Source organism: Zootoca vivipara, chromosome 3, assembly GCF_963506605.1.
Source record: "Zootoca vivipara chromosome 3, rZooViv1.1, whole genome shotgun sequence".
Lineage (NCBI taxonomy): Eukaryota > Metazoa > Chordata > Lepidosauria > Squamata > Lacertidae > Zootoca > Zootoca vivipara.
In genome coordinates, this window is record NC_083278.1 from 2,728,883 (window position 1) to 2,873,061 (window position 144,179).

The 144,179-nt window shown below is 43.4% G+C and overlaps 2 protein-coding genes and 1 pseudogene across 10 annotated transcripts; 1 reads left to right on the forward strand and 2 right to left on the reverse strand.

The window, feature by feature from the left end:
* Nucleotides 1-2,559: 2,559 nt before the first annotated feature.
* Nucleotides 2,560-38,955, forward strand: UGP2 (UDP-glucose pyrophosphorylase 2). Of its 3 annotated transcripts, none has more exons than XM_035110469.2 (10): nt 2,560-2,761; nt 11,388-11,515; nt 13,593-13,700; nt 19,166-19,351; nt 25,191-25,324; nt 26,156-26,453; nt 27,619-27,816; nt 28,737-28,979; nt 36,293-36,397; nt 38,041-38,955. In XM_035110469.2, the coding sequence occupies exons 2-10, from the start codon at nt 11,402-11,404 to the stop codon at nt 38,146-38,148; spliced, it is 1,494 nt and encodes a 497-aa protein (XP_034966360.1). In that variant the 5' UTR covers nt 2,560-2,761; nt 11,388-11,401; the 3' UTR covers nt 38,149-38,955. The 3 variants fall into 3 exon arrangements, with proteins under 3 accessions (XP_034966360.1, XP_034966359.1, XP_034966358.1); XM_035110468.2 differs by lacking the exon at nt 2,560-2,761 and adding an exon at nt 3,132-3,422; XM_035110467.2 differs by lacking the exon at nt 2,560-2,761 and adding an exon at nt 4,254-4,923.
* On the reverse strand, nt 38,825-87,954 carry VPS54 (VPS54 subunit of GARP complex). 7 transcript variants are annotated; one of them, XM_060272329.1, is made up of 25 exons: nt 87,620-87,952; nt 86,088-86,220; nt 80,120-80,237; nt 78,655-78,813; nt 76,997-77,238; nt 75,361-75,439; nt 74,571-74,605; nt 70,564-70,695; nt 68,570-68,955; nt 65,316-65,442; nt 64,311-64,418; nt 62,957-63,012; nt 59,066-59,162; nt 57,731-58,071; nt 55,698-55,827; nt 55,156-55,337; nt 54,050-54,162; nt 52,006-52,069; nt 50,779-50,884; nt 49,663-49,750; nt 49,029-49,150; nt 45,767-45,847; nt 43,757-43,864; nt 40,973-41,067; nt 38,825-40,181 (listed from the first exon to the last, which is right to left on the reverse strand). In XM_060272329.1, exons 4-25 carry the CDS (start codon nt 78,785-78,787, stop codon nt 40,076-40,078), a joined length of 2,931 nt encoding a protein of 976 aa, XP_060128312.1. In that variant the 5' UTR covers nt 78,788-78,813; nt 80,120-80,237; nt 86,088-86,220; nt 87,620-87,952; the 3' UTR covers nt 38,825-40,075. The 7 variants fall into 7 exon arrangements, with proteins under 7 accessions (XP_060128312.1, XP_060128311.1, XP_060128309.1 ...); XM_060272328.1 differs by lacking the exon at nt 80,120-80,237 and adding an exon at nt 81,976-82,105; XM_060272326.1 differs by lacking the exon at nt 80,120-80,237 and having other exon boundaries at nt 87,620-87,951.
* A 43,400-nt stretch (nt 87,955-131,354) lies between these two features.
* Nucleotides 131,355-139,237, reverse strand: LOC132591852 (short-chain dehydrogenase/reductase family 9C member 7-like; annotated as a pseudogene).
* Between the last annotated feature and the right edge of the window lie 4,942 nt (nt 139,238-144,179).

Here is a 144,179-nt window from a genome sequence, read left to right on the forward strand (position 1 = left end):
CTGGAAACCAATGTCCCCACTGTGGAAGGACGTGTGGATCCAGATTTGGCCTCCACAGTCAATTACGGACCCATTATTAAAACTTTATGGAAGACAGTCTTACTCAGCTACGAGTGATCGCCAAAGAAGACACAGCACTTTAAGGTAAGTACCACGTGTCTGAATTGTGCTAGGAAACATACCAGTAACACAGTTTCATGACTGGTAGATGTTCTCTAAAGTTGGTTTCATTTAGCTGAAGTCTAAACTCCTGAGGCATCTTCAAAAGTAGGCCCATATTACTGTGGTCAGGCATTCTCTGTTCAGGAAGGATTGTTGCTGGTGCAACGGCCTTAGCTGATGGAAGGTGCTACGTGCCGCAAAGGCCTCTTGGACCACCAATTACAAAGCTGGATCCATCAGTAAACCCAGTGATTTTATAATGAATTGAAACATTAATTATTGGTTTTAAACAAATAGGAATGCTGCCATTTAATTTGATCCTAAACCTTTAATGAAATTTTAAAACACTACAACATATCATTAAATATTAGCATTGGATCGGGACTGTTTTAAGAAACTGTCCATTCTTCTTGGTCACATATACAGAAAAAATAAATAAATTTACACCTCTTCTGAAGCAAAGCATGAAGTGGGGGACATGGCAAGAGGTTTAGAGATCTTTTAACTGTCATTGCAAAACCCAAAATATATTTTTTGCAGTAAGAGTTGTTGTCCAACACAAAGATTGCTGCAACATAGCACTGCCCAAGAACATCATAAATATATTATGTGGTAATATTATGAATAGCTTTTAGGTCTCATAAATAAGACATTCCAGTTATTTTAGTGAGTAGAATAAGACACAAGGAGAGCAGTTCTGGACTACGTTTTACTGCCAAAGAGAAAGGGAGAGAAAAGGCTTTCAGAAGAGACAAATCTTGCATAAGCACAACCTGGCTTGCAGACTTGTCCCTCTCTCTCATCTACTCTACCGGTAATAGCAGCCCGGCTACATTAGGACACTTGCCAGGAAGCTAAAGAAACCTGTCGATAAACCTGTGCATAGAATTGCTACCTAAAAGCCTTACTCCAGTATAAGTGTACTTTAGGGTTGCAACCTTAATTTTTTAAAATGTTGCTTTATTGCAGGGGTCAGCAAACTTTTCCAGCAGGGGGCCGGTCCACTGTCCCTCAGACCTCATGGGGGGCCGGACTATATTTTTTTAGGGGGCAAATGAATGAATTCCTAAGCCCCACAAATAACCCAGAGATGCATTTTAAATAAAAGGACACATTCTACTCATGTAAAAACATGCTGGTTCCTGGATCGTCCGTGGGCTGGATTTAGAAGGCAATTGGGCCGCATCCGGCCCCCGGGCCTCAGTTTGGGGTTCCCTGCTTTATTGTATATGGTTCATTGCATTACATCATCAATATGTGGGTGACATTTAGCTAAGTTTCTCCTTTCTATCGGGGTCCCATGAAGCAATGTTGGATCAGTGTCTGGAAGCTGTAATGGGCTGGATCGGGGTGGAACAAGCGGGGGACAGGGGGGCGGGCCGCCCTGGGCACTGCCCTGGAGGGGGTGCCACTCGGGGCTGCCATCAGAGGCCCCAAGGCCGTGCGTCACGGAGCCTGCTGAGGGCTGGGCCTGGCCTTTAGTAGCGCCCCCCCCCCCCCGTAAGGGTTGCGTTGCTGTTGCCGCTCTAGCATTGGGATCCAGGTGCTGGAGCGGCGGCAGCGGCGGCGGCAAACCACTCTGTAGTGCTTTTGCTCCTCACTGCTCTCCCTGAGCAGGAGGAAGCAAAAGCACTATGGGGCGGTTTGCCGCTGCTCTAGGATCGTGATCCGGGTGCTGGAGCAGCGGCAGCAAACCGCCCCGTAGTGCAATGCATGCGTCACGACGGACGCCCCGCCCTGGGCTGGATTGTAAACATTATTGTATTCTTTAAAGTACTGTTGTCTTCTCTTTTTGTAAACCGTTTTGAGGGTTTTTAAAAAAATAATCAAGCGGTGTATAAATTTTGTGACACCAATAATAAACAATAATTCATTTGTTTCATAACATTTATATACAGTACACAGCTTGACTGTAAAGCAAACAAACCCTCCTCCAAGACAGGAGAATCAATTTAAAAAAAAATCACAAACCTGCTGTAAAACATTACAAAAATTAAAATACCGAAAAAGATTAAAATCACCTCAACTTTCTAAGCTTACCCTAAACAAAAAAATTTTTTTTAGCTGGCGCCGAAAGAAGGAAAAGCCAAGGCGCCTGTCTCTGAATAAAACAATTTTATAACGGCTGGCAACCCCTCACTCGCACCTCCACACGGGGGGAAACACTCGTGGGGTCTTTTTTCGCTCCTTAACGCAAAAGCCACGTCAGCAAAAACGTCCCCGCCGAGAAGCTGCTCGCTTTTGCAGCGAACCGAAGGCCGCTGAGCGCCGAAACGCCCGCCCCCCTCGCTTCCCCTGCTTTCTGATTGGCGGCGTCGGCAAGGAGCAGGCTGCGCTGCTCTTCAAGGTCTTCGGAGAGGGCGCTTCCGTATGCGCTGACGAAACCGAGGGGCCGGGAGGCCGGAGAAGGAGGCCGCGCTGTTGTTTTGCCTCAGCGGCTGCTTGCGCAGCTACTCCTCGTCCTCCTCCAACCCCTTGCTGGAGCCCTGAGCTTCTTATGAAACACGCCGTTGAGATATATAGTATAGATAAGATAAATATATTTTCACAACCACAAGCAGTGCCTCCCCCCGCCCTCGCCCCCACCCTGAGGAAATAGGTAAAACAACTTAAAAATGGCGGGAAAGGAGGTAACGAATATCTAGTGGCTTAGAAAAGAGCGGGGTCGGTCGGGGAGGGAGGGGGTCGCCGCCGCCGCCATTGCCCCTCCGTGGATGGAGCCTCCCCGTCACGCAGTTCACGTCTTCGGGGGAGGAGGAGGCTGGCGGCATGGGGTGGGTGGGTTGTGCCTGCAATGGCTGGTTTGTCTGCCGCTACGAAGACCGAGGCGGCGCCTTGGGCGGCCCGAAGGAGGGTTTGGGTGGGTGGGAGGGATTTGGGGAGATGGGGGCTGGGTTGGGACCGGGAAGCAGCCTCGGGGAAAATACGAGGCGGGGGCGCGAGGGTGGGTCCTTTCCGCCTCCTCCTGTTGCAGCGGCTGCTGCGTCCCTCCCTCCACCGCCATTTCCCCTTCTCATGGTGGCTGCTATTTGTGAGGCTGTTGGCTGGCACCCTTCTGTATGGGGGGACACGAGAAGAGGGCGCCATAGATCTGTGTGTGTGTGTGTGTGTGCTTGTCTGGTGTCTGGTGTGACTCCCCGCAGCAGCCATCTCTTCCTTTGCCCAGGCGCCCGTAGAGGTGGGCTTTTAATGTTCTGCCACGAGAAACTCCTCCTGCTGGAGAACGGCGCCGCCAAAGAACATCGTTCTTCATGTTCCAAGTAATTCGGGGGGGGGGCGCGTTGGTGTCCCTCAATTATGGCGATGGACGGGTTATGCTTGCCCGTGGGGAAAACGCCTCTCCCACCCTGAAACGCACAACAGCACCCCTGCCACACACACACTTGTGCCGTCTTCTGCAGCTTCTATAAGTACAGATGGTTGAAGTGAGCGGAGTCTTACTGTCGCCCCCCCCCGCAACCACCACCTCTTTTGGGTTATTCCGGTTGTGTTTCCTTTTGTGTATGTGGGGTGCCAGAGAAAATGGGCATATCTGCGTTCTGCTGAGCCATTGTGAGGAAGGAACTGCGCACCGCGTAGGAGGAAGCCGGTGTGTTTGCCCCATCTCAGCAAAGCCCGCCTGTGGTAGTTTCGCATAAGCTTTTCAGTCGATCCTAAAATTCAGGACACGTGGCCACTACCTCTTATTGTAAAACAATGCCAACCTCTGCATGCACGTCTCTCTATATCTGCGGGGTGTGCGCCTGAGTAAAATAAAAGACAAAAAAAAGATAAAATGTCCGTCCAACTCCTCTAGGATATATAGGAGGGAGAGGGGAGCTGGACGGACATTTTATCTTTTTTTGGGGGGGGGGGGGGTCCTTGTATTTTACTCAGGCGCACACCCCGCAGATTCTAATAGCGCAACTCCTATCCAGGGAAGCAGGGTGGTAGCTTAATGGGACAAGAGCAGCTGCTGAGGAGTAAACGCATCGCATTTTGTAAAAAGCAGGTTTACTAATCGAGGATTTCACTTGAAACTGGGGGGGGGGCAGAAAGGAGGAGTTACCGGGCATCCATGCCTATTCCTCACCCACCCACCCGTTGGTACCCGGAGAAGAAGAGTTGAGCCCCGTAAATTCAAATCAGCCCTTCTGAATAGGGAAAGGGGCGCGAGGTCGGCTTCGAGGGAGGTGCTCCTTGCTCGAATCCGGATCCGGAATGGGAGATGCCCCCTAGGGGGCCCGCGCCGCTTGGAAGCAGCCTGCAGCGAATTGCCGCGAATCAGGGAGACTCGGGAAGCTCCGTGAGCCGCCCCGGCCCTTCAGCGGCGGGGGAAAGGGGAGGGCGAAAGGGTGGTGAGACACAGTTTTAGGCCCGCCTTTTTCATTGAGGAAATTTAAATTCTTGTGGTTTTCCCCTCTTAACCAACTTGCCCTATTCATTTATTTCCGAGGGCAGATGTAGGGAAGGATCAGGGGGAAATCGGACAAGACAGGAAATTTACGTGAAAATTCATTTAGCGGTTTTTTGCGGAGGAGTGGGGTAGTTTATTTTTGGTTTTTAATGTATATATATATATTAACCCATTATCGATGCTTTTAAACTGAGATATACACGAAGCAGGGCGGCAAGGACAAACAACATCAATCTCCCAAACCTTCCAATTTTTCCGAGCGTTTCTTGTAATTTTTCTGGGGAGAAGCGTGTCTTAAATATTTTCTATATTTATAAAACAAGAGTACCCCCCTTAAAGCTCTAAAATGTCGTCGTTTGCAAAAGGTAGGAACTACTTAGTTTTCATTTAAAGCTGCATGATGCCCGGGGTTGTGTGTGTTTTTTTAATAAAACATTTCTATTTTTCACAAGCAGAGGCTGCAGAAATGCAGTGGTGATAATGTTAAAGGGAGGGGGTATTGAAAGGGAGTATCACTTGGGTTAATTAAGCATATCTTCTAGTTGTAGATCGGGTGACAGAGGAGCATTGCCGGTTTCTCTCAGCTGATTCTTTTAGCTTGTGTGAGAGAGTATGTAGGCTTTCTTTTGCTCTTCTTTAAATACATAACATTGCAAAACCGGACTGAAGTGCTCTTAATCTGGCAAATTGCAGGTGGTGTCTGTAACTCTGTCCGTCCAGATTTGCCTGGCCTTTCTGTCGACAACAGTCAGTGGTCTTTAAACCTACATGTCTTGTGGTTTGGTGTAATAGTTTCTGGTGAATTATACAGCATGAGATTTTTCTCGTAAGTTATGGCTGTGTCATTCCACGGGTTCTGTGTAAGTGGTTTGATTCTCGGAGACTTCTATTGCGAAATTGGGAAAAGTCCATAAGAAGGCGTTTCAGGAAGCCTGATGACTGATACATTTATTTTCTTTGAAGAAAAGGATTCTTGCAACAGTGTGATAATTTTAAATTAAAAGTTTTTTGTGCCCTTTTGTATGCCAGAAAAATTGACCTACAGTACTTGGAGAAAACAGATCAGGTTTTCAGTACTTGTGTGTAAGTTGTGCAGAATACAGTACTTTGAACTGAGATAATATATAAAAAGTCAAGTATTAATAATATTGATTATATTGGGGGGGGATTCTGTAGAATATATAGTATACCAGTGCAGTATGATTATGTCTTGCCTGTAGGCAGACTAATAAGAGCTAAGAGCAAGGTTGATTGAACCTGAAAGTCATCTATCTACCTACAGCAAGTCAACTCTGTGCAACAAGGGACTATGAAATGTTCTCCTTATGTGTGCTATTGCACTTTTAAAGCCCAATACTGGAGGAGGCCATTTTGTGTATAAAAAGAGGAGGTTGCTTATGTTTCTCAAAGTGTCAGTTTTATTAGGTTAAAGGTAAATTTAATTGCCTTATTGGAATCTAAACAGTTGTGATTTTAGCATACATTTAAACACTTCGAAATGTCCCCTTCTATGCTTACAACCTGACATGGTATTTCCCAGCCTGCTGGAGATTTCTACCGGTACCACTATGAGTAGAAGCTGAGGAGTTTACGCATAACAGCTTCCTATTTTCTTTTGCTCAAATGGTTTGTAACTGTATGCTTGGATGAAATTGCTTCATGGTATGTCAGAATTTATTCCCTTAAATGCAGAATGGGTATAGTAGAATACAGTACATAAAATGTTGTGAGCTAATTTTAAGAAGGCTAAAATGTAGACTATATAGACTAAGTGTTGGCAAAAGAAAATAAGCATGATCTGTAGGGAACAGTGTATACTGTTCTCCCATTATATTTGAAAGATAATTGCTATTTAACATTAAATTACTACAGCATATTGTTTAAAAAGAAGGTACTGTAACAGGCAATGGCCTACACATGACACTTGTGCTGTGTGCCTTGATTCTTTAGCCAGTAAAGTATTCTTAAAACCTGTGTGTTACCGGCTGCATAAATATATGTACAGTATTAAAAAAATCCCTCCTTGAGGCTACTTTGCTCTATGGTAATACCTGTTACCAACATGAGTCTGACCAAACTGTGGGAGGCAGTGGAAGACAGGGGTGCCTGGTGTGCTCTGGTCCATGGGGTCACAAAGAGTGACAACAACGACGACAATACCTGTTAACATTTCTATAAACTAGTTTTTAAAAAGAAACTGTAACCATGACTCCTTTCTGTGTTGTGAGTTTGTACTGTATATCATATTCTATTCAAGCAAGCCAGGTTTGGTCCGAACTTTTGCTGAAAATATACTTAAGGTATTAAATCTCCATCTATGATAGCATACTATTTTTCTTGTTTTTTGTTTTGTTTTTAGGACTACTGTTTTATTTCAAGTTTCATACTTAAGGATTATTTTAAGCATTTAGGCCAAGTAATTTGATGGACCGACTGTTAGCTATTAAAACTCAGCTGCACACTTGGATTTAATATTTATTCAGGCAGATAATTGGTAGATGGGTGAAAAAGAATTTAGGATTTTACCCTTACAGTATTCATATGATAAAATACCATCAATTCCAAGGGGGAAAGAATGACTAAACTAAATTGCATAGCAAAAACTACATGATGCCAGAACTGTTGTCCTAAATCCCAAGAAGTGTGCAGGTATGGTTTTCATTGTAACATAAAACATTTGGTATGGTGCTTTAAAAGATCAGTCTCCAAAGTTAAGTGCTTATAAGACTACAATCCAATGCATTCCTAGTCCCAAAGAGGTCCCATTGAATTCAGTGGAAATTGTCTTGAAATAAAAATCAATAGGAATGGAATATCCTTTTGATTTTAGTGAAGCAGAGCTAATTGCATGTTTAACCCTCCTACTGAAATGAATGAGACCTTGGCTGGATCTTGCCTAGTCTTCCTTTAAATTCAATATTCACAGCCAGATTATAACACTTAATTTTTACATGAGCAATTTATTTGGACAGATTATTGGGCCTTAGCTCACATAAGCATGATTTCCAACTGTTTAACCAAACCCTTCTTACTGAATTTAACCCTAATATAAATTTGGGATGTGTTAATAAGAGTACAGTATTGCTAGAAAAAGAGAGAAACCATCTTTGTTCTTGCACTTAACATTTAAATGGCACTTGCCTAACGATCACACTCTTCCTGACTCATCACATTGTTAATCAACAACTGTCTCTGAATTGTTTAAGAAGGTATATAATTGGTGATTTTTTTAGCCAGGGCATTTGGGTATCCCCTAGTTCGTCTTGTATTTCTTATGTTAATATTTGTTTATTTTTGTAGAAGTCTGTTAGGCAGTATAAGCCTTTGGTTTGCCAGGTTCGAGTAGTAAAATCAGCAACTAGGCCCTTGACAACCTTCGAAAACCTAACAACAAAGGGATGGTATCTGCAGTATACAAAATACTACTCCAAAATCCCCCCCCCTAGATGTAATAAAAAAAATGGGGGAATGACATAGGCTATGGGATTAAACCCACCCAATGGACCAGAGGCTCCAATACTTTGGCCACCTCATGAGAAGAGAAGAATCCTTGGAAAAGACCTTGATGTTGGGAAAGATGGAGGGCACTAGGAGAAGGGGACGACAGAGGACAAGATGGTTGGACAGTGTTCTCGAAGCTACGAACATGAGTTCGACCAAACTGCGGGAGGCAGTGGAAGACAGGAGTGCCTGGCGTGCTATGGTCCATGGGGTCACGAAGAGTCGGACACAACTAAACGACTAAACAACAACAACAATGGACCAGAATGTGGTCTAAACCTCCTTTCAAATCCATCAGCAAAAAGAAAAGAACTCAATCTGAAACTCACAGGTGGTACCTAACAACACAGAAACCAATGCTATAACGCCCAGGAACCTCACCAAAATGCTGGAGAGGATGCACCTCCATAGGCACATACCACCACATGTGGTGAGAATGTCCTAAAATCCAACTCTTCTGGACATCAATCATACAAGAAATATGCAAAATAACTAAGCAAGTATTAGAAGTCACCCCAGAACGCCCTACTAAACATCTTCCAAGACAATAATGCCCACTCACAACACAAAGAGCTCATAACCTACTTACTCTCAGTAGCCAGAAACATAGCCAGACTCTGGAGAGACCTGTCAGGAGTAAGCATAGACCAATGGTATCAAATAGTATGGGAAACAGCCTTATTAGAAAAACTAACCAACAAACTGAAACTGACATGGGGACAATTAGAAGAAGATGCCTTCATATGGTTACCCTTTTTCACATCACAGCCCAACAAGACAACAAAAAGCCACCAACAGCGGCTAACCTGATCCAAAAACACACATCCCACTCAAACACGAAAACAAAGTTCTACTCTTTAAATATATTTCAACTCCAGGCAGGTTTGGATGATACTAATTATTTGGATCTGTTCTCATCTCGCTTCTAGTCTGGCTATAGGACTCAAACTGCTTTGGAAAATCCTGGTGAATTGACTTCCGGTTTCTGCAAATGGCAAAAAGGAGTGCCAGTCAGATCGTCTGATGGACTCAAGCCCCGTGGAGATACAGAGGGAAGCACCAAGGCGAGGCACACCCCCTTAAAAGCCTTGAGAGGGTTCTCAAGGTGTTGAGGGGTCCAGCAGTCTGCAAAAGGGCTCTCCTGCGACCCTCAAACCCCTGTTCTGAGAGGAATGGGGAGTGGGGGGGGGGGCGGTGATTGAACCTGCGGACATGGCAGTATTGCAACTCCGCAGGAGTAAAGCCTCAACCCCCCCCCCCTGCAGCAGAGTGTAAAGAAGATTAATTATTGGATCTAATTAGGCTGAATTCGGAGCTAGACACAGGAATAAAAAGAAAGTCAGATTTCCAGCCTGTCACCTACACTTTTTTACATTCCAATGAAACTGGTAGGAGAAGTCATTTGGTGGCTAGAGCAGAGGACAGATGCATATTCCGGCATTGTACGGGGTTGGACTAGATAATCCTCAGGGTCTCTTTGAACTCTATGATTCTATGAAATCACATTTTGTATACAGAAAACACAATATCTTTTGTTTATCTGCGTATCTCAGGGAGGCAGTAGGTACCTTAACCAGGTATTTTGAGGCAGTTGTAGGATAAGGGCAAACAAGGTGCAACTTGGAGTTAGTGGAAGACCTCTGATCTGATGAAGGTTTGCAGTCAGTTTTGGACCAGGCTTCCCCCAACACTGCTCCCTGGTATGAAGTTTGGGGCACTCATTGGTCTATTGTCATCTATGGAAGCACAGGTGACCTCTATATAGGAGGTCTGCCTTTGACAACAGTTTGGGAACTGGTGCAGAATTAACCCGCCCACCCCAAATACTTTTGGGGGCCTGGTGGCTTGATCAGATCACACCAATTTTACATTAGCTGCATTGTTTTCCCATTTATTTCCAAGTTCAATTTGGTATTGATTTTGACATTTAAACCTCAGAATGGTATAGAATCTGATGATATGAAGGACTTCGTGTATGTATGCCCAAGAATGTGACCAAATGCTAAGATTGGCTTTAAAGCCCTGGTCAAGATCTGTTGTTAAGGTTGATCTGGTTGGTGGGCTTTTGCAATCATGCTTGTTGAATTTCCGCACTGGGAACTAATGCTTAGTTCTCTCGCTTGCAGCCTTTAAACAACACTTTCTATGTTCATTTAATTTTTCATGATAATTTTTCAAATATGATTATTAACGCTCTTGCCTACCAAACTATGTGCACATAATTGCATTATACCAAAAAGTTTTGGAATGTCAGTGTCTCCCCTTTTCTGCTATAGTACATTAATTGCAACACTTTCCTCCCTGAAAAACAAAAGTGGCTATTGCAAGCTTAACAGAGGAATTAGTAAGTGCCACATACCTTCTGATATAATGAAAGCCATTAAGCACGTTAGAACTATTTCCACATAAAAGAAAAGTGCTCTGGGCAATGATTGCAACACCTTGAAATGCCTTTCTATTGAATCAGGAGAGTTGTAAAATGAAAAGCAAAGTTTGCATGTTGAAACAGACATTTTCATCTATGGATGATTTTGAACTTTGTTCACAATTTCTATTACAAAAGAAGAAGTGTGTTTCAGAATCTCACTTATATTTGTTACTTAACCCCCCCCCCCCGGAGCTGCATTCCCAAATTAATCTTGTGCTTTTTCCTGAGACTACCAATATGTTCAAGGCATTTATGCATTAAAAGGGGGGAGTTTGTTTTAAAAATTACCAAAGAAGGCGGATCAGCACTCTCAGTCTTCATACTAGAGATGCTGATTTTGTTCTATGCATGTGTGAAATAAGTGGCTTTAAGAAACAAAGTAAATACAGATGAGAGGGATAGAGCAATTCACCTTTTGTGTTTCTTAATAATGGCTGAATACCTGGATAAGGAATGTTGTTAAGGGAGGGAGATAATAACAGACAAATTAGTGGAGGCTAACTGTCATGGAGCATGACAGTTCATGAGCAGGTTTCTATTTTTATACGTATGACATATTTTGTTGAGAGGAAAATTGTATTGCTTGGCAAATCTGCAGTGCTTGGTGATTGAACAGCCTGATGCCCTTCCTTGCAAAATTGCTACCGGTATTACCGGTAGTTCTTAGATTCTTGTTGATGGCCACGTTGTCTGTTATTTCAGTACATATTACAAATGGAAGTGCATCCTCTTCCTTTGGTCCATTGATTAATAAAATAGAAGCATGGTGCGACTTTTAATTCTGTAGAAAATAAATCTGAAACAATACAAAACTGCCTTCTAATGCATTCTTAGTTACCTATACTTTACCACACAAATGTTTTTTTCCCATCTCTCTACCTCTCTCTGTTTTTTATAAAGATTTTAGCAAAGCGATGTCTCAGGCCGGTACTTCCCAATTCCAGGAAGCGATTAGACAAGAACTGGAATATTCCATGAAAGTGGAACTGGACAAGATACTTGGTACTGCACCACAGAATGAACTAGAGGTAGCGACTTCAATTATTTAAATGTGCATAAGGGAAGTGCTTTTGGTATGACTTCTAAAAATTTAGAAGAATATTTGAAATATGGACAGATGAACATTTTCATGTTAAATTGGTTGTAAGTTGCTTTGGGTTGCCTTAGGCAAGATAAAATGACTAACAAATTGAATAAATAATAAATAAATGAAATAAGTTATAGACAGGCATCTTTGGACCTGCTAATCATGTAAAACTCAGGCCTGTTGATAAACTCTCTTGTTCTTTAGTATGTAGGTCCATAGGACTGTAGTAAAGTACAGTTTTATTTAGAATACAATATCTAGTATATTGCTTTTCATTTTGTTGAAACTAATGGTGTCTTAAGACTGGATCAGCTGATACATTTCCCCAAACTGTGTGATGACAGAGTGTGCTTTTTCTGCCCAGCCACTTGGGACATTTGCCTCACTCTGACATTGCAGATATCTGTGCTTGGATATTATGAGACATCAGTAGGACATTGTTGGATGTTACACAGTGGAAAATCCCAAGATGTCTACAAGCTCTACATGTATAACTTGCATAACTGGGTGGATGGGCAACAAGTAGCAGATGAGAACCAGTGTAAGTGCAAACTGATGCATTTGGGGGCAAATTTCCCAACTTCACATGCACAGGATCTAATTAGCTGTAACTACCCTGTGAAGCTCACTAAAGTGAAAACAAAGCAAATTCCAGATTTGAAATTATTAGATAAGGGACTGGAAATCAAAACAGCAAGTATTAGAATATCATACAAATCAGAGTTGCAGTTAGCTTAGTACCCTGTTTCTCATATTTTAAGACATACCCATAAAATAAGCCATAGCAGGATTTTTAAGCATTCAAGGAATATAAGCCATACCCCGAAAATAAGACATAGTGATAGGCGCAGCAGCAATGCCGGCCGCAGCAGGAGGAGGAGGAAAAAAATAAGACATCCCTTGAAAATAAGCCATAGTGTGTTTTTTTGAGGAAAAAATAAATATAAGACATGTCTTATAATATGAGAAACACGGTATATTACGTGTAGTTCAGGTAGTTGGTTGTCTTTTTGAAAAGGATGATGTACAGCTAGTAAAGGTCATCTAAAATAATTATGGAGTTAGAGAGCTTTTCTTGCCAGGAAAGGCTAAGGTGGCTGGGACTTCATAGTTTAGAGAAAATGCTCCTAAGAGAAGAAGTTACATCTTTGAACTGAGTCAAGAAACTCTGTTAACATAATCTAGAAGTGCATTCAAACCATAATACAGTGAACAATTTTGCCCTTGCTTTTATTTAAAAATTATAAACTGCTTGACTCTAAGAAAAAACCACAAAGTGGTTTGATGTCTTGTGAGCTGCCTCCCTTGAAAACTACCCAGAGCTGAAGGGGAAAGTTGGAAGAGTGACACTCTTTCTCATTTCCTCTTTTAAATTACATGCACTTTTCAAGGCTCAGAATTATTCTGCTGGATCCAACTTTTACCCAGGTATATTGGGAAAACAAAGTGTTTGTGTGCTTTCTGTCTCTCTTGGGGAGGGGAGAGAAATAACCAGATGTGGTGATGCCCATGGCACTTGCTCAAAAATGCATGTCTGTTCATGGGTGTATAAAGATTGTTGACCACTCTCATAACTAAGTAAAATTAAAACACATTAACAAAATGTGAAATGGAACAAAAAACCCTTGACCACCAACCTAAAAGGAAAACTGAGTTGGGACCGCTATAACCATCATTGGAGGGAGGGTTCCACAATTAAGGCACTCCCATGAAAAAGGAGTGGTGTGACATTTATGAATGATTAGAAGTGAGAATGAAGCATTTGTTTCTTGCCAAAACTAATAATTGACATGGAATTCCCTAAAAGATGTGGTGGGTACTAGGTGAGATAGCTTTAAAGAAGGAAAAGACAAGTGTAAAAGAGAACCCACCAGTCACTTTTCCATTATAGGGTCTGTTTAATTTAATGGGAATTGTAAAGAAACTCAGTTTCACTGGGGCTTGCATAGGAGTTAAAGGCACTTGTACTCTTGGCTAATACTACTTTTAAAAACTTGCCCTCTCATGTCTTTTTTCAGCACACCAAGAAAGATCTAGAAGGGTTTAAAAAGCTCTTTCACAGATTCTTACAAGAAAAGGGACCTTCTGTGGACTGGGAAAAGATCCAGAGGCCTCCAGAAGATTCTGTAAGTTGCAACATTGTGTGAATAACCCCACTGCAGTAGATTTTGTTTGTTTTGTGAATCCACACCCTTTGCTTGCTGAATGGGCTGTAAAACCTTCCAGTAACCAGGTTTCCACCAACCAGTGTTCTTCCTCTACATGCTATATTGAAATCAATAAATCACACAACACACCAGCAGCTCACTATCCTCAAGATGTGAGGTGGTCTCCATCACTTAAGAGATCGTAGCCAATATTGGCAACTGACCTCTGGGTGGTGGAGATTGTTTCCAAAGGTCATGTCCTGGAATTAGAGAATAAAAGGTTTGCGTTTTAAAGTATTTTTCATAAATTCCTGTTCTTTTTGGCTGCTATAAAAGTCAAACAGATCTTGAAGCAAAGCTAGAAGAAGGTCTGCAGAAACTGGTTTGACAGATGCTGAGTGGCAGAAATAATGAGAGAATATTTGATGGGGCACCCAAATTTTGATGTTTCTGTGGACATGATATTATAGCAGCCAATAATCAAAAGGATTTATTAGCATTAGAGAGTCATTCAGATGTTTATCTAGCTATAATGATTCATCTAAACATTGATTTGACTAGCTCATAGGAAAGCCATCCACTTTGTTTATGCAGAGAACCATTTTGGAGTCCATGTGGCAGCCAGGTTGTGTCTGGACAAGTCCACTCTATGTAATTACATTTGCATTGCTTCTTTATGTTCTTAGCATCATTGCAGTCTATGTTTTTAGTTGCCTTGGTCTTCTTATGAGCATGATGAAGGTATTAGTAGATGATTATGATGGTTATGTATGACCTTAATAATAATAATAATAATAATTTGTTTATACCTAGCCCATCTGGCTGGGTTTCCCCAGCCACTCTGAGTGGCTTCAAACAGAAAAATAAAAGAAACAGCTACCTTCAGATGTCTTCTAAAAATCTGGTAGCTGTTTTTCTCTTTGACATCTGATGGGAAGGCGTTCCACAGGGCAGGCGCCACTACCGAGAAGGCCCTCTGCCTGGTTCCCTGCAACTTGGCTTCTTGCAACGAGGGAACCGTCAGAAGGCCCTCGGTACTGGACCTCAGTGCCCAGACAGAATAATGGGGGTGGAGACGCTCCTTCAGGTATACTGGACCGAGGCCATTTAGGGCTTTAAAGGTCAGCACCAACACTTTGAATTGTGCTCGGAAACGTACTGGGAGCCAATGTAGGTCTTTCAAGACCAGTGTTATGTGGTCTTGGCGGCCGCTCCCAGTCACCAGTCTAGCTGCCGCATTCTGGATTAGTTGTAGATTCCGGGTCACCTTCAAAGGTAGCCCCACAAAGAGCGTATTGCAGTAGTCCATGCGGGAGATAACTAGAGCATGCACCACTCTGGCAAGACAGTCTGCAGGCGGGTAGGGTCTCAGCCTGCGTACCAGATGGAGCTGGTAGACAGCTGCCCTGGACACAGAATTGACCTGCGCCTCCATGGACAGCTGTGAGTCCAAAATTACTCCCAGGCTGTGCACCTGGTCCTTCAGGGGCATAGTTACCCCATTCAGGACCAGGGAATCCTCCACACCTGCCCGCCTCCTGTTCCCCACAAACAGTACTTCTGTCTTGTCAGGATTCAACCTCAATCTGTTAGCCGCCATCCATGCTCCAACTGCCTCCAGACATTCACACAGGACCTTCACCGCCTTCACTGGTTCTGATTTGAAGGAGAGGTAGAGCTGGGTATCATCTGCATACTGATGAACACCCAGCCCAAACACCCTGATGATCTCTCCCAGTGGCTGCATGTAGAAGTTAAAAAGCATGGGGGAGAGGACAGAACCCTGAGGCACCCCACAAGTGAGAGCCCAGGGGTCTGAACACTCATCCCCCACCACCACTTTCTGAACATGGCCCAGGAGGAAGGAGCGGAACCACTGTATGACCTGAAGAATATGGAGCAGATGATTCAGCAGGGGAAACCCAGCCCCAAACAAGTAAGGAGGTAGTACAAGAATACTTGGCTAGTTTAGATATATTCAAGTCTCCAGGGCCAGATGAACTACATCCAAGAGTATTAAAAGAACTGGCAGAGGTGATTTCAGAACCACTGGCAGTTATCTTTGAGAATTCCTGGAGAACAGGTGAAGTCCCAGCAGACTGGAGGAGGGCAAATGTTGTCCCTATATTCAAAAAGGGGGAAAGGGAGGACCCAAACAATTACCGCCCAGTCAGCCTGACATCAATACCAGGAAAGATTCTAGAGCAGATCATTAAGCAAATGGTCTGTGAGCACCTAGAAAGGAACGCTGTGATCACTAAAAGTCAGCATGGATTTCTGAAAAATAGGTCATGCCAGACTAATCTGATCTCATTTTTTGACAGAGTCACAAGCCTGGTAGATGAAGGGAACACTGTGGATGTAGCATATCTTGATTTCAGCAAGGCCTTTGACAAGGTGCCCCATGATATTCTTGAAAAGAAGCTAGTAAAATGTGGGCTAGACAATGCTACCATTCAATGGATTTGTCCGAACCCAAAGGGTGCTCATCAATGGCTCCTCTTCATCCTGGAGAGAAGTGACTAGTGGGGTGCCAGTCTTTATAAACGACTTGGATGATGGGCTTGAGGGTATCCTGATCAATTGTGCAGATGACACCAAATTGGGAGGGGTGGCTAATACCCCAGAGGACAGGATCACACTTCAAAATGACTGTAAGGGTGACTCCCTACAGAGAGCACCAGTGGTTCTGAAGCAGCCAGAGGGGGAGGGGGAGACTCGGAGGAGGAGAGAAATCAGAGGGAGGAACAATGGGAAAGCTCAGGGAGGGGCAGAGGGATGCAGGCAGACGCTTAGGGATGCTGCAGAGCCAGGGCACCAACCGCTGAGGGAGGAAGCTGAAAGGGCATCACTCCTTCCGGCGCCAGAAGTAAGGAGAGTGACGCAATGCAGGTCAAGGGGGCGGCGTTTTAGGGTGTCTCTACACTGTAAATACATAGCACAATAAATGTCCTTGAAGACAAACTGGGATCAGGCGGAGTTACTCTAGAGTAGCCACGACGACCCTCTGACAATGACCTTAACAGATTAGAGAACTGGGCCAAAGCAAACAAGATGAATTTTAACAGAGAGAAATGTAAAGTACTACACTTGGGCAAAAAACATGAAAGGCACAAATACAGGATGGGTGACACCTGGCTTGAGAGCAGTACATCAACAGTGTGATGCAGCAGCTAAAAAAGTCAATGCAATTCTGGGCTGCATCAATAGGAGTATAGCATATAGATCAAAGGAAGTAATAGTACCACTGTATTCTGCTCTGGTCAGACCTCACCTGGAGTACTGTGACCAGTTAGGGGAACCACAGTTCAAGAAGGATACTGACAAGCTGGAACGGGTCCAGAGGAGGGTAACCAAAATGGCCAAAGGCCTGGAAACAATGCCTTATGAGGAACGGCTTAGGGAGCTGGGTATGTTTAGCCTGGAGAGGAGAAGATTTAGGGGTGATACGATAGCCATGTTCAAATATATAAAAGGATGTCATATGGAAGAGGGAGAAAGGTTGTTTTCTGCTGCTCCAGAGAAACAGACACGGAGCAATGGATTCAAACTACAAGAAAGAAGATTCCACCTAAACATTAGGAAGAACTTCCTGACAGTAAGAGCTGTTCGACAGTGGAATTTGCTAACAAGGAGTGTGGTGGAGTCTCCTTCTTTGGAGGTCTTTAAGCAGAGGCTTGATGGCCACCTGTCAGGAATGCTTTGATGGTGTTTCCTGCTTGGCAGGGGGTTGGACTGGATGGCCCTTGTGGTCTTTTCCAACTCTATGATTCTAGATGGTCCAGAAGGATGTTATGGTTGATGGTGTCAAAAGCCGCTGAGATATCCAGCAGAAATAGGAAACAGCTCTCACCTTTGTCCCTAGCCCGCCAGAGATCATCAACCAGTGCGACCAAGGCAGTTTCAGTCCCATAATGAGGCCTGAATCACGACGAAGGGATCCAAATGGTCCGCTTCTTCCAGGCGTGCTTGGAGTTGTTCAGCAACCACTCGCTCAATCACCTTGCCCAAGAATGGAAGATCTGAGACTGGGCGATAGTTGGCCATATTGGCCCCATCCATGAAATCCATGAAAACATTTTTCACTGCAGCATTGCTTCCAAAGATTCCCTTTACTTTCTTCCTCTAATAGAGTATAGCGAAAATGAAATTTTATGGTGTCTCTTTATATTTAACTTGGTTCTATGTTGCATGTCAAAGGTACTGATATAATGAAATTTTGTGCCTTAGATGTGACTTTAAATAAAAACAAACGTGCAATTGAATAATGTATGCATATCTTTAATCTCAATGTTAACTTCTGTTTTTAAAAAAACAAGTTTGTTTTGAATCTTTATTCTGGCTGTGAGAAAGATAGATGGATCTTAACCTCATTTGAATAGTATGGACCATGAAGTCATATGCAACTGTGGCTAATTTTCTGCCTGAAACTACTTTATCAGACATGTAATTTAAAAAACTGTGATCTGCTTCATTGAGCTTTACCAGTTATAATTCATTTTGAGATAGTCACAATCATGTGCATTACAAGCCAAAATGATGTGTCAGTTGAAACCTGCAGAATATTTGCAACAGCTGTTTTGGTTCTTGTGTTGCTCTGAATGCTTCATAGTGACCTCATTTATCTGTTTGGATTCATAGCCTATCCCTCACCATAATTCAGTAAAATGATTTTAATACAAATTAAAAGAACAGTTAAAAGCAGCAACGCTACTACAAACCCAAATTTAGAAAAAGAAACATACGTGTCAAAAGATTAGAAAAGGGAAGGTCACACAAATGAAAAAACATGAAAGTTTGCAGTGACAAATCAAGCTATACTTCAAACAATCAAACAATAAATCAAACAATAAATGGTTATTGATGGATTTTATTGAAGCCTGGGGCCAGGAAAGGTACTTTGTGATTGAATTGATAAAGGGTAGGGTGAAAATCTCATCTAGTATCTAACATTACTGTTAACAAACTCTTTAAAGTTTGTCATTAAAGTTTTACCAAGTTTTCAATAACAGAATTAGCTAATGTGAAGTAGCTACATTGAGTAAAATTATGAAACCCTAAAAAATTAACATGCTTTTGATCTAGACAGGCAACACTCTTACACATCTGTTAGTGTAGCTGAATAATTAACACACAGTAGCTAAGAAACTGGTAGAAATCGAAAACGACACACTTGAAAAGCAACTTATCTTTGTGGAGTGGAAGTTTAAAATAAGGTATATTGCTCCCAGCTTAAAATGCAATGAGTTGATAACTTTAGAAGTATCTTTCGTTCAGAGCCTCCTCCTGAATTAAAACTTCTAAAGAAGTATTTTAATCTAAAAAAGAATTTCAGGTCTGAACAGTAACTTAAAGCTCTGTTGTGTTATTTTTTAAAACATACAAGACACTTCAACCATGTAAATAACATGAATAATTTTAAAAATCCATTGTTTTCATTTCAGATACAACCCTATGAGAAGATAAAGGCAAGGGGGTTGCCTGATAGTGTTGCTTCAGTCTTAAACAAGCTGGTTGTAGTGAAACTGAATGGTGGTTTGGGCACCAGCATGGGGTGTAAAGGCCCCAAAAGTCTTATTGGTGTGCGAAATGAGAATACCTTCTTGGATCTCACAGTTCAGCAGATTGAGGTAACTTGTTTTTGTTTTCTCTTCGTTAACAAATCTTTATAGTAGGGGTGGCCTTCAGGTTACTGCTGAATTATCTCCAACTCCCATCATCCCCGACAGTTGACCATGCTGGCTGGGGCTGATGGGAGTTGGAGCTAACTCTGTTTTATAGACTATGTGAGTTGTGCAGGCAGAGCTCTTACACTATAATTTTTCTTGTTCAGAAATAGTATTAAAATATTTAATTGTTACTACAGTCTCATAAGTAACTAAGATTGTCACCCATAATCTTTATAACAAAAGCCCATGGGCAAAGCATGTGGAAGCTTCCAATAAAATTTGAAGCAAAGCTTAATCTCCTTTTTTAATATTGGTCTATGTATAGTACAGTAAGCATACCAGTTATATAGGGTTACTTCCCTGGGACAAATGGTTTATGAAATATTGGTACTCTTATCTTGAAAATTTCCCTCCAAATGCCCAACCAAAATTGATAAGCTTACTTTGAAGTGAAAGGCTAGTGTTTTCTTTTGCTTTGATTATATGCCTTTTCCAAAGCAATGGACATTGTATTTTGTTAACTTTGCCATTCATTGTTGATCAGGAAAAGCAACAAGGATTTATACTAGTGCTTAAGTTTAGTCATCCCCTCTGAAGGAGGGTGGTGAAGAGAGCAGCTACTGAAAATGATTGTGAAGAATTTTGTGGAAATTTGAAGAGTTTCATATTTTTAAAAAAACTTTTCAGTTTTATACATTTCACTGATTTTACAATCATGTTGACATTTCAAAACTTGACTTCCTTCCCCCTCTTTCTGCGGTTCCTTAAATTTATTTTTAATATCTTCTGCATATCCTAATTAACTTAATTTGCTCATTTATTCATCTTATTAAATATATACTCTCATGAAACTGCAGGTTATTACAATAATCCTGTCCATGTTTTTATCTGTTTACAATTTATCTGTAAATATTCAATAAACCATTTCCATTCTTTTATAAAAAGTTTATTATCTTTCTTATTTTTCTGGTAAGTTTAGCCATTTCTGCATATTCCATAAGTTTTTGTGTCCATTCTTCCTTTGCTGGGATTTCTTCTTCTTTCCATTTTAGGGCAAGTAACATTTTTGCCGCTGTAGTCACCTACATGAATAAGTTTCTATACAGTTTAGGTAGTTCTGTCCCTATAATTCCCAAGAGAAAAGCTTCTGGGTTTTTTACGAACATTATTTTAAACATGCTTTTCATTTCATTATACATCTGAAGGCAACCCTGTTTAGGGAGGCTTTTAATGTTTAATAGATTATTTTATTTCATTTTTCTGCTGGAAGCCGCCCAGAGTGGCTGGGGAAACCCAGCCAGATGGGCGGGGTATAAATTAATTATTATTATTATTATTATTATTATTATTATTATTATTATTATTATATCATTTCTCAGTAAGCCTTAACCTTACTACAAGACCACCACATATGATAAAAGAACCTTCTTTTGCTTTACATTTCCAACACTTATTTGATTTAGATTTGTACATTTAAATTAGTTTACTCTGTGTTAGATACCATAGATATATCATTTTCATATAACTTTCTCTAAAACCATAACTTGTCCACCCTTCTATCATATTCTTTTTCTTTACCTCTATAGCTTCCAACGGTGAGAGCCAAAGTGGTGTTTTATGTCTAATAAATTCTTATATTCATCCCATACTCTATACACATTTTCCCTAATTATTTGATTTGTAAATCCTTTATGAACTTTCACCTTTTCATACCATAAATAAGCGTGCCAACCAAAAATATTGTCATGACCTAAGTCTAGAATATGTGAATTCTCTAATGTCATCCATTCCTTCAGCCAACAATGACAGGATGCCTCATAGTATAGTTTTAAATCCGGCAGGGAAAACCTTTCTTTTGTATCTATCAATATTTTATATTTTATAGCTGGCCCTGCCACACGTTGCTGTGGCACAATCTTGTTAAATGGAGCCTCAGAGTCCCCCTTCAAACTCCCCCTGTTGTATGTGTGTTGTGTTTACACAAGTGCATCCCTGTGTCTCCCCCCCCCCCGGTTCCGACCCATTACCTATCCCGGTCCCTCCTCCCCCACCCCCGGCTCATCCCTGTGATTGGGCCCACCCTGTCCTGACCCATGACCTATTCGGCTGCCCCCATCCCCCCCCCAGGCAAGCCCCCACCTCCAATCGCCCTAGTCTGGAAAGTGACGTAGTCTGCAAAGCCAAGCCAAGATACTGTGGAGAGGGAAGCTTTCCTAGGAAACACGGGGGTTGGGGGTTTTTTACCTGCCGGAAGTGTGACATCTGTCTATGCAACCGGTATAGGAAACTCCGCACAGTGGAATGGAACATTGTGTCCAAATTTGAGCGGAACCGGTCAAGCAGTTTCTGAGAAAGTTGCTGTGTCACCTACATGCACCTTTTACATTTTTATATATATAGATTATCGGTTTTTTCCCTTGCCAAATATATTTAGAAATATATTTTTGCCATGTGTTTCAATCTGTCTTGCCAATCACCGGAATCGAATGAAACAGAAAAGCATTCTTGGTAATATATTCGACACTCTACTTAATAGTGAAAGATGCATTCTATTCCAAATTTGAAAATTTATTTTAATATCTTTCCAGGTTTTTAAATAATTATCTTTATACAAATTTATATTATTTACTGTTAATCATACACCTAAATACGTTACCTTTTTCAGTCTTTAAACCAGATACATCTTGTAATCTGTTAATTTCAGACTTGGAACATGTTCTTGAAACATGACTTGGAACATTTGATGTTAGAAAAAAGGAAATGAAGCATATTTTCAGTATTATAATAGCAAAGAGTGCAGCTGTTTTACTTGGTGGCCACTGTAAATGAAACTGCAAGTTTTTTTGTGACAAACAAGTTTCATGAAGGCTTAGAAAGTTTCAATGGTCACAGCAGCTACATGAAGTTGTGTAGCTTATACTTTCAAAATATAAGCTTATACTTTCAAAATATAAGCTTATACTTTCAAAATATAAGCTTTAAGGTGCTACTGAAGGAATTTTTTTTATTTCAAAATATAATCAAGCTTGCAGAAACTCATCCTTGTCTACAAATAAGTTCAAAATAGGTTTTGGGTTGGGCTTTCATGTATTATGTTGTAGAATGAGAACTGCTAAGAATTTTTTTTGGGGGGGGGGAACCACCAGATTAATTGAGAAGGCATAGTAGAATGGCAGAAATGCAGGAAATAGTATGGGTGCTATCATGTCCATTTTGTAGTATGTGACCTGGCTGTTTTTTAGTTGCTTTGTTTTTAAGAAACCCAATCATCATAACTTCTCGTGCCTAAAACTACTTACCCAAAAGGTGTAAAATTGAGCAGTTATGTAAAAACAGCAACATAAACCTTAATTAAAAGACAGTGAAATTGAGATTCCATTCTCCAATGCAATTACAATATGTTTCTGAGTTGTTACAGTGAAACATTTGTAGAGATAGTTGGAAGGGTCAATGAAGTACCAAATGTGGATCTAATTCAGAGCAAAATAGATAGTAGCTGACTGAGAAGGGCCTCAGAAGTAGATTGAAGTTGTTGGGCTGATTCGTATTAGAGGAGGTGGTTCCTGAGAAATCTTTGGTTCTAGGGCATTTTTTAGTCTAAAGTTTTTGAAGATTATAAAGAACCAGCATGATACGGTCTGGGGTGCTGGCCTAAGCAGAAACCTAATCTCATTATTTCAAATATTTATAACTTGCCCTTTAACAAAGCTCTCAGAATTGACTAAAATACAAAATGCAAGTCCTTAAAAAAATGAAGCAATCTCAACCTTAGGGCAGCAATAAAAAAATAGGAACACATAAAGCTGCTTTTTACCAAGTCAGACCATTGGTCCATCTAATTCAATATTGTCTACACTGACTGGGTTTCAGATAAGCAGCGACTCTCCTAGTCCTTCCTAGAGATATTGGAACTTGAACCTGGCACCTTCTGCATACATAGCAGTTGTGGCCCAAACTGAGCTTAAGCTGGCAATGTATTAAATTGATGAAAGGCCAGAGAGAATAAAAAGGTATTTATTGACCTGGCACTGAAAATGCTTTACTTACTTACTTACACATACATACATACATACATACATACATACATACATACACCCCGCCTTTTTTCCTGACGGGACTCAAGGCATATAAAAATAAGAACTGCTAAAAACATAGAAAAAGCGTATTAAAAAATCAATTAAACCTGGATAGAAGTAAAACAATAAACATATATAAAATATATTAAAACTATACCAATAAAAACATAATGGCACCAGCCTTATCAACTAAAACAGTCAGTTCCCCAAAGCAGTCTTCACCTGCCAGCAAAAGGACAACCACGAGGGAGCCAATCTAGCTTTTCCAGGGAGGGAGTTCCAGAGTCGGAGCAGCCATTGAGAAGGACCTCTCTTGTGTGCCCACCATGCATGCCTGTGAGGGTGGTGGGACCATTAGAAGGGCCTCAAAACCTGGACAGATTTGTATGAGGGAATACAGTACAGTATTTCAGATAGCCTGGCCCTAAACCAGATAGATAATAACCAGCCCTTTGGATTGTGCTCAGATACACTCTTAACCCAGGCATCCCCAAACTGCGGCCCTCCAGATGTTTTGGCCTGCAACTCCCATGATCCCTAGGACCAGTGGTCGGGGAAGATGGGAATTGTAGTCCAAAACATCTGGAGGGCTGAAGTTTGGGGGTGCCTGCTCTATCCCACCCCCCAAAACAATATAATACTGAAATCACACTAAAATATTGCCACAGTGCCTAGTTAGACAGATGCCTAGCAAAAATTAATAAGCAGCCCATCAAATACTACCAAATGCCTGGAAGAAGACTCTTAAATTGATGCTGAAAAGATAGTACGGTCTGTGCCAGGTGGCCCTTATTAAATGAATTTCTAGTATTTATGGAGGAGGGAACTAGGATATACCCAGGGTTGGAACTCTATGGAACTCAGTTCCGGCACCTCTCAGTTGGTCGCCATTGCCATTATAAGAGCAGAAGGGAGGCATTTACGGTGAGTTCCAGCATCTCTTTTTCTTGAAAAATAACAATGGATATACCTTCCCATGTGCTATAACTATTATATCTACTTTACCGCTTATGTAAATAATGAAACTGTGTGACACACAACTGCTTTTTAGATTGATTTCAGCTGTATTGAAATTGTGTATGGCAGTGGATTGATGTGAAAGTATTTAGCTGGTTAGAGTTACAAGATTCTCAATGCTAGTTTAAGCATTTTATAAGCTCCTGAAGAAACTATGTTTTTATTTCTACCACTTGCATGGAAAGCTGGGGAGACTTTACATCAGGCATCCCCAAACTTCGGCCCTCCAGATGTTTTGGACTACAATTCCCATCTTCCCCGACCACTGGTCCTGCTAGCTAAGGATCATGGGAGTTGTAGGCCAAAACATCTGGAGGGCCACAGTTTCGGGATGCCTGCTTTACATTTACTGAAAATAAGATTAAAAAGGTGGATATTTGAATTTCCTTCAAAAGGTATTCATTTCTCTGTCTCAAGCTGGGCCACAAACTGTGGTTGTTATGTGTCACAGTTTTCCCTATAGTTACTCTCTTTGGTGGTGGTGGTTGCGGTGGTGATGGTGGGGTGTGTGTGTGTGTGTGTGTGTTTTAAGCAGTTCAGTGGGAATCTATTCTGCTAATTTCTTCTGACTTCTGTCCATTGGACCTAAGAATGTATTCTTCAATTATTGTCCTTGAGTAAAGGATGATACAGAGAGTTACTTTTAAGATGGCAAAAATAATATAATAATCCAGTAGTGCTTTCCAAATGTTTTTATTTCTTTACAGCATCTAAATAAAACCTACAATACAGATGTTCCTCTGGTTCTAATGAACTCATTCAACACTGATGAAGACACAAACAAAATCTTGCAAAAGTACAGCCACAGCCGTGTGAAAATTTACACTTTCAATCAAAGCAGGTATTGACAGCACTTTGTTTTAGGTCATAAAAGCTAGACGACTAGATGCAAGAAAGGCATATTTTGTGTATCCATTATATCTTAACCCCTCCCAATTTACTTCCATTTGGGCAATTTGAAAAAAAAAACTGCTTGAGGTCCTTCTCTCCCCTTACCTCTTCCCCTGTATTCTTGCAATGTTGTGAGAACTGGCATCACTTTTCACTATGTAGCTTGACTGCAGTGTTAGAGGCATTTTTAAGCAGCCCTTTCCCTTATATGTTGATTTTAAATTGTCCTTTGAGATTAAAGGGCATCAAATTCAAAAATACACACTTTTTCTGTGAGCAGAAAGTCATAGCCACATGTAGTATAACTAAGTTGTAGCTGGTGTTTGGAGTTAACTTAATTTATTTATTTAAAGAATTTAAAAACCCACTCTTCAGCAAGAAAAAAGAAATAAATAAAAAGCTTTCAGAATAGCTTACAGGTCACTACAAACATATCTCAGCCATCAGGCTTGTAATCTAAAAATGCAAAAAGAAAAAGGATTGGAAGAGAGGAGGAAATAAGCTAACTCAGATACAACTTCTTGGTTAAAAGTTCTTCTAATGACCAACTGGGGTGAAATAATTAGATGAGAGGAGGAGCAAAAAGAGTCCTTTGGGGTTTTGTTTTTCAGGGTTTTTTTGTTGGTGGGGGATATAAATTTTGTATAGTGGCCCCTCTATCCTCTGCTACCTCAAGTTCCCTTGTAGGTCATAAATATTTTGTAAAACTGTCCCATTATCTCCCATATTTCAACTGCTCTCCTGCCCATGTTGGTGTCTTAAAGGGTATTTTCTTTTACAGGTACCCACGGATTAGTAAAGAGTCTTTACTACCAGTAGCAAAAGATGTGTCCTATTCAGGAGAGAATACAGAGGCATGGTATCCTCCAGGCCATGGGGACATCTATGCAAGTTTCCATAATTCTGGATTGTTAGATAATTTTATTGGTGAGGGGAAGGAGTATATTTTTGTGTCCAACATAGATAACCTTGGTGCCACCGTTGATCTCTACATCCTTAACCACCTCATGAATTCACCAAATGGAAAACGGTGTGAATTTGTTATGGAGGTCACCAATAAAACGAGGGCAGATGTTAAGGTAAATACAAATACTTATTTCAGAACTGTGTCTCTGTCATTGTAAATCGCATACCAAGGACTGAAATGATTGGAGAATGTAATAATTGATATAACAAACTGGACCCATAGAAGTGTTACTTCCCCACTAGCCTATGAAATCCTGAATCTGATCCCAAGATCTGTAGTGCACTGTAAAATGAAAACAAGTAGTATTCTAATGGGGGATAGACTGCTAGTTTCTTTTCTATTTATTACCTGCCTATTTTAATTTCTTTTTAGAATTTGTCTCCTTTGGCTGTGTCAAGACATTCAAAACAATTAAAATGCAAGCAAAAACAAGATCCATTATTTATACTTTAAGTTATAGGTTACCTTAAACTATAACTTCATTGAACCATCTTTCTGTCAACAAAGTCACAATAGAAAAACCACTATTAAATGGCTGTTTTAATAAACAAGTACAAAACTCTTGATATGTCCAACTGTGTAATAGGTGGCATGGAACTGGTGAAAACATTCTAGCTGAATGCTCCCAAAATAACTTGTCTAATTTAAGTCAGCTAGAAACCAAAGGCAAGCAGGTCACAATTAGCTTTAGCAAGGTAAATTTGCTAAACAGGCCAAGCCCTATGTCAAAGGATAAATGGACATAAATCTGACATCAGGAATCACAAGACAGAGAAACCTGTAGTCAGTCTCCCAGGACATTCTATACAAGATCTCAAAATAGGTGTCTAAATACAGAAGAATTTCAGAAATAGACTGGAAAGAGAAGTTGCTGAATTGCAACTTATTACCAAACTTAAAACCATGGAGAGATCTGGTCTGAATAGAGACATTGGATTCTTATCTCATTATACATGATAAAGCTATTTTTAGCCATCTCACTCCTTGCTTTTTCCTGTAACTCCAATTGCGGTCGTTAATAGTTGTCAACAGGTTCACCACACCTATCAGCCAATCACCTATTCCCACCACCCTTCTGAGTAATACCCCTCCTCACCCTCTCACTATATATAAGGGTCTGGTGACTTCTGCTTCAGTGTATCTGAAGAAGTATGCATGCACACAAAAGCTCATACCAATGACGGTGCTACTGCAAGGATTTTTTTTATTTTGCTTTTTTATGTTTGCTTGTGCCCACATAAAATTCCATCTCACTTAGATTTGCTCTGTTTTTCCAGGGTGGTACGCTCACACAATATGAGAACAAACTGAGACTAGTAGAAATAGCTCAGGTGCCAAAACCACATGTTGATGAATTCAAGTCTGTTTCAAAGTTCAAAATATTCAACACAAACAACCTATGGATTTCACTCTCTGCAATTAAACGGTTACAGGAGCAGAATGCTATTGATATGGAAATTATTGTCAATCCAAAGGTAAGAATCTGAAAAGTCAGAAACTGATGGGACAAAATTGAAATGAAAGGGTAAAAATGCCAATCTTGAAAACTTGGTGTCAAGTTTAGGAAATATTGGAAGCCTGATCCAACATATATCCTTTTGGATCAAGTAGTGAGAGAAGTATTTCAGAGAGTATTTATACTTCTCTTTATCACTTCTTCAGAAGTTTTGGATATAAAAAGCTTTGGCTATTACAGAAATATATCCAAATTAAATTGGAAAATATAATGTAATTATTCTGTATCGATTTTGGTTTTAAGGATCAAGAACTGGCAATTAATGTAAATAAATAAATTGACTAACTTATATTTTTATTGTGACTTATTTGTATTGTATTATGTGTAAACTTTGTTGTATATTTTGTTGTTCCTTCATCTTGTAAACCACCTTGTGCCTAGCAGTATAGAAAGGCAGTACACAAATTAAAAGGGATTATGATTTTTATTACCAGCCAAGTCCCTAAAGGTCCTCCCTTTCACAGCAGGCTATTTAGGGGATCAAATAAACCTTAACAAGAGGTATTAGGATGAAGTGCTAGGGATCTCTTCCTCTCCTTATTTATACTTTTTGTGGTTTGAAAATGTGGTGCACTCAGACAATGTACATCTTTGAGCTATAGTTTGGATAGAGCAACTATTATTTACATATCTTTAGGAGCCAGGTGAAGACATTCCTCTTCTCCCAGGCCTTTGGCTAATTAAACAGCCTGGCCTTTTAAACTTGGGGTGGGGGGATTGTTTTTGTTTGTTGCTGTGGTATGTGTTTTTGTGTTTTCTATTGTAAACCACCCTGTGATATTTAAAGAAATAACAGAAATTTTAATCATCATCATAATTGTTACCAGTTCAGTTAATGTTCTTGAACAGTTACTTAACTGATAAAGCTTTTTCTTCCAGACATTAGATGGTGGTTTAAATGTTATTCAGCTGGAGACTGCTGTTGGTGCTGCCATTAAAAGTTTTGAGAATTCTCTGGGAATAAATGTACCCCGTAGCAGGTTTCTGCCTGTCAAGACCACGTCTGATCTTCTACTTGTGATGTCCAATCTATATAGCCTTAATGCTGGATCTTTAACAATGAGTGAGAAAAGGGAATTCCCTACTGTGCCTCTGGTCAAACTGGGAAGCTCTTTCACCAAGGTAAGCATAGTTCTTAAATGAGAGGAACAAGAACAATGTTAATTGCAAATGATGGGTAAACAATTTTATCAAGCTCCTTCACATGGGTGACTAGGAGCCAACCTAGTAGCGTTCCTGAATGCTGCCCTAAGAGTAAATTACCGGTAAATGAACTGGGAATTTGGAGTGAGGTGTCTTCATTATGCTAATGACAATCAATTCTACTCTATTTCACTGGAGTCGGGTTAACCAGTAGACTTACTGAGACACAGTAATCTGGAGTTCAATCTAAATAAGACAGATTCCATTGGTAGGTGGGTCAGCAAGATGGTTTCTGGATAGAGCGTCAATCCCCCCAAAGGACTAATTCTGCAGTCCGGGAGTCCTGATAGATCCATCATCATCACTAGAAGTCCAGGTGGCACCTGTGGCCTGCAGTGCCTTTCACCAGCTAAGAATGAAGCACAGTTGAGATGAGAGAGGCCGGGCCAATTATCCATGCTCTGATCACTTCTAAAATGGGTTGCTAGTATTTGTTTTATGGAGAACTGTCTTTGAATATTTCCCAGCGATTCCAATTTATTACAAAACACAGTTGCTAAGTTACTAATTGTGACTAGCTGTATGGAGTATATCTTATCTGTATTTAAATAGGCAGTTTTGCATGTCTGTTTTCAGATACAATTGAAAGTGTTAGGTAAAGGGACCCCTGACCTTTAGGTACAGTCGCAGACAACTCTGGGGTTGCGGCGCTCATCTCGCTTTACTGGCCGAGGGAGCCGGCGTACAGCTTCCGGGTCATGTGACAGCATGACTAAGCCGCTTCTGGCTAACCAGAGCAGCGCACGGAAACGCCGTTTACCTCCCCACTGGAGCGGTACCTATTTATCTACTTGCACTTTGACATGCCTTCGAACTGCTAGGTTGGCAGGAGCAAGGACTGAGCAACGGGAGCTCACCCCGTCACGGGGATTCGAACCACTGACCTTCTGATCGGCACGCCCTAGGCTCTGTGGTTTAACCCACAGTGCCACCTGCATATTTATAAGGTACTAGCTAGCCCGGCTACGCATTGCCGTGGCTGACTCTGGGTCCCCATTTCCCAGTACAGGGGGGGAAGGGGGCCCTCCATGACCCCTCCATGTTCCTCCAGTGGAACCGGAATTCCTTATCCTGCCCCCCCTCCTCTGACTCCCCCTCCTACCTCACCACCACCCCCTACTCTCTATACCTCGGTATGTACCGGTAGGTCTCCCATCACAGTCTGGGTCCCGTGGAGGTGGCGGCGGATGTGGGTGGTGAGAGGGGAGGTCCGGTCTCCCGTGGCGTTGTTGTTGGCCTCCGTCTTTGGTCGGAGGCGGGGGTGAGGAGAGGTGAGGTCCGGCCTGTCTGGCCAGCTCCCGGGTATCTGACGGGCTACCCGTCTAGCGGCAGAGGTGGCGTTGACTGTGGGGTCTGGCAGCCTCCCTTCCCCCCCCCCCAGGGGGTAGGCGGGGGCGGAGGTGGTAGGGCCCGGGCTTTCTGTCATGGTAGCCCTGGCCCAACTCTCCTGGCAGCGAAGGTGGCTGTATGGTCCGGGCTGCCTCTCGCAGAGGTGCAGGACACGTCGATTGCGGGGTGTGGCGAGGCCCGAGCTGTGTCGCAGCCTACCTGGCAGCCTCCCCCCCCCCGGCGGCTAGGCCTCAATGGTGAGGTAGGAGGAGGGGGGAGGAGGGGTCTGGAGTGTGGAGAAAAGGATTTGGTGTCTGTTTGCTAGATGTCCACTGGAGGGCGCTGTATTTTTCCAAAAAATGGGTTTTTTACCTGTCATAGGTGTGAGACTTGTGGACTCGGAGGTTATGCAAACACTCGGGTATGGGAATGGAACACTGTGTCCAAATTTGAACGCGATCGGTCAAGCGGTTTCGGAGAAAGGTCCTAAAACACAAACCTGGTCCCTTTACATTTTGATATATACCGATTACTTATAAAGCACTAAATGGCTTGGTGGATGGCTACTCAAACACCTAGTATCTACCATTGCTTGCTTGAACCATTCTATCTCCACTGGTGAGCCCAGTGCTACCAATAGGTCCTTAATCTCAGATGAAGAGGACCTTCTTGGTGGTGGTGACTTACATTTGTGTGTGGCATATCCTCTTCACGTACATGCTTATCTTCTGCCTACTTGGATGGTTTTCTAGTGCCAGGTGAAGATTCTTATTTGCCTAGGGCTAGGCGCTCTAGCTTGTAGAATATTGGTAGCTCCTTTTAATTGTTTATAGTTTGGCAGTAAAACATTGACCATATTTCCATGTAGTGGTGGACCAAGTTGTGTGGTTTTATTTTATTTTTAAATTATTTTCATTTTTCTATTTAACAATAATAATAATCAATTACATTTATATACCTACCTATTTCGACTTCCTTCCTCCCCTTCCTTGCTTTCTTATAAAAACATTTTCAAAACTGCATCTCCTCAACTCCTTTTTTTTCTCTATATTTCTTCCAAAGTCACCTTTTTAACTGCTTGATTTTAAATTAATCCTGCTAGTGTGTTTAGTTGTTTACAATATTTTTTTTAGATAATCCACATAGCTCCCCCATTCTTCTTGATTTCTTACTCTTCCCGTAAATTTTGCCATTTCTTTTGTCCCCCTGATTTTTATTGGATTTTTTAAAACATAAATGAGAAAATAAACATACTATATAACAAATACACCAACAAACATAAACATAGAAAAAAGAAAGAAAGAATTTTAAAACATCCATTTTTCAAATCATTCTCTTATAGACTTCCCCTTTCCCCCCTTTATGATCTTCAATTTATAACCTTCTTTAGCAATATCCTTTATCATAATTTCCCAATCCTTATCTCAATTTTTCTTACATATATTATACTGCCCCTCTCCCACACGCCCTTCCCAAATATCCCCTGGCCACCAAGGAATCCTCAGGTGTAGCAGGACGGAGGAGGCAATCCTTTTTCTCATTGAAGCCCCCACCCCCACCCCTCATGCCAGCACCTCCCCCTGCCACCAGAAGGTCCGAGACAAGGGGTGAAGAGTAGGGGCACAGGGGAACTCCATTATTCCCTAATATCATAATTAATCTATTCTAATTCATTACCTATTTTTCCTTTTCATTTACACAATCTTAAAATATTTTCTTCCTTTAGCCTATACATCTCTTCCAAATTTCTTTCATATTCACTAAATTTTAATATATATAATTGAGTTCTCTTCAAATTATTTCCAATTTTTTCCATCCTCTTCACAACTACAGGTTACTCTCTCCCAATTAACACACTATTATTCACAAATTTCACCCCATTCCCATTCTCCGGTGTCTCCCCTCCCCCTCATTCCTGTTCTCCCCCCCCCCCCCCGCTGCCCCTGCCAATCCTCTATTCTTTCTAACCCACTCCTGACAGCTCCCCTTGCCCAATCTTCTTTTCTTCTCAACTGGAAATACGATCCTCTTTATTCATTGAAAGCACTGTCTTTCAATTGCAGTTTTTGCTGATTTTCTTCTGAAACCATTTTTTCTTCAAAGTTCACTTTGAAGTTTTTAAAACAGCCATCAACTTTTTATCCTCTACGACCTCCCTTCCATTGTCCATTTCTTGCTGTTTTTCTTCTGTATCCATTTTTTCTTCAAAGTTCACTTTGAGGCCTTTAAGACAGTCACAAAAAAATTTAAATTCAGAAATACATGCTTTCAATTCCTGCTTGTTTTCTTGCATCAGTTTTATTATGTCCGCATATTGACCATCTGTTGTTGTGGCTGCCATCCTGGCTTGAAGGTCACCACAGAGAGAAAACAGGATGTGGGGGGTGCATTCAGTGTCTCTGAATAGAAAAGCAAAAGTGGAATGTCTCCTTCCTTTAGGCTGTCACCATTTTCTTATGCAGCTATGACAACGGATGTCACTTTTCAATCCAAATCCTCATATTTCACAGGGATATAAATCAATATAAATTTCCTCCCCCCTTCCCCTGCTTCTGGGGAGAGGATTTCAGTCCTGCCTTTGGAAGTTTAGCTTCTTGCACTATTTTCTGGCGTAAGGTATATGTCCTTGCTTTCTATGATGATCAGTGGGAAGGGACCGGCTTCCGTTTTAAAAATCCCATTCCCGTGGCCAAATTCTCTTCAAATTAAATCTAATAACTCAGTACTCATGGTACAGTCCTTTTAGCAATTTTCTTTCTCCGTGCTGTCAAAGGAAACGTTCTGCGTCCGAATGCGCTGCCGCTCTGACCCCCTTGCTCTAGGGGGCTCAAAACAGAGCCTTACCGGGGAGGGGGGGAGCAGCTTTTCACAGAATCATAGAATGATAGAGTTGGAAGAGACCATAAGGGCCATCCAGTCCAACCCCCTGCCGAGCAGGAAACACGTATCAAAGCATTCTTGACATATGCCTGTCAAGCCTCTGCTTAAAGACCTCCAAAGAAGGAGACTCCACCACACTCCTTGGTAGTAAATTCCACTGTCGACCAGCTCTTACTGTCAGGAAGTTCTTCCTAATGTTTAGGTGGAATCTTCTTTCTTGTAGTTTGAATCCATTGCTCCGTGTCCGCTTCTCTGGAGCAGCAGAAAACAGCCCTTCTCCCTCCTCTATATGACATCCTTTTATATATTTGAACATGGCTATCATATCACCCCTTAACCTTCTCTTCTCCAGGCTAAACATACTAAGCTCCCTAAGCCATTCCTCATAATGCATCGTTTCCATGCCTTTGACCATTTTGGTTGCCCTCTTCTGGACACGTTCCAGCTTGTCAGTATCCTTCTTGAACTATGGTGCCCAGAACTGGACACAGTACTCCAGGTGAGGTCTGACCAGAGCAGAATACAGTGGTACTATTACTTCCCTTGATCTAGATCAGGCATCCCCAAACTTTGGCCCTCCAGATGTTTTGAACTACAATTCCCATCTTCCCCGATCACTGGTCCTCTTAGCTAGGGATCATGGGAGTTGTAGGCTAAAACATCTGGAGGGCTGCAGTTTGGGGGTGCCTGATCTAGATGCTATACTCCTATTGATGCAGCCCAGAATTGCATTGGCTTCTTTAGCTGCTGCATCACACTGTTGACTCATGTCAAGTTTGTGGTCTACCAAGACTCCTAGATCCTTTTCACATGTACTGCTCTCAAGCCAGGTGTCTCCCTATCCTGGGTTTGTGCCTTTCATATTTTATTTTTTTGCCCAAGTGTAGTACTTTACATTTCTCTCTGTTAAAATTCATCTTGTTTGCTTTGGCCCAGTTGTCTAATCTGTTAAGGTCATTTTGAAGTGTGATCCTGTCCTCTGGGGTATTAGCCACCCCTCCCAATTTGGTGTCATCTGCAAACTTGCTCAGGATGCCCTCAAGCCCATCATCCAAGTCATTGATAAAGATGTTGAATAAGACTGGGCCCAAGACAGAACCCTGTGGCACCCCACTAGTCACTACTCTCCAGGATGAGGAGGAGCCATTGATGAGCACCCTTTGGGTTCGGTCAGTCAGCCAGTTACAAATCCACTGAATGGTAGCATTGTGTAGCTCGCATTTTACCAGCTTCTTTACAAGAATATCATGGGGCACCTTGTCAAAGGCCTTGCTGAAATCAAGATAGGCTACATCCACAGCGTTCCCTTCATCTACCAGGCTTGTAATTCTGTCAAAAAATGAGATCATTAGTCTGATCTATTGCGCCCAGCCGGACAAGTATGCCCCCAGAAAGCTCGATCTGTGCTGGAGCGGTTCCCCCCACCTTTGATGCGCCAAGGTCCACGGAGCTCACAGACCTCCGACCGCTATAGCCGGCGCTCAACGCGGAAGTCAATTTTGCCATTTCTGCATTAACTTTGCTTGCTTCCTTTGTTGGGACAGTGTCCTCTTTCCCTCTGTGCAAAGAGCATCCTAGCAGCTGTGGTTGCATACATAAGCAATTTTGTCGGGTCTTTCAGTATATCCTGCCCTAGTATCCCTAAAAGAATGGCTTCTGGTTTTTTAATAGAAGTTGCCTTCAACATTTTATTCAATTCATTATAAATTATTTCCCAGAACTCTTTTACTATCTTACAAGATCACCATCTATGATAGACTGTGCCCTTTTCCTATTTACATTTCCAGCATGTGTCTGATTTTGACTTTTACATTCTCGCTAATTTACTGAGTGTTAAATACCATCTGCACATCATTTTCATATAATTTTCTTTCAATGTATAACATGCTGTAAATTTCAAATCCACAACCTTTCCCACGCTTCCATTTCTGTATTATAACCAAAGTCCCTTGCCCAGTGTATCACTGGTTTCACCTGTTCATCTTTTGTTTCCCATTCCAAAAGAAGCTTATACATCTTAGATCATAGGAAACAAAGAAAATGTGTTAAGTCTCTTTCCAATTAAGAGGTTTGATTTAAAAAGCCATTCTTTTTATCTAAGCTGTGTGGTTTGTTTTAGCCAGACCTTGTTTTAGCTAGATGGCATGCCGTAGAGTGGCTCTGTGTTATCTGATGTCTGGCAGAGTAGCTCAAACTGGGAATACTAGGCTCAGTTTACTTCAGCAGAACTAGATATACTTAAAAGGAAAGTGGCACAGTTTAATTGGTTTGTGAATTTGTTTGAAAATCTTGAAACTGGGAAATCTCGACCCTTACTAGAAACCCCTTGAGCAACAGATGATATTATTGACTTCCTTCACATCAGCATTTGACCAGAAAACCTACTATGGTAGGTATTCAAGGGCAAATTGAAGCAGGTTGAAAATAGTTTTCACATTATTTTTAAACTGCTTTTGTCCTCAAAACTCTTATAAATGACTTCTCTAATATCCTTCTATGATAATGGCATATTTGATAGTGGATGCTCACACAATCTCATTTGTTCAGTTCAGTTTTCCATTGTTAACCCAGATCCAAGTCAGGTGTGTTGATTCATCAAACTGGCATGAGTGAGCTCCCACTTGCTCTATCCTGGGTGTGAACATTGCAACCCCAGCTTCTTTAAGTAATCACCTCTTAAAGCTATGAGTAGCCTACCTTTATTTCCAGAAGGATAACAGTGATGCCTACCAGAAACCTTTAAACTTAGTTGAATTTAGAAAGGGACTGCTGCCCCATGACTGCAGTTCACTGTCCACTAATCACTTGCATTTTGCATGAAACTATAGTAAAAATAAATATTGTCTTTAGTTAAAGGGGTCAAGAAAAAAAGAAAGTTATAAAATTCAATGAAACAACTAAATAAGCACAGTTCTAGGTAGGCCATGTAGTTGTTTATATTTCAAATAATTCCCAGACAAAACGTTGATGAGACAAATATGGGGACCTGGGGCATCATTCTCTTATGTCTGCTTTTTGAAAAGGTTCAAGATTACCTGAAGAGGTTTGAAAGTATACCAGATATGCTAGAACTGGATCACCTGACTGTTTCAGGCGATGTTACATTTGGCAAAAATGTTGCATTAAAGGTAGGTCATACAATTTTCTGTATACAAATTGCCTTTGTATTTTGATAACATGCAGAAATTGTTGATCTGCAACCTCCCTTAAGATTAAATATACAAATATTCATATCTTCATTGGATGTAGAACATGTAATATGTGAAGGAAAGTATATCATTGCCTTCGAGAAATGTATTGAGTGTGTGTACCCAAAATAAAAATCACACTACATCTGAAAATATAGTGATAAATCTCTGTAAGAGAAATGACATGTGGCATCTCTAATGGCGAAACTCAACCAGGGACCATTCATTTAATTAGAAATAGTGTGGATGGCTTTTTAAGTGTTGTAAAAGCGGCCTGATCTGGACTGGGACTCTGGCATGGGGGGCTTTGACCAAATGCCCCTGCTGTGGTCTCATTTCAGATTGTGTGTCTCATGCCTGCTATTGACACTGGAAGAAAAGCTCCCATTGGTGGTAATAGAAGCTTTTCTTCCCACGTAGATGGAGTGCCTTCTGCTATCTGGACTGGAACCACAGCTAGAGGCAAAAGTGTCCCATGCCAGGAACCGAATATTTAGTTTTTTGAACGTTTTTGATTGCTAATTGCAAGGTGTCACATATACTGCCTTGAAACATGGAGATTTCATTAGGTTGCCATTGCTTAATAGTCTTGATACCTTCGGATAACTTCTCAGTTTGACCTTAGGTGGACTGACCTGAGTTAACACTGTGAGCTTTTAATCAGTTTTGATTTTGAACGTTAATTGTGCATTATTTGAAGCCTCTCCTTGTCAGTCCTGAACTTGCTTCCAACTTCTAAGTTCTAGCGTATTTTATATCTCTGTTTTTGTTTTTCTGTTTGTGATCTGTAGTCATTCATAATTTTTATCTCCCAAAGTCTTCTTCAAATAAAAAGGCACAAGTACTTTAAACATTCCTCCAAACCTTTCATTTTGGTTACAGTACTTATATCCACATAGTGGGAAGTAAAGTCCCATTGAATAATGAGACTTCTCAGTAAAAGGGATAGGTTTCAACTGGAAGTTCCCTTTCTGTACCTTTTTGAGGTGTGCCCAGAGCTGTATACAGGATTCTAAGTACTGGTAGATCTCAGATTAATATGGTGGAATTTATCCTTATCTGGGTATAGAAATACTGTATTTTCCTGCGTATAAGACTACTTTTTAACCCAGGAAAATCTTCTCAAAAGTTGGGGGTTGTCTTATACGCCAGGTGGTATTTCCTATACGGCGAGTATATCCCAAACTCTATATTTTAACTGGAAACGTTGGGGGTCGTCTTATACGCCCAGTCGTCTTATACGCCGGAAAATATGGTACCTTCAGTACCGCTTTGCTGGTCTTCAAAAGAAATGGGGCCTGAAATTATTTGTACCCACAGTTATTAAATATGACTAAGATGCATAACGTATGTAAACTAAGTTTTACAAATTTCTGTGGCTAAATATTTAGGATGTATCTATTTTATACCAGCCATACAAGTTTGACATGAATCACTGTATGAAATGTATTAGAATTAATTCAAAACAGTTACCCAAAGCTGAGTTAAGAAAATCTAATTAAAGAGTTCAAGTCCGAGCAGAACACTCTTCCTTAATAAAAAAAGTATCTGAATGTTTTTCCCCCTTTTCTTTTTTTATGTAGGGAACCGTCATTATTATTGCAAACCATGGTGACAGGATAGATATCCCACCAGGAGCTGTATTGGAGAACAAAATAGTCTCTGGAAATCTTCGGATCCTTGATCACTGATCCAATAAGTGAACTAATAGAAATGTTGGTCATATTTCCTAGTTTCACAAGTGGAAGAACCCATAGGCATTAGATTTGTACACAGAAGGTCTCTATACTTAGCTATCCACTCACTGTACCAACAGTATTATTTCTAAGTAATTTTTCTGTACTTTCTTAACTGAAAGAATATTTAAGATGCAGATCTTTAAATGAATCTATAATTCAGCTAATATACGGTAATCTAAAGTGCAATATTGTTTGTCTTAAGAAAAGGCAGGCATCTCTTGTGAAAGATGTTTTAACATGCTGGTGTTCAATGAGTTTTGAATGGCTCGTAACTGAAAAAGCTGTGAAATATGCTGTTAACTATTAAGTACAATTACCTTATAAAGCATAAATGGCACCCATAATAAAACACATAGATGATTTATTAATATGGCACATAAGCTGTTTAAAATGTCTAGTACTTAACTGTTAACATTTGTTTTCCTTCCTACAGTTAATACCTTCAAGCTATAGTACCATCACAGCAACAGTAACATTGCTCAGTTACCTCACACTTATCCTTCCCTAAAGCTGGAGTTATTGCTCTCTTGTGCTTACCCAAAGAAGAGACACCTTAGAATGTTACTCCTTTACTATCACCCCTCATCTTCTAGCTTCTCTTACTTTTTAGCTATTACTTAAGAAATCCTAAATGTACTACTAAATACAGGAAAATATCACCACTTCAGTGTACTTTATGTTCTTAGAATTAAATCATGTCTTGCTTGTTACAAATGTGGAAACAAATTCCACATCTGTAAGGTACCGAAATAAATAACATCAAGCCCCCTGTCTGAATTATCTTTTTTGTTGTTAACGTGGCGTTGTGCTTATCCTATTCTTAAAGAAGTTGCTCTCTTAAACAGCTCATTTTTCCAACTTTATTTGATTGACAATGACTTCTGCTAATGTTAACAGATAGGCATGCCTGTCTGAAGAAACCACAGGCACACAAACATGGTAGACTATCATTGTACATAATCATCACAAGAGTAGGCACTCACTGGGTTTAGGTAAAAATGCTGTGAGGTGAAATACACAGGCACTTCATTACTTAATAGAGGCAGGTACCAGCCTGAAAGGTAGCATTAGAAAAAGTATTCATAAATTAGTCATGCCTCATCTCCTGCTGCTCTTAAGTGTAGTTCTGACTACACACTTAACATTTTAAATAGAGTGGGCAGGTGGGAAAGGAAGTAAATAAACTACATGGAAGTTGGCAAATTAGAAGTCCATGGAAGGGGTTCTTAAAAGAAGTGTTCAAAAAATTAACACCCCCTCCCATAGTTTGACAAGCTTACTGGCTATTAACATGCCCTTATACCCATAAGAAGTTGCAGGGCTTTACTTTCAAGAGCTGGGAAACATTTAAAATGTCATCTTCTGGTGGCAGTATGAAGATCATTTATAGAAATACTTTGGAACAGGATGCACCCTAACAAATCCAAATCTATGCAGATAAGACTTTATAGAAACATCTGTAAAAAAATAATTTAACAGTAAAGTTTCATACTGAAAACATTTTCTATAATTCAACAGCAAGAATTTTCAAACTACCATCATTAAATAAAGGTGAGACACCATGTGGATTTCATTGCACTAGAAGAAATGCAAAGCATCTTTTTAATATAGATTTACAGAGCACTCTCTAGAAAACTACAGCTGTGTTACAGCTATATATTCTTTTGGATTTGGTCCAAAGAAACCTGAGCCTTGTTCCAGAAAGAATGAAGAAATTGCACAGAGAACTGATCACTTTTCTTGCAAAAGAACTATCAAAGTCATTCCCATAGTTGGTTTTCACCACATCACAAGAGAGCTTCCTCTATGTTCCAATAATTCATCTTCTACAAAGAAGAAACCATCCCATGCCAAGAGGCAATTCTGCTCTGCTGGACTATCACCTCTTCTGTTCCCAGATTTCAGCCATGTTCAAGTCTAGGGTTTGAAGCCCTTTCAAAGCTTGGAGATTTCCAGTGTAAAAAGCTACATCTGCTGTAACCAATCTGAAACAGATATAAACACATTGAGGAGACAAAAGGGCTGGATATAATGACAGCTAAAGGCAAGAATTTTAGATCTTGTTTCAAGCTAAGTGTTGTGCACTTGGTCTTGTGCTAAGCCTGATGTATTTTGCTTTGTACTGTATTTGTGTTGCATTTAAACACGAATACGTGGTGGCCCAAAAGTAGGTATACTGATTTAGAATCCATTTTCTTTGTTTTTGACTCAAGTTTGCTGTCATCATTCACAATAATACTTTTATCTGACTCCACTTTATTTCTAACTGCCAGCCTGAAATTTAACTGTGACTTTGTTGTGTGTCATCTATGTGTACCCAAATAATCTGTTGTGATGAATTTCTTTGATTCAACTGTATACGTACTTTTGGGCCACACTGTATAGTTAATACAATTAGAAAATATAATCATCTACTATTATATTAGTGTAAGGTAGTAGTAAAACTTTTTTTAATTCTTGAAGAGCTGTGATGTTAAAAATCTCAAAATACTATGTTTTGTGTTTAATAATATAACTTTGTGTTTAATAATATAACTTCTATAAGATAACTACATCAAATATGCATCCATTAAATTCCATATTCTCTTCCTAGAATTCTCTTTCTCAAAATGTTTATTGTATTCTGGAACTCAACACTTGTGTTCTTTCCCATAGTGTTAGGTCCTTTTCTGTGCACAGCCATCCAGCAGATGGTCAGCATTAGATTTAAAGGAGATATACTCTATTTAGCAGCCTTACCCTCAAACTCCTATATAAAAAACCTTGTGTAACATACCCATTTTGAGGTCCTCCGTCATTGACTACATTTAAGTGGGCCAATTGCCTCTTCAAGTGAAGTTTGTAGCTTGCATTAATTCTTAAAAACAACATCTAGAGAACAATAGAAGATGTTCCTTTTTAGAATATATAGTAAGAAGGTGAAAGGTATTGTTCTCTAAGGAGTGACTATGAAGAATACAGAAGAAGAAGAAGAAGAAGAAGAAGAAGAAGAAGAAGAAGAAGAAGAAGAAGAAGAAGAAGAAGAAGAAGAAGAAGAAGAAGAAGAGGAGGAGGAGGAGGAGGAGGAGGAGGAAGAGGAGGGAGGATTTGATATCCCGCTTTATCACTACCCGAAGGAGTCTCAAAGTGGCTAACATTCTCCTTTCCCTTCCTCCCCCACAACAAACACTCTGTGAGGTGGGTGGGGCTGAGAGACTTCAAAGAAGTGTGACTAGCCCAAGGTCACCCAGCAGCTGCATGTGGAGGAGCAGAGATGCGAACCCGGTTCCCCAGATTAGGAGTCTACCGCTCTTAACCACTACACCACACTGGCTCTCTTAGACTCAACTTACGCCAAGGTTATGTTCTGGGGCTAGCGCATAAAGCCAAAATTGTGTATAGTCAAAACACATTGGGTTCAATGGTGGGTAGGATTGCCAAACTCTTCTTTTCCCATATGTCTGTCCCCTTTCTGCCCCCTTATTTTTATTTTATTGCCAAGCATATAAAGTTAAATGCACTTGAGTTGTGAGTTGTGCTCAGTTTTATGTACATACCCAACTTCGCATTTATGAGCCATTGTGCACTTCTGCCAGCACAGAAAATAATGAGTACTTCATAAGTAATGGTTCCATTGTTTTTGTTTTTTTTAAAACAACCCCCTGGTTCTCCATACTTTCCCCTGGAACCATGATTAATATGGCATATTTTTTCATGATGTCATCTCACATAACTCTGCATGAATGGACTGCACCGAAGGTTAGTAATATATAGTGGTGATGTGAAGCTACATATAGATGCTACAGTCCCACTTGGGGTGTGGCTATGGAGATACGGTTGTCAGTAGCTTTCACATAGGGGCCATAATATTTAAACTAGTACCAAGAAATGGTTTACTTATTTTCTGATTGATGGGACTCTCTTTGCCCAAGCATACACAAACATACAAGTAAATTTAATGAGACAATGAATTAATAGCTGCAATTAAATAGTATATGTTACGTGTTTTAATTAAAAAGAGCCCATTATTTCTCCCATCCTGGTGGGTTTGGCTCCCTCTAGCATTCGAGGACAGGAACATACTTGCCTCTCAGGAACTTCTAACTAGCCCATTTTCAGAAGCAACCTCAGTCACTATTCCCACAGATGGCAACAGACTACTCTGGGTCGCTGGCAAGCCAATGCCACTGGGCACTGCTTGCAACTGGAACTCCCTTCTTTGTGTGGATCCTATAAATTTATGATGGGTATTGGTAAGAGGACATATTAATTATATTTAATCCTCTACAGACCCATGTGTGTGGGTTAACAAACAATAGGGAAATGGCTGGTGCCTGTTTTTAAAAACACGGGACTAGCACATAAAGAGCCCCAGTAAGGTAGAGGTAAAGGTATCCCTGACCATAAGGTGCAGTCGTGACCGACTCTGGGGTTGCAGCGCTCATCTTGCGTTATTGGCCAAGGGAGCTGGCGTACAGCTTCCAGGTCATGTGGCCAGCATGACAAAGCCGCTTCTGGTGAACCAGAGCAGCACACAGAAACGCAGTTTACCTTCCTACCTATTTACATGCACTTTGACATGCTTTCGAACTGCTAGATTGGCAGGAGCTGAGACCAAGCAACAGGAGCTCACCCCGTCATGGGGATTCGAACCACCGACCTGATTGGCAAGCCCTAGGCTCAGTGGTTTAACCCACAGCGCCACCCGAGTCCCCCAAAAAGAGCTCCCGTAGCAGAGTTTAAATCTGGCATCAAGCAGAATAAAAAAGCATAGGATTGGACTATTAAACCTTTTAATTCCATTCCCGCTGCTTGAGTCAACTGGTCCCCTTCTACCCCACCCCTATACAATGAAATAGACCACACTGTGAAGTAAGTTTTAAAATGCTTTACTTAATCAAGTCACAGTCATGTAGCAACATTAAGAAATGAAGATAACTGTTTTGGGGGTGATAAATACAGCAAAGGCAGCCTCAGACACATGAGGCAGAGAGCTATGTTGAGGTATGTCTGCCTCCATTGTGTACAGCATGAGAAAGAGGGGGAGAAGAACAGGAAACCACCCTTACTTCCTCCCTCCCATCAATGAACCTACTCTATACTCACTAGCACTGTTAGGTTTGACTGCAGATCTCCCACAATTTCTTGCTTCTCTAACCTGGCAAAAAAACAACAATGAGGTCGCTTCTGGGAACGGGTTAGTTACAAGTTCCTGAGTACATTCCTGCCTTTGAATGCTAGGGGGAACTGAACCTACCTGGTTCAGCATGACAACACAGAGAAATACCTAGTGGACAATTTCCCCAAGGCTATTAAAAGACCCCATAATTGAAGGCTTTACTTGGAGCCATATTTCAAATGAGGTAAAGCTATTCCAATACTGATCTCTACTTTTTGAATATTTACTATTTCTGTGTTACATAAAATAAGGAATAATTTACCTATGCATAGCGTTTTAAGCCAAAATCTTAAATAACATGAGATGTGATGAGTATGAAGATGCAGGTGCCTCTTCAACTATTGGGAACATACGAGTGACACTCCTACAGCAGAAATAAACACACCACTCAAAACGGCTCACCTGTGTTTGCTCCTCAGGAAGGAGGTCGTATATTGCTTCATGCATCTTTGCCATCTGTTTACAAATATTCCTGAAGCAGGTGGAAGGAACAGGTGCTTTCACTTCATACTGTTAACAAAGACAGGGAACGTGTCACGAAAGTTGTTTTCTGGCTGCTACTTTAACAAACACCTGGAAATTCATGGGTTGACAGTTCATTTCTGGGCCCAATTTAAGGTGCTTGTGTTAGCATTTTAAGCCCAAATGATTCAGGCCCCAAATATCTGAATGACCACCCCCTTCCCTACAGACCCTCTCAGATGTTCAGATGAGCAAGGGATGCCTGCTTGGTAGTTCTGCTGTCCACAGAAACTTGGGGTGGTGGCCCAGGAGAAGGTATTCTCTGTGGTAGGCCCTAGTTTTGTAGAACTCTCCTCAACGCTGTGTCTGGCAACTTCATATAGTTTTCAGCGAATCCTGAAGGCACGCATCTTTACCTTGGCCTTTGACACCTGATGAATATCTTCGTAGAGTTTCACCCTATTTTTGTGATTCTGGAGCCAGGTTCACAAGTAGATTGCTTTGAACTATTTGTAACATTGTATTTTAAATTAATGTATCCAACCCCGAGACCCTAGTAGTAGTTGCAGCAGGAGTAATAATCTTTCTGCTGACTGGTTCAGTTTCTCATCCTCAACTATGATTTGCTGTACTAATTGTAATGTGCTAAAATGATCAGACAACTACCATAAAATATCTTATTTCCCAGCTGTTAAGAAAAACTGCCCCAAAGAACATAGAATCGTAGAGTTGGAAGAGACCACAAGGGCCATCCAGTCCAACCCCCTGCCGAGCAGGAAACACCATCAAAGCATTCTTGACATATGCCTGTCAAGCCTCTGCTTAAAGACCTCCAAAACGGAGACTCCACCACACTCCTTGGTAGCAAATTCCACTGTCGAACAGCTCTTACTGTCAGGAAGTTCTTCCTAATGTTTAGGTGGAATCTTCTTTCTTGTAGTTTGAATCCATTGCTCCGTGTCCGCTTCTCTGGAGCAGCAGAAAACAACCTTTCTCCCTCCTCTATATGACATCCTTTTATATATTTGGACATGGCTATCATATCATCCCTTAACCTTCTCTTCTCCAGGCTAAACATACCCAGCTCCCTAAGCCGTTCCTCATAAGGCATCGTTTCCAGGCCTTTGAACATTTTCGTTGTCCTCTTCTGGACACGTTCCAGCTTGTCAGTATCCTTCTTGAACTGTGGTGCCCAGAACTGGACACAGTACTCCAGGTGAGGTCTGACCAGAGCAGAATACAGTGGTACTATTACTTCCCTTGATCTAGATGCTATACTCCTATAGCATCTAGGTCAGTCAGCCAGTTAAACATTATTTAAGTTTTCTGCAATGCAAATATGATGCACAATAGAGATATGCACCATATAGTTACGGCAGCTAGACTGGTGAATGGGAGCGGCCACCGAGACCACATAACACCGGTCTTGAAAGACCTACATTGGCTCGTAGCACGTTTCCGAGCACAATTCAAATTGTTGGTGCTGACCTTTGAAGCCCTAAACAGCCTCGGTCCAGTATACCTGAAGGAGCGTCTCCACCCCCACCCCCATCCAGTCCAACCCCCTGCCGAGCAGGAAACCCCATCAAAGCATTCCTGACATATGGCTGTCAAGCCTCTGCTTAAAGACCTCCAAAGAAGGAGACTCCACCACACTCCTTGGTAGCAAATTCCACTGCCGAACAGCGCTTACTGTCAGGAGGTTCTTCCTAATGTTTAGGTGGAATCTTCTTTCTTGTAATTTGAATCCATTGCTCTGTGTCCGCTTCTCTGGAGCAGCAGAAAACAACCTTTCTCCCTCCTCTATATGTACCTAAGCACACTGAACTGTGAAGAAACAATAAGCACCTGAACAAGGAAAGTATTGTCCATGTACCCATTGAGTATTCTGTATGAGTTGAAGAACTTAAACCTTCGTTAAGAAGCATGATTCTATCCACAAATATTTACCTTAGAGAGCAGCTTGTCAAATAAGCTATCCATTATGGCTACGAGCTTTGCTGAAATTTCAGCTATGTGGTCATGATAATCCTGAAAAGAATATAATATTTATTATTTATATTTATGCAAGAGTCCATCCTAAAGAGCCTATCCAGAAGGCATGAAGAAAAACAAAGATGACTACAATGCATTTGCCACCACCATTGAATTTTTAATCAGTAATACTTCCTTGTAAGGCGCCCAGAGATGCTAGCTGACCAATTAGTCTATTCTACATTTGTCCTCACTACCAACACCTGTGGCAGCTGGGAGTTTTGGGAAAAGTCAATAGATTTCCCTGACTTGTGCAACAGTATGAAGGTGAGGAAAAGCTATTTTTTCCCTTCTGCATGGAAGAAATTACACCTCTCTCAAGCCCATTAGTTTCTTATCTTATCCAAATCTCCATGCAAATGAAACAAGGCTTTGTCTTCCTCAATTCTTCTAGTGGTTCCCAATTAGCTAATTACTGAGGACTCCCTATTTTTCTAAAGACCCCTACTTAGGAAATTTTTGATAATTCTGTGGTAGTTACCTGTGCAAAGCAATTATTTGAGGAAAATGTGGGGTAGCCTAGGGGATTTAGCTTTACTAAAGGATTTTAGGTATACTAAAAAATAAAAAAATAAAAACAGAACGTAAAATTTGTGATATTGCCAAAAATTGCCTATCATCAGACAGTAGGAAAAACGTGTCTCCACTACAAATGAATTTTTAAAAAAGCAATTGTGTCCCTACCTTGCAAGTGTTCTATATGCAGAAGGCTTGTTATATGAGAGAGTATTCAAACATGTTATTCCTTACTTCTAATCTGAGATGGTACATCTTAGCAAAATTTTGCAGCATATGGTTCTGCTAACTAAGGGATCTTTCACCTTCAAGATATAGGTGAAGGCTTGGCCAGGGCTTGATAAGGTATTGGGGAAGACTGAGTGGAAAACAGCTGGAATGTTGTCATGTTGGTAATAGTAGTAGTAGTAGTAGTAGTAATTTATTACTGTTATTTAGTCCTCCTATGCCCAACTTTCATCCCTGTCTTAAAGAGATTAATAGGTTAAGTACAGGACTTAACTTGGAGTGAGACAAAATAAAAAAATTCCTTCCAGTAGCACCTTAGAGACCAACTAAGTTTGTCATTGGTATGAGCTTTCGTGTGCATGCACACTTCTTCAGATACACTGAAACAGAAGGGGAATACCCCTCCCCACCCTCTCACTATATATAAGGGTCTGGTGACTTCTGTTTCAGTGTATCTGAAGAAGTGTGCATGCACACGAAAGCACATATCAATGACAAACTTAGTTGGTCTCTAAGGTGCTACTGGAAAGAATTTTTTTTTATTTTGTTTCGACTATGGCAGACCAACACGGCTACCTACTTGGAGTGATTACCCAATAGGAACAATCAACTTTTAAATTTATTAGGATTCTGTCATACATCTGTTTCTCTCCCCCCCCCCCCAATATAGCTACATAGCTTCTCAATGTACTGACATTGCCTAGGACTGGTATGAGGTGCAGAGTGTGATGGCTGCTTCACTCAGCGGTATATCACAAGTGAAACCACCACTGCTCTTGGCTCCCTCTAGCTGGCGCTAGTAGCAGAGGGACTCGGGAGCTGCAGCAGATTCACCAGTGATACACCACTGAGTGAAGCCACCATCCCACTCTGCCCTCACACCGACAGAGGGAGAAACCAGTTGCATTGGCAAGGCACAATACAGCTTGTTCCTCCCTCCACTTCGTTAAACTGCTCGGCGGAGGAGCATGCGGTTCCCCTTGCCTCAGCCAAGCAGTTTTACGGAGCCTCTGATTTGCCACGGGGTCGCATGAGCCGGTGGCAGGGTGGGGGCTCAATGAAACTGCTCCACTGAAGGGTGCACGTTTGCTGCTCCCCTCAGCCGTGCAGTTATCGGAGCTTCCAGCCCACCTCTGGCTCATTCAGCTGGGGGAGGAGAGGCCTCTTCTACACCCCAGCTGAGCAGTTCAGCAAAGCCCCAATGTTCCTCGGATCGCACATGAGCGCGAGAGGCATCGGAACTCGCTCACTGTGTAGGGGTGAGCCATGTATCTCAGCTGCTTCTTACTTCCATAAGGTGGGAAGAAGCAGTTGAGATAAATTCCAGTCATAGCATATCAGCATATACGAGTATTTGTTGTTGTTTAGTCATGTCCGACTCTTTGTGACCCCATGGACCAGAGCACCGGTATTTAGCACCAGTATTTAGCTATTGATATATCATGATGTTGAAAAGAAAGTATTGCCCAGCCGTAGCACTATACTAAATCATTAGAGGTTGAGCTGCTGTGATAATCATAGTGGCAATTTGCTTAGCTATTTCCCTTGTTGGACTTCCAGGAAGAGACATGAATCCCAAACTCATAAGGCAAGATTAACTGAAAACCAAACTACAAGCAGTGGGAGAGTCCTCTAAACTTGATAATTGTTGAAAACAATTAGAAGTTCTTTTCCGTGAAAAAGTAGAGAGCAAGGGGGAAGGGATCCCTTACATTTTTTTAATGATAAGCATGTGAGCTGTTTGCACTCTCTTCCCCCCTTCCCTCCAGTCACAAGAGCCCTACAAAACTGTGTCAGAGGTTTTTGTCCAATCCCAGTTCTTGCCATCCAGTAACACTTTCACAAGTTTTCCCCCTACCAGCAAGCAGGCGCTGGTTGTGAGTAGAGGCTGAATGACCCAGGGAAGGCTTTCACTGTGCGATTAACAAGATAAGCAAGTCCCTGGCAGGGGGTGGTGCTGCAGACACCCCGGGTGTGTTCCGCGGACCCCCAGGGATCCCGGACCCCTAACTGGGAACCACTGTTCTAGATGCTTAAAAGACAGTTTTTTCTCTCATGTACACTGGAGTATGGAATATGGGAGTTTAGATAAAGGAAGCAAGAGCAGGAGGGACTGTAGCACAAAGGGAATCTGTTAGCAGTTGCTGGAATTGGTATTGTGGATGTGAGCTTATTCAGAAGAAAGGGGAAAGGTTTATGAGATCCTATAGCATCTGTTCCCAGCACTACCAATGAACAAAGGCAGGTGAGCAAATGGACATTTACACTGCACTGAGGTTATTACTATGCAACCATAGCAATGCACACCTCTAGGTTGGAACCACCATAACGACTGCCCATGCAGGGAATGAAAAATGCATGCCAGTTTTTCTTACCTAATAACAACAACAATAGTAACAAGGTATTTCAATCCAGAAAATCATTATAAAAATACCTTGGTAATGTGGTCAAAATGCCTAAGCATGCTGAACTGCTTGGGTTGCAGGCGAGCTTCAAAGTGAGCTCTGATAACAGGAATGTAGTGCACTATGAGCTGCAGGCAGCGTGATGAGAGGGCTGTGAAGACAGAAGAAAACAGAACAAAACAACACAGAAGAGCTATTGCTATACTATGAGCTCTTTTCCTATGCAAACTGCAATAAAGAAAATACGCACAGCATTCTGCATGAGGAAATACTACTTTTATTTTAGAAATTCACCAACAGCATGTTCCTAAGGCTTACTGTGCCAGTAAAGGGACCCCTGACCATTAGGTCTAGTCGTGACCGACTCTGGGGTTGCAGCACCGACCTTCTGATCGGCAAGCCCTAGGCTCTGTGGTTTAACCCACAGCGCCACCCGCGTCCTGCCAGTACACAAAAGTTAATCAGAAGGCAGCTCTTTTTCATAAAACTGAATTTTAAAATATCTATTACATGCTAGCTCCTTCACATACCGCCCATAAAAGAATTCACAATACAACCACATTACAATCACAAAAATATGTCCTGGAAAAGCTGCTTAAAGTTTCTTTAGAAAATTGAAAAGGGAATTTACATGACCATAGAAAGTTTAAGCCAAATCCATACCTAAATTTTTTGTAGTTATTGTTTTCAAGCCAACCACTTGCAGGGCACCTGCTCCAAGCACTAGTTGACAACTTCTCGAGTTGAAATACTGAGAAAGAGAGGGAGGTAAACAGTAACACAGTGACTGATGGAAATTGGGAGTCATGTTGTATGATCTTATAGACAAATTTATGGAAGATAAGGCTATCCACAGCTACAAGTTATGATGGCTGTACACCATTTCAACATCCGAGGTAGCATGCCTCTAAACACCAGTTGCTGGGGGGAAAGAGTGGGAGAGGAGAGGTCATGGTGAAAATCAGGTTGCTGCTTGACTGGAAAGTGCTTTTGTCTGACCCAGCTGGACTATGTCCCCCCAGAGCCTCTGGAGAGGATTCTATGAGTGTGGAGGAGAGATGTGAGCTTGAAAAGCCTCTGTTGTTCTAACATTCTTAGTGCAGATTCTGTGGGTGAGTGTGGACTAGATGAACTCTGGGATCACTTCCAACCTTTATGATTCTTGCTTCCTTATGGAAAGCTAAGACAACAATTACCAAGTTCTAAGTTTTACTGAGACACGCAATGCCAAAACATTTATTTTATTCCAACTAGATACTTGAAGAAATCAGTACCTTAGTGAAAAAGAAACAAACAACTCTTCCAAGAAACTGAAAATACTGGCCTTTATCATCAGCACTAAGTCAAATGGCCTTTTAAAGCACAAGGCAAAGCCTTTGAATTTGTTCAGTTACAGATTAGGTTATTCTTTCTTTTTACTAATTTGTGGTTTAATCTCAGTGTCTGAAGCTGATCCAGCTGGCCATGAGCTAGGAGGAGCACAAAAATTAATAATGACATTCAACGGGACGGAGGGAAAGATATATGGCTTAAATATCAAAGTCGCTTTGCATCCCACAAGATGAAAAAAATGAACAGAAAGCTCTCTTACAAACTTTTCTGTGCATCAAAAAGAGTTCAAAGTCCTACACAAGTTTTCTGATGTTAACAGTTAAGCTATTTCCTCCCACATTTTCCTTGACCATACCTATTTATATTTATAAAGCCATTACATAAAAATATATTTTAAAAAGCAAGGTACATTCCCTGCACTTTAGGAAAGATCTGAGGGAGCTGTACCTTTAGTAAATCAGACAGACGAGTAAGCATGTCAGTAGCTATTGAGGGGATGCTATCCACACATTGGCAGTATTCAAGGATGATTCTAATTAACAACAACACTGTCCTGCAAGACAAAGAATCAAACAGACACTCAGACCATATGACAGACTGCAAGTCATCAAAACATCTTTAAAAACACACTTCAACCTTTTCCTTCTCATATTTTGCTATTAGCCAACACCACTGCCTGCCAATTTCTACTGTGCCTCCTGAATTTTACTTTCCAGGTGAGTTCAGCTCATATGCCATTGAATTAAATGGGGAAATTCTCACTGACTTCAGTAGAGCCGGCTTATGGTCAGTGAAAGAGATTGTGCATTTTAGGGAAAGTCACAAATGCCAACTAGCAATGTGTTTTTGACAGAGTAAAAGGTAAAGGGACCCCTGACCATTAGGTCCAGTCGTGACCGACTCTGGGGTTGTGGCACTAATCTCGCGTTATTGGCTGAGGGAGCCGGCGTACAGCTTCCAGGTCATGTGGCCAGCTCTGTCTCTTAGCATAACCTACCTTACAGAGTAAGAGGGAGTACCAAATACACCACCTTGAGCAACTTGGGAGGAAGAGCAGGACATAAATATAACAATATAAAAAGGGAATCTAGCATTAACAGTACTATCTTCATCCAGCTAAAAGATAAAAAATACTAATGCATACCAATTTCTCTTGTTTTATATTCTAGAGGCTCAATCCAGAAAAAAAAAACAGGCATCAAAGTTAATGAACCACTTTCATTTGTTGATCTATTCACTTTTAGAGAAATCATATAAATTTACTTTTTCTTCTTTTAAATATTCCTACTCCTACTTAATTATTACTATCCCAACTGTACATTGGGGTCAGAGCAGCAGCATCAATTAGATGAAAAACTTTTTTAAAAAATCTTATTTTTGAATCTTTCTTTTTACTAGCATTTCCTAAACATCAACTCCAGAGCACACAGCAGTGACTTAAAACAGAAATACTGGTGTGGTACGTACCATGTAATATCTCTGGCTACTGATTTTGGTGGAACCCAAATTATCACATAAGATCAAAAGAAAGAAAACAAACATTTGACTAAAATTTCCTGAGGATTTTAGAAAGGGAATTATATGCAGCGGACTTACTCTGGAGTTTTCTTTAACTTTCACAAAAACTAATAAATATTTTAATATTTGCCATGATAGGGAACACACACGTCTTACCCAACTACAGCATATTTTTGTCCATCAACAACAAGGAAGTCAGTTGGCTTTCTTTCTTCAGGTGCTAAAACAATTGAACAAAAAAAGGGGGATCTACAATTAAAAACAACACAAATAACACTGCAACTGTCTCTTTTAAAAAAGGGTTGGGGATGAAAATTACCCCGTACTTTACTCCTCCATTTCCACTTTATAACACTGGAATGCAGTCCGTGAACCAGAGGGACTAGCTTAGTTCCCCATGTTCCTGGAAAATTAGACACACACACACCTGTGGCCCCATTTCCAGAAGAAACCCTTCCTCCTTCCTCTGCCTTCTTTCTCCTCCTCCTCCTCTCAGTCCTCCTTGGAACTTACTTCCTGGACCTCTTTCTTCTTTTGCCCACTCTAGCCAAGCCGCTTGGAGGGCTGCACTCCTTGCACGGGCAGCCTTCTCCAGGAGGGATCCGAGGCCTGTCCTCCTGGGGCCAGGTTGGTGGCACAGCCTCGCAGAGTGGCAGCGCATGCTCAGGTGCAGAGGGAAGCAGGTTCTTCAACCGAGTCCCTCTAGGTACTTTATAATGCACAGGCACAAGGCATGCTCCTAGTTAGAAAGTATGGACAGGGGCTCGGCTGAAGAACCCGCTTCCCTCCATGTCTGAGCATGCACCGCCCACACAACTTGTAGAACACAGGAGTCTCTCACAAACATTGTCGGGTCCATGTTCCCTTCAGGCGCCTGCTGCTCTCAAAACCTACTCTTTCTTCCAACCCTGGGGCAGTCCAGAGTGGAAAGGGTTACTAGGAGTTCTCCTCTTTGACCTTGCCTCCTCCCCCTCCTTGATCCCTAAGCTGGCCATGGCTTTGGGAAGGTGGTGCCAGGGCTCTGAGAGGATCAAGGAGCCTTCTCTGAACATTGCACCCAGGCCTGCTGCACATGGGGAGGTCCCATCACATGCACAGCCCCCTGCTGTGGAGGTTCCCCCCCCCCAAGTGACTGAGAGTTAGGGAGCCCTAACTGTTCCCTACAAAAGATATTACTGCACAGCCCTGGTCATAGGCTTTGTCATGAGGCAGCAACACCATTCAGTGTGACCCCACCCCTACTGCCCCAAATCAAAATCCCTGCATCACACACAGTAGATGACAGGACGCATGATTTGTTCAGCTGCCTTTATCGCTTGTGAAAAAATACTGAAAAAATAACACTGAAAAAATAAAAACTTACTGCATTGTGGCAGACCAATCACAAGAGAACAAATTTTCTAACTTCAAAGCAAAGTATTATTTCAATGCCATTTTGAAAACCAACAAAGAATTGGATTGAGGGGAGAAGAGGGCCTTGAGAATGGCTGAATGCTAGACATAACCAGCTCTATGTGGTTAGATGGTGGCTAATGGATCGAGGCTGAATCCTGATAAGACAGAAGTATTGTTTCTGGGGGAGGGAGGGCAAGCAGGTGGGGGGGGGGACTCCCTGGTTCTGAATGGAGTAACTGTACCCCTAAAGGACTCCGTGCACAGCCTGGGAGTCCTTTTGGACTCACAGCTGTCCATGGAGGCACAGGAAGTGGTAGTGTTGGTAAAGGGAATTCCTGTGCTTTTCTGACCAATGAGCATGCTGCAAGTGAGCTCCAGTCTCTTTGCTGTATGAAGGTTTATTTTGTTTTGGGCCGCTCCAGCTGCTGCCATTAAGCGAGCCAGGATAGATTCTAGGGTGGAAGAATCTCCTTCCTTGTCCTGAACCTTGCCCTGAGATGGGAGGGAAGGAGCATGAGGCGGCAATCAGCAGACCAGTGCAGGAGTGGGTGGCTGGGACATGGGTGAGGGGCATGGGTGGCAGCCCCGAGGAGACAGCCCTGCAAGGTATGACAAACCCTTTGGCCTTTGCCTTTTAATTTGGTTGAACATCTTCCGCTGGCTACTGTACTTCAAAGTAAATTAACCCTTTAAAATGGTCTACTGCTCCAGAAACAGAAAAACAAACTTTTATTAGCCTGTCAACATTTTGCTGCATCATGTCCACATGGAAATCACTACAGTAACAAGAAGCCAAGAAACTCACCTCCTGTTTTTTTCCCTGGTAAAGCAATTCTGCCATCTGATATAGAATCCACAAGATCCTGAAACTCTGCCGGAACATCGGCTTGCTTCCAGCGCTCGTTATCTAGCAGGAGGCTATTTATACACATAAAGGAAGGGGGAATTCAAAAATTAGAAAACATTGCCTTGAAGGGCTATGTGTCCATACTGATTTCAAATTTCTTACCAGGATGAAATCATGAAAGAGTCAATTGATTCAAATACTAATCAGTGGCAGGCATACTAAAGAAAGCTGTACTGGCAAAAGCCTTATGGAAATAAATGAGAATGAAGATTCATGAGGCAGTCTGACCATCAAGAGATTTCATTCCAACTCATACATCCAGTGAGCCACATGTGTGGCCATCTGTAAGATGTGGAAAGGCATTTATGTGAAGTGAGTTCCTATACAGTTTGGACAACTTCAACTAACCACCTCTGTAACTGTAACTCAAAACTGAGTAACTTTATGGGAAGCAGCTCCTCACTTCTCACATGATGGAATGCCCAGAAAGTTGTTACTACTTATGTGTACATTGGGCCTCAATATTAAACTGCTGGGTTTTTTCTTTCTTTGACTGTTTATTATTGCATTTATATCCCACCTCTAAGGAGCTCAAGGTGGTGCCCATGACTCCCCCCCCCCAATCCTCAGTTATCCTCACAATAACCCTGTAGGGAAGGTTGGGCTGAGTGTTGGTAACTGGTCCAAGGTCACCCTGTGAGCTTCATGAAAGGGGATTTGAACCCTGGTTCCTCAGATCAGATGACACATTTTACTCAAATAATTTAGCCACCTGACTTTGCTCTGAGCTAAGTGAACAATGCCATATAACTCAGGGGAAAAACCTGGTACCAAATATAGGCTGGGGTGGGAAGGAGCTATAAGCAACAGAAATGGCACTGTCTCAGAAACAGTGGTCGGGGTGGGCTAAACTACCCCACCCTGAAGCAGATAGCTCTTGATGGAGCCCACTTCTCCCACACCTTTTGCCCTTTCATTATGAAAGGTGGGGGTAGTGGGAAGCTTCAGGAGCTGTTGCATTAAGGAGCCTTGAAGCACACACATACATCATCAGAGAAAGATACCTGAGTTTGGTCTTTCTTTCCTCATGGAATCTGTTTACAAATTTGTTAGCTTGACTTTGAAGTGCACCACGCAAGGACATACTCTTCCTTCCACAGATTTGTTCTGTATCCAAGATGAAAGTTTCCATCAGTCGCGAAAGAGCAACAAACTCTGTAGAATTCAATTTCTCCAGGAACCCATCCTAAATGAAAAAGGTGATGTAACAGCATCGTAACTCTTTTCATTGTTATCCTGCCCCATTATAAAGGCTGAAAAAGCTATGCAGCAAGGAAAGCACCATCGGCATGGACTGATATCATTATGTCATCAGGTGATTGACAGGTGAGGGGCCTGAACCGCCAACAGTTCCTCACCCTGGGCTATTGTATGAATATCATCTCAAATATAAAGCAAAGCACTTTCCAACTTTCAGGCTGTTTTTAGACATCCGTCCTGTATCACTACACCTGTTGACTATGTTGGGTCCAGGTGTAAGGACATGATTACATTAATGACCCTAGCTGGACCTGTTCTGGGATGCAGGTAGATGCATGGAACTTACTTTTGCTCTAGCCATTAGGAACTTGACAGAACGATCATGGCAAATATCAGAGGCACTGTAAAGTAGGTCCTGGATATTGTTTGCTAATCTACCCAGTTCCAGTTCTGAGAGCTTTATGTCCTCACCAATCCTGAAAGAAATACAAGGAAGACTTCGTTGACACATGATTTTCAGCTGAAACAATCCAGTGCCCCACCAGTCTGCTAAAAAAAGGAAATGATTCACATGCAACTACAGTGGTACCTCTACTTATGAATTTAATGCATTCCGAACGCACATTTGTAAGTCGAAAAATTTGTAAGTCGAATCCCATAGGAATGCATTGGGAGAAAAAATTCGTAAGTCGAAGCAACCCTATCTAAAAATTCGTAAGTAGAACAAATCCTATCTAAACCGCATCCAAGATGGCGGACGGAGCTCCGTTCGTAAGTAGAAACATTCGTAAGTAGAGGTACCACTGTACATAGACAATGAGAACTTTGCATTTTGATGTCAATAACAATCTCTGAACTGGAGCAGAATTGACTTCTCAATTGCCCAATTGATAGCAGTAGCAAGTGAAGTGACAATTAAAATATATACCAAAAGACCTAAACAAAAAAACAAAAAACCAAGCAATTGATGGTCAATTACTGTTCATTTAAGTCTTTTACACCATGTTTACATTATTTAGGTACCATTCCATTAGAACACATTTTTGTGTAACATAGTATACACTAACCTGAGTCTTTCCAACATGCTATTTCCAGAGAGGGAAGTGTATCGGCAGCTTCCATAGCTGCCACCCGCCATGAACCACAATTGGCAGGATTGGCAGCAACAGCTGCAGATATATTCTATGCTTATGATATTTTATTTTCTTGTTATTTATGCTGTTTTAAATGTGCATTTTATATTTTATTTCCTTTAGCAATGTTTTCTTTTTAAATATGTAAGATGTGTTTTGCTTTATTTGCTGTGTTAAATGCTCATCCTTTGTAATGTTTTATTCTGACATCTTTAAGATAATATTTTAGTTTCCTGTTAATTATGTTGCTTTGAATGTATGCTTTATATTTGACTTTCTTCAGTAATGTTTTATTCTGGATTGTTTTATTTAGTACTTTAATGTGCTGTAAACTGCTTTGAGATTTTTTTCCTAAAAAATATGAGGCTGTATAGAAATGAAATGGGGAAAAAATATTAAAGACCTGCCTTTTGACTGTTGAGTGGCCACAAGTGTTCTCCAACTAAGGCTGGTCCAAGATGCTACCAAATAACATGACAGGGAAAGGCTGTGGATGGCTGGTATCCTCACTGTTGTGGTATCTCTGCCTTGCGCCCTGTATAAAATCTACTCTCAAACACAGGAAATTCTATGTCCATATGGTGCATCAGTGAAGCAGAAAAGGAGGACTGAAACCCATTCCTACCTCATACAGATGTAGGGTCAGGGAACACAGCTAGGGCCATAAACAGGGCCAACACATACCAGAGGAAAGTAAAGGTAAAAAGAAGAAGAAAGAATCTGCAAAGCTCTTCAGGTGTAATTAACTGCAACTAAAAACACAGGGCTTCAAAATTTGGAATACTTATATCATATTAGATCTGAAATGAAAATGGGAGGGACAATTTATTATCACATCATAGAGAGTAGTCATAAATTTATATCATCAAATTCAAGAGAGAAACCAAGTTAATGGCTGAGGCTGATATCCAACATTGCATGAGCGGACTTCCATTCACACGCCATGACTTTCCCTCCTTCTCTTCTCCCCTGCAGCCTTCCTGCTTCTAAAATCTTCTCTGCAGTGTCCCCATAACACCCTGTTGGGTACAACCTACAGAATGCTATGAAACTGAAGGTGTTCGACTCAAGGGTTGAGAAACCAACATGTGCAGAATATGCATGAAACTTGAAACTGAGTTTTAGGCTCACTTTTTAAGAGCTTCTGGGAATGTTTACTTTCAATTTCAAATTTAAAAGCAGTGAATTTGCGCTAATTTGTTTAGCTGCAGTGGGGACTGAATCCTGCTTTTTTTTTACTACCTACATGATATCAATTCCACCTGGTGTAATACTGGATGAAGTCTGTTCCTTGCTAGATGACGAGTCAGTGGTACATTCTGGATCAGATACAGAGTCACTGCTGCTGGGTTCACTGTCTGGGGAAAGGTTTCTCTGAGAGGCAGAATAAGCCGCTGCAGGTGGGAGGTCTCCTTCACTGAAGGCATCACTTAGGAACATGCCCTCATGCGTCAGATAAACCAGCTCTGTGTCTATGGTACTGTCCTTTGCAGAGTTCTTCTGAGCAGAAGTATCACCCAGTTCCTTGCTCCTCTGGTTCTTGTCTAGAACCAAGAGAACCACTCTTCTGATAACGTTTAGTGTTGCCTAAGATAAAATAAATAAAAAATAAAAAAATTGACAGTGCTGAATTCCTTGAAGAATACATCTTTTAGCAAGAATGTTTCTATTTTAAATACTGCAAAATCTGAACACAACAGGCTGATTTCAGGGGCTTGATCTAAGGGATGGTATCAATTTCAGAGGTAGATGTTCTAGAATTATCAGCACGTACAGAGATTTAACTGATGAATAAATTCACAATATTTTCCTATACCCCAATGTTGAATCTAGTTTTGTTACACTGTAGAGCTGGGGATGGAAGGAAACAGTGATTTCTGACCCACCCTGTGTTCCGCACAATCAGCACCGTTTCTTGTTCCACTGCAGTTTAGCTTCTCCTAAAATCTACATTATTCATCTCGCTATCTGCTATGTCTGAAACTAGTGTAGTTAATTGTGTAATTAACACCAATAAATTTCAGTGGAAGGGAGACGTCAAAAAAATGGAGAAAATAATGCAATCATGTAATATTCGCACAGTAAAAAGACTGTGAATACTGCTTATATTTGCTTGTATGATTTCCATTCCTGACCTCAGAGGAACATGCGAAATGTGGTAATTTCCACTTCCATTTCCAGCTGTACAAATAGATTATAATGCCATACAAGGATACCATTTATTCAGAAGTGTATTGTAACTCTAACAAAGGAGGGTAAAAATTAACATTCAGCTGGGTAACTTATAGGCAGGAGCCTTAAGGCATGATTTCTCAATTTAAAATGTGATTTTCATGAGAGGCCCCAGGATGTCAAGGATTCAGCTTTGAAGAACAATTAACCTGCCAAAGGGATTGTGCTCCGAGCAAGGTACAGCAAAGTATTGCCCGAGATGCAGTCTGCCTGCTTTTGGATAATGGCAGAGGACTCTCCAATGCCTTTCATGAAAACTCACTCAGCTGATGCAAGAGACCCAAGTCCAAATGTATCAAAATTCAATTGGTTTAATAACAATATAAAGTCTTTAAAGTACACTCCTTACCTTAATTCTCTTGAGAAATAAAATTAAATTAGAAAATATATCTTTCAGTAGATCAAACCACTGTGGAAAATTCATCATCCTCATTTGATCTGCAAGTCTATGAAGAATACCATAAAACAATAATTACAATTTCATTTAAACTCAGTTTAACTCTCATCCTGTAAGGTGGCCTTGGGTACATCCTTGCCAGTTCCATCTTCAGCTTCTCATGCTCAGCTTCCTATCTCTAAAAAGGGATATTAGGGTCTACCTCACAGTGCTATTATTATGGTGAATGATACAAAGACTTCTGGCTACTTCTGTTTCAGTGTATCTGAAGAAGTGTGCATGCACACGAAAGTTCATACCAAAATAAAAACTTAGTTGGTCTTTAAGGTGCTACTGAAGGAATTTTTTTATTTTGTTTCGACTCAGACCAACACAGCTACCTACCTGTAACTAGATACAAAGACTAGATACAAAGACTAGATACAAAGACTAGCACACCTCCGGGGGGGGGGGGGGAATGCATAATAAAAATGATAAAGAATATCAACATTAAATTATGTTTACATAATTTCTGTAGCAAAATTTGTATTCTGAGGTTTCAGAAACTGAAGACTTTCAAGAACTTTGCAGATAATTCTGTAGTACTGTACATAAGGTAAAGGTAAAGGTAAAGGGACCCCTGACCATTAGGTCCAGTCGTGACCGACTCTGGGGTTGCGCGCTCATCTCGCATTATTGGCCGAGGGAGCCGGCGTACAGCTTCCAGGTCATGTGGCCAGCATGACAAAGCCGCTTCTGGCAAACCAGAGCAGCACATGGAAACGCCGTTTACCTTCCCGCTGTAGCAGTTCCTATTTATCTACTTGCATTTTGACATGCTTTCGAACTGCTGGGTTGGCAGGAGCTGGGACCAAGCAACGGGAGCTCACCCCGTCACAGGGATTCGAACCGCCGACCTTCTGATCAGCAAGCCCTAGGCTCAGTGGTTTAAGCACAGCGCCACCTGGGTCCCAAATAAATCATAAATAAATCATGGTTTATCCTGCTGAGAATAAGCAGCAGGTGGTCTCAGCTCCCACACTTCACCCTCCCCTCTCGCCCAGGAGGAGATTTAAAGCTTTCACTTCTATTTTTGATTAACTGGAGTTTATCATTACATCTGAACCCTAAACAGTAGCTAATGTTAACTATGGTTCGTTGAAACAAGCCAGTTTCACAGCTTGTTGCTTGAGTTCACTTCTTTCAACAAACCATTAAATGGAATACTGTGGTTAATCAAACACAAAAATGAAAGTTGCCAATTTTTCCTAGGGCCTCACAACTGTGCCAGAAGAGCAGCATGTATTTCAAGCCTTATTGCAAACCATTTCCACCATGATAAAATTTGATTTATCATTATGTCCAGCACAGCTAATAGTGTCAGAACAGAGAACGGGTTGGTTAAGATTTAAAACTTGTTCCTTTAAAAATGGAACATGTCAATTTGTTTTAATTCCTCTGAAAGCAATAATTATAGCTCTCAAGGAGAAAAAGAAAGTAAGGTTAGGCTGCAACACAACACACAAACCTGGCAGTAAGACCATTAACTCAATGGATCTTACTTCTGAGCTAACATTCATAGGATTGTGCCTTTATTGGGGGATTTTCTTGCCAAGGGAAAATGCTAAAATTTAATCAGTTTTTCTAGTATTGCGAAAACACACTTTTAGAATTATAAACAAATAAACATGACACAATGTTTTTAAATCTGTAATTGAAAAAAGAAGGAAATCCTGTGAAGTAAATGGACAGTTAAACAATTAGTCTTTCAACAGAATTATAGCCGAAATCCTCTGAGTTTTTGAGATTAACCAAGTGAAACACATTTTCAAAATTGAATTGCCCTCTAGCTACAAATTAGAAACTGGAGCAGCATTTTCTTTTCCCAGCAAATAAGGATCAATGAGAGTAGATTGCAAATGTGTGTTTAAAATATTAGCACTGGCCTTTCTAGTGTCATACATTCTTTGCTTTGGAAGAATTTGCCTGCCTCATCTCCTAGTTATGCCCGAGTTTTTGATGCTTAAACTGCAATTCTATACTCACTTATTTTGAAGTATGCCTCATTAGATACACTTGAATTTACTTGAGTAGATATGCAAAGGATTGAAGAGCTATGTATGTTTACTCAGAGGTAAGTGCTATGGACTTCAGTGGATATTATTCCAAGAATGTATAGTAGCGGTTCCCAATTAGTCCAGATAACGCACCCAGGGGGTCAATGGCACCATCCCCTGCCAGGGCATTCCCTTGGAGGGGAGTAGAGAGGGGGGGAGAGAGGAGGAGTGCAAACGCCTTGCTCCTTTTAAAAATATAAGGGATTCTTTCCCCTTGCTCTCTACTTTTTAGCTGAAAAGAACTAACATCCCAACACTGGACACATTTTTGGAGGCCACTGATGAAGAATTGATACCAGAAGTAAAATATTACATCAATGAGCACCTGCGTGATTTAGAGACTAGCTTCCAAGATTACTTCCCTGCACCAAATCCTGAAAACTCATGGATAAGGAATCCTTTTGATTCTCTATCTGCGGAAGAGCAAGATGCACTTGTTGATGTGACTTGTGATGAATCACTGAAATCATTTTTCAAAGAATGTAGACTGGACTGATTATAAGAAGTTAGGTGAAAAAGCTTTGAAACATCTAGTTCCCTTTTGTTCCACGTATCTTTGTGAACAAACATTTTGTTATATGAAGAACAAGCATAGAATTGGCTTGATGTTGAACCAGATTTGAGAATAAAAGTAGGAAAAATTGAACCAGATGTGGAAGGGATTGTTCAAAACAAAAAGAGGCATGATTTTTCCTATAACATTTAGGTTTAGTGTACAGTCATACCTCAGTTTATGTATGCTTCGGTTTGAGTACTTTCAGTTTAAGTACTCTGCGGTCCGGTCTGTAACGGATTAATGGGAAAGTTCGCTTCAGGTTAAGTACGGACTTCCAGAACCAATTACACTCATACTTCGGGTTAAGTACGCTTCAGGTTGAGTACTCCATGGACCGTCTGGAACGGATTAATCCACTTTCCACTACTTTCAATGTGTACCAATTGTGTACTTAAACCAAGGTACCACTGTATTTTTAACATTTTGTTGGGAACTGCCCAGAGTGGCTGGGGCAACCTAGCCAGATGGGTTGTAAGTGAGTAAGTAAGTAAGTAAGTAAGTAAGTAAGTAAGTAAGTAAGTAAGTTCATTATTATTTAGGTTTAGTAGCTGCTAGACATGTCATAATTTGTTCACTTGTACTATATGTTTATAAAATTAAATTTGTCTTCCCTCCAACTAAATCTTTGTCATTTTTGCATGGTAATATCACAGGTTTTATAGTCTCTTATTTAGTACACCTAAAATCCTTTCCTTATTAAGCGCTACCCCACATTTTCTTTTTTTAAAAAAAAATCATTGCACAGGAAATTACCATGGAGTTATCAACATTTTTAAAAGTAGGGGGTCCATGGCTTGGCTTTTGAAAAATAGGGGATCCTCAGTAACTAGCTAATTGGGAACCTCTGATGTATAGGATTGCAGCCTTAACATAAGTTTTTCAAAATTCATTCTCTCTCTCTCTCTCTCTCTCTGATGACCAGAGGAAAAGGAGATAAAGCTTTGCACCTTTAATGCCATGTAGGAGAGAGAATTTCAGAAAGTGTATCTTGCATGACCTGCCATTTTCACATCTGCTGTTTGCACATGAACAACACTTGCACTCTTTCAAAATTATAGGAATTGTGCTAAAAGCACTGATGCTAAAAAGAAGTAAAAAGCATGTGGACAAAATTCATAGGCAATTCATGAATAGAGAAGCAAATGGTAAATCTAGTTCACAGCAACTCAAAGCTTTATACTTTATACTTACTTAACAACCACATCTGTGTCTATTTCTTCTATTTGTGACACTGTATTAACCACACACTGCAAAGATATAAGAAAAATATGTCTTAGAATTAAATTTGGAGAGAAAGCTTTCTACCCCTGAATCAGACATTTTCTGATTATCCTAATATTCAGAGCTGAAATAATAATAAAACTTCACAATGGAAAATGAAATTGGACCACACATGCATTAGGCAAGTCTGCTCCCACACTACCTTATTCAGCTTTATTTTCCTCCTGCTAATTATTGTGATCCATGAAGAATGATGCAGGAAACTGCAGCCCAGGTTTAAGGACTGAAGCCCAGGGCACTGAAAATGTTCACTCAATCCTGCCTATGGTTTCCAAATGCCTTTTTTCATAAGTTGTCCTGAATGCCATTTTTGTACACTTCAAACATTATTCTGAGTGCCTATTCATATATTACTATGAGAGCGCTGTATGTTACACATTCATATTTTTAAGTGTAATTCATGTGTGTCACATTCATTTTAAGTGTATGTGTAAAAATCTTATGTGTACAGTAAAAAAGGAAAGATAATGAAACCCTGAAATGCACCAAGCTTTCAAAGCTGCTCCTTCTTTGCTTCATTTCTAGTTTATGCTAAGCCTGAAAAGACTGTCCAAAATAAGTCAGGGTGTTTAGAACCCAAAGAATATAAAATCTTTTCAATACTGGGATTAAGATGATGTCTCTTCTCCCAAAACAGCACAGAAGATTCAAGGAAGATTGGGCAGAGCTAAACTAAAGAGGAGAGCAACAAATGGCAGGTGCGGGAAGCCCAATCCAGATTGGGATAGTTGCAACGGTGGTATTTTAGAGCAGCCTTCCTCACCTTGGGTCCCCCAAAGCTGTTGGACAACAGCTCCCATCACCTCCAGTCAGAAGGCTGATGGTCAGCCATTATGGTACTCCATTATTTACAGCTTATAAAAATACATCTGTTTTTAAAATCTAGATTATTGTTTCAAACAACAATCAATAAGCAAAACACATGATAAATCAACGAAGTATATCCATTCTTTGGGCTTTGTGTAACTCATGAAAGAGAAAGAAAACCAGTTTAGATACCTGGAAATATCAGAAGACCTGAAAAGTACATATAAAACCAGTGCTTTTTTTCTGGGTGGGATGCATACCCCCTAAACATTTTGTGAAACTTTGTACTTTTTCCATTTCCTGTATTTATTTTCCCCAATTTGAACTATAAAATGGTGGGTTTTTTGAGTCAAAACGAAAGTACCCCTAAATTATTTATTTTTAGGAAAAAAGCACTGCACAAAACATTTAACTAAAATATATATGGAAGGTAAAAATCCCTCCAAAAATTAATTACCTGTTTAATTATATTTTTTGCCGTTACAATAATTTCATCTCCGTATATTTCAAAAAAATTCAATTTCCTTTGTTTTAGAAGTCCAAACACTAAAGATACAAGCCTTTCCTATTTAGAAAAAAAACAAGAATAAAGATCACATGTGAAAGAAAGGTAATCAGAACTCAAATGGCAAATTAGAACTTAACTAGTGCAGATAAATTAACATGCTAAATAGCAAATATGGTGGAAAGTACAATAGGAGTTAGTCTCTGTACCATTATTAAGGTCAAGGTTTGATTCTGGCCCGGCAGAAATGGATGCTGTAGAAGCCATGTGATACAGTTGTATACTTTGCATTAATCCCCTCATACTATACACAGTATAGGGACCCAGGTGGCGCTGTGGTTAAACCACTGAGCCTAGGGCTTGCTGATCAGAAGGTCGGCGGTTTGAATCCCTGTGACGGGGTGAGCTCCCGTTGCTTGGTCCCAGCTCCTGCCAACCTAGCAGTTCGAAAGCACGTCAAAATGCAAGTAGATAAATAGGAACCGCTACAGCGGGAAGGTAAACGGCGTTTCCATGTGCTGCTCTGGTTCTCCAGAAGCAGCTTTGTCATGCTGGCCACATGACCTGGAAGCTATACGCCGGCTCCCTCGGCCAATAATGCGAGATGAGCGCGCAACCCCAGAGTCGGTCACGACTGGACCTAATGGTCAGGGGTCCCTTTACCTTTACCTTTTACTATACACAGAAGCTAGTTCTGCTAAGGACAATATAGAGTGTGTATTTGTGCCTCCATTAATGAAGGAATGGACAAATGGTACGCATTGTGACACAGCTGAGAAATAAAAAAGAATTGAATGGAAAATGCCAAAATTAATGTTTTTAAATCACTGAGAGGATTCAAGATGTGTTGGTGAAAACTCATTTTGTAGCAAAAAAGTGAATGGAATAGGCATTGACAACCGTGTGTCCTGAGAGGCAATTAGCCTGCAAAAAGCCTTTAAATGGGAAGTACTATACCTCTTCCAGAATCTGACATTCTTCTTCCAGAGGTCTATTTAAGTCACTGTGAGCATAGGTAGAAAACTCTGCAATCATCATTTTATCTATGAGTTTTTCTAATTCACAAAGCTGTGATCCAAGATGGCTGTTCAAGAAAAAAATTGTGAAAAAGTTAAAATAATTATGAGAGGGAGCATGAAAATGCCATTATCTCAATATCAGGAAAATAGGGGATGTATAACTATCATCTGTGTAATTTCTACACAATAAATAACACTATAAAGCACACTGAATACAGTTTATTTACGTTATGTCTTCCTTTGCAGCAAAATAACAAAAAACCTTTTAAATTCCACTGTGACATTAATGTCAGACATCTCCATGAAAGGAGAACAATCTATATATATAAACAATATAGGCATTGTGTGCGCAGAGGTCACAGCCTTTCTCTGTAACCGCTGAACCAAATTGCCTCAAATTAGGACAAAGTGTACCTTGCCCATCAGTGAGGGATCTGGCATAAATTATTTTCCAAAAAAGCACAGCTCTCATACCTTAAATAGTGATTAAATGCAAAAAAGTGGCGCACAAATTAGACATCACCAGCAAAAGCTCTGAAGACTCCAGCAGCATCCAATAGAAAGGCAGATTGCACGCTGTCACCAGCAAAAGCTCTGAAGGGCGGCGCCAAATAATGACATAATCAACCAAGCAACTGAAACCACCAAGGCGACCATTACCAGACCCCTAGGCCCTTGCCAGGCTGCTAGGCCCCCACTAGGCCCGGGGGGGGGGGAGGGCAAGTGCCTGGATCGCAGACCGCAGCACGGCCTATTTTTTATGTAGGCCCCTACCAGGCCGCCAGGCCCCCACTAGGCCCGGGGTGGGGGAGGGCGAGCGCCTGAATTGCAGGCCGCAGCACGGCCTTTGTTTTATGTAGGCCCCTGCCAGGCTGCCAGGCCCCCACTAGGTCTGGGGGGGATAACCCACAGCAATGCACTTGGGGGCACGGCAAGGGGTTTTTACTTCAAAATTTAGCGGGCATTGTGTCACATGCGAGGCTCCGGCGGCCTTTTTAAGTAAGGGCAGTCATGCCCCTTTTAACCTAGGCTTTATACTATGACTGATTGCAAACCTCCACGTCTTTAAAAACAACAACCATGCACTTTCTCTCCCCAGTTTAAGTTCTTGGATATTTGCAGTTGCCAATCCCCCCCCCCGATTTACAATCTCGTACCTTCCCCTTGCCACTTCCTGGGTTTTTTATGGAACAGCTTGGGCACTTCGGAACTCGCCTTCTGTTGCTACGGGGCTGTGGGTCTTCGCTATTTGATTCCCCCCCCCGGTCGGGATTATTAAAGTAGTTCTCCAAAATTAGAAAATCCAAATAACAAAAAAACACACAAAAAAACCCCAAACACACAACAACGCCCAAATCATACAATACCCACTAAAATAAATGACAACCCGAAAAATAAAATTAAACAATAACAACTTCTGCTTCTCATGTTCTTATTTCAAAAATTTTAAATCTAAATATATAAAAATGTTCACAATGTGTGCACAGGGGCCAATGTATGGAGATACAGTGGGGAGGGGACAACACTGCCTGGGGAAAACAGGGAAGGGTATCCTACCGAAACACAGGGATGAGCCAGGGGGTTGGAGGGAGGAGGAGCGGGATACGTCATGGATCGGGACAGGGTGGGGGGAATCACAGGGATGACCCACAGCAACGCGTGGCCGGGCCAGCTAGTTTGCTACAAAATATGTAACCAATGACTCTTGAGATCTCAGCAGTCATGGGAGATGTTGATAGGTCTTCTTAGGGATCAATAACTGGCTAAAGAACAGGAAATAGAGTAAACTAACTTCTAACAGTGGAGGTGTGCATGCAGTAATGGTTCCCCAAATATATTTCTTGAGGTGAGAACTATTAATTTTTTTCAATAAAGAGATGGGAGTCAGAGGGGGCAGTAAGAAAACCAAGTTTGTAGAATGCAAGGAGATCTAAAAGGATCTCTAAAATCTGGGCAAATGGAAAACAAAAAGGTAAATAAGAATCAATGCATGGAGAGCAAATCTAAAGGAGCACGATGATTAGACCAGCAAGAGAGCACCATGGGAATAAAAAAGCTGAGCTCCATTCAATGACTATTAGAAAAGCATTTAACAAATCTATGGGAAAGACACATCTGGAGCACTAGATTGATTTATGGTCGACGTATCTAAAAAAGGATGACTATCTTCACTCTAAGAAAGGCTTAACCCTGGATGAGCTTATGAAGTTGTCATTGACCCAATGTAAATGAATAAAGTGAGGAAAAGCACCTATAGACATTCTTTTTAGCAGCAAAGCAGCTAAGAGAATATGGTTGTATTGTGGAATTATCTTGTTAAATACAGAGATTCCTCACGTTCACTCTGTGTATGACATGCCCTTTTCTGTAAGTTTATTTTCCACCCAACTCATTTTGAGCCATAGGTCTTTATTCACTCCTTGAACAGTCCCATCAAGCCCAGGAGTCAACCACTTTGGGAAACCCTGGACTAAAATATAAAGGGCCTTTTAGTCTAGAAAACAAGATTGTTTTTGGGAGGGGGGAGTGTGACAGCGCTTTATTAAATAATGGATGGTGTGGAGAAAAATGGACAAAGACAACTTTCTACCTACTCTCATAATACTAGGTGACCTGTACTCACCCAATGATCTTGATTGACCTATATTTAGGACAGAAAGGAAGGGCAGTCTGAATACCCTTTACCTTTGCATTTATGTGGTGTACAACTATTAGTGTAAATAAGAATTCACACTATATCAAGGATACTTTTAGGGCCTTTAAAAAAACTGACTAATTACATTTTCACTGGACACTAATATACTGTATCTGAAGAAGTTTGCATGCACACGAAAGCTCATACCAATGACAAACTTAGTTGGTCTCTAAGGTGCTACTGGAAGGATTTTTATTTTGTTTGTTTCGACTACGTCAGACCAACACGGCTACCTACCTGTAACTAATACTGTAATATAATTAACAATATAGTAAATTAGTACAACTCAATAACATTTATAAAGATACCAGTTATAGGTGGTATTCAGCCAAGCTTTACCCACTTAGTCGTATCCATTAATTTCAACAGCTCTACTCTGAGTTAAATTTAGTTGAATACCAACTTAGATCTGCACAAACTAGATATCCCTTGAAACGGATCATAGTAATTTTTATATGTGATTATGAATTTCTATTGGAATGTCAAATATCACCTACCGGAAACTATGAATGCCCTGCAGCTCCTGCTGTAGCACCTCCTGTGTTGTTGCTATCAAGTCTAAGGCTCCAGCAAATTCAGAAGTGGACAGTAATAGTTGTACAGTAGGTTGTGTTTGGTGCACTGTTGCCATTAACTTCAGTTTATTATATGCTTTTATACAGTTATTTCTAGTCAATGATAATCGTAAAACTTTAAGAGATCCTTCACACATCACTTTATCAATTTGGCCTATTTTATCTCGAAGCATTTTTACAGCCTGGGAGGTTTTCCTGAGGTAGTCTTGCAGCTCATGCTGGGAGGTCATTGCATGAAAAAATGCTTCTGAGCGGAGAGAGATTTGATGAGCGATATTTACTTCCACAATATCCAGATAGTGGCTCAGCTTAAGGGAAGAAAGAGAAATCAATATTGTAACATTTGTGCTCTTAATCTACCACAATCGGTGTCACTGTACCAGACATTTAACTCAAGTAAAATGGGCACGTTGCCTTTCCAAATCACACATGCACACACCCAGGAACACAGCCCATATTTAATTAACACTGGATTTAAAATTAAACAAACAAGAAGAAAACTATACAGCATGACACTGGAGGTGTATTTCAATCTTCCTGGAAGTTTAAGAGCAGGCTTGAAAGCTGCCATTCTTCAAGGAGGAAAGTTTCAAAATGAGACTTCAGCAAGTACTGGCTAAGTTGGAATTAATTTGCAGATTTGATACTGTCAGAATAATAATGACTGGGAGTGTCTGATGCTTACAATATTATCTTCCATTAAAAATTCATATACCCTATTTAACTTGCTTTTGCCGATTCATTACAAGTTTGAGTAATGAATACCCACTCTGGGTCTTTTACTCCTGTTAAGATATCGTAGAATCATAGAACTGTAGAGTTGGAAGGGACCCAAAGGATCATCTAGTCTAACCCCCTGAAATGCAGGAATCTTAATTCAAGCATCCAGGACAGACCTCTACTTAAAAACTTTGGAAGGAGGAGAATCTACCACCTTCCCAGGGAGTCCATTCCACAGTTGAACAGCTCAGTTCACTTATATCATGTTCACATACACTCTAAATTGTAATATGGCATTCTTAATTTTTTGCACTGCCTTCTGGTCTCACTATGTAATAAGAACTTCTTTTTTAGAAAGCAACAATCCTTTTTTCAAACACCTCCTTGTTTTACTGGAGGCAGGAAGAGTCTTCAGACTCTACAACTATCCAATCACCACTCTGCCCAGCTGGTTTCTCTTTGAAACAGAAAGAATCTGAGCTCAATTAGCACTGATAGTCAACTGATATAGTGGTTAGGGCGTCAGACAAGGATTGTGGAGACTTTGTTAAAATTTTCACTCTGACATCAGACTCAGTGACTAACCTACTTCATAAGGTTGTTGTGAAGATAAATGGGAGGATGGCAGAAAACACAAATCCCATCTTGAGCCCCTTTGAGGAAAGGCAGGATAGAGATGGAATTAAAAAATAAAAATTGTGCATCCATCCTAAATGGGCAGATTAAGAGCCTTTGATATCAGAAATGATATCTGTATCAAGCAAGGATAACCCACATTTCAAATGTTGATAAAGTGGCTTGTCTTAAATGCTTATGCCACAATCCATTTTTAGGGCTTAATGTTCTTAACCTTCCCAGCAGAAACAACCAAGTCCTTTATAATATCTATATATTATAGAGTGGCTGGGGCAACCCAGTCAGATGGGCAGGCTACAAACAAACAAACAAACATTTTACTCTGAAAGAGCTCAACCAGAATTACAAAAGCCAAGAAAATATGCACAGTTGGCATCTTAATAAAGAATTTTCCATTGCACTGATCAAATACCTCCAATGGAAACAGTTTATTCAGTGCTGGTACTCACCATGAAGTTCTTACAGTCAATGTCAGTGTTTTTAACAACAACAAAAAGAGGTGCCGGTTCTGTGTCCTCTTGAGTACCCTTTCGGGGGAGGAAAGCACTGAGTTTATTTACCTTTTCTTGAAGCAACTTTGAGGAAGCTGCATCACGATTTCCTTTGCCTCCAGCAGTATTAAAATGAGACCAAGGTAATACTGCATTAAATGTTAGGGGATCTTCCAAGGCAAAATCTGGTTTTAAAAAAATCTGAAAAAGAAGTCAATCACATATCATTACTACACATCACTAATGTTCCCATCTTTACCTGTGTAGTGCAGACTTGTTGAATCCATTTATAAGCAGGCCTGGTGGAGAATATCACTTAGACCTCCTATCAATTTGGGGCATACATCAACTTGTACATGTGATTCAGAGCAGTACCTTTACACAGTATATGTATATAGGTAATCTAAAATACTGCTTAACAGTGGAACTCTACATCCATCTCTCAAAAATAAGTCCCACTGAGTTCAGTTGGCCTTCCTCTCAGATAAGCAGAAGTTTTGTACCACCATTTAATGCTTTAGACTTAAGGTTGGATATTTGACTAGTCAATAAATATTTGTCCAGCTGAGTTTAGGTTTTTTTAAAGATTAATTTCACTAGAACAAGCATATTGTAATCATCCTTATACTAATTATGAAAACAAATGTAACTGTCACCATGAAATAATGCTTTTTAAAAATGTTTCATCATAATGTTTAATGATGTTAGGTAAGGTTTCTGTAAATATGAGCAATTCACTGAACTTTTCTGGGTTTTTTCATAGAATACTAGGGCCAGACAAAACTGACAAAATGAAAAAATAAAAATAAAACAGAGTAACAGAGCATGGAGGAGGCACTCTGTGGTGCCTACAGTCTAGCAATATAAAACCTTTCCCACTCATGACAACTGGTTGTGTTCCTGGCTTCAGTAATTGCAGATAATTATTTATGTATTTATTTATTCATACATACATACATACCCTGCCCATCTGGCTGGGTTTCCCCACCCACTCTGGCCGGCTTCCAACAGAAGTATTAAAATACAATAATCTATTAAACATTAAAAGCTTCCCTAAACAGGGCTGCCTTCAGGTGTCCTCTAAAAGTCTGGTAGTTGTTTTTCTCTTTGACATCTGGTGGGAGGGCGTTCCACAGGGTGGGTGTCACTACTGAGAAGGCCCGCTGCCTGGTTCCCTGTAACCTGGCTTCTCGCAGCGAGGGAACCGCCAGAAGGCCCTTGGCGCTGGACCTCAGTGTCCGGGCAGAACAATGGGGGTGGAGACGCTTCTTCAGGTATACTGGACCGAGGCCGCTTAGGGCTTTATCAGATATCAGATGGTCAATAGTAGTTTTACTATTTTGCTAGGTTTAACTTTTGGTTGCCCTTTTCTACATTGAGCAATTCTGAGCTGAAAAAAATATAATTGCATAACCATGTGCCAAGTATGGCACAGTGTGAACCACAGATTTGTATAAGGGCATTACATTACAACTTTATTTTCAATCCCTTCCCTAATAATCTCTAGCATGCCATTACAAAGGACCAACTAACTGGAAGAGGCATAGGAGGCATCAAACTCAATACCTCTTTCACATTTCTGTGCAGCACTAACAGACAGAAAACACCTGGAGAACTGTGCTAATAAGCATGCAAAATTAACTCTGGACAACCCGGTCAGATTCAATCACAAGGGTTACATTACCCAAAGGTATGATGATGATTGCTACTACTACTACTTATTATCCATTGGTTTATTGGTTTATTTATAGTCTGTATAAGATACAGTATTCTGTTTTTTAATGTTTGTTGTTTTATTATATTTTTATATAGCATAATATTTCCATCTGGGGAAACTCAGCCAGATGGGTGGGATATGAATAAAATATATTGTTATTATTATTAAAACTACATTTTGTTCTAAACCACAAATAAAAGCTTTAAAGAACCCCATCCCTCAACCTTGTGGACTAAGGAGGAAAGAAGGGGAGATCACACAAATCTGAAGCTTGCTGTAGTACATTATTGCACTGGGCCTATTTATGTGTGAAATATGTACAGATTATTCCAGCGAAGGAAAAAAATAAAATAAAATGTGACTATGGTGTTAGTGTTAAAAGATAATCTTCAGAATCTAATAATAATAATAATAATAAATTTTTATTTATACCCCGCCCTCCCCAGTCAAAAACCGGGCTCAGGGCGGCTGACACCAACAGAACCACAATAAAACATAAAAACAATTAATTAAAATACAGATTAAAATACAGTATTAAAATTTAAAGTGCAGCCTCATTTCAAGTAGGCCATAAGTGGCTGACACCAACAGAACCACAATAAAACATAAAAACAATTAGTTAAAATACAGATTAAAATACAGTATTAAAATTTAAAGTGCAGCCTCATTTCAAGTAGGCCATAAGTGGCTGACACCAACAGAACCACAATAAAACATAAAAACAATTAGTTAAAATACAGATTAAAATACAGTATTAAAATTTAAAGTGCAGCCTCATTTCAAGTAGGCCATAAATCCAAGCCATGAGGGAGAAAAACACAGGGGTCAGGCTGAGTCTAACCCAAAGGCCCGGCGGAACAGCTCTGTCTTGCAGGCCCTGCAGAAAGATGACAAATCCCGCAGGGCCCTGGTCTCCTGGGAAAGAGCGTTCCACCAGGTTGGGGCCAGTACTGAAAAGGCCCTGGCTCTAGTAGAGGCCAATCTAGCCATCTTATGACTCGGGATCTCCAGAATATTATTGTTTGTGGACCTTAAGGTCCTCCGCGGGGCATACCAGGAGAGGCGGTCCCGTAGGTACGAGGGTCCCAAGTCGCATAGGGCTTTAAAGGTCAAAACCAGCACCTTAAACCTGATCCTGTACTCCACCGGGAGCCAGTGCAGCTGGTAAAGCACTGGATGAATGTGATCCCACGGCCGGGACCCTGTAAGGAGCCTCGCCGCGGCATTCTGCACCCGCTGGAGTTTCTGGGTCAGCTTTAAGGGCAACCCTGCGTAGAGCGAGTTACAATAGTCAAGCCTGGAGGTGATCGTCGCATGGATCACTGTGGCCAGATCGGGGCGAGAGAGGTAAGGGACCAACTGCTTGATGCGGCGGAGATGGAAAAATGCCACCTTTGCTGTGGATGCAACCTGCGCCTCCATGGAAAGGGAGGCGTCAAAGGTTACACCCAAACTCTTGACAGAAGGCGCTGGTACCAATTGAGCCCCTGCAAAAGATGGGAGTTGGCCCCCCAACCCCATGTCGCCCAGACCTAGCCAGAGGACCTCTGTCTTCGAAGGATTTAACTTCAGTCGGCTCCCACGTAGCCATCCAGCCACAGCTTCCAAGCACCTGGTGAGTGTGTCCGGGGCTGAGGCAGGGCAGCCGTCCATCAACAGATAGATCTGGGTGTCATCAGCATATTGATGACAACCCAGCCCAAAACTCCGGACAATCTGGGCAAGGGGGCGCATAAAGATATTAAAAAGCATTGGGGAAAGGATTGCGCCTTGCGGGACTCCACACACCAAGGGGTGCCGCGGCGACAACTCCCTCCCTAGCGCCACTCTCTGTCCCCGACCTGAGATGAAGGAACGCAGCCATTGTTGGACTGTGCCCTGAATCCCCACGTCGGCAAGGCGGTGGTCTAAAAGGTCATGATCGACCATATCGAAGGCTGCTGACAGGTCTAAAAGAATCAGCAGTCCCGACCCACCTCGATCCAGCTGTCTACGGAGATCATCTGTTAAGGCTACCAGAGCTGTCTCGGTCCCATGACCAGGGCGAAAGCCGGACTGAAATGGATCTAGAGCTAGCAAATCTAGCAAAAGAAACAACTCCAAAAAGAGGAAGAAAGTGAAAACAACTGGAAATGATGCATTTTGATAAGTTGCCTAAATTCTGCATATATACATTGTCACACATAAGAGTAGGATAAGCTATGCTAAAATATGTATCTCTATTCTGTACACTGCCCTGAGACCTGCAAGTATAGAGTGGTATATAAATTCAATGAATAACATACAGCCCAAATAAATTAATAAGCAAAAGACACGAGCAAAGCATTTCTTCTTACGGCTATGAAAATCTCCATCATACCTTAGATACTTGCTCCAGATCTGTCCTGGATTTATCTAAAAATAAAATGCCGCAACAAATAGAAGATTCAAATTACATATTTTCACAGTAAACTCCAGTTGCTCGTTCATTTTCAATTTTATGAAACATACAGGCCCTTATTAAACTTTAGAATGTTTCTGGATTTGGTTTCAGATTGAATATACACAAGTAAGAAAAATCTGAAAATGTTATTATTAAAGCAAATATTCTCCTTTGTAGATTGAAGAACCATCTCAGCAGGCAGTGGGAGGCAGTTATTCACCTCTTTCACTCTCTAGCCATTGGAGAATTGAAAAGACAAGAGGGTACACATGAGAGAGGTGTATAAAATTATGCATGGCATAGAGAAAGTGAATACAGAAATGTTTCTCTCTCTCTCATAATACTAAAATTTGGGGACATTCAATGAAGCTGAAGTTTGGAAGATTCAGGACAGACAATTTGAAATATTTCAGTCAGCTAAATGTCGTATTTTCTTTATCCAGGTACTGGGTTAAATAATAAATTCTAATTGCTGTCTTCACTGTAATTTAACTTTGCTTGCTTTATGATGAAGTTGTTGTTTTGTTTATTTATTGGCCCTGTTTTTCTATACCCTGTCATTTCTGTATATTGTTATCTTTTCCCTACATATTTTATGACTACCTTACTTCATTGTTCCCCGCTCAGGGACTCAAAATATCCAATGAAGAGTGAAATTCCGGATGTATGGCAGCCCTAGTAAATTAAAGAGAATGACTGAGCAACAACAAGAAAACCCGTAACCTACCATGAGTATGTAACAGTGTCCTATCAAAAGTATCTTTAGGAGGACAAACGGTCTTGCATCTCTCATGAATCTTTTCTCTCTACGAAACGTGAAGAAAATTCCGGGTTTGAAACATTTTCCCCCCACAGCACATTATTTAAGTTTCCTACGCATAACGATATTTTTTTTTTAAAAAAAAAAACCTGACTGGCAAATTAAATCTATTATTATAATGCAATGGTATAATTCCGGACTGCAATCCTATTAATAAAATATATTAAAGATTAAAAACATATATATCAAGGCCAAATTTTATTATACCTTTAACTAAAAGTGACACCCTATGTGCACATACCTGGGAATAAAGCCTACAATGGCTCTTATTTCTGGGCTATCCTCTGAAGTAGACTTCCCCAACCTAAGGTCCACAAATGCTGTTGGACTACAACCCCCATCATCTCCAGCCGTCATGGCTGGTGGGACGTATTGTCCAAAAGCACCTGAGGGCCTAAGGCTTCTTTGTAAGGTTTAGTACTAAAGGACTCTTCAGGCCTTCATCCTGAACATGCAAGGGGGGGGGGGGAGTGCAGGGGAGTGGTGCCCATGTGTCCCACAACTTTTGTGCATACAGCAGCACCAACCCTCCACTCTCAATCTTAGTGTGCTTAGCATGAAGGGGTCTTCTATGCAAATGCAACTGGACAGACTTAGAAGCCTCCCCATGATCAGGAACTCTGGATTATTGGTTTCCTACTGCAAGGAAGCTTCCAAATTGATTCAGTCAAATGCATCTTGAAGTCCTCTTCAGACCTTGCTGCTCCAACTGAGAAGGGCAAGGCAGGGTGTGTGCAGAGAGCAGAGTAGAGTAACTGTTCCGAACTTTTAGCCCTTGTGTACGGAGAGCTTGCACTTCTTTCATCATGCTGCTTAAAATTAGGAAAAACCATTTAAATGAGCAAGTCATGTTTCTTCTCCCAGCATATGGAATCTTTTAAAAAATGTTCATATACTGCTGTGTGTGCAAAAAAAAATCCATTAAGTGTGGGCCACTTCATATGTAACAGGAAACCACAGTTTTGTGTAGCTAAACTATGGTTTGCTTGTACATCCTCATGGTTTTCTATGAGGCTAACAAAACAGGATCTGAAACAGTAGCTCAAAGCTGGCTTTGATTCATAAGTTGGCATTAACTATTAAAAAAAATGGTTTGGCATGAACTGTGCTCATCCTCTGCCTGCCTGATCTGGCAGCAGATTCCTTTTCCCGCTCACCTCCTCTCTATCAGTCCCTAACCAACCAGGCAATTTAGGTGCTAAGCCAGCTTGCAAGAAGAAAAATAAACAGTGAAAGAACTTAAAGAGACAAATACATTTTATCATCTTCTGTGAAGTAGCAAATTAAACTGCAGAATATGCAAAAAAGGTCAGTCAGCATTCCATGGCCACTGAACACACTCAATCCTCATTAGGCTGATTTGAGGCACTATGGGGTTTCTTTTCCTTCCTTCCTTCCTTCCTTCTTTCCTTCCTTCCTTCCTTCCTTCCTTCCTTCCTAGCTTTGGGTTCCCCCTAACTCTCCTTTTTCTGCCCTTAAAGCAACAGCACTCATAGCCTTAACATCAGAAATAGACAGGTCTATCATAGGATTTCTCTTTTACCTGAACAATGTCCTGTTGGTATGTTACAAAAAATTCCTTGCTGATCTGTGGGAGGTAGAGTGAAGGCACAACTTCAATGTCCACAAAATCCTGTCCCCATGTTTTTGTAAAGAAATCAGATTCCCTCTTTGTTAACCGAGGATCATTTAGTGCTGCTGGGAGATTTACTTTGGAATGATAAATAGTCCATCTATGTTGATCAGCAACTAAAGATGGACTGTCACATAAACTATTAGGATCACCTGAAAGACAAAACAGTAACTTGAAAGAGGCATGCATTTTTTCCAGCAATGACAAGATAAAATCTGCAGCATAATTTAAGAATTAACTATACAAATAAATCTCTTAAGAAGATATTACACTTTAATTATGTACTGCAGGACTGCTCTGCACCTTTGTGTTTAGACTGAAATATATCCGTCTTATATTAATATTGCTTTTAGCACTCAGGGAAGAACAGAAAACTCTGAACTCTCCAATGTTGGCAGTGAGGTAGCAGATACAAATCTCCATGCAGCAGGTACAGTAATTTCAGATATCAGAGAAATGAAGCGTATTAACAATTGTACATTTTGCAAAGCCTCACAATGGCAGACATACAAAACTTCTACACATGATGAAACAGTCATCATGTAATTTACTATTGTTTGCTCCTGTCAAAGGTACAAAAATGCAGCATTTCAAGAGTTACATAACCCTGAAATTGATTTTAATTGTTTTTGTTATTAAAAACACTTATTGAAATTGATTTATTACTCTTCCAGCATGTTCTTTTCATTCACGCTCACATAGGCTATCAATTTAAACATTTAAATATTTACTGTTTTTTATGTCTGTAGTAATATGCAACTGTGCAATAAACAAAATAGTGTCAATTCACTATGTAAGGATTGTATCTGTCTAAGTCACACTACAAAGAGATCCCCTGAAATCACTAGAATGTAGTTTGTCACGTCCCCAGATTTCAACAGGTACACAATGTGTATGTTTAACAGCATATACTTTTACCATGCCTACCATGGTAATGACAGGCGTCTCTCCACTTATGTGTGTTCATGCAGAGCTGGGAAATAATTAAATAAATCTATTTAAACTGCAAAAATGTGTGAAAGGGGAGGCCTGTGGCGAGTTGGAGTTTGAGAAAAGAGGTTTGGAGGGAGTAATTGTGCTGGCGTTTGGCTTTTTAGATGGTGTTCCCCACTATACATGATTTCATGTGTACTTGTGGTACCTGGGAACATAACCCTCATTTAAGTGGGGATATGCGTGTATCAAACATAGATCTCCGTTTCCATGAGATATGGTGTGTGTGTGTGTATGGATGGATGGAGTGAGAGAGAGAGAGAGAGAGAGTTAAGGGTAAGCGTCTAGACCTAGTAACTTTGAGATCCCACCTAGTGCCTCCATTATACATCTTTAGGTGCCAGGCAAAAATATTCCTCTTCAACCAGCCCTTTGGCTGATTAACATTCTCTGTCCTTTTAAATGTGTTTGTGAGAGGGGGGTTATTGGTGTGTTTTGATTTTGTTCTTTTTTTTATTTTGTTTTTATGCTGTATGTATGAATGCATGTATTAAATTTTTATACAAATTACATACATACATACTGTAATGTGGCACTCAGCCTGGAAAAAACATTAAAAAAGTAGAGACACTTACCTGTTGGTTCCTTGGGACATACATCTGGCAGCGACTGCACTGGTCGAAAGCGTTTGGCAGAATCCACTTCCCTTTTAATGAAAGTATCACTGCTCTTTGATGGAGGCACTGAAGACCGGTGGCTTGAGGCCATTGCATATAGTCACCACTGGTTAAGCACTGAATTAAAAAGAGATAACATGTATTCCTAAACATCTTTTTAGATATTATGGCAGGCTGATGGCAATTATAATATGACTAGTGTAATTCAGCCCGTTCAATAAATGGGCGCTAGAACATCCTGGGGTTCGGAGAAGCGCTTCTCCGACCCCTGGGACCTGTCCTTGCTGTCGGCGGCAGGGGGACAGGAACGAAGGAGGAGAAAGGGCTGCTTTCTCCTCCTTCGTTCCTCTCCCCCAGCTGTCGACAGGAAGGAGACAGAGAACAGCTAAAGCAGTCTTGCAACCAAATCCTGACTCAAAACTGATTGCAATATGTGTTATCCAGAAGAGCCTGGATTTCCAGGTCATATTGCCCCCCCCCCCAAGAAGTTGAAAATTATATTAGAATTCATTTGACGAATCCAGAGAGGGCTTCTTGAAGCATTGGCCTATCAATGCATCCTTCAGATCAGACGACATGTAAAGAGGCATTTGTAAGTCAAGGCAAGGAACCAAGCTTTTCTTTAATCATTTTTTCTTAACCGTTAATGTGTTTTAATGATCAAGTCAGCAGAGGTTCAAGGTTCCTGTCTGCATTGTCAGGTAAGGGAGTCTGAAACCAATTAGCTAACATTATTTTGTACTTAGTCCTTCAAAGTCCTTTTTTCCTTACAAAACTAAATAAAAAGAGTTCAGTGATTGCAGCAGGTATGATGAAGCATTTAAAGGATTCCTTTATTTTTTCGCATTTAAAAAAGGGGGGATAAATTTAAAAATCAGAATCTGACCTTGAAGCAAGTGGATTGGACCTATATAATATTTACACTGGTCTGATTTATGACAGGGCTGTGGATATTTGGGGTTTTCCCTTTTAAGGTTGAGCAATATATTTTCAAGATCACACTTACAGTTGGCGATATTATGACATTATGTGGGTATGGAAAGGATGTCATTCCAATTAAAGATATAGAGATTGATTCCACCCCCACCTAATTACAGGTGGTAGGATTATTGGAAGGTATTGGGGAAAGCAAATTTCTCAAATGTAAGTGATTGTGAAGGAGAAAGAATGAAACTGACTGGGACTACTTTAAATTAATGGTATCACTTTACATCATTTTGGAATGGGAGATTTTGCACCAAATATAATGTCATATCCTATATGATATTTGTATTTTTAGATGCTCATACATTAGTTATTAGTTTAAATTGCCCCAACATATGTGTTTGGGAATGGTGCAAATAATCCATGACGTGGTGTGTATTAATATAGAGCGCTGGGCGTTTTATTCTGTTCAGCTTCTGTACTCAGAAAAAGGACTTGCCTTCTAAGGAGCCTTGTTAACTCTAGGTATGCATCAAAAGGAGGCAAAGCGAGGCTGTGTGGTCTTGGGAAGTCATTTCAACCAGATTAGATTGTTCGCAGGGTGCAGAACTGCCCCACTGGGGAAACAACAAAGGAAGCTGAAAGCAGCTGGATCCCCGCCCTCCCTTCCAATCCCACCCTCCCCTTCCCAAGCCAGGTGCAGCCTCACGGGGGCGGGAAGGGGAATATTTCCATGCAGGGAAATGTAACTTGCTGGGCTGCCCCGTCTCCCAAGAGCACACCTCGGACCTGCCTCGGCGCCCCTTCCTCCCTTCCCAGGTCCATGTTTGAGTTAGTAATGGGTGTTTAATTGGGGGAGGGAGAGCAATTATCCTCTCCCCGAGGAGGGGGCCCGCCTCTTCGCCTCGGCATTTAGAGAGAGAGAGAGAGAGAGAGAGAGAGAGAGAGAGAGAGAGAGAGAGAGAGAGAGAGAGAGAGAGAGAGAAGGGAAAAAGCAGCAGCCGTGAGAGGGGAAAGTTGTGGCTGCGTTTCCCTCCAGTGACTGCCTGAGGTGGTTTGCTGTGGCGACGGGCGGGCGGTTTGTGTGTGTGTGTGTGTGTGTGTGTGCGAGAGAGAGAGAGAGAGAGAGAGAGAGAGAGAGAGAGAGAGAGAGAGAAAGAAAGAAAGAAAGAAAGAGAAGCGCACGGGTCTATCCCGCAGCCTCCTCCTTCTCACATTGCTGCTTAGAAGCGAGTGGTTGGCGGCCACAAACGGTAGGCAGAGGGGTTGGGGGGAGAGAGCGCGCGCGCGTGCGTTCCAAGTCTCTGGTCCAATCCCTGTGTTCGTGGGAAACATGCGCATTAGTGCGAAAACGGGACACAGGGACTGGACGCAGGAACAACTTGCATTTTATATATATATAGACAACCTGGTTATAGAAACTGAAAGTTAAGGTAAAAAAGGAGATGAAATGGTTTAGAAAAATGTAATGAGACAACATCATACGATCTTCTTTATGTTTAATTAATACAGTGGTACCTTGGTTTTTGAAAATAATCCATTCCAGAAGACCGTTCAAGTTCTAAAACATTCGAAAACCGAAAACTCAATAGCCAACAGCTAGGCCTCAGGATCTTGCACTCAGCAAAGCTGCATTTTCTGTTCAACTTCTGAGGCATGTTCAAAAACCAAAGCATTTACTTCCAGGTTTATGGCGTTCAAAAACTAAAATGTTCATAAACGGAGATGTTCAAAAACCAACGTACCACTGTATTTGGAAGAATAGTGTGGTATTTTCAACTGATTTACTTGCAGTATTCATCCACTGGGTGTCACTGTTGACCTAAACGAGACTTTCTTTTAGAAATATACATAATCATTATGCATTATGTGTGGTATATTAATGACTGTATTATCAGTCCATTAAGATACATACAAATAAGACTAGAACAGTTTTTAGATAAGTTATGAAACACAAATGGCCAAGATCAAATCAATTATACCAGATACCTCTTACTTCAATTTTATAATAGTCACAACAGCCCACTTGTTGACAAATGATACCCATGGTGCTTTTTTCTTCCTAGGAATAGTTTTGAGTACATGCTAACAATAAACTCATGCCTTAATGTCACTGAAGTCAATGGACTATTTGTTTTCTTATACTGATGATTTCACATTCTTGTACAACTATATCTACCAGTACAGTAAGAAAAGAGATCAAGGAAATAAACCTTCATAAACCCACATTTTTCAACTAGTCTTCATCTAGTTCACTGAATGCAACCAAGTTCTACCTTCCTGTAGAATTTTCTAAGATGCAAATGCTGATTAATTAAACATAAATCATCAATTTGGGATTACACAGATACCTACATGCTAGGGAAGAGACAGGTGGGATAAGCAGGCTTTGGAAGATAGTCTAGAAAAAAGTATAATGCTTTTGCTTTCAACTTCCTCATCATCTTCCTCCTCTCCCTTCTACCATGCACAATCACCTTATTCCCTGCCAAAGGTGAAAAGCTTAATTTCAGTAACAAAACATACACATAACAGGAAGTGTAAATGTTTCTGGTTGAAGTCATCTCACTAGACCAATAAACCAGTCCTAAATCAGCAGCAACATGATACCACACTAAATTATTCACAGCTAACAGCTACTTGAGTATAGTCATAAATTTAGCATCAGTTGGTTAGAGCATGGTGCTGTTAATGCCAAGGTTTCAGGTTTGATCCCTATATAGGACAGCTGAATACTCCTGCATTGCAGGGGATTGGACTAGATCAGGCATCCCCAAACTGCGGCCCTCCAGATGTTTTGGCCTACAACTCCCATGATCCCTAGCTAACAGGACCAGTGGTTGGGGAAGATGGGAATTGTAGTCCAAAACATCTGGAGGGCCGAAGTTTGGGGATGCCTGGACTAGGTCGTCTGGGTCTCTTACAACTCTACAATTCTATGATTCTAGGATCATCGAGCCGCTATTGTGACAAGGACCCCCATTAATTCCTAATCCTAAAATTAAAAAGTGAGAGCCAAATTAAGAGTCTTTTTATATTTTATAGTTATACGTTTTTTACAGTTACAACAGAGTACTCCATCAGTATACAGTTAGTTTTAATTTTCAGTTCTTAATGAGATGAGTTAAATCTGTCCTTTGAGTCCATTATTTCTGAAATATTAGGTTCCAAACTTGAAACTTTCACTCTGAAATCCGACCGCATGTCGAGCCGATTCCTATATTTGTTTTTCATGAAACACATGGAAGAAAGTGCTTGCTCACACCGATATGTGGTTGCAAATGGAAGGATCTTTTTCATTGCCTTATCTCCAAGTTTCTTGTAGTCCTTGCGGCATACAGCAGAACTACTGCCTCTATCTAATTCTAGTTTTGCGCTAGACTCTGCTCATGCAGGAAGCGGCCAAAACAAAAAACTGTTATCATACTAAATATATTTAATATTTTTTTTATTCTAATAGGATCTTGAGGACCCCTCTGGCATAGCTCGCGGACCCCTGGGGGTCCCCGGACCACCTGTTGGGAACCACTGCACTAGAAGGACAGATCCTGAAGCTGAGGCTCCAATACTTTGGCCACCTCATGAGAAGAGAAGACTCCCTAGATAAGACCTTGATGTTGGGAAAGCTGGGGGGCACAAGGAGAAGGGGACGACAGAGGACGAGATGGCTGGACAGTGTTCTCGAAGCCACCAACATGAGTCTGACCAAACTGCGGGAAGCAGTGGAAGACAGGAATGCCTGGCGTGCTCTGGTCCATGGGGTCACAAAGAATCGGACAGGACTAAACGACTAAACAACAACAACACTGATCTAAGCTACCTCTTAATGAAACACATTGCAGTTATTGCAGGCAAAGCACCTGGAATCCATAGGCAAATATACATAAATAATCCCAAGTAAATTCCCTGAAATTCAGGGACTCCTTGCTTATTCCAAAGCACAGTTTCAGTAAATGCAATGATTGCCCTTGTCCAAGTCAAGAAAGCAAATAAGAGCTGTCTGCACATCCAAACTTCCAAAGACCTCTGAGCTGAAGCCAAAGTGCTTGACCCTGAAAGTTCCTCATACTGCTTAATTTAAACTGTTTATAAAGTATATATGAACAGTATACAGTGGTACCTCGGTTTAAGTACACAATTGGTTCCAGAAGTCTGTACTTAACCTGAAGCATACTTAACCTGAAGCGAACTTTCCCATTGAAAGTAATGGAAAGTGGATTACTCTGTTCCAGACGGTCTGTGGAGTACTTAAACTGAAAGTATTCAAACTGAAGCGTACTTAAACTGAGGTATGACTGCATAAGTTAAGACACAAACTCCTAAATTTAACCTGCAGGATTACTCATCTGTTTGTTTGTTTGAATTCATTGAAGGGTCTGGTATGCTTACGTGTCAAATAGGTAGAATAGAAGCTAAATCAAACTAAATAATAATACCCGGTTTCTCTGAAAATAAAACACCGTCTTATATTTTCCCCTAAAAAAAAAAACACGGTGGCTTATTTTCAGGGGGTGTCTTATTTTTTATTATGTGTCCAGCCTAGGCTCTTCCTTGGTGCCCTCCAGAGCTGCGCCTATCACTATGTCTTATTTTCGGGGTATGGCTTATATTGCACAAATGCTTAGAAATCCTGCTACGGCTTATTTTATGGGTATGTCTTATTTTCGGAGAAACAGGGTAATAGCTTTTGGCTGGGTCAGAAGGTCTTCTTGACTCCGATCTCTCAATCCACCAATGATCATAGTCAATGAATGATGATAAATTGGAAAGTTGTGGAGGGCTGGAATATGTATTTCACTGAAATGGGGGATAGCAAATGTGAAATAGAAACCTCTGGATAAATAAGCCCTTCACTGGTCTGCAACATTTAACTTTTCCAACTTTGCAAAATGCTAGCAGCAGACTCCAGTGAGCTCATTGGGATTCCGCTGAGAGGAAACCTAACTTCCCTAGTTAAGGTGCAGGTAGCCCCACACCCAAATGGGGAAATAGCAGGCTGAAACTCAGCATACTGTAGTAGTTTTGCAAAAACATGCCCCTTATTCACTTCCAAATAAGCTAGGAACCTTTTCTGACCTTCAGTACTTAGCAGTTAAGACCCTAGCTACACAAATCATTTAGGATTACAGCTGATAACGGGTCAATAAAAGTATTACTAGCACAATCATATGCATGCTTACTTGGAAGTAAGTGCAGAAACTGAGAAGAGTCAGGGAGAGGGACAATCCTGCCTCATCAAAATGTCATCCAGCATGGCACACTGAAGGTTTTGATTGCTTTCTCAATATATCATATTTTGGGCAGATGAGAGCCACCACAAATGAAAGAAAGTACTCAGGTCTTTGCTACATTTCTGACCCAGATACTGTAATGGCAAACTCAGGAGGTGAGTACCAAGAGGACTGTAACCAAAGAGGGCGACTAGCAAACAAGACAAATGTATCCTCATGCTGGATAGAATGCCAAATATTGCAGAAAAATATATATTTTGCCCTCTCCAAAATTGGCAGGGTGTTGGGAAACAGGGGGAAATGCTTGAGAGACTAGATCAGGCCCCTGAACTGGTGGTTAACCACCCCTGTTAAAACTTTAAACATGTAGGCTTGGACTCTAGTTGATTTTTAAACTGGGATATTTATTCCATTCAGATTTTTAATTTAATTGCATTTTATTTTCTGGGAGGAGTTATCTGGGTTTGGCAGATAGAATAGACAGGGGTCAGCAAACTTTTTCAGCAGGGGGCCAGTCCACTGTCCCTCAGACCTTGTGGGGGGCCGGACTATATTTTGAAAAAAAAAAATGAATGAATTCCTACAGCCCACGAATAACCCAGAGATGCATTTTAAATAAAAGCACACATTCTACTCATGTAAAAACACGCTGATTCTCAAGACCATCCGCAGGCCGGATTTAGAAGGCGACTGGGCTGGATCCGGGCCCCGGGCCTTAGTTTGCCTACCCATGGAATAGAGGGTTCTAGTAACCCCATTCCACTCCAGTGAAAATAATGGGTCAAAGAAAATAATCATGTACTCAATCCAAGGTCAAATTTATTTGTAACCACTTATATAACTTTGATTGTCCAAACACAAGAGGTGCTCATCTTGGTGTGTGTGCACTGATGTCAAGAGCAGAGTAAAATCCCATTGTATTGTTAACTAACCATATGTTCATACAGTGGTACCTCGGTTTACAAACACAATTGGTTCCAGAAGTCTGTACTTAACCTGAAGCGTACTTAACCTGAAGCGAACTTTCCCATTGAAAGTAATGGAAAGTGGATTAATCCGTTCCAGACCGGACCGCAGAGTACTTAAACTGAAAATACTCAAACTGAGGCGTACTTAAACCGAGGTATGACTGTACAGGATATCATATCAATGTTAGTAGTCTCTACTAGTATCAACAAGATGTTAGCAATTTCACTCCTCCGATGCTGCATTTTGTGATTGGTGTAATTCACGTACCTGTCTGAGAAGACTGTGGGAACGGAAGACAGCCTTATCTCTCTTCCGCTGTATTTACTTTGTAATGTACTTTTACTTCGTTCTGTTTGTTTTCTCTCAGAGCTGAAGAGAAGGGTCGCCATTATGCTGTAGTCTGTACATAGTGTGTAAATAAATAGTAGATTAGACTACAATCCAGCTGTGTTATGCTAGATGATTAGTGTGCATAAATCAAGCTGGTTTATGTTGTTGAGTGCACTGGATGAGTGGGGAGATGCCTTTTCCAGCATTGCAAAGGATGCTCGGAGTTCTGGGAGTTAGCAGGCACCCCTGGGTGTTTTCCAACACATTGCAGTCTGCAACTATCCTACAAATGATTTAGTATAACAATATTAAGTTTGCATGCCTGAATGAGGAAAGTCCAAGAAAGTCCCAGTAAGAACCCTCATGTCCTTTGAGCTTCTTGCCATGCTCACAATAAGTCGCCAAAATATTTTATTTTGAAACTTGGCTGGCAAATTTATTAAACAAAATAAATATCTGTCTGTCTGGCTATCTATAAAATTATTCATGGTAACACATTGTGCATCTGATAAAATGGACTGCTGATGCTGGTCCAGCAGTTTGTGGCACCTACTTGCCCTCTGTGGGGTTTGCAGGATACCACTTCCGTGGAAAGAAAGGGCAAGGGAGATAAATTGGGGGCGGAAAGGATTGCCTGCAAACAGTGCCCTATGGCTTAAAGGGGGTGGAAGGTATTTGTGTAAGAAGAATTAAAGCAGTGGCGGATATCCTCTGGAAAGGGAACTACAGTTATAGGGTCACAGCTCATGCCAACTGGGGGGGAGGGAGAGGAAAGGGGTTCTGAGGAAGCATCGCAGACCCTCCAAGTGTCCCTCTTTTCCAGAGACCTCCCTGATTTAGAGAAGCTGTCCCAGTTTCTGACTTGATCCGGGAAAGTCCCACTTTTCCTTAGGACGTCCCGATTTTCATTGGAGGCTATGGAGTTGTTTGACCTCCAAGCCACCTGAAGGCTTTAAATGTTTAAAGTTTCATGATGTTTTTCTATACTGTAGGTTGGAAGCTGCCCAGAGTGGCTGGGGCAGCCCAGGAAGATGTGTGGGGTATCAATCGTAACATTATCCTTATGGAATGGGAGAAGGAAGGGTATGGCTGGCCTAGGTGCTGTCTCCCTGGGTGCCCGAGCACCCACCCAATTCCCCATGAAGGGGCCGGGCACCCACAATGTGACGAAGGCAGCCTGACCCCACAAATAAGGTGGAGGGAGGAAGAGAGTATCTCCTGCAAAGCGTGCTACGGACAGGCCGGTGGGTGGCCTACTACTACCTTGGGCTGCCTGCCGGTGGGAGAGGGAGGGCACTACGCCTTGACCGAGGGGTCGGATCCGGCTGCTGGGGGGCCGGCCGGCAGGCAGGCAGGCAGGCAGGAGCGCAGTTCCGGGTCGGATCCAGCCTCTGCCCCTCCTGGTCCGTGGCCTGGAATTCATGGCGGCGGGGCTGACCAGGTCGCCTCCCCGGCCCCTCCGTACGTACCTGCAGCAGCCGCTGGGGCTGAGGGAAGAAGCTGCCAAGGCGGCGGCGCGGCCTAGCGCCTCCCAAGCGACACGTCGCCACCATGGAGCGGGCGGCTCTCCTTGCTCCCGGCTGGGGCCCAGGCAGGGCGGGCTGCTCGGCCGGTCGGCGATGCGGCAGCGAGCGAGCGAGCGAGGAAAGCGGCCTCGGCAAGCGCCGCCTCTCCCGCAGCCCCGACCAGAAGCAGCAGGAGGAGCTGCTGCGCCTGCGGCTGCTGGGGGCGAGAGGGGCCGCCCGCCCGCCCGCCGAGCCTCTTCCGCCTCTTCCGTCCCCTTCTCGGCCGGCCCAGCTGCTGCTGCAGCATTCAGCAGCGCCGGGCTGGTGGCGTGAGGAGGCGGAGGTGGTTGGCCGGCCCGCCCGTCCGCCCGTGGAGCGCCGGGCCTTAAAGGGCCTGCTGCGGTTGGCGGACGGACGGGCGGCCCCGGAGAGCGAATGCTCCCTTTCCCTCCCTGTCAGCAAAGTACAGCAACCATAGCCAGCCTATACTGTATTAAATAAAGAACAACCATTTCACTCCGAAACCAGCTGCCTAAGTTCAGGGTTAGGGCCGGCCCTGCGCCGCTTTCTGCTTCAAAATGTTTCTACGTCTCGCCCTTGGAATGAGAAAGTGCGCCCAAGCTGCTGCTCATCATAAGTAGCAAAACATTCAAATCAGAAGCAAAAATAGAAAAGCACCAGCCTCCGCAAAATAAACCCACATCTGCAGGAGCACAACAAAACCACATCCTACCGTACTCCAAGTTCCTCTCCCGAATGTACTTTGTGCTCTTAGAGTAGAGCCATGTTTCTGCAGCACAGGGAAAGGCCAGACCAGCCTCCCTGCAGAGAGCATTGCATGGGACCCACGACTGAGAAGACTTAGGGGCCATCCTGAAGACATCTCAATTCCAGCTGGTTAGAGACTGAAACGTCCAAATAACAACAACACCGTAATTGGGATAAGGAACAAATCAGTGGGACTTACTCTCCATAAACATGCACTGGGTGGGACTTGCCCACTCCCCAGCTCCATTCCTCCCCCCATTTCATGCCCCATTCTCCCACCTGCAAACATTTTCATAAAGTGTAGCATCTCCCTTTCCCATTTCCTGTTTTAGAGAAAGGCAAAGCTTTTGTGCCTTTACATTAAAGTATTTTTAAATGTATTTTGAAGTAATCAGGGTAGTTTACAATAAAAGGACCCAAAAAGTTGTCTGTGACTTCCCACCTTTGAGTTATAGCAGACATTTTGTTCCAAATGACAATGCATGTATTATTTACCTGATTAGTGGGATAGATATTGATATTTTGTGTTGAGGACAAATTGGTGAAGTGGACCCATGGCATTTCATTGTATGGAACAGGGGGAGGCAACCTAAGGCCCGTGGGCCGGATGCGGCCCAATCAGCTTCTCAATCCGGCCCGCGGACGGTCCAGGAATCAGCATGTTTTTACATGAGTAGAATGTGTCCTTTTATTTAAAATGCATCTCTGGGTTATTTGTGGGGCATAGGAATTCGTTCATTATCCCCCCCCCAAAAAAAAAATTGCAGTCCGGCCCACCACATGGTCTGAGGGCGGTGGACCAGCCCGCAGTGGGAAAAGGTTGCTGACCCCTGGTATGGAATAAGAACAATATTATTTACCTTTGCTGTGAGTGCTGAAGATCGCTCCCTGCAAGGCCCTTCTCCACCTGAGCTAGGGGGTGGGGATCAGACCCTCCCTGCTCTGCTTTGGACTCCTGGGAGGCTGCAGGGACATTGCCCGCCTGCGAGTCCTGAAGAGCCCAGACTCACTGGAACAAACTCGGGGGTTGGGGCAAATATCAAAAATGCTTTTAAATGTTTTTAAATAGTTTTTAATCTGTATTGTTTTAAATTTGCTTTTTTTTCTTTTGATTTTGTTCTGTTGGGGGTAGGATTAGTTTAATTTTAGTATAAGTGTAAAAAATACTTAGTTTCTACTGTTTTGTTGATTTATTGTATAATGTAGTACCTCGAGTTACAAACACCTCAGGTTACAAACGCTTCAGTTTACAAACTCCCCCAACCTGGAAGAGTTACCTCGAGTTGAGAACTTTGCCCCAGGATGAGAACGGAAATAGTGTGCTGGTGGCGCAGCGGAAGCAAGGTGTACAAAAGCGCACCTCTAGTTTCAGGTTAAGAACGGACCTCCGGAATAAATAAAGTTCATAACTAGAGATAGCACTGTAGTTTCATTCTGTTCTGAAGGGGATAGGGTTGGGGCTGCCTGGGAGTGGGCCCCAGCCAACAGAATAGATGGGGCAGGTTCCACAGAGGAGGGTGCACTGGGACACCCAATCTCTGTGATCACAGGCAGGAGGACCAGACCATGTCATTACTGAAGAGGCAGCTTTAGTCGTGGTCTGAAGACTATCTATGCGTCCAGTTCTGATCCTGACTGGAAGAATGCTGGGCTCTACAAGGGAGACCCACACGACCTTAAGGTGCTGCTGTGCAATGCCAGCTCAATGATTCACAACACTGCTGTCATCCAGGGCTATCAACTGTCTGGCTCTGAAGCGCCCTCTCCGATTGCATGGAGCCTGGACAGCCCCGTGGTTTTCCCCAGAGCTGAGGGCAATGAAACAATTGCCGAGATGGCTAGAGTGCAAGTGGCAGAAAACTCATTCTGAATTGGACTGGACATGGGTGGAGCTTAACATTGAGCCTACCAAGTGGCAATAGCGATGGCGAACAGGACCGTCTTCACCGCCTCTATTGCATCTGCAGAAAATAGCAGCAGGAGACTCTTTTCAGGTTGTTCAGAATCTAATGGAACCATCTTCGCCATCAGGGCTAGGTTCAGAAAGAGGTAGACTCCGCCATGGGAGCAGGGCCAGGGTGGGAGAGTGTTAGAGTCAAATCCAATCTGTTACCTCCAAGGATGTGGACGGGCTGCTTGGACTAGTGAAACTAAACACCTGTCTCCTTGATCCTTGCCCATCCTGGCTAATAAAGGAGAGCCGGGAAGGGCTGGGCGATGGGTTCTGCAGGGTGGTGAATGCTTCCATCTGTGAGGGAGCCTTCCCAGACCTGCTGAAAGAGGTGGTTATTAAACTGCTTCTTAAAAAAGCATCTTTGGACACAGCCAATATGGTCAACTATCGCCCAGTCTCAAATCTTCCATGCTTGGGCAAGGTGATTGAGTGGGTGGTTGCTGAACATCTCCAGGCACGCCTGGAGGATGCGGAGCATTTGCATCCCTTCCAATTTGGATTCAGGCCTTATTCAGGGCTAGTCACACTTTTTTGAAGTCTCTCAGCCCCACCCACCTCACAGGGTGTCTGTTGTGGGGGAGGAGGGGAAAGGAGATTGTTAGCCGCTTTGAGACTCCTTCGGGTAGTGATAAAGCGGGATATCAAATCCAAACTCCTCCTCCTCCTCCTCTTCTTCTTCTTCTTCTTCTTGGAGAGATCATCAGGGGGTTGGGCTGGGTGTTCATCAATATGCGGATGATACCCAGCTCTACCTCTCTTTTAAATGAGAACCAGTGAAGGTGGTGAATGTCCTGTGTGAGTTTCTGGAGGCGGTTGGAAGATGGATGGAGGCAAACAGATTGAGGTTGAATCCTGACAATATAGAAGAAGTTTGGGGGGACAGGGCGAGGGCAGGTGTGGATGACTCCCTGGTCCTGAATGGGGTAACTGTGCCCCTGAAGGACCAGCTGTGTAGCCTGGGAGTCATTTTGGACTCACAGCTGTCCATGGAGGCGCAGGTCAATTCTGTGTCCAAGGCAGCTGTCTACCAGCTCCATCTGGTACGCAGGCTGAGGCCCTACCTGTCTGCAGACTGTCTCACCAGAGTGGTGCATGCTCTAGTTATTTCCCGCTGGGACTACTGCAATGCGCTCTACGTGGGGCTACCTTTGAAGGTGACCCGTAAACTACAACTTATCCAGAATGCGGAAACTAGACTGGTGACTGGGAGTGGCCGCCGGGACCGTATTATACCGGTCCTCTAAGACCTACATTGGCTCCCAGTATGTTTCCGAGCACAATTCAAAGGGTTGGTGCCCTAAACGGCCTCGGTCCAGTATACCTGAAGGAGCATTCCCCCCCCCCCAATCGTTCAGCCTGGACATTGAGGTCCAGCTCCAAGGGCCTTTTGGTAGTTCCCTGACTGCAAGAAGTGTGGTTACAGGGAACCAGGCAAAGGGCCTTCTTGGTAGTGGCGCCTGCCCTGTGGAACGCCTTCTCATCGGATGTCAAGTAAATAAACAACTATCTCACTTTTAGAATACAATTGGGAAGTTTTTAATGTTTGATGTTTTATTGTGTTTTTAATATTCGGTTGGGAGCTGCCCAGAGTGGCTGGGGAAGCCCAGCCAGATGAGCAGGGTATAAAATATTATTATATTGTATTGTATTGTATTATTACATTAATCTGACTTTGACGAAACCCAAAGAGTACTAAAAAATCATTCCTTGAAAATGAGGGATCAGTGGGGTGCCTCAAGGTTCTGTCCTGGACGCATTGTTCTTCAACGTTGTCACAGTGGCCGGATGGGGCTACTTCAGAGTAACGACTCTACACCGCTCTGCATTTTATCTTTTTATTGGTGCTGCGTATTTACAGTGCTAAAGGTAGAGCTATTTACAGAGACACATCTTCTCAGCTTGAATCAGTACCTCCGAATGGCGTTTGGCGCGTCTTTCGCCAGCATAACAACTTGGGGAGACCCATCCTCTTTCCCCTACGCTTTTTGCGCAATTCCGGAGTTGGGGGGATGGGTCTGCCCCCCTTTCTTCCCCCTTCCTGTCCCACCTGGGACGATGGCTCCTCTACCCTGCCAGAGCCTTGGACACCACTTCCTGTTTCCCCACTTGAGCTGGAGCTTTCCCTGCTTTCAGCCGCGCTCTGGGCTGGGCTGGAACTCAGGAGGGGAGGGACTTCGCGATAGCCCCTGTCCCTCACAAACGTCTTTATAAATGACTTGGATTAAGAAATTGAGGGGGTGCTATTCAAATTTGAGATGACACCGAACTATAAATTGTAGCTAATGTCGCAGAGAACAGATTCAGAATTCAAAATGACTTTAACAGATTGGAGAACTAGGTCCAAGCTAACAAAATTAATTTCAATAAAGACAAATGTAAGGTTCTGTACTTAGGCAGGAAGAACCAGTTTGGCAGTTGAATCACAACTATAGGATGGGGGACATTTGCTTACTTGCAGAACATGTCTTGGTGGGCCACAAGCTTAACATGAGTCAACAGTATGATGCAGCAGCAAAAAAAGCGAATGTGATTCTAGGCTGCGTCAACAGAAGCAGGGGCGTAGCCAGGATCAAAACTAGGGGGGGGCAAGCCATGGTCGTTCAGGGGCGGGGCCAAGGCACGGGAGGGGAGGGACCACAAAGTGGGAATGTGGGCGGGGCTACAGGGCCAGCGGGCCCGAGGACATTGTGGTGGCAGCGGCGGCAGCGGCCACCTTGTGCTTCTTGGGCTGGCAGCGTTGGCGGCTACCCTGCTTGGCTGGAGAGGACGGGAGGGTCGGGCAGGCGAGAGGGGGTGGCAGGGCAGGCGAGGGCGAGGTAAGGCACGGCCGCAGCCACGACGGCTCCGACGCGTTGCTGCATATCAGCATAATATTTCAACCATGTCGTGGGTTCAAGCCCCACCTTAGGAAAAAAATTCCTGCATTGCAGGGGGTTGGACTAGATTATCCTTGTGGTCCCTTCCGACTACAATTCTATGATTCTATTGATATATTACCATAGCATATGCATCATTCTGCTTTCTTGAATTGACCTACTCCTAGGCATAGCAGCCAACTCCTAGAGGCCTAGGTGCCTCTCCCCCCCCCCCAATTACTGGTAAATACCGTATTTGAAAGAGTCATCCCCCCATGTTGATGGGCTTTCTATGTGGGGCTTATCTGCCCCCCCCCGTATTTTATTAAGGATGGAAGAGGGAGGGAAGGAAGGAAGAAATAGAGAGAGGGATAACTCATATTTGTGGGTGCCTCTGGGTGACGCTGTGATGCTGGAACTCTGCAGCAAAAGGAAGATACCGGTACGCCTGTACAGGAGCCTTATAAGCAGCTTTCTCTCTGCTTGATTTACAGCAGGCACGTCCAACAGGTAGATTGTGATCTACCAGTAGATCACTGGATGTCTGTGGTAGATCACTGGTAGGTCACTGGCACCCCTAAAAAAAGCTCACCCAAAATTTTCCTCCTCCCTAAAAAAAGTTGAACTATGACCTGAAGCCCAAAACAAAAATGGGCCTCCCTCCCTCCTAAAAGAAGCTCAACAAGTTTGACCTAAACCCAAAAAAACCGGGCTTCCCTTCCTTAAAAAAACTCAACAGCTTTAACCTGAACCCCCCACAAGGGGGTAGATCACTCCCAGTTTTAAACTCTGTGAGTAGATCAGAGTCTCTTGGGAGGTGGCCACCCCTGATTTACAGTATACAGATGCAGGAGGAGGGGCAGACTGGAACACCACTGCTTTTTATAAACATCACTGTGTCTGTCAAAGCTACAGCCCCCCCTTTCTTATTCACTTCCTTTTAGCCTTGCAGAGCCACCTTAGTCAAATTGAATCCTCTGCACCCTCATTAAATCGCCAATAGAACTCTTAATGCGATTCCTGAATGCTCATTAACAACTCCCACTGAAGAACAATAGGGTGAAGTGGTCAGCTATCGAATATTGCCTGGGGATATCTGCTCCATTGTCTTAACTGCTTAACTACTGGTAGCCACTTTGCTTTATTTATTTGATGTGTTTTTGTTACAGCTGCCCCCCCCCCCAGCAAGCGGAGACTTAGCTGCTCTTGCTAAAGCAAAGCCCTTTCCACTTCAGTTTTTGGAGGGGAAAAGTGCTGGTTATGGTCTGTAAAATACATTAATTTTTTGTTTCTAGGGGGGGCAGCTGCCCCCTCCTGCCCCCCCTGCCTACGCCCATGAACAGAAGTATAGTGTCATAGTACACGATAGTATACTATCAAGGGAAGTCATAGTACCACTCTGTTCTGCCTTGGTGAGACCACACCTGGTATACTGTGTCCAATTCTGGGCACTCCATTTAAGAAGGGTGTTGACAAGCTGGAATGTGTGCAGCGGAAGGAGGACCAAGATGATCAAGGGTCTGGAAATCAAGCCTTATGAGGAACAGTTGAAGGAGCTAGGTATGTTTAGCCTGGAAAAGAGACTGAGAGGAGATATGATAGCCATCTTCAAATATCTTAAGGGCCGTCCCATGGAGGAGGGAGCATGCTTGTTTTCTTCTGCTCTGGCTGGTAGGACTCAAACCAATGGTCCAGAACGAAGATTCTGATTAAACATTACGAAGAATAGCTGTTTGGCAGTGGAACACTCTGCCTTAGGAGGTTGTGGACTCTCCTTCTTTGGAGGTTTTTAAGCAGAGGTTGAATGGCTATCTGTCATGGATGTTGTAGTTGAGATTTTGGCATTGCAAGGGGTTGGATTAGATGACCCTTGGGGTCCTTCCAACTCTAGAATTATATGATTCTATTACTTAGCACTTTTCCCCTTGCTTGAAAACAAATTGGTAGGGCATATTTACAAAAAGGAAAAAAGGAAAACTTTAATTGAAACATCAGATTACTATTATTTAAATTTCTGCAGTTTCACATTGATTTTTTATATCTCCCTCAGAATATCCTTAAGTCACACAATGCTGGGCTAGGTTTCTCTTGGGAGATCGCAATGGAACAAAATACATGTTTGTTGTCTTAAGGACCTGATTTGAAGCACTCTAAAGCATGGCTTTTAGATTCCATTAGCATCTAGAGTTCTTGCTGCAGCAGCAATTGACTAGTACACAAGGCTCCAAAAAGATTTTTCTTGATGGGGGTAACTGCCCCTCTTTGCTCCCGCTTGGCTAAGCCCATGCTGGGCCCGTTGTTGTTCAACATCTTTATAAATGGCTTAGATGAAGGAATTGAGGGGATGCTCATCAAATTTTCTTTTTATAACTCTCTGTGATTTTTGGACTTTTTTGCGGTTTTTAAATACGTAGTGTGCCTTATCCTCTGTTAGTTGCTTTCTTCTTGTTGTGTAACAATAAAAGCATGATTTATTTTTAATCATGGTATGTTGTCTGAAATCTGACAGCTGAATTTAGACTCAGCCTAGGTGCAGGTAACTTAACTGATTTATTTACATCTTCTGTGGTGGTCTAGCTGATCTACAGGTGGATTCCTCCGAGAGCTAGAGGTGGAGGGTGCAATCTGGACTGTTTTTCATGGAGCAGTGCTTTGTTCATTTACTGGTTACAGGTAGGTAGCCGTGTTGGTCTGGATCGAAGTAAAATAAAAAAATTCCTTCAGTAGCACCTTAAAGACCAACTAAGTTTTTATTTTGGTATGAGCTTTCGTGTGCATGCACACTTCTTCAGATACACTTGTTCATTTACTGTTCCTGAAAAAAATGCACACGGGACATGCTCAAAGATTATTCCTTCTTCAAGTTCTCTAATGCCAGGACTGAAACCTGAAACTGAGAACAGATTTGAGCACTGGCTTTACTTGCATTTTCACTATCTGCCTCTTTAAAGGTAAATGTAAAGGGACCCCTGACCATTAGGTCCAGTCGTGACCGACTCTGGGGTTGCGCGCTCATCTCGCATTATTGGCCGAGGGAGCCAGCGTATAGCTTCCAGGTCATGTGGCCAGCATGACAAAGCCACTTCTGGCGAACCAGAGCAGCACACAGAAACGCCGTTTACCTTCCCGCTGTAGCGGTTCCTATTTATCTACTTGCATTTTGATGTGCTTTCAAACTGCTAGGTTGGTAGGAGCTTGGACCGAGCAACGGGAGCTCACCCCGTCACAGGGATTCGAACCACTGACCTTCTGATCAGCAAGCCCTAGGCTCAGTGGTTTACCCCACAGCGCCACCTGTGGTCCCTATCTGCCTCTTTACAGTGGTATAAAACATCTTTGTGTGGGGAATGTATATATTCCTTCAGGTCCCCCCCCCCATTTCCCTTGCTAATAAAGCATATTCATCCCTTAAGCGTTCCTTGTTTAGAGTGCACTACTGTATGAAGAAACCGTAGTAGGACAAAAGCAATTGTCGGCCGTAACTTTCCATTATTGCAGCAGATGGCAGCCCAACACCGTACAGTAATGTGAAAATGAATGTAGAATCCTCTTTTCTGCAAGAGAGTTGCTTGTTTTCTACAGAAACACTGGCTACAGAAGGATCTGCTTTGCAGTCAGGACTCCGGTGCATGCAACCAATAAGGCCATATTGTCAAAAGGTGGAGAGATGCTTACAAACTGTGACAAGCAGCTTTTTACCCCAAACTTACCCAAGCTCAGCAACATTCAATGATGAGTGAGAAGTGAGATGGGTGGACAGGGCAATACTTGATTCAGCAATAGAAGAGTCTATAAAAGTCTGTGATTTGGCATAATAATATTTTCTTGTAGCAACCAATTATCTAAAGATGCAAATAATCATGAAAAATTACCTCTAGGCGGGACCTCTGTGTATACTCCCTCACCCACAAATCCCTCACCCACAAATCACAGGTTTCTGTGACTGAGGTTTAATAGTATAATCGTTCAGTTTGGGTGGCCAGATACAAGAGGACAGAGCTTTTGTGCTTTTGTCTGCTATAGACAATTAGTTCTTTGCTTGTCCTAAATCAAGCTGCCAATCAATTTCATTGATGAACCAGAGTTCCAGTACTGTGAGAACACCGCCCCCCCCTCAGATGTCAAAAGTGTGGGATAACTAGTCTAGTATAACCCACAAGCTTAAGTTGAAGGGGTTAAAACCACAGAGTAAGCTGTCCTGCCATACCTAGCCTAGGTCTCTCCCCCTCACCTTGGGATGAAGGTAATCAAGCCTATTGGTGCATCTCAGTCAGTGTACTGAGAGGTTTTGACCTGGTTGCTGCAGCTCAGACTGCATGGCTCTTACAAGCCATTCTCGTGTTCCCCTACCAAGAATTTAGGAAGTTTCATCACTGTAACCAAGCCTATGCAGCTTTTTCTGAATACTATATGGAAAAGCATGTGGACCTGACCTTTGGAGAGGTTGTTAAGTAAACCATAGCAAACTTGCCAAATGTGTGAACTCTTTCTATGCTAGGGGAAGTAGGAAAATTTTGAAGGACTTATTTTAAAGATCTATCAGCCTATATTTTCATGGTTTACTTTGCTGCATATTTTGTGAATTTAAATCTCTGCTGGGTTTCTCTCGCTAAATAGCACCTGCCCCAAACTTGGGTCTTGGCAACCAGGGAATTCTCCTATATTTATACATATTTTTCCTTCATCATAATTTGCATTGCTAATATCCTGTTTAAGAGAAACCCTAGCCATGGGTATTTGCATAGTAACATCTCGGTGATGCAGTATTTGACAACATTCTCAGTATGAATGGCAATAAGATACGCCTTTAAGATATGTCTCAGGTGCAACCAATTAACTTTGTGTGCTAGCATAACTGAGATACAGAAGGATTTGGCATTAAAATCAGGGCACCGGGAACTATTTTTTTCAGTGAGATTTGTATGATTATAAGATTGATCAGCAACAATTATTTATGTGCTTTATTTTTTCAAGTAATTAAATTATGGCTATAGGAGCTTTTGGAGTATTTTGATATAACTTTTACTGTATTCATGGAATTATTTGTATCAGCAGTCTTATGGTTTAAAAATATTTATAGACTGTATATTGAACTGATATTAATTATTGTTTTGTGTGTTTGTGTGTTTTGTGTATACAGTAAATGGTATATACATTGATGAAGGATGCACTTGGAAACCTACTCAGTCTGGGTTTTTTTAATAGCTGAATACACTACTATTTGAATTTTCAAATTGGCCTTTTCATGCATGTTTTTGCTTAGCTTTAATAGCATGAATGGATCATGTGCCTTCTGCTCATTTTTTAAGTAGCCCTTTCCATATGAGCCCTTTACAAACGCTTAGACTTTCAACCGACCCCCGTCTCTAAATTAGTGTTTCCTAAACTTGGGTTTCCCGCTCTTTCCCCCATAATCTCTTACCACTGGTCCTACTAACTAGGGATAATGGGAGTTGTAGTCCAAAAACAGCTGGAGATCCAAGTTTATGAAACACTGATTTAGATCATGTTTAATCACAAATAAAGATGTACCAGTGTGGAACATGGCTCTGCTTGGTTGTATAGACTTCTGTGAAGAGGATTTTGCCTGCTTTTCACAAAGTAAGTTAACACCTCTTTTTAAGGGCTGTTTTTCAAAATGCACATTTCATTGTTTTAATGGCAAATTCCATTAACTAAAAAAGGAGAAGCAGGATTTATGATTTCCCACTTTGTGGTGCAAGATATATTCATTTCAACCCCTGAATTGCTACATCATCCAGAGCCACCTGTGGCAAATATATATGGCAGCTACATTCAGCCAGGATTATTAAGTCATCTGGTTGCCATTGGTTACTAGAATGGGTGCCCAGCTGATGGGTAAGTCAGAGCTCATAATTCACAGCACACTCCCTAAGTACTAGTTGGACTTAGTAGAGAAAGTTACTGTTTTATTTTGCGAAGAGCTCTCTGCGTGCATCATTGTTGTCTTGATTACTCAGCCAGTTTAAGACAATTTAGTGGAACTGTCCTCTGCATTCTTGGAAGGTGCATTTGGAAAAAGAGAAGGAGAAAACAACTGGAAAACTGCCTTTTGCATTAGATAGAAGATTGTGCAAGGCTGCTTCTTGGATAGGTAGGATCTATGAAGGGGAGTCAAGGTTAAAAGGATTCTTTCTATGCAACTGTAGCCATGATTTTTCTGTGTGTCCCTTTGTGTCCCTTGAAAGTTAAACCATGGTGGGAAAACGATTTCCCACATTTATTTCTATTCCTTTTGCTTTGATTTGAATGTAATTCCAATGCAGCTGTTTTTAACTCATTTTCTGAAGTCACAGAAATGTTTGAAAAAACAGAAGTGGCTTTTGACTTGAATTCACTGCAACTCTAAGTACGGTAAGTGCCCTGTTAGTGAAAGGGTTGGCTCTTGCTTAGGGGGACTTTCCCCCCTGAAGGGAAGCTTGCTTGCTTAGTGCTGTACTGGATACAAGCCTAAAAGCTTCCCTGCAGGGCAAGTCCTATCTGTTTGTTTTTTGGAAGGCTGGTGACTCTTCTTCATGTGGAACCCAGGTACTTTCTTCTGAAGGTGAAAGGAGGTAGAGACGTAAGCCGTTTCTTCTTTGTTGGAAGATCAAGAAAACTTTGCTATAAACTTTGATAATGATTATGGACAAAATAGTTATGGACAGGTCTGTGAAGAAGGCTTATTTATTTACTTATTTACCTATTTTTTTACACACACACAAACTTGTAGTCTGCCCTGTGGAAAGATGGGATATACATATTTTAAATAAATACATGACAAAGGTAAATATTTCTGTGGAGGAAGTAATTCTTCAGGAAGAAGAGCAAGATTATTGCTGTAAACTCTGAAATAATGAGAGTCAGAATTAGGGAAATCAATTTCTGATTGGCTTGAATGTACATTCTCTTTGAATGTGTCTAATAAGCCGCCTTCTGAACTGCTGTGCCCATGGCTAGAAAATCCAGGGCAGAGCCCTGCTAAACTTGTTTTGCTGGTGATCTCACAGAACAGGCAGTTCCTTCTTGGTGTTCAGTTTATGAAAGTTAACAGTAGAAACTCTGACAAATTCTCTCTTTGGTTCCCCCCCCCCTGTCCCAACGTGGGTTAACCCAAGCAGGATGTCTTCCAAGGAATTTGGAAACCAGCTATTGCTGAAGCTTGCGGGGCTACCGAAGGCCGAACCTTTTGAGGTTGGCTTGTTCTGCGTTATCATCTTATTCATTGGTAAGTATGAATCATGCTTGCAACTTTCTGGGCTCATCAGATGGGTCTACAGTATTTTGTCATTCCGGAGCTATGAAAAATGTATTCTTTCTTTGAGCTTTTCTTTACAGAAATAGTTAACTCTGGGTCAAACTCTGGGTCAAATGGTAGTGTTGTTTTGGGCTTGCATACTACAAGATTATGCAGGAGGTAGCATGTACTATTCAGAGCTACTAGAGGGCCTTAGTTTGCCTACCCATGTTCTAGAGCTCTTGTTGTTAGCAACTCTTGTGGCCTCTAGTAATTCCAGAGGACACAAGACAAATGTTAAAGCCACAACTGTCCCTTTCTGGTGAGTCTACTCATTGTAATAGCAGGTTGGGTTGTTCTAACTCCTGGCTAGCAATTCCAGAAGATAATGTGTTCTCTCTCTCTCTCTCTCTGCCTTTCAGTCACGGTCCTTTCAGTGGCAGCCATAGCATGCACAGCTTGCTGTGCCCGCAGCAAAAATAATGTGAGGCGGATTCAAGTAATGCCAGCGCACAATGTCTGAAAAAAAACCTGAAAGTGACCTAGCAAAACATTCAAATCAGAAGCAAAAATAGAAAACAGCGAAGAGGGGGGAAAGCACCAGCCTCCGCAAAATAAACCCACATCTGCAGGAGCACAACAAAACCACATGCTACCATACTCCAAGTTCCTCTCCCGAATGTACTTTGTGCTCTTAGAGTAGAGCCATGTTTCTGCAGCACAGGGAAAGGCCAGACCAGCCTCCCTGCAGAGAGCATTGCATGGGACCCACGACTGAGAAGACTTAGGGGCCATCCTGAAGACATCTCAATTCCAGCTGGTTAGAGACTGAAACGTCCAAATAACAACAACACCGTAATTGGGATAAGGAACAAATCAGTGGGACTTACTCTCCATAAACATGCACTGGATGGGACTTGCCCACTCCCCAGCTCCATTCCTCCCCCCATTTCATGCCCCATTCTCCCACCTGCAAACATTTTCATAAAGTGTAGCAGGTTACAAACTCCCCCAGGTTACAAACTCCCCCAACCTGGAAGAGTTACCTCGAGTTGAGAACTTTGCCCCAGGATGAGAACGGAAATAGTGTGCTGGTGGCGCAGCGGAAGCAAGGTGTACAAAAGCGCACCTCTAGTTTCAGGTTAAGAACAGACCTCCGGAATAAATTAAGTTCTTAACTAGAGATAGCACTGTAGTTTCATTCTGTTCTGAAGGGGATAGGGTTGGGGCTGCCTGGGAGTGGGCCCCAGCCAACAGAATAGATGGGGCTGGTTCCACAGAGGAGGGTGCACTGGGACACCCGATCTCTGTGATCACAGGCAGGAGGACCAGACCATGTCATTACTGAAGAGGCAGCTTTAGTCGTGGTCTGAAGACTATCTATGCGTCCAGTTCTGATCCTGACTGGAAGAATGCTGGGCTCTACAAGGGAGACCCACACGACCTTAAGGTGCTGCTGTGCAATGCCAGCTCAATGATTCACAACACTGCTGTCATCCAGGGCTATCAACTGTCTGGCTCTGAAGCGCCCTCTCCGATTGCATGGAGCCTGGACAGCCCCGTGGTTTTTCCCAGAGCTGAGGGCAATGAAACAATTGCCGAGATGGCTAGAGTGCAAGTGGCAGAAAACTCATTCTGAATTGGACTGGACATGGGTAGAGCTTAACATTGACACAGCCAATATGGTCAACTATCGCCCAGTCTCAAATTTTCCATGCTTGGGCAAGGTGATTGAGTGGGTGGTTGCTGAACATCTCCAGGCACGCCTGTAGGGTGCGGAGCATTTGCATCCCTTCCAATTCGGATTTAGGCCTAATCATGGTACTGAAACTGCCTTGGTTGCGCTGGTTGATGATCTCTGGCAGGCAGGGACAAAGGTGAAAGCTGCTTCCTAGGTGTGCTGGATCTCTCAGTGGCCTTTGAGACAATCAACCTTCTCGATCGTCTAGAGGAGCTAGGAGCTGGAGGCACTGTTATGCAGTGGTTCTGCTCCTTCCTCCTGGGCCGTGTCCAGAAAGTGGTGTTGGGGGATGAGCGTTTAGACACCTGGGCTCTCACTTGTGGGGTGCCTCAGAGTTCTGCCCTCTCCCCCATGCTTGTTAACATCTATATGAAGTTGCTGGGAGAGATCATCAGGGGTTTGGGCTGGGTGTTCATCAGTATGCGGATGATACCCAGCTCTACCTCTCTTTTAAATGAGAACCAGTGAAGGTGGTGAATGTCCTGTGTGAGTTTCTGGAGGCGGTTGGAAGATGGATGGAGGCAAACAGATTGAGGTTGAATCCTGACAATATAGAAGAAGTTTGGGGGGACAGGGCGAGGGCAGGTGTGGATGACTCCCTGGTCCTGAATGGGGTAACTGTGCCCCTGAAGGACCAGCTGTGTAGCCTGGGAGTCATTTTGGACTCACAGCTGTCCATGGAGGCGCAGGTCAATTCTGTGTCCAAGGCAGCTGTCTACCAGCTCCATCTGGTACGCAGGCTGAGGCCCTACCTGTCTGCAGACTGTCTCACCAGAGTGGTGCATGCTCTAGTTATTTCCCGCTGGGACTACTGCAATGCGCTCTACGTGGGGCTACCTTTGAAGGTGACCCGTAAACTACAACTTATCCAGAATGCGGAAACTAGACTGGTGACTGGGAGTGGCCGCCGGGACCGTATTATACCGGTCCTCTAAGACCTACATTGGCTCCCAGTATGTTTCCGAGCACAATTCAAAGGGTTGGTGCCCTAAACGGCCTCGGTCCAGTATACCTGAAGGAGCATTCCCCCCCCCCAATCGTTCAGCCTGGACATTGAGGTCCAGCTCCAAGGGCCTTTTGGTAGTTCCCTGACTGCAAGAAGTGTGGTTACAGGGAACCAGGCAAAGGGCCTTCTTGGTAGTGGCGCCTGCCCTGTGGAACGCCTTCTCATCGGATGTCAAGTAAATAAACAACTATCTCACTTTTAGAATACAATTGGGAAGTTTTTAATGTTTGATGTTTTATTGTGTTTTTAATATTCGGTTGGGAGCTGCCCAGAGTGGCTGGGGAAGCCCAGCCAGATGAGCAGGGTATAAAATATTATTATATTGTATTGTATTGTATTATTACATTAATCTGACTTTGACGAAACCCAAAGAGTACTAAAAAATCATTCCTTGAAAATGAGGGATCAGTGGGGTGCCTCAAGGTTCTGTCCTGGACGCATTGTTCTTCAACGTTGTCACAGTGGCCGGATGGGGCTACTTCAGAGTAACGACTCTACACCGCTCTGCATTTTATCTTTTTATTGGTGCTGCGTATTTACAGTGCTAAAGGTAGAGCTATTTACAGAGACACATCTTCTCAGCTTGAATCAGTACCTCCGAATGGCGTTTGGCGCGTCTTTCGCCAGCATAACAACTTGGGGAGACCCATCCTCTTTCCCCTACGCTTTTTGCGCAATTCCGGAGTTGGGGGGATGGGTCTGCCCCCCTTTCTTCCCCCTTCCTGTCCCACCTGGGACGATGGCTCCTCTACCCTGCCAGAGCCTTGGACACCACTTCCTGTTTCCCCACTTGAGCTGGAGCTTTCCCTGCTTTCAGCCGCGCTCTGGGCTGGGCTGGAACTCAGGAGGGGAGGGACTTCGCGATAGCCCCTGTCCCTCACAAACGTCTTTATAAATGACTTGGATTAAGAAATTGAGGGGGTGCTATTCAAATTTGAGATGACACCGAACTATAAATTGTAGCTAATGTCGCAGAGAACAGATTCAGAATTCAAAATGACTTTAACAGATTGGAGAACTAGGTCCAAGCTAACAAAATTAATTTCAATAAAGACAAATGTAAGGTTCTGTACTTAGGCAGGAAGAACCAGTTTGGCAGTTGAATCACAACTATAGGATGGGGGACATTTGCTTACTTGCAGAACATGTCTTGGTGGGCCACAAGCTTAACATGAGTCAACAGTATGATGCAGCAGCAAAAAAAGCGAATGTGATTCTAGGCTGCGTCAACAGAAGCAGGGGCGTAGCCAGGATCAAAACTAGGGGGGGGCAAGCCATGGTCGTTCAGGGGCGGGGCCAAGGCACGGGAGGGGAGGGACCACAAAGTGGGAATGTGGGCGGGGCTACAGGGCCAGCGGGCCCGAGGACATTGTGGTGGCAGCGGCGGCAGCGGCCACCTTGTGCTTCTTGGGCTGGCAGCGTTGGCGGCTACCCTGCTTGGCTGGAGAGGACGGGAGGGTCGGGCAGGCGAGAGGGGGTGGCAGGGCAGGCGAGGGCGAGGTAAGGCACGGCCGCAGCCACGACGGCTCCGACGCGTTGCTGCATATCAGCATAATATTTCAACCATGTCGTGGGTTCAAGCCCCACCTTAGGAAAAAAATTCCTGCATTGCAGGGGGTTGGACTAGATTATCCTTGTGGTCCCTTCCGACTACAATTCTATGATTCTATTGATATATTACCATAGCATATGCATCATTCTGCTTTCTTGAATTGACCTACTCCTAGGCATAGCAGCCAACTCCTAGAGGCCTAGGTGCCTCCCCCCCCCCCAATTACTGGTAAATACCGTATTTGAAAGAGTCATCCCCCCATGTTGATGGGCTTTCTATGTGGGGCTTATCTGCCCCCCCCCCGTATTTTATTAAGGATGGAAGAGGGAGGGAAGGAAGGAAGAAATAGAGAGAGGGATAACTCATATTTGTGGGTGCCTCTGGGTGACGCTGTGATGCTGGAACTCTGCAGCAAAAGGAAGATACCGGTACGCCTGTACAGGAGCCTTATGAGCAGCTTTCTCTCTGCTTGATTTACAGCAGGCACGTCCAACAGGTAGATTGTGATCTACCAGTAGATCACTGGATGTCTGTGGTAGATCACTGGTAGGTCACTGGCACCCCTAAAAAAAGCTCACCCAAAATTTTCCTCCTCCCTAAAAAAAGTTGAACTATGACCTGAAGCCCAAAACAAAAATGGGCCCCCCTCCCTCCTAAAAGAAGCTCAACAAGTTTGACCTAAACCCCCAAAAAACGGGCTTCCCTTCCTTAAAAAAACTCAACAGCTTTAACCTGAACCCCCCACAAGGGGGTAGATCACTCCCACTTTTAAACTCTGTGAGTAGATCAGAGTCTATTGGGAGGTGGCCACCCCTGATTTACAGTATACAGATGCAGGAGGAGAGGCAGACTGGAACACCACTGCTTTTTATAAACATCACTGTGTCTGTCAAAGCTACAGCCCCCCCTTTCTTATTCACTTCCTTTTAGCCTTGCAGAGCCACCTTAGTCAAATTGAATCCTCTGCACCCTCATTAAATCGCCAATAGAACTCTTAATGCGATTCCTGAATGCTCATTAACAACTCCCACTGAAGAACAATAGGGTGAAGTGGTCAGCTATCGAATATTGCCTGGGGATATCTGCTCCATTGTCTTAACTGCTTAACTACTGGTAGCCACTTTGCTTTATTTATTTGATGTGTTTTTGTTACAGCTGCCCCTCCCCAGCAAGCGGAGACTTAGCTGCTCTTGCTAAAGCAAAGCCCTTTCCACTTCAGTTTTTGGAGGGGAAAAGTGCTGGTTATGGTCTGTAAAATACATTAATTTTTTGTTTCTAGGGGGGGCAGCTGCCCCCTCCTGCCCCCCCTGCCTACGCCCATGAACAGAAGTATAGTGTCATAGCACACGATAGTATACTATCAAGGGAAGTCATAGTACCACTCTGTTCTGCCTTGGTGAGACCACACCTGGTATACTGTGTCCAATTCTGGGCACTCCATTTAAGAAGGGTGTTGACAAGCTGGAATGTGTGCAGCGGAAGGAGGACCAAGATGATCAAGGGTCTGGAAATCAAGCCTTATGAGGAACAGTTGAAGGAGCTAGGTATGTTTAGCCTGGAAAAGAGACCGAGAGGAGATATGATAGCCATCTTCAAATATCTTAAGGGCCGTCCCATGGAGGAGGGAGCATGCTTGTTTTCTTCTGCTCTGGCTGGTAGGACTCAAACCAATGGTCCAGAACGAAGATTCTGATTAAACATTACGAAGAATAGCTGTTTGGCAGTGGAACACTCTGCCTTAGGAGGTTGTGGACTCTCCTTCTTTGGAGGTTTTTAAGCAGAGGTTGAATGGCTATCTGTCATGGATGTTGTAGTTGAGATTTTGGCATTGCAAGGGGTTGGATTAGATGACCCTTGGGGTCCTTCCAACTCTAGAATTATATGATTCTATTACTTAGCACTTTTCCCCTTGCTTGAAAACAAATTGGTAGGGCATATTTACAAAAAGGAAAAAAGGAAAACTTTAATTGAAACATCAGATTACTATTATTTAAATTTCTGCAGTTTCACATTGATTTTTTATATCTCCCTCAGAATATCCTTAAGTCACACAATGCTGGGCTAGGTTTCTCTTGGGAGATCACAATGGAACAAAATACATGTTTGTTGTCTTAAGGACCTGATATGAAGCACTCTAAAGCATGGCTTTTAGATTCCATTAGCATCTAGAGTTCTTGCTGCAGCAGCAATTGACTAGTACACAAGGCTCCAAAAAGATTTTTCTTGATGGGGGTAACTGCCCCTCTTTGCTCCCGCTTGGCTAAGCCCATGCTGGGCCCGTTGTTGTTCAACATCTTTATAAATGGCTTAGATGAAGGAATTGAGGGGATGCTCATCAAATTTTCTTTTTATAACTCTCTGTGATTTTTGGACTTTTTTGCGGTTTTTAAATACGTAGTGTGCCTTATCCTCTGTTAGTTGCTTTCTTCTTGTTGTGTAACAATAAAAGCATGATTTATTTTTAATCATGGTATGTTGTCTGAAATCTGACAGCTGAATTTAGACTCAGCCTAGGTGCAGGTAACTTAACTGATTTATTTACATCTTCTGTGGTGGTCTAGCTGATCTACAGGTGGATTCCTCCGAGAGCTAGAGGTGGAGGGTGCAATCTGGACTGTTTTTCATGGAGCAGTGCTTTGTTCATTTACTGTTCCTGAAAACAATGCACACTGGACATGCTCAAAGATTATTCCTACTTCAAGTCCTCTAATGCCAGGACTGAAACCTGAAACTGAGAACAGATTTGAGCACTGGCTTTACTTGCATTTTCACTATCTGCCTCTTTACAGTGCTATAAAACATCTTTGTGTGGGGAATGTATATATTCCTTCAGGTTCCCCCCCTCTCCATTTCCCTAGCTAATAAAGCATATTCATCCCTTAAGCGCTCCTTGTTTATAGTGCACTACTGTATGAAGAAACCGTAGTAGGACAAAAGCAGTTGTCGGCCGTAACTTTCCATTATTGCAGCAGATGGCAGCCCAACACCGTACAGTAATGTGAAAATGAATGTAGAATCCTCTTTTCTGCAAGAGAGTTGCTTGTTTTCTACAGAAACACTGGCTACAGAAGGATCTGCTTTGCAGTCAGGACTCCGGTGCATGCAACCAATAAGGCCATATTGTCAAAAGGTGGAGAGATGCTTACAAACTGTGACAAGCAGCTTTTTACCCCAAACTTACCCAAGCTCAGCAACATTCAATGATGAGTGAGAAGTGAGATGGGTGGACAGGGCAATACTTGATTCAGCAATAGAAGAGTCTATAAAAGTCTGTGATTCGGCATAATAATATTTTCTTGTAGCGGGAGGGTTCCCGGGGGGAGGAGGGAGGGGTGGAGATAAGCCCAACTATAAATTGCACCATCTTCAACTGCGCACTGTTCATGGGAACACCTTGTGGCAGGAGGTGCCTCGTGGAGGGTGGGTTAGAAGAAGATGGAAATTATGTATTTAATTGTGTATGTGTTTTTGTCTTGTTAATATGCAAAATTAATAAAAATTAATTTAAAATAATAATAATAATATTTTCTTGTAGCAACCAATTATCTAAAGATGCAAATAATCATGAAACATTACCTCTAGGCGGGACCTCTGTGTATACTCCCTCACCCACAAATCCATGCTGGTATTCTACCTATTTTTCTGTTTATTGGCTTCTTCAGCTGGAAAGTTGGGATTTGTGCCTAATTTTTATTCTCTGGCTAGTTTTCCCCTCAACGTCTGCTGAAAACAGCTAAGCAGACTGTTAAGCCTGTGCACCAGGCTCCTGTGAGTGGAAAATTAAATTTGAAACATTGTTAGAATATTCCACACTTTTTTGTTCATACGTAGCCTACAAATTAGGTTCGACTGTAGCCCATGTTGGTGTAGAACTGTTGATGACTTGTTACCCCAGTCTAGGTTTCTGTGACTGAGGTTTAATAGTATAATCGTTCAGTTTGGGTGGCCAGATACAAGAGGACAGAGCTTTTGTGCTTTTGTCTGCTATAGACAATTAGTTCTTTGCTTGTCCTAAATCAAGCTGCCAATCAATTTCATTGATGAACCAGAGTTCCAGTACAGTGAGAATACCCTCAGATGTCAAAACTGTGGGATAACTAGTCTAGTATAACCCACAAGCTTAAGTTGAAGGGGTTAAAACCACAGAGTAAGCTGTCCTGCCATACCTAGCCTAGGTCTCTCCCCCTCACCTTGGGATGAAGGTAATCAAGCCTATTGGTGCATCTCAGTCAGTGTACTGAGAGGTTTTGACCTGGTTGCTGCAGCTCAGACTGCATGGCTCTTACAAGCCATTCTCGTGTTCCCCTACCAAGAATTTAGGAAGTTTCATCACTGTAACCAAGCCTATGCAGCTTTTTCTGAATACTATATGGAAAAGCATGTGGACCTGACCTTTGGAGAGGTTGTTAAGTAAACCATGGCAAACTTGCCAAATGTGTGAACTTTTTCTATGCTAGGGGAAGTAGGAAAATTTTGAAGGACTTATTTTAAAGATCTAGCAGCCTATATTTTCATGGTTTACTTTGCTGCATATTTTGTGAATTTAAATCTCTGCTGGGTTTCTCTCGCCAAATAGCACCTGCCCCAAACTTGGGTCGTGGCAACCAGGGAATTCTCCTATATTTATACATATTTTTCCTTCATCATAATTTGCATTGCTAATATCCTGTTTAAGAGAAACTCCAGCCATGGGTATTTGCATAGTAACATCTCGGTGATGCAGTATTTGACAACATTCTCAGTATGAATGGCAATAGTATACCTTTAAGGTATGTCTCAGGTGCAACCAATTAACTTTGTGTGCTAGCATAACTGAGATTCAGTAGGATTTGGCATTAAAATCAGGGCACCGGGAACTATTTTTTTCAGTGAGATTTGTATGATTATAAGATTGATCAGCAACAATTATTTATGTGCTTTATTTTTTCAAGTAATTAAATTATGGCTATAGGAGCTTTTGGAGTATTTTGATATAACTTTTACTGTATTCATGGAATTATTTGTATCAGCAGTCTTATGGTTTAAAAATATTTATAGACTGTATATTGAACTGATATTAATTATTGTTTTGTGTGTTTGTGTGTTTTGTGTATACAGTAAATGGTATATACATTGATGAAGGATGCACTTGGAAACCTACTCAGTCTGGGTTTTTTTAATAGCTGAATACACTACTATTTGAATTTTCAAATTGGCCTTTTCATGCATGTTTTTGCTTAGCTTTAATAGCATGAATGGATCATGTGCCTTCTGCTCATTTTTTAAGTAGCCCTTTCCATATGAGCCCTTTACAAACGCTTAGACTTTCAACCGACCCCCGTCTCTAAATTAGTGTTTCCTAAACTTGGGTTTCCTGCTCTTTCCCCCATAATCTCTGACCACTGGTCCTACTAACTAGGGATAATGGGAGTTGTAGTCCAAAAACAGCTGGAGATCCAAGTTTATGAAACACTGATTTAGATCATGTTTAATCACAAATAAAGATGTACCAGTGTGGAACATGGCTCTGCTTGGTTGTATAGACTTCTGTGAAGAGGATTTTGCCTGCTTTTCACAAAGTAAGTTAACACCTCTTTTTAAGGGCTGTTTTTCAAAATGCACATTTCATTGTTTTAATGGCAAATTCCATTAACTAAAAAAGGAGAAGCAGGATTTATGATTTCCCACTTTGTGGTGCAAGATATATTCATTTCAACCCCTGAATTGCTTCCAAGGAATTTGGAAACCAGCTATTGCTGAAGCTTGCGGGGCTACCGAAGGCCGAACCTTTCGAGGTTGGCTTGTTCTGCGTTATCATCTTATTCATTGGTAAGTATGAATCATGCTTGCAACTTTCTGGGCTCATCAGATGGGTCTACAGTATTATGTCATTCCGGAGCTATGAAAAATGTATTCTTTCCTTGAGCTTTTCTTTACAGAAATAGTTAACTCTGGGTCAAACTCTGGGTCAAATGGTAGTGTTGTTTTGGGCTTGCATACTACAAGATTATGCAGGAGGTAGCATGTACTATTCAGAGCTACTAGAGGGCCTTAGTTTGCCTACCCATGTTCTAGAGCTCTTGTTGTTAGCAACTCTTGTGGCCTCTAGTAATTCCAGAGGACACAAGACAAATGTAAAAGCCACAACTGTCCCTTTCTGGTGAGTCTACTCATTGTAATAGCAGGTTGGGTTGTTCTAACTCCTGGCTAGCAATTCCAGAAGATAATGTGTTCTCTCTCTCTCTCTCTCTGCCTTTCAGTCACGGTCCTTTCAGTGGCAGCCATAGCATGCACAGCTTGCTGTGCCCGCAGCAAAAATAATGTGAGGCGGATTCAAGTAATGCCAGCGCACAATGTCTGAAAAAAAACCTGAAAGTGACCTAGCAAAACATTCAAATCAGAAGCAAAAATAGAAAACAGCGAAGAGGGGGGAAAGCACCAGCCTCCGCAAAATAAACCCACATCTGCAGGAGCACAACAAAACCACATCCTACCGTACTCCAAGTTCCTCTCCCGAATGTACTTTGTGCTCTTAGAGTAGAGCCATGTTTCTGCAGCACAGGGAAAGGCCAGACCAGCCTCCCTGCAGAGAGCATTGCATGGGACCCACGACTGAGAAGACTTAGGGGCCATCCTGAAGACATCTCAATTCCAGCTGGTTAGAGACTGAAACGTCCAAATAACAACAACACCGTAATTGGGATACGGAACAAATCAGTGGGACTTACTCTCCATAAACATGCACTGGGTGGGACTTGCCCACTCCCCAGCTCCATTCCTCCCCCCATTTCATGCCCCATTCTCCCACCTGCAAACATTTTCATAAAGTGTAGCATCTCCCTTTCCCATTTCCTGTTTTAGAGAAAGGCAAAGCTTTTGTGCCTTTACATTAATGTATTTTTAAATGTATTTTGAAGTAATCAGGGTAGTTTACAATAAAAGGACCCAAAAAGTTGTCTGTGACTTCCCACCTTTGAGTTATAGCAGACATTTTGTTCCAAATGACAATGCATGTATTATTTACCTGATTAGTGGGATAGATATTGATATTTTGTGTTGAGGACAAATTGGTGGAGTGGACCCATGGCATTTCATTGTATGGAACAGGGGGAGGCAACCTAAGGCCCGTGGGCCGGATGCGGCCCAATCAGCTTCTCAATCCGGCCCGCGGACGGTCCAGGAATCAGCATGTTTTTACATGAGTAGAATGTGTCCTTTTATTTAAAATGCATCTCTGGGTTATTTGTGGGGCATAGGAATTCGTTCATTATCCCCCCCCCCAAAAAAATTGCAGTCCGGCCCACCACATGGTCTGAGGGTGGTGGACCAGCCCGCAGTGGGAAAAGGTTGCTGACCCCTGGTATGGAATAAGAACAATATTATTTACCTTTGCTGTGAGTGCTGAAGATCGCTTCCTGCAAGGCCCTTTTCCACCTGACCTAGGGGGTGGGGATCAGACCCTCCCTGCTCTGCTTTGGACTCCTGGGAGGCTGCAGGGACATTGCCCGCCTGCGAGTCCTGAAGGGCCCAGACTCACTGGAACAAACTCGGGGGTTGGGGCAAATATCAAAAATGCTTTTAAATGTTTTTAAATAGTTTTTAATCTGTATTGTTTTAAATTTGCTTTTTTTCTTTTGATTTTGTTCTGTTGGGGGTAGGATTAGTTTAATTTTAGTATAAGTGTAAAAAATACTTAGTTTCTACTGTTTTGTTGTTTTATTGTATAATGTAGTACCTCGAGTTACAAACACCTCAGGTTGCAAACGCTTCAGGTTACAAACTCCCCCAACCTGGAAGAGTTACCTCGAGTTGAGAACTTTGCCCCAGGATGAGAACGGAAATAGTGTGCTGGTGGCGCAGCGGAAGCAAGGTGTACAAAAGCGCACCTCTAGTTTCAGGTTAAGAACAGACCTCCGGAATAAATTAAGTTCTTAACTAGAGATAGCACTGTAGTTTCATTCTGTTCTGAAGGGGATAGGGTTGGGGCTGCCTGGGAGTGGGCCCCAGCCAACAGAATAGATGGGGCTGGTTCCACAGAGGAGGGTGCACTGGGACACCCGATCTCTGTGATCACAGGCAGGAGGACCAGACCATGTCATTACTGAAGAGGCAGCTTTAGTCGTGGTCTGAAGACTATCTATGCGTCCAGTTCTGATCCTGACTGGAAGAATGCTGGGCTCTACAAGGGAGACCCACACGACCTTAAGGTGCTGCTGTGCAATGCCAGCTCAATGATTCACAACACTGCTGTCATCCAGGGCTATCAACTGTCTGGCTCTGAAGCGCCCTCTCCGATTGCATGGAGCCTGGACAGCCCCGTGGTTTTTCCCAGAGCTGAGGGCAATGAAACAATTGCCGAGATGGCTAGAGTGCAAGTGGCAGAAAACTCATTCTGAATTGGACTGGACATGGGTAGAGCTTAACATTGACACAGCCAATATGGTCAACTATCGCCCAGTCTCAAATTTTCCATGCTTGGGCAAGGTGATTGAGTGGGTGGTTGCTGAACATCTCCAGGCACGCCTGTAGGGTGCGGAGCATTTGCATCCCTTCCAATTCGGATTTAGGCCTAATCATGGTACTGAAACTGCCTTGGTTGCGCTGGTTGATGATCTCTGGCAGGCAGGGACAAAGGTGAAAGCTGCTTCCTAGGTGTGCTGGATCTCTCAGTGGCCTTTGAGACAATCAACCTTCTCGATCGTCTAGAGGAGCTAGGAGCTGGAGGCACTGTTATGCAGTGGTTCTGCTCCTTCCTCCTGGGCCGTGTCCAGAAAGTGGTGTTGGGGGATGAGCGTTTAGACACCTGGGCTCTCACTTGTGGGGTGCCTCAGAGTTCTGCCCTCTCCCCCATGCTTGTTAACATCTATATGAAGTTGCTGGGAGAGATCATCAGGGGTTTGGGCTGGGTGTTCATCAGTATGCAGATGATACCCAGCTCTACCTCTCTTTTAAATGAGAACCAGTGAAGGTGGTGAATGTCCTGTGTGAGTTTCTGGAGGCGGTTGGAAGATGGATGGCGGCTAACAGATTGAGGTTGAATCCTGACAATCTAGAAGTAGTTTTGGGGGGACAGGGCGAGGGCAGGTGTGGATGACTCCCTGGTCCTGAATGGGGTAACTGTGCCCCTGAAAGACCAGGTGTGCAGCCTGGGAGTCATTTTTGACTCACAGCTGTCCATGGAGGCGCAGGTCAATTCTGTGTCCAGGGCAGCTGTCTACCAGCTCGATCTGGTACGCAGGCTGAGGCCCTACCTGTCTGCAGACTGTCTCACCAGAGTGGTGCATGCTCTCGTTATTTCCCACTTGGACTACTGCAATGCGCTCTACGTTGAGCTACCTTTGAAGGTGACCCGTAAACTACAACTAATCCAGAATGCGGAAACTAGACTGGTGACTGGGAGTGTATACCTGAAGGAGCATCCCCCCCCCCAATCATTCAACCTGGACACTGAGGTCCAGCTCCAGGGGCCTTTTGGCAGTTCCCTGACTGCGAGAAGTGTGGTTACAGGGAACCAGGCAAAAGGCCTTCTTGGTAGTGGTGCCCGCCCTGTGGAACGCCCTCCCATCAGAGGTCAAGGAAATAAACAACTATCTCACTTTTAGAATACAATTGAAGCCAACCCTGTTTAGGGAAGTTTTTAATGTTTGATGTTTTATTGTGTTTTTAATATTCGGTTGGGAGCATCCCAGAGTGGCTGGGGAAGCCCAGCCAGATGAGCAGGGTATAAAGTATTATTATATTATATTATATTATATTAATTATATTATATTATACTAGTATCTTGAAGCCCGCTAAAATAACGGGTGCTAGAACAGTGAGCTAAGGAAGGAAGTAAGGAAGGAAGAAAGAAAAGAGGGAGCAGGAGGGAGAGAGGAAGGAAAGAGGGGAGAGAAAGAAGAGTAGGAAAGAAGGAAGGGAATAAAGAAGGAAAGAATAAGAAAGAGGGAGAGAAGACAGAAAGGGAGAAAGAAGGAAGGAAGGAAGGAAGGAAGGAAGGAAGGAAGGAAGGAAGGAAAGAAAGAAAGAAAAGGAAGCGGGGGGCGCCTTGATTCGGCGCCAGAGAAGAGCGGGAAGGGACCCAGGGGCAAAAAGCATTTCCCGCGCAGCGTGAGGCAGCGGGTGTCGGGTTTTTTAGGAGAGGTGCGTATAGCCTCCTCAGAGTTGCACGTTAGCGGGGAGGGTGCTGAGCCGCGGCAAGAGGAGGAGGAGGTGGCGGCTTGCCGGGTCGGCGAGTCCTGAGTCTCTGGGACACAGCAGTGCTCTGTAGCACTTTGAATCCTCCTCCTCCTCCTGCCATGGCTCGGGGCGCTCCACGCAGCACTGCTGGATGCTTTGTCGGTGCTTCAGCAGCAGGAGGAGGATTCTGTTATGTATTAAGTTAACTGCAGTTCTTACCCTGCTCACTGTGGCTGCAGTTCTCACTCAGGTCCACAGTGGGTGTTATGTATTAAGTTAACTGCAGTATTCCTTCTGGCCACCATGGCTGCAGTTCTTACCCTGCCCACTGTTGCTGCAGTTCTCACTCAGGTCCACAACATGCAAATGAAGGATTGAGAGTGCTGTTCACGGATTGGGTAGCTAGGGGAAGTTTGTTACTGTTGCAAGTTACTGAGTACTATATAAGCCAGTCGGCTAAGCTGCTGTTCAGTCTGGACTCAGAGCTAGAATAAAGAGCTGGATGTTTTGAGAGCTGTGTCTTCATCCTTCTTACCCACTATTTCACAGATTCAAAGTCCTACAGAGCACTGCTGCATCCCAGAGGCTCGGGACTCTCTGGCCCCTCCCATGGCGCTCTAGGCTCTTTGTGTCCCTGCATCCGTTGTGTGCTTCCCCCAACGTCGTCGCGTCTCCCGCTGTGCGCACGCACGCCCTCCCGCCTTTCCCAACCCACCCAGAGCTGAGCCCGCCTTGCCTCACTCTTTTTACGGCAATCTGAACCACCGGGTAGGGGGAGGGGTTGGGATGCGGCGATGGGGTGGGGAACGGCGATGGGGTGGGGGTGGGGAACGGCGGCTCCATCACGCGCTCGCGTCACAATCACTTGCGGTCCCTTCCCCTCTTCCCCTTGTGCCGTTAGTCGGGAGGCAAGGCGCGGAACGGCGGTTTGGAGGGGAAGCCGTTGAGGGAGAGAGAACCACATTCCGCCCCCCCCGGCTCAAGGGCGCGAGTGAGTGCGCGGGGACGGGGATTGGGCTCTGTGCGTCCAGTCCCTGTGTCCGTGGGGCACATGCGCAGTAGCGCAAACCCAGGGACACAGGGAATACTGGACGCAGAGACACTTTATATTATATTATATTATATTATATTATATTATATTAATCTGACTTTGACCAAACCCAAAGAGTACTAAAAAAACCATTCCTTGAAAATGAGGGATCAGTGGGGTGCCTCAAAGTTCTGTCCTGGACGCATTGTTCTTCAACATCTTTATAAATGACTTGGATTAAGAAATTGAGGGGTTGCTATTCAAATTTGAGATGACACCAAACTATGAATTGTAGCTAATGTTGCAGAGAACAGATTCAGAATTCAAAATGACCTCAACAGATTGGAGAACTAGGTCCAAGCTAACAAAATTAATTTCAATAAAGACAAATGTAAGGTTCTGTACTTAGGCAGGAAGAACCAGACTGGCAGTTGAATCACAACTATAGGATGGGGGACATTGGCTTACTTGCAGAACATGTCTTGGTGGGACACAAGCTTAACATGAGTCAACAGTATGATGCAGCAGCAAAAAAAGCGAATGTGATTCTAGGCTGCATCAACAGAACTATAGTGTCATAGTAAACGATAGTATACAGTGGTAACTCTACTTACGAATAACTCTACTTACGAATGGAGCTCCGTCCACCATCTTGGATGCGGTTTAGATAGGATTTTTTCTACTTACGAATTTTTAGATAGGGTTGCTTCTACTTACAATTTTTTTCTCCCAATGCATTCCTATGGGATTCGACTTACAATTTTTTTCAACTTACAAATGTGCGTTCGGAACGCATTAAATTCGTAAGTAGAGGTACCACTGTACTATCAAGGGAAGTCATAGTACCACTCTGTTCTGCCTTGGTGAGACCACACCTGGTATACTGTGTCCAATTCTGGGCACTCAGTTTAAGAAGGGTGTTGACAAGCTGGAATGTGTGCAGCGGAAGGGGGACCAAGATGATCAAGGGTCTGGAAACCAAGCCTTATGAGGAACAGTTGAAGGAGCTAGGTATGTTTAGCCTGGAAAAGAGGCCGAGAGGAGATATGATAGCCATCTTCAAATATCTTAAGGGCCGTCCCATGGAGGAGGGAGCATGCTTGTTTTCTTCTGCTCTGGCTGGTAGGACTCAAACCAATGGTCCAGAAAGAAGATTCTGATTAAACATTACAAAAAATAGCTGTTTGGCAGTGGAACACTCTGCCTTAGGAGGTTGTGGACTCTCCTTCTTTGGAGGTTTTTAAGCAGAGGTTGAATGGCTATCTGTCATGGATGTTTTAGTTGAGATTTTGGCATTGCAAGGGGTTGGATTAGATGACGCTTGGGGTCCTTCCAACTCTAGAATTCTATGATTCTATTACTTAGCACTTTTCCCCTTGCTTGAAAACAGATTGGTAGGGCATATTTACAAAAAGGAAAACTTTAATTGAAACATATCAGATTACTATTTTTTCTGCAGTTTCACATTGATTTTTTATATCTCCCTCAGAATATCCTTAGGTCACACAATGCTGGGCTAGGTTTCTCTTGGGAGATTGCAATGGAACAAAATATGTTTGTTGTCTTCAGGACCTGATATGAAGCACTCTAAAGCAGGGGTTCCCAACAAAATTTTCTCGAGGACCCCTCATCGAGCCGCTATTGTGACAAGGACCCCCATTCATTCCTAATCCTAAAATTAAAAAGTGAGAGCCAAATTAAGAGTCTTTATATATTTTATATTTATACGTTTTTTACAGTTACAACAGAGTACTCCAGTATACAGTTAGTTTTAATTTTCAGTTCTTAATGAGATGAGTTAAATCTGTCCTTTGAGTCCATTATTTCTGAAATATTAGGTTCCAAACTTGAAACTTTCACTCTGAAATCCGACCGCATGTCGAGCTGATTCCTATATTTGTTTTTCATGAAACACATGGAAGAAAATGCTTGCTCACACCGATATGTGGTTGCAAATGGAAGGATCTTTTTCATTGCCTTATGTCACAGTGGCCGGAGTGGACTACTTCAGAGTAACGACGCTACGCAGCTCTGCATTTTATTCTTTTATTGGTGCTGCGTATTTACAGTGCTCAAGTCATTGCTATTTACACGGAGCGATGTTGTCAGTCGGTTTCAGAACCTCCTAATGGCTTTTGGCGCGTCTTTCTCCAACACAAAAGCTTTGGCAGACCCATCCTCTTGCCCCTCCTCTTCCTGCGTAATTCTGGAGTTGGGGGGATGGGTCTTCCCCCCTTACTTGCCCCTTCCTGTCCCACCTGGGACCCTGGCTCCTCTACCTTGCCTGAGCCTCGGACACGACTTCCTGCTTCCCCACTGGAATCGGAACTCTCCCTGCTTTCCCCTTTGCTCGGGGACGGGCTTGAACTCAGGAGGGGAGGGACTTCGCGATATCCCCTGTCCCTCACATCCACCCCCCTCCCAAGCTCTCCTTCACCCCTCCCCAGGCCCCCCCCATGTGTCGGTGACGACTGGAAGCCTAAAAACTCGGTGCTCTCCGAGCCCGTTGGTGTGAACACCTCCCCCCAGTCCTGCGAGCCCCCCCCTTCCGCCTGGGAGGACGGGAATCCCAAAAAGTCCGTGGCGTCAGAGCTGGTGGGGGTAAAAATGTTTTGCCAATCTGCTCCTTCCTCTGACTGGGTGGATCTTGGCGACACCCATACCTCATCCTCTGGTTCCTCAAACTCCGCTTCCCAGCGCCATGGTGAGCTGTTCTCCCGTGCCTCCTCCTCCTCCCCCTCCCTTTCCATGTGCCAGGGCTTGGGTCTGTGGGGAAAGAGGGCGTGAAATTCTTCCACCAAGAATTCCTCCTGTATCTGAGTGGCGGGAACCCATTCATTCTGGGACGGTGGAGCATCCTCCCATGCCATGAGGTACTCCAGGCCCCCCACCCCCCACCTTGAATCCAGGATGGCCGTGGCCTCATTGAGTTGCTCCCTGCTTTCCCTCTCCCCCCCTCCCTCGGGGGTTTGTTCGCTGTCTCTGAGCCTGCTGCTTTCCCTGTACGGCGACAGCAGCGATCTATGAAACACTGGATGCACCCTCATGTCCTCTGGCAGTGCCAGCCTGTATGCCACCGGGTTGACCTGTTGCGTGACCGTGAAGGGGCCCAGCCATTTGGGTGCCAGCTTTTTGCACCTCCCTCTGGTGGGAAGGCCCTCCGAGGACAACCACACCTTGTCCCCCACCCTGATGACCTCCCCTTGTCGCCTGTGGCGATCTGCCCCCTTTTTGTACGCTTCCTTGGCCCTCTCCAAGTGTTCTCTGAGCTGCTGGTGCACCGTCTCCAGTTCCTCTGCCCAATCCTCAGCCTGTGGGCCCTCCTCCTCCTCCTCCCTCTCCCTCTCTGGGAAAGATCTGAGGTCGCGCCCGTAATTGGCCTTAAAGGGCGACACCCCTGTGGAGACGTGCACTGCATTGTTGTAGGCAAATTCTGCTAGTGGCAAGCGATCCACCCAGTCCGTTTGCCGCTGGCTGACGTAGCATCTCAGGTACTGCTGCAGAATGGCGTTGACCCTCTCCGCTTGTCCGTTGGTCTGCGGGTGTCTAGCCGTCGACAAGCTGACCTCCACCTGCAGGAGGTTCATGAGCCGCCGCCAGAACCTGGAAACAAATTGGCGGCCACGATCCGAAATAACCCTTAAAGGTAATCCATGCAGTCTGAAAATGTGATCAACAAACAGTTTGGCTGTCTCTTCTGCCGAGACTGCCCTGGCACACGGTATAAAGTGACACATTTTGGACATGAGGTCCACCACCACCAACACTGCGGTCTTGCCCCTGGACGAAGGCAGATCTGTGATGAAGTCCATGGACACCACTTCCCACGGCCTGTGTGGTGTGGCTAAGGGCTCCAGCAACCCTGGTGGCGCTGCTCTGACCACCTTCGCCCGCTGGCAGGTGGTACAGCCCCTTACATAGTCTCGAACATCTTCCCTCACCCCTGGCCACCAGAAGTGTCTCATGACTAGGTGAGTGGTCTTGTCCCTTCCAAAATGCCCCGCTGTAGGGTTGTCGTGCATCTGCTTGAGGACCGTACGTCGAAGCTGGGTGGTGGGTAGGTACAGCGCACCCTTGTAGAAAAGCAGCCCTCTGCGTTCTGCAAAGTCTTTTGCCTGCTCCCTCCCCCCTCTCAGTTCTCTGAAGATGCGGTTGGCAAATTCATCCGCTGCCGTCAGTGCTGTGAGTTCTGCCTCGCTCACCACTGCTGCTCCGCAGGACCATGCCGACGGGGGGAAAATGTGCCTTGGGGCTGGTGGCGCCTCCTCCTCCATGTACTCTGGCTTGCGGGAGAGGGCATCCGCCCTGACATTCTGCTCTCCTGGGATGTAGTGTATGGAGAAGTTGAAGTTCGAGAAGAACTCCGCCCACCGTATCTGCCGCTGGTTGAGCACCCTGGCAGTTCTCCAGAACTCCAGGTTCTTGTGGTCTGTGCACACCTGGATGGGGTGCTTGGCGCCCACCAGGAAGTGTCTCCAGTGCTGGAACGCCGCGTGGATCGCAAGAAGTTCCCGATCAAAAACTGTGTAGTTTCGCTCGGGCTGGGTCAACTTCCTGGAGAAGAAGGCACAGGGTCTCCACTCTCTGTTGGCGTCCAGTTGCAACAAAATGGCGCCCACAGCCTTATCAGAAGCATCTGTTTCAATGCGTAGGGGCGCGTCCTGAACCACGTGGAACAGGTTCTGGTCTGAGGCGAACACCCTCTTTAGGCTTTCGAACGCTGCTTGCGCCTCTGGTGTCCACCTGAACTTCTGCTTGCCTCTCAGGCAGTCAGTGATGGGAGCCGTAACTCGAGAGAAGTTCTTGATGAACTTCCTGTAGAAGTTGGCAAAGCCTAGTAGGCGTTGGGCATCTTTGCGCGTCCTGGGGCTGTGCCAGTCCAGGATGGTCTGCACCTTGTCCTTGTCCATTGCCAGCCCCTTGTCTGACAGCTTGTAGCCCAGGAAGTCCACCTCCTTGGTGTGAAACTTGCACTTCTCCAGCTTCACATACAGGTGGTTCTCCTTCAGGCGCTGTAACACCTCCCTGACGTCCTTCACGTGCTGCACTGGGTCGTTGGAGTAAATAAGGATGTCATCCAGAAAGACCAAGCATTTCCTGAAGAGTAGGGACCCCAGGACGTGGTGCATGAAGGCCTGGAAGCATGCTGAGCCCCCTTGCAACCCGAAGGGCATCACCAGATATTCAAAAGAGCCCAGAGGCGTGAACATCGTGGTTTTCCATTCATCGCCTTCCCGGATCCTGAGCAAGTTGTACGCCCCCCTCAGGTCTAGCTTGGTGAAAATCTTGCCTCTGCGTGCCGCTGTCAGGAGATCATCCACTCTGGGCATGGGGAAAGCCACTGGCTCTGTCACCGAATTCAGCCGTCTAAAATCCACCACAAGACGGCGCTGTTGCGTGTCTTTCTTGTCCACCCAGAAGACCGGGCTGCCCCCTGCTGCCTTGCTTTCTCTGATGAACCCCCGCTTGAGGTTCTTGTCGATAAAAGCGCGCAGATCCTCCAGTTCCTGGTCTGACATGGCGTACAGCTTGGCTGGGGGTATAGTTGCCCCAGGCACCAGGTTGATCTGGCAGTCAAAAGGCCTGTGTGGGGGCAGGTGGTCGGACTCCGCTTCACTGAAGACCTCCTGCAGGTCCCAGTATGGTTTGGGTATCGCCTCACCCCCTTTGACGTGCATGGTGGCCACCGTGGCTATCGGAGGCCCCTCCCCTGGTTGGTGCTGCATGCAATGTTCCAGGCAAAAGTCCGATCCAAAAGTGATGCATCTCTGATGCCAACTTATGGAGGGGTCGTGGCGCGCCAGCCAGCTCATGCCCAAAACGATTGGGGGGTCTGAGATGGTGGTGACGTTGAATGCCAGTGTCTCTGAGTGCCTTCCAACCGTCATTCTCATGGGGGGGGTTTGATGAGTGATGGCCCCTCCCAGCAGCTCTCTGCCGTCAATGGTTGCCACGTGCAGAGGAAAATCCAGCTGCAGAAGCTGGATCTGGTGCTCTTCTGCAAAGTTTCTCGAGAAGAAGTTGGCTGAGGCACCACTGTCAATTAGGGCGAGGACCGTCAGGGGATAGCCATTTGGGAGCGTGAGCGTCACTTCTAGAACCACTCCTGCTCTGGGAGGGGTGGGCTGGCTCTGCTCCTCTCTGTGCGGGTGGGTGGGCTGGGGCTGTTGTCTGCTGACTGTGCCTGGCTGCCGCCCCTTGTCTCCTGCAGCCAGGCTTTCCCGTTTCCCTGCTGTGGTGCTGCGTCAGTGGGGGAGGGCACCACCGTTCCCGCCTTTCCTTGCCACTCCCTGCGATGTGGGCAGTCTCTGACGAGATGCTGGGGGGAGTTGCAGAGAAAGCAATTCCCACCCCTTCCCTCCTTGCGTCTTGGCGCCGCTGGGGTTTGAAAAGCCCGCGCGCGCGCGCTATCAATCTGCATGGGTTCCTGGTCCTGACTGGCCCCAGGCGTGGCTTGAAAGGGTTGTTGAGGGAGTGGCTTCTCCTGCGACCGTGGGAACCAAGCCCGCTTTGCGCGCGTTGCTTGCTTGTCGCTCCATCTGGATTCCTGCCTCACCCCCACCGCCAGAGCCGCTTTGCTCAGTTGATCCATATTACTGGGCTTTGGACCTCTCGAGAGCTCATCCTTCACCTCCTCATGCAACCCCAAGTAAAACGCCGCTTGCATTGGGGCAGACTCCAGATCCCACCCCAATCTGTGCACCAGCATGGTGAATTTCGCCCAATACGCGCGAACTGTCATATTTCCTTGGCGTAAATTATGAAGTTCCTCCTTAGTCTGGTCCATATGACTATCGGACGAATACATCGTTTTCAAACCTTCTAGAAATAGTTTGACATTCTTCATGCAAGGATTCCTTGTTGCAATTAACGGTCTTAGCCACTCCCTGGCCGCCCCTGTAAGGTGCTCCACAATAAACGCTACTCTGTGCTCATCATCAGGGAACTCATCGTGGTGCAGCTCAAGAGCATACACAATCTCAGTCTCAAAGCCCTGAAACTCCTTCGGGTCTCCATTGAACTTGCTTACTAGGGTCCCGGCTCTCCTTCCTGGCAGCACTTGGACTTGGGGTGCCCCTCCCGCCTTGTTTTTCTCTGCATCCAGCTTGTTTTGGAGGTCTACCGCCACCGCCCTTAAATGCTGCTCTTTTTCCTGGAGCTCTCTCACCTGTTCCGCAAGTTGTAGCCGGTCGTCCTGGACCTTCTTAGTCTCCTCTTTAGCTGCCTTCAATTCTCCCTGCGCCTGCAGCGACAGCTGTTGCAGTTCTAGCTGGGCTTGCTCAGCGATCTGCCGCCACTTCTCCGCCTCTGACACGCTCATCCCGGCAACTCCAAAGTAGCCCAAAAATGATTAGGAGGTTGCTGTCACAGTGGCCGGAGTGGACTACTTCAGAGTAACGACGCTACGCAGCTCTGCATTTTATTCTTTTATTGGTGCTGCGTATTTACAGTGCTCAAGTCATTGCTATTTACACGGAGCGATGTTGTCAGTCGGTTTCAGAACCTCCTAATGGCTTTTGGCGCGTCTTTCTCCAACACAAAAGCTTTGGCAGACCCATCCTCTTGCCCCTCCTCTTCCTGCGTAATTCTGGAGTTGGGGGGATGGGTCTTCCCCCCTTACTTGCCCCTTCCTGTCCCACCTGGGACCCTGGCTCCTCTACCTTGCCTGAGCCTCGGACACGACTTCCTGCTTCCCCACTGGAATCGGAACTCTCCCTGCTTTCCCCTTTGCTCGGGGACGGGCTTGAACTCAGGAGGGGAGGGACTTCGCGATATCCCCTGTCCCTCACACCTTATCTCCAAGTTTCTTGTAGTCCTTGCGTGCTGATGCCCAGAAGTCTGTAATGTAAAGTGCTGATGCCCAGAAGTCTGGCGTGCGCCAGGGAGGAGGGAGGGGAATGGAGAAGACAGGGTACCTGCGCAGTAGCACACAAATGAAGCCGACACACGCAAAGCATCTTGGGGAGGTGAGCGTTAGTAGAATGCGCGCGCTGCCTCTTTGCAAAACAGTAGTGTTTGTAAAGCGCCACCTAACGGCATACAGCAGAACTACTGCCTCTATCTTAATTCTAGTTTTGCGCTAGACTCTGCTCATGCAGGAAGCGGCCCATGGGCGGAGGGAGCCAGTGGGCAGACCGTTTGGGCAGTGCCACCTGACATTTTGTCACCCCCCTCAGTGGAGACACCCGGGGCAGCCCACACCTATTGCATCCCCCTTCCTCCGCCCCTGCTGGGAAGTGGTAAGGTCCTGAAGCACTGACGCTGGCTATTGGGGGTGCTTCATACCTGCCAAGTTGCTGTTGGAGAAATAAGGGACCGGGAGGAAGTAGCAGACCGGAAGTAGCGCTGCCGCCATTTTGGAACTGGGCGCAGAGCAGTATCAAAAGTCGCTTCTAAGCATGCTCCACCCAGTTCCAAAATGGCCACCATGCCAGAATAAACCGGGGAAAAACAAAAAAAATCCGTTTTTCCAGCTAGGAACAGCTGGAAAAATGGGGATTTCCCGGGGAATACGGGAGACGTTGCAGCTATGGGGGTGCTTGGGGCTCCACCCCCTCAATATTTGAATCAATATTGAAGGGGCTGACATCTCCTGCCACCGCAAGGTGCCCTCCATGTGCTCCAGCTCCCACTCAGGAGCCAGGAGGGGGCTGGGACCAGCGAGGGCAAAGATCACCCTCTCCACAACCCCCCCCCCGGGCATACGGCATTGGGTGGGGAGGAGGAGGAGGAGGGGCATAGTGCTGCTTCGCTCGACCTCCTCCCCACAGCATGTCCCACTGGGCGTGACACGTCGCATGTTGCACCCCCCCCCAATGGTGCCCCTGTTCTGGAGGAAAATTTGGGTGTATCTTATGGCTTGCTCTGCAACTCCCTAAGCCAGCCTGATGCCCTTGTGTTTGTGTTGTGACGGGTTTGTGATTTCAGCTCTCTTGACATAATATGCTGGAGACAGTTCTCTAGTAACAGCTCTTTATTAAAGTGAACAAGACTGACTCTGAGGGCAGGAAGGCTACATTTATAGGGACAGGGAACTAGCTAGAAAGGGATACATTTTGGAGGCAATCACAGTGCTGCCTTTTGGAGGGAACCAATAAGACAGAGGATCCAAATACAGCAGATTCAATGAACCAATAGTAGCTGTACTCTCTGGAACCAAAAGGCAGTTACCTTATCCTAATGCAAATACAGACAATAATAATACAGAGATAAAATCCTTTGACTCAATACACAACAGTTTGCACAAGGAAAGGCCCAGTCAACAGTCTTGGAGCATGATTCAACTGCCAATCTGGTTTTCTTACATTTGTGCCTACTGAAATTCATTTTGTTAAGGTCATTCTGCCTTCTGCAGCATTAGCCAGCCCTCCCAGTTTGGTGTCATCTGCAAATTTGATGAGCATCCCCTCAATTCCTTCATCTAAGTCATTTATAAAAATGTTGAACAACAACAGGCCCAGCATGGGCATAGCCAAGGGGGAGCAAAGAGGGGCGGGCATTCAACCAACATTTATACCAGCTTCCTCACAAAATATCATGGGGACTTTGTCAAAAGCCTTACTGAAATGAAGCCTTGCAATACTAGGTCCATGGCATTTCCCTGATCCACCACGCTTGTAACTCCATCCAAAAGAGAGAGAGTGTCCTCTGGCATGACTTGTTTTTGAGAAACCCATGCTGGGTCTTGGTAATTGCATCTTTTTCTAAGTGCTCGCAGACCGACTGCTGAATTCTCTTTTCTAGGACCTTTCCTGGAATCGATTTCAAACTCACTGGTTGGTAGTTACCTAGGTCTTCTTCTCCCCCCCCCCCACCTTTTAGAGATGGGGACAACATATGTCCACCTGCAGTCTGCAGGGACCTCACCAGTTCTCCAAGAATTATAAAGGATTATAGACAAAGGCTCTGAGATTACACCTACAAGCTCTTTTTGGAGCCTTGTGTACTAGTCAATTGCTGCTGCTGCAAGAACTCTAGATGCTAACGGAATCTAAAAGCCATGCTTTAGAGCAGTGGTTCCCAACAGGTGGTCCGGGGACCCCCCAGGGGTCCGCGAGCTATGCCAGAGGGGTCCTCAAGATCCTATTAGAATAAAAAATATATTAAATATATTTTGTATGATAACAGATTTTTTGTTTTGGCCGCTTCCTGCATGAGCAGAGTCTAGCGCAAAACTAGAATTAAGATAGAGGCAGTAGTTCTGCTGTATGCCGTTAGGTGGCGCTTTACAAACACTACTGTTTTCAAAGAGGCAGCGCGCGCATTCTACTAACGCTCACCTCCCCAAGATGCTTTGCGCGTGTCGGCTTCATTTGTGTGCTACTGCGCAGGTACCCTGTCTTCTCCATTCCCCTCCCTCCTCCCTGGCGCACGCCAGACTTCTGGGCATCAGCACTTTACATTACAGACTTCTGGGCATCAGCACGCAAGGACTACAAGAAACTTGGAGATAAGGCAATGAAAAAGATCCTTCCATTTGCAACCACATATCGGTGTGAGCAAGCATTTTCTTCCATGTGTTTCATGAAAAACAAATATAGGAATCAGCTCGACATGCGGTCGGATTTCAGAGTGAAAGTTTCAAGTTTGGAACCTAATATTTCAGAAATAATGGACTCAAAGGACAGATTTAACTCATCTCATTAAGAACTGAAAATTAAAACTAACTGTATACTGGAGTACTCTGTTGTAACTGTAAAAAACGTATAAATATAAAATATATAAAGACTCTTAATTTGGCTCTCACTTTTTAATTTTAGGATTAGGAATTAATGGGGGTCCTTGTCACAATAGCGGCTCGATGAGGGGTCCTCGAGAAAATTTTGTTGGGAACCCCTGCTTTAGAGTGCTTCATATCAGGTCCTGAAGACAACAAACATATTTTGTTCCATTGCAATCTCCCAAGAGAAACTGGGGTATTAGCCACCCCTCCCAATTTGATGTCATCTGCAAACTTGCTCAGGATGCCCTCAAGCCCATCATCCAAGTCATTGATAAAGATGTTGAATAAGACTAGGCCCAAGACAGAACCCTGTGGCACCCCACTAGTCACTACTCTCCAGGATGAGTCACTACTCTCTCTCTCTCTCTCACCCCTTCCTTCCTTCCCTTCTCCCTTTCTTTCACTCTCTCACCCCTCCCTCCCCTCTCACCCACCCACCCCTTCCTCCCTCCCTTCTCTTTCTTCCCTCCCTCCCCCTCCTTCTCTCTCTTTTCCCTCCCTCCTCTCTTTCTCATCCACCCCTCCCTCCCTCCCTCCCCTTTCTTCCCTCCATCCCTCCCTCTCTCCTTCCTTCCTGCTCTCTCTTCCCTCCCTCCCTCTCACCCGCCCCTCTCTCCCTCCCTTGCTTCCTTCTCTCTCTCTTCCCTCCCTCCCTCCCTCCCTCTTTCCTTCTTTAAGTCAATGATCAATGGTCTCGTTAGACAGAATTCATGTTAAATTGCTGTTTTAGGGGGTGTTTTTCATCATCTGGAACAGATCAATCCGTTGGAAAGTTCACTTCAGGTGAAGTACACTTCAGGTTAAGGACAGACTTCCGGAACCAATTAGGTACTTAACCTGAGGTACCACTGTATGAGCAAAAGCTTGAATGAAAAATTAGACAGGATGGACGCAAAGATAGATCAAAATTTTAAATTAATAATGGGATTAACAAATCAGACTTAAATATAATGGACAAAGAACTGGAAAAAGCAGTCCAAGAATTAAAAACTAAAACCAATAAACAAGATGATGCAATGAAGAAAATACAGATTAGGAATAAAGAACTGAAAAAAGCTATGAGAAATCAAACGATGAAATAAGGGAATTAAGACAACAATATGAAGAACTTATCTAAGAACAATATGGGATGCAAGCAAAGCATATATAAGAGGTTTCTATATTGTACAGAATGCTAGACAAGGAAGAGAGAGGGAAGAAAAATTAGATCAAATAAATAAAGAAATAATGTTAAATGAGAAAATATTAAGTAAAGATCCAAAAAATGAAAAGGCAATACAAAAAATTAAAATCTTACAGACCAAAATCTCATCAATAGTTAGTTATGAAATAGAAAATAATATCCGGTGGATGAAGCAAAGAACATTTGAATTCACAAACAAACCAGGAAAAATGCTCAACGTGGCAACTGAAGAAAAAACAAAAAGAAAGAATAATTGACAAAATAATGGAAGAAGGGGACTTGTTGGATAACCTGAAGGAAATAAATTATAGTTTTGTGAGATATTTCCAAAGACTATACAAGAAAGAGAATGAGACAGAAGAAGAAATAATAGAATACCTACCTGAAGGAAAAACATTTGCCAGAGATCCCAAAGGAAAAAATTGAAGTTCTGAATGCCCCAGTGTCGACGATGGAATTACATGAAGTTATAAGAAAAACAAAAATAGGAAAAGCCCAAGGACCAGGCAGAATTACAGCTCTACATCACAAAAAAATAGAAAATTCATTACAGATTGAAATATACTTGGAGTCGAGAGTGAATTTCATGCTCTTTATTCAGCCTTTAGTAGTAAAAGGAGAAGAGAAGGAAGGGCTCTTTCCCCAAAACATCTGCTTATATACATTATTTACACAATGGGCCGTGCGTGATTGGCTGCTTCAGGGCTGCACCTGTAGGCCAATCAGGTTGCGGATTCACTTCTGCCAGCAGCCTGATTGGCTGCTCCTGCCTGATTCACTTCCACCTGGAGCTAGATTGGGTGGCTCCTGCGGACCAATCAGACTGCTGCATTCTGGATCCTATTGTTCTTGGATTCAGCTCAGTACATAATACAGATATCAATGAAAACACTAATAAACAGTATAATGAAGGAAGGGAAAACACCAGATACTTGACAACAAGCACATATTGTAGTGATACCCAAACAAGGAAAAAACAGAGAAGATATCAGCAATTACAGACCAATATCATTACTCAGCACAGACTACAAAATTTACACAGACATACTCGCCACAAGGTTAAAAAAGGTATTAAAAGATTGTATAAACATGGACCAAGTGGGGTTTTTACCAAATAGGAAAATGAGTCCCCCCCAATGTTTTCTTAAAAAACATTTTTTTAATTTATTTTTTATTTACATTCTTTATAATCACACTTTCACCCAGGGACATCAAATAGGTTACAAAAAATCATTCAGTAGAAGGTCTATCAATAACATGCATCAAAATCATCACACTATTGGCTATACTCGACAGTATATACTTCTCTCCCTACTCATTTATCCTATGCTGTTTTCTCCCCCTTCTCCCTCCCCTTTAACCCCTCCCCCTAAATAATTATTATTTCTTAAAATCTTTAACCATGGGCACAGATTATTCATTCTAATTTGGATGCTTGGGTTGGCTATCCAATTTCTATAGTTTGTCCATTTATTTGAGATCTTTTGACATTTGTTTTCTTTTGACATTTGTTTTCCCACATCATTACCTGTTCAATAATCTCAGATTGTACATATTCAAAAACATTACCATTCCATTTTTCCATTGTCCATTTACCCTTTTCTTTCCATCTTGATGCAATAACTAGCAGACCAGCTAAAATCATGATTTTATACCAATCTTGCTCATTTCTTTCTATTTTACTATTCCCCACTATTCCAAAGATAAGCATTTCTCTGTCGACTTCTATCTTAACAGGAAATAAATCAGAAATTACCCTTAAAATCTTTTGCCAATATTCCTTTACAAAAATACACTTCCACCACATATGTGCATATGCCCCTAACTCTTGACCGCAGTGCCAACACTTTGGGCTCAATCCTTTCACTATATATGCCTGTTGTGCCGGGGTTCTATACCATTTCAATATAAATTTCCCTCCCATCAGATGTCAAAGAGAAAAACAACTACCAGACTTTTAGAAGACATCTGAAGGCAGCCCTGTTTAGGAAAGCTTTTTAATGTTTAATAGATTATTGTATTTTAATATTCTGCGGGGCTTTTGCATTAGATTTATTAGAAGATTTTTCAAGGCTGCTTATTGGATAGGTAGGATCTATGAAGGGGAGTCAAGGTTAAAAGGATTCTATGCAACTGTAGCCATGATTTTTCTGTGTGTCCCTTAATGTCCCTTGAAAGTTAAACCATGGTGCTAAACTTGTTTTGCTGGTTATCTCACAGAACAGGCAGTTCCTTCTTGGTGCTCAGTTTATGAAAGTTAACAGTAGAAATTCTGACAAATTCTCTCTTTGGTTTTCCCCCGCCCTGTCCCAACGTGGGTTAACCCAAGCAGGATGTCTTTCAAGGAATTTGGGGGGAAACTATGGGTGAAGCTGGCCGGGCTACTAAAGGCCGAACCTTTCGAGATTGTGGTGTTCTTCTGCATCATCTTATTCATTGGTAAGTAGGAATCATGCTTGCAACTTTCTGGGCTCATCAGATGGGTCTATTTAGTCATTCAGGAGCTATGAATAATGTATTCTTTCTTTGAGCTTTTCTTTAATCTACATGGTTTCTGATTCCGCAGCAATTGTGATGTTCAGGCTTTAAGTAAACGTTTGTAAGAATTCAGTGAAGATCTACACTGCTAAGCTTCACCATGCAATATAAATGCTGTTTATGTATGTGAATATTTGTGTGGCAGAATCCGGACAGGCAGCCAGCCCCTAGGTTCTATAGCACTTAAAAGTTTCAATCTGAACTTTATCATCTGAATGGCATGGGAGCCAACATTTACAGAAATAGTTAGCTCTGGGTCAAATGGTAGTGTTGCTTTGGGCTAGCGTACTACAAGATTATGCAGGAGGTAGCATGTACAGTTTAGAGCTAACAGCGGAATCTCCCAGCATGAAGAGAACGAGGGCCAATTCACACATAACTTCTCATCACTTGCATTCTCAGATGAATGTATGAAGTGTGCATATCCATTGCAAAGCAGCATATCCAAAGCAGTATGAAATGTCTGTCTGTGATAGATGTTCAAATGTGAAACAGTCATCGTGATTAACATACATGTGTCATGCACAAATTTTCTTTGTTATCTCTGTACCTTTATTTGTATTCTTTGTGATTTGTACCTATTATTATTATTATTTATATCTTTTTGGCTTTTGAAAACTAAAATTAAAAGAAAACGGTGTGGAGGTAGTGAGGAATGTGTGCAGACTGCTGTCAGCACAATACTCTTCAACAAGATAGTAGATGAGAGCACTAAGGAAGAGCAGCGAGAAAGAGACCTCATCCTGCCTAGGGTTTTATGCCATGGTCACTGTAGGGCACTGATGAAGTGATGGAGTTCAGTATTTCTCTCTCTGCCCCTTTGCAGACAGTTTACTATCTACCTGGGGGAGTTCCAGGAAGACGTTGAATACAAGCAGTTTACACTGAACTTCGAGCCATGTGCAATGGCTCAGCAGAACAACATACCGGTAAGCAGAACAACAGAATAAATTTATGCTGATGAATAATATCGGCTGATGAAGACTATCACCAAACAGTAGTATCATTCTGGGGGAGTTCCAGGCAGTTAACAGTAGAAACTCTGACAAATTCTCTCTTTGGTTCCCCCCCCCCTGCCCTGTCCCAACGTGGGTTAACCCAAGGAGGATGTCTTTCAAGGAATTTGGAAGCAAACTATGGGAGAAGCTGGCGGGGTTAAAAAAGGCCGAACCATATGAGATTCTGGTGTTCTTCTGCATCTTCTTATTCATTGGTAAGTATGAATCATGCTTGCAACTTTCTGGGCTCATCAGATGGGTCTATTTAGTCATTCAGGAGCTATGAATAATGTATTCTTTCTTTGAGCTTTTCTTTAATCTACATGTACAGTTTAGAGCTACTAGAGGGGCCTTAGTTTTCCTACCCATGTTCTGGAGCTCTTGTTGTTAGCAACTCTTGTGGCCTCTAGTAATTCCAGAGGACACAAGACAAATGTAAAAGCCACAACTGTCCCTTTCTGGTGAGTCTACTCATTGTATTAGCAGGTTGGATTGTTCTAACTCCTGGCTAGCAATTCCAGAAGATAATATGTTCTCTCTCTCTCTCTCTCTGTCTGCCTTTCAGTCACAGTACTTTCATTGGCAACCATAGCATGCACTGCTTGCTGTGCCCGCAGCAGAAATCACGCAAGGCGGATTCAAGTGATGCCCGCGGACAACAATGTCTGAAAACAACTGAAAGTGACTAAAGAGGGGAAAGGAGATCCATCCCAATGGAGCTAGGGAGGGAAGGAGGTGGCCTGAAGGAGGGAGAAGAGGAAAAAGAAGGGGAAGGCAACACGGGGTGGACGAGCTGAAAAACAAAGGCGGAGGAGAGGAAAAGGGGAGGAAACGGAAGGACAGACCAAGAAGGGAAAGAGCGGCTGAAGAGGAGAATAATGGCGGAGTAAAAAAACAAAACAAAAACTGAGACATCACTCAGCGTAGGCGATCCCGAGTAAGACAAAGAGGCGTCAGTTGGCACGTAAAGGAGCAGGAATGATCCTTTAGAAAAAGGCTATCGCCACCTAGTGGTCACAAAAGAATTTACTTAGGAAACAACAGGGGGAGATTGTAAGAAGTTCAGACGTGTTGGCTCTTCCTAGACCTATTACCTCTTTTCTTCTTTATTTGTTGTGCAGGGTTATAAAAACCTAGGATATCAATAGGAGAACACAGAAACATAAGTTCAGTATTTCTCTCTCTGCCCCTTTGCAGACAGTTTACTAACTACCTGGGGGAGTTCCAGGAAGACGTTGAATACAAGCAGTTTCCAGTTAACTTTGAGCCATGTCCAATGGCTCAGCAGAACAAACGACAACATAAACATGTTGAATAACATCAGCCGATGAAGACTATCATGAAGCAGTAGTATCGGTCCGGAGACACAGTCCTATTGAGGCTTTTGAGACGTCTTCCGCCGAATCTTCCACGGGGACTCGCCGAGCGGCGCCGAAAATGGCGCCTGTGCAGCCGCAGAAGCGATTCCAGCACTGTGAACATGCGCAGAAGCTATTTCCGGTGCCGAGGACATGGGCAGTGTGGCACTGGAAATAGCTTCTGCGCATGCCCGGAAGCGATTTCTGGCACTGCGGACATGCGCAGAAGCTACTTCCAATGCCACATTGCCCAGGTCCCGGACACCGGAAACGATAGTCCGTGGGAATTCTTCAGCCCACAGCCAGAAAACGTTGCTGACGCCTGTTCTATCTCCTGGCTAGGAATGTGTGCAGACTGCTGCCAGCACAATACTCTTCAACAAAAAAGTAGATGAGAGCACTAAGGAAGAGCAGCGAGAAAGAGACCTCATCCTGCCTAGGGTTTTATGCCATGGCCACTGTAGGGCACTGATGAAGTGATGAAGTTCAGTATTTCTCTCTCTGCCCCTTTGCAGACCGTTTACTATCTACCTGGGGGAGTTCTAGGAAGACGTTGAATACAAGCAGTTTACACTGAACTTCGAGCCATGTGCAATGGCTCAGCAGAACAAACAACATACCGGTAAGCAGAACAACAGAATAAATTTATGCTGATGAATAATATCGGCTGATGAAGACTATCACGAAACAGTAGTATCATTCCGGAGACATTGTCCTTTTGAGGCTTTTGAGACTCCTTCCGCTGAATCTTTTGAAAGACTATTGAGAGACTATACTTTTGTAACTTTAGAGATGTCTGCTGTTGAAACTTTTGAAAGACACTTGTGAGACTGTTCTCAGACATTTGTTTTGGCTTGATGGTCCTCACTACCACCCTGTTATATTGTACATATGAACTTTGATTGGCTTAATCCTACAATTTGAATATCATTATCCTATTATATCTTCTCTACTAACTATTAGCCTATGCGTTCTGTTTGTATTATTGTGATTGGTTTTTATTGCAACACAGGGGTTTGTTTTTGGTTCATTGTTGTGCCAAGAATACAAGAGCATGTGATGTTTGATCAAGTCATCCATTCAGGACAAATGGTGATGCAACATTGCAGTTGGCATATGAGTTCAGAGACTCTGAAGAAGAGCACCAGTAACAATTCTCCCCCACCCCTCACAGCCTCCATTAAGGAAGGAAAACTGACAACGAGCCATCTTCTTTGAAAGGATGAAAACAAAAGGATGCCGAGCCCCCACAACACTATGTCGTTTTGCTCGCCTGCCTTAAAATGAATATTTTCCTCATTTAAAAGATATATTACACATTTGGGTGTTTTCTTTCTCATTCAAAAAGCCTGCCTAGTTTCCATGTTACAAAGCAGTTCTTTAGTACGGTGAAAGGGGAAGCATATATTGTTTATGTGCTTATATATTGTTTATATGCATTCTCTTAAATATATATGATATGAAGAGTTTATATTTGTGGCATTAATACATTAATATTAAGGCAGTTGTGCTGGGAGAGCTTACAAAAAGAGGGACAAGGGTAAACCTCCACTTTTAGAGTATTACGTTAGAGTTATTTGTGGAAAGAACATAATAAAAAAGGTTAAATTCTTCAATCCATTCGTTGGTCTCTGTAGTTTAAAGTGTGCTTGTACACAGAGCTAATAAGATGCAGCCAGGGCTGGTTTATTTCAGGAAATGTGTGCAGCAGCTGGGCAAGCTAAAGCACAGCCAAGAATGAGCTGCCCAGCCACAGTTTGCAACTGAAAGGAAATCCATTTCCACAAAGACAGACCTTGTGGACATTTGGTTTACACTCCAAGGAACTTCAAAAGTTACATGTGTACAAGGTAAAAGGAATGGAACCAACCACGTGCAAAAGAGGGAGGATTATTGCCACAGTGCAATGAACTGCCTGGGTGTCATTCCTAAAAGATATAAATGTCATTTCTAGCCATTTAGGAGATGCCCTTATTCAAAAAATCAGATTAGCCCAAGTTGTCAAAACCATGACCATGCACCACCAGAAGCGAACAAAGAATTATGTGAAGGATCTGACAGGATTCTGAAAGTCTTACAGCATGGGTAGGCAAACTAAGGCCCGGGGCCCGGATGCGGCCCAATTGCCTTCTAAATCTGGTATCCTTTAGCTTGTTTGATTGCGCGTCCTCTGAGCTTTCTGTGACATCTGGCCTAGCACTTTTGGCCTTCATACCGCCTGTCCTTTCAGTTTCCAACACACACATGCACAACCTGCAAAACAATTTCCAGAAATTCAAGGAAGATCTAAGAAACACTGGAATACAATGGAAAGGCATGCCAATAAGATACTTGGGCATATTGTTACCAGAAAAATGCCCATTGCATAACACACACCCCTGCCTTTTGTGTTCGTTGCCTCTTATTCTGCTATTTGTGCAACCCTATATGTATTTACAACCTTCCGTGATGCACATACATAAGTGCATTGCTATGTTGCCTCAAAACACAACACTACACATGCTTCCCCCTATATTAAAAGTATAGCACAATTATACACCAAAATTAACTCCAGCTACTTTTTAGAGGAGGAAAGGGGAAAAGCCCTGGTTTTTTGTGGATCACCTCAACGTTGTGCAGCTTCTTTTGCAAAGGGGGAAAGCCCCGTTTTTTGACGATCAGCTCAAAGTTGTTGAGCTTCCTTTGCAAAGGGAAAAAGTCCTGTTTTTGTGGGGTTCAACTCACAGTTCTGCAGCTTCTTTAGGAAAGGAAAGGGAGTCATTTCTAATTTCCAGATAGATAATCTGGGGCCAGAAAGGGAGCCACCGATCGACCACACATTCGCTCCATAAGACGCAGAGACATTTCCCCTTACTTTTTAGGAGGAAAAAGTACGTCTTATGGAGTAAAAAATACAGTAGCTTTGCATTACAATGCAAACCAAACTGAATTATTCCCCCCACCCATCTCTACTCACTGTGCTCATAGTAGTGCCTCCCATAGGCTTCCTTGATGTCAGAAGGGGCCCGGCTCCATGCATTCTTGTAGCTCTCTACCATGTTTGACTGCATGGGTGTTTTGAAACAACCAGGTTCAATAATGCTGACTTGGACCCCGAAAGGACGCATCTCTCGCCTGAATTGAAGAGGAAAAATCAAGAAACACGTCTTCTTTCAGAACCAGAATAATCATGCAGGTCATGATTTGGGGTCCAAGGAATAGAACATCTTTCCCTAAAGAAAGAAGAAGGGAGAGGGAGAGAGAGAGAGATATGGTGAAATGCACCTTCCTGTGTTCTTCTGTCCTGCAGGCACCAGGGTATTGTCTATGACACGGTATCAGGTATATTCAGAGGCAGCCACCAGGAAGCTGGTGCTTACAACTCTTACTGGTACATTAAATAGTTTCCTCAAGAAAAACAGGTGTGCAAACACCTGCTGATTACTTTGTAAGTCTTTGGTGCAGTCCACATGTCCCAGCACCTGCTCTTTATTCATTGCAGTCCTCTGCTTGAAACTTAGCTGGAGAAGCAGACATCCCACTAAAGCAAGGGAAAAGAGGAAGCTACAGAACTATCAGTTTTACCTCAAGATGATAAAGAAGGCTTCCACGCTGTACTTGGATGCGGTATAGGGTACTGCAAAGCATGCCTGTCGTCCCATCATACTGGACATGTTGACCACCCTCCCTCTGGCTCTTCTCTTCTCACCAGGGGCAGCATGTGTAGCGTCATGTCAATCATCCCAAGAAAGTTGACACCGATCACATTTGCAAAGCCATCTTTGGTCAGCCATTCACTGGGAGCTGATGGGGCACCAGTGCCTGCATTGTTCACCAAGCCCCAGAGCCCTGTGTGAGAAGAAAAAATTATTCTTATTGTTCCAGGTTGCCACCTGCCTTAATAATTGGATATACACAATTCTTTGGAAATGTGGGTATAGAATCATAGAGTTGGAAGAGACCACAAGGGCCATCCAGTCCAACCACCTGCCAAGCAGGAAACACCATCAATGCATTCCTGACATATGGCTGTCAAGCCTCTGCTTAAATACCTCCAAAGAAGGAGACTCCACCACACTCCTTGGCAGCAAATTCCACTGCCGAACAGCTCTCACTGTCAGGAAGTTCTTCCTAATGTTTAGGTGGAATCTTCTTTCTTGTAGTTTGAATCCATTGCTCCGTGTCCGCTTCTCTGGAGCAGCAGAAAACAACCTTTCTCCCTCTTCTATATGACATCCTTTTATATATTTGAACATGGCTATCGTATCACCCCTTAACCTTCTCTTCTCCAGGCTAAACATACCCAGCTCCCTAAGCCGTTCCTCATAAGGTATTGTTTCCAGGCCTTTGACCATTTTGGTTGCCCTCCTCTGGACACGTTCCAGCTTTGAACTGTGGTGCCCAGAACTGGACACAGTATTCCAGGTGAGGTCTTACCAGAGCGGAATACGTCCCTTGATGTAGCCACCCCTCCCAATTTGGTGTCATCTGCAAACTTGATCAGGATGTATATCTGCATTCTTGTGAGCGCTCTCTCTCTCTCTCTGCATCTCTCTCACTCTATATGTGTTTTTTGCACTGTTTTTTTGTGAATTTTTTCCCATATTGTAGTCCGGGGAAAAATGTTTCCCACTCCCTCAGAAGAAGGAGGCTTTTCCTTCTGCGCCACAGATAACGGACACCATTTTCTCGACTCCTTTATCTTTTGCTAAGTCAAATTAAAACTTCCAGCAAGGGCTGCACAGGCAGATAGCTAATTACAATTGGAAATCCACCTGTATTCCGTTTAATGTTAGTTCTTTCTTGGTGAGGTTCAGCATAGAAGAGCACATGTAGATACACAGAAAGGAAAAATAACCGCTCACCTCACATTCATGAAAATACAACAACAGGAGTCCTTTTCAAAACCTTGACATCCAGCGACTGGTTCATTTACGAGATCTTTTTTATCTCCTTTCCAGAACACATCTTGTTGCGGAGGGCAGATAACGGACGATCTGCGGGTGGTGTAGCCTCCCCTCCCGGGAGGGGGGGGGGAAATCAGCAGGACTAATTACCCTCATATTAACCCTGAATTACTGGCAAGACTGAGGGCCCGATCTCTTGGGAGGCAGCCATATCTCATGGCTGGAAATCAGAAGCGAGTATTAATTGCTTCTTATAAGTTTTTTGAATAGTACTCGTTCATTTGACATATTGGAAGTCACTTTGGGCACATTTTGTGGGAAAGTGGAATAAAGATAAACAGATGATGATACAGATAATCCCTGGGCTGACCCAGAGCATGGAAACAACACAACAAAAAGCTACCTTTGTTCCCCACTTGTTCCTTCTCCCACTCCGTCGCTCATTTCGTGACTAAGGGTTTTTGTGGGGGGGGGCAAACTTTGTTGGGGGGGAGCTTTTGTTAGGGTGGCCTCAGATCTGTATTGGATTTCATTGATTTGGGGAGGGAACTGCCCCCCTGCGGCTATGCCCATGCTTAAGGTAGGCATTGATATGGCTCCAGAAACTAAAATATGAACCTGGATTAATCACAGCTCATATAATAAACTTTGTTGAACATTTATTTTTATTATATCTCCATCTAACTGTCATTACATTTTCACTGGCAAGGTTACAAATGTTCCAGTTATAACATTTGGAAGATATTTTAAAAAACTCACATTTCAGTGCCTGCAAATGATTCATGTTGATATTACTTCCCTCGCTGATGTAATAACAGTAGTCTGTCAAAAATTTTGATCAATTAAATTAACCTAATACTTATCTAAGTAAGCTACCTCTTAATGAAACACATTGCAGTTATTGCAGGCAAAGCACCTGGAATCCATAGGCAAATATACATAAATAATCCCAAATAAATTCCCTGAAATTCAGGGACTCCTTGCTTATTCCAAAGCACACAGTTTCAGTAAATGCAATGATTGCCCTTGTCCAAGTCAAGAAACAAGTCAAGAAAGCAAATAAGAGTTGTCTGCACATCCAAACTTCCAAAGACCTCTGAGCTGAAGCCAAAGTGCTTTACCCTGAAAGTTCCTCATACTGCTTAATTTAAACTGTTTATAAAGTATATATGAACAGTATACAATGGTACCTCGGTTTAAGTACACAATTGGTTCCAGACGTCTGTACTTAACCTGAAGCATACTTAACCTGAAGCGAACTTTCCCATTTAAAGTAATAGAAAGTGGATTAATCTGTTCCAGAAAGGTCCACGGAGTACTTAAACTGAAAATACTCAAACCAAGGCGTACTTAAACCGAGGTATGACTGTACAGGATATCATATCAATGTTAGTAGTCTCTACTAGTATCAACAAGATGTTAGCAATTTCACTCCGATGCTGCATTTTGTGATTGGTATAATTCACATACCTGTCTGAGAAGACTGTGGGAACGGAAGACAGCCTTATCTCTCTTCCGCTGTATTTACTTGGTAATGTACTTTTACTTTTACTTCGTTCTGTTCGTTTTCTCTCGGAGCTGAAGAGAAGGGTCGCCATTATGCTGTAGTCTGTACATAGTGTGTAAATAAATAGTAGATTAGACTACAATCTAGCTGTGTTATGCTAGATGATTCGTGTGCATAAATCAAGCTGGTTTATGTTGTTAAGTGCACTGGATGAGTGGGGAGATGCCTTTTCCAGCGTTGCAAAGGATGCTCAGAGTTCTGGGAGTTAGCAGGCACCCCTGGGTGTTTCCCAACGCATTGCAGTCTGCAACTATCCTACAAATGATTTAGTACAGGCATCCCCAAACTTCGGCCCTCCAGATGTTTTGGACTACAGTTCCCATCTTCCCCGACCACTGGTCCTGTTAGCTAGGGATCATGGGAGTTGTAGGCCAAAACATCTGGAAGGCCACAGTTTGGGGATGCCTGATTTAGTATAACAATATTAAGTTTGCATGCCTTAATGAGGAAAGTCCAAGAAAGTCCCAGTAAGAACCCTCATGTCCTTTGAGCTTCTTGCCATGCTCACAATAAGTCGCCAAAATATTTTATTTTGAAACTTGGCTGGCAAATTTATTAAACAAAATAAATATCTGTCTGTCTGGCTATCTATAAAATTATTCCTGGTAACACATTGTGCATCTGATAAAATGGACTGCTGATGCTGGTCCAGCAGTTTGTGGCACCTACTTGCCCTCTGTGGGGTTTGCAGGATACCACTTCCGTGGAAAGAAAGGGCAAGGGAGATAAATTGGGGACGGAAAGGATTGCCTGCAAACAGTGCCCTATGGCTTAAAGGGGGTGGAAGGTATTTGTGTAAGAAGAATTAAAGCAGTGGCGGATATCCTCTGGAAAGGGAACTACAGTTATAGGGTCACAGCTCATGCCAACTGGGGGGGAGGGAGAGGAAAGGGGTTCTGAGGAAGCATCGCAGGCCCTCCAAGTGTCCCTCTTTTCCAGAGACCTCCCTGATTTAGAGAAGCTGTCCCAGTTTCTGACTTGATCCGGGAAAGTCCCACTTTTCCTTAGGACGTCCCGATTTTCATTGGAGGCTATGGAGTTGTTTGACCTCCAAGCCACCTGAAGGCTTTAAATGTTTAAAGTTTCATGATGTTTTTCTATACTGTAGGTTGGAAGCTGCCCAGAGTGGCTGGGGCAGCCCAGGAAGATGTGTGGGGTATCAATCGTAACATTATCCTTATGGAATGGGAGAAGGAAGGGTATGGCTGGCCTAGGTGCTGTCTCCCTGGGTGCCCGAGCACCCACCCAATTCCCCATGAAGGGGCCGGGCACCCACAATGTGACGAAGGCAGCCTGACCCCACAAATAAGGTGGAGGGAGGAAGAGAGTATCTCCTGCAAAGCGTGCTACGGACAGGCCGGTGGGTGGCCTACTACTACCTTGGGCTGCCTGCCGGTGGGAGAGGGAGGGCACTACGCCTTGACCGAGGGGTCGGATCCGGCTGCTGGGGGGCCGGCCGGCAGGCAGGCAGGCAGGCAGGAGCGCAGTTCCGGGTCGGATCCAGCCTCTGCCCCTCCTGGTCCGTGGCCTGGAATTCATGGCGGCGGGGCTGACCAGGTCGCCTCCCCGGCCCCTCCGTACGTACCTGCAGCAGCCGCTGGGGCTGAGGGAAGAAGCTGCCAAGGCGGCGGCGCGGCCTAGCGCCTCCCAAGCGACACGTCGCCACCATGGAGCGGGCGGCTCTCCTTGCTCCCGGCTGGGGCCCAGGCAGGGCGGGCTGCTCGGCCGGTCGGCGATGCGGCAGCGAGCGAGCGAGCGAGGAAAGCGGCCTCGGCAAGCGCCGCCTCTCCCGCAGCCCCGACCAGAAGCAGCAGGAGGAGCTGCTGCGCCTGCGGCTGCTGGGGGCGAGAGGGGCCGCCCGCCCGCCCGCCGAGCCTCTTCCGCCTCTTCCGTCCCCTTCTCGGCCGGCCCAGCTGCTGCTGCAGCATTCAGCAGCGCCGGGCTGGTGGCGTGAGGAGGCGGAGGTGGTTGGCCGGCCCGCCCGTCCGCCCGTGGAGCGCCGGGCCTTAAAGGGCCTGCTGCGGTTGGCGGACGGACGGGCGGCCCCGGAGAGCGAATGCTCCCTTTCCCTCCCTGTCAGCAAAGTACAGCAACCATAGCCAGCCTATACTGTATTAAATAAAGAACAACCATTTCACTCCGAAACCAGCTGCCTAAGTTCAGGGTTAGGGCCGGCCCTGCGCCGCTTTCTGCTTCAAAATGTTTCTACGTCTCGCCCTTGGAATGAGAAAGTGCGCCCAAGCTGCTGCTCATCATAAGTAGCAAAACATTCAAATCAGAAGCAAAAATAGAAAAGCACCTGCCTCCGCAAAATAAGCCCACATCTGCAGGAGCACAACAAAACCACATCCTACCGTACTCCAAGTTCCTCTCCCGAATGTACTTTGTGCTCTTAGAGTAGAGCCATGTTTCTGCAGCACAGGGAAAGGCCAGACCAGCCTCCCTGCAGAGAGCATTGCATGGGACCCACGACTGAGAAGACTTTGGGGCCATCCTGAAGACATCTCAATTCCAGCTGGTTAGAGACTGAAACGTCCAAATAACAACAACACCGTAATTGGGACAAGGAACAAATCAGTGGGACTTACTCTCCATAAACATGCACTGGGTGGGACTTGCCCACTCCCCAGCTCCATTCCTCCCCCCATTTCATGCCCCATTCTCCCACCTGCAAACATTTTCATAAAGTGTAGCATCTCCCTTTCTCATTTCCTGTTTTAGAGAAAGGCAAAGCTTTTGTGCCTTTACTTTAATGTATTTTGAAGTAATCAGGGTAGTTTACAATAAATGGACCCAAAAAGTTGTCCACACGGCCTTAAGGTGCTGCTGCGCAGTGCCAGCTCAATGATTCACAACACTGCTGTCATCCAGGGCTATCAACTGTCTGGCTCTGAAGCGCCCTCTCCGATTGCATGGAGCCTGGACAGCCCCATGGTTTTCCCCAGAGCTGAGGGCAATGAAACAATTGCCGAGATGGCTAGAGTGCCAGTGGCAGAAAACTCATTCTGAATTTGACTGGACATGGGTGGAGCTTAACATTGAGCCTACCAAGTGGCAATAGCGATGGCGAACAGGACCGTCTTCACCGCCTCTATTGCATCTGCAGAAAATAGCAGCAGGAGACTCTTTTCAGGTTGTTCAGAATCTAATGGAACCATCTTCGCCATCAGGGCTAGGTTCAGAAAGAGGTAGACTCCGCCATGGGAGCAGGGCCAGGGTGGGAGAGTGTTAGAGTCAAATCCAATCTGTTACCTCCAAGGATGTGGACGGGCTGCTTGGACTAGTGAAACTAAACACCTGTCTCCTTGATCCTTGCCCATCCTGGCTAATAAAGGAGAGCCGGGAAGGGCTGGGCGATGGGTTCTGCAGGGTGGTGAAAGCTTCCCTCTGTGAGGGAGCCTTCCCAGACCTGCTGAAAGAGGTGGTTATTAAACTGCTTCTTAAAAAAGCATCTTTGGACCCAGCCAATATGGTCAACTATCGCCCAGCCTCAAATCTTCCATGCTTGGGCAAGGTGATTGAGTGGGTGGTTGCTGAACATCTCCAGGCATGCCTGGAGGATGCGGAGCATTTGCATCCCTTCCCATTTGGATTCAGGCCTTATCATGGTACTGAAACTGCCTTGGTTGCGCTGGTTGATGATCTCTGGCAGGCAGGGACAAAGGTGAAAGCTGCTTCCTAGTTGTGCTGGATCTCTCAGTTGCCTTTGAGACCATCAACCTTCTCGATCGTCTAGAGGAGCTAGAAGCTGGAGGCACTGTTATACAGTGGTTCTGCTCCTTCCTCCTGGGCCGTGTCCAGAAAGTGGTGTTGGGGGATGAGCGTTTAGACACCTGGGCTCTCACTTGTGGGGTGCCTCAGAGTTCTGCCCTTTCCCCCATGCTTGTTAACATCTATATGAGCCAGTGTGGTGTAGTGGTTAAGAGCGGTAGACTCGTAATCTAGGGAACCGGGTTCACGTCTCCGCTCCTCCACATGCAGCTGCTGGGTGACCTTGGGCTAGTCACACTTCTTTGAAGTCTCTCAGCCCCACCCACCTCACAGGGTGTCTGTTGTGGGGGAGGAGGGGAAAGGAGATTGTTAGCCGCTTTGAGACTCCTTCGGGTAGTGATGAAGCGGGATATCAAATCCAAACTCCTCCTCCTCCTCCTCCTCCTCCTCCTCCTCCTCTTCTTCTTCTTCTTCTTGGAGAGATCATCAGGGGGTTGGGCTGGGTGTTCATCAATATGCGGATGATACCCAGCTCTACCTCTCTTTTAAATGAGAACCAGTGAAGGTGGTGAATGTCCTGTGTGAGTTTCTGGAGGCGGTTGGAAGATGGATGGAGGCAAACAGATTGAGGTTGAATCCTGACAATATAGAAGAAGTTTGGGGGGACAGGGCGAGGGCAGGTGTGGATGACTCCCTGGTCCTGAATGGGGTAACTGTGCCCCTGAAGGACCAGCTGTGTAGCCTGGGAGTCATTTTGGACTCACAGCTGTCCATGGAGGCGCAGGTCAATTCTGTGTCCAAGGCAGCTGTCTACCAGCTCCATCTGGTATGCAGGCTGAGGCCCTACCTGTCTGCAGACTGTCTCACCAGAGTGGTGCATGCTCTAGTTATACCGGTCCTCTAAGACCTACATTGGCTCCCAGTATGTTTCCGAGCACAATTCAAAGGGTTGGTGCCCTAAACGGCCTCGGTCCAGTATACCTGAAGGAGCATTCTCTCCCCCCCCCCCCAATCGTTCAGCCTGGACATTGAGGTCCAGCTCCAAGGGCCTTTTGGTAGTTCCCTGACTGCGAGAAGTGTGGTTACAGGGAACCAGGCAAAGGGCCTTCTTGGTAGTGGCGCCTGCCCTGTGGAACGCCTTCTCATAAGATGTCAAGTAAATAAACAACTATCTCACTTTTAGAATACAATTGGGAAGTTTTTAATGTTTGATGTTTTATTGTGTTTTTAATATTCGGTTGGGAGCTGCCCAGAGTGGCTGG

Excerpts from the sequence above, each read along its gene's own strand:
- VPS54 (XM_060272330.1), bottom strand. The coding sequence starts at position 78,787 with ATGGCCTCAAGCCACCGGTCTTCAGTGCCTCCATCAAAGAGCAGTGAT. Across the intron at positions 63,013-64,310 it reads CAAAAAATATAATTAAACAG|TGTGTGGTTAATACAGTGTC; the intron begins GTAATTAATTTT and ends ATATCTTTGCAG. Across the intron at positions 59,163-62,956 it reads GACACAGATGTGGTTGTTAA|ACTTGCAGATCAAATGAGGA; the intron begins GTAAGTATAAAG and ends TATTCTTCATAG.
- UGP2 (XM_035110467.2), top strand. Across the intron at positions 26,454-27,618 it reads AAACGAGGGCAGATGTTAAG|GGTGGTACGCTCACACAATA; the intron begins GTAAATACAAAT and ends CTGTTTTTCCAG. Across the intron at positions 36,398-38,040 it reads GCAAAAATGTTGCATTAAAG|GGAACCGTCATTATTATTGC; the intron begins GTAGGTCATACA and ends TTTTTTATGTAG.